The sequence below is a fragment of the Eublepharis macularius genome, chromosome 1, assembly GCF_028583425.1.
Source record: "Eublepharis macularius isolate TG4126 chromosome 1, MPM_Emac_v1.0, whole genome shotgun sequence".
In the NCBI taxonomy this organism is placed as follows: domain Eukaryota; kingdom Metazoa; phylum Chordata; class Lepidosauria; order Squamata; family Eublepharidae; genus Eublepharis; species Eublepharis macularius.
The window spans coordinates 50,175,634-50,297,529 of NC_072790.1; the positions used below are offsets into that span (position 1 = coordinate 50,175,634).

The window sequence follows — 121,896 nt, forward strand, 5'->3', positions numbered from 1 at the left end:
TAAAGAAAGTGAAGATCATAACAACCAGTATATAATTTAATTCAACAAATGAAAGTGCAAAAGTATCATTAAAAACAGCAACAGTGTGATTCAATATGTAAGTACCATACCCTTGTATAATACACATAGTAAATTTTAAAATATACAGATATATTAATACACTTTCAGTGCAATCCTAAACCCAGGAACCATGATCTAAGCCCATTGATTTCAATGAGCTAAGACTGGAGTAACTCTTTTTAGGATTGCATTGTTAATCTCTCTATATATAGAACCAGAACCTCACACATTTCAGCCCAAGGGCCTTCCTCAGCAGTATATATTCATACAAAGCACTCCATCAATATAACTTAATAAATCCTAAATATAGGACCTTGCACAAAATGAATACAAAGATGTTGCATAAAACAGTCATAGAGCAAATGAGTTCAAATCTTCCCATGAAAAGTTTAAAGTGCAGTGTGGGCAACTCATCAAGATAAAAGTTTTTTCCTTTGCCCATAGATCTCCTTTGGCCAGGTCAGAAATATTCCAACCAAAGATGGAATGCTAATTCATAAACAGAAATTTGTATACTGAATATATACCAGAATAATGGCTGGTTCAGGATTATCTGGGTATACCAAATAACATTAAAGAATCCCAAATAAAATCAGGATACCATATACATTAAGGCTGGATAAACCCAAATATATTCAGGGCTATCCAGCAAACAGAGCTACATTTTAAAACTGGCTAGCTGCTCTTGCAAGTTCTTTCGCGTGTGTTTGACAACTTTTCCATGGCTTTGCAGGACCTTTTCCCCCCAGGGGATGGGGGAATGAGGCAGGAGGGAGGGGGAGTGACCGAGCCCCCCACCCTTTGCCTGCTTCTCAGACTTGTCTGGTAATGGTTTGATGTTGGTTGTTAGTTTTGTTGGGCTTGCAACAGTGTCTTGTTTGGTTCAGTTTGTGGGGTTTTTTTACATTGGTTCTGCTGGGATTATCTGGTTTGGAGTTGGTTCTGCTGTGCTTGCACTGGCCGTGGGTCCTGCCTGCTTGGGTTCGTTGAGTGACACTGGTTCTATTGGTCTTGCAACAGTATCCTTCCTTGCTTCATTTTAGTTCTGTTGAGATTATTTTGGTTGACATTGGTTCTGCTGGGATTCTGTTTTGACATTGGTTCTGCTGGGATTCTGTTTTGACATTGGTTTTGCTGGGATTCTCTGGACTGACATTTGTTCCCCTTGCTTCTATTCCAGTGGGATTCTCTGATTTGGAAGGATCTGCTAAATACACAAATTACTACATCAGTTTTGCCTCAGGTTCAGCAACTTGTGGCTCAGTTCAGAACCAAATATAGTTCTTTAAAAAAGAAAAACCAAGTTTTAAAGTTAAGGTATATTGGAGGGATAGGTGGGATGCTAGAATAAGCAGCTTGTGATGGGAATGGCAGGCAAAGATTTTTTTATTGGACTAAAGGGCTTCTTAGAGATGATCTACAGAATGATAGAGGTGAACAGTTGCCAGTAATCCATGTGTAAACCATGCATAGATATGATAGTGCACTAAAACAATTTCTCCTGTATATATTTATTACTTATTGCAAGACCTCACAACAACCAGTGTTTGGAACTGCAGAAACTTTATGGGTTATTAATTAATATATCATTATCAGTAATGTTAAGTTGTGGAGGGAAGGTGGCATGGTATAGCCTGATCTCATCAGATCTCAGACGCTAAGCAGGGTCAGTACTTGGATGGGAAACCACCAAGGAAGACTCTGCGGAGGAAGTCAATGGGAAACCACTTCTGCTTCTCATTTGCCTTGAAAGCCCCTTTGCTGGAGTCGCCATAAGTCAGATGTGACTCGACGGCACATACTCATGCAATGTTAAGTTATGTAGCTTCAGTTAAGCAAACGAGCCTTCTTATATTGGCTATTTTTGATCTATTGCTCTGAGTTTTGATGCAGTTTAGCTCTTAAATTATGAAAGGTTGCTGACTCCCCCTGTCAAAGATCATCCTGCATTTCTAAGCACTTGTAAAAGAGGAAGCAAAAGAATAATATTCTTCCTTTGACAATAGTGGGAACTAGTTCACAGAGACAGCCCCAGATTATTTGTAAAACTGCGCCTGGGCTGTACCTTTTCAGTTTGAAGACATCTTTACCCAGGGTTTTTTTTCCGGGAAAAGAGGTAGTGGAACTCAGTGGGTTGCCCTCAGAGAAAATGGTCACATGGCTGGTGGCCCCGCCCCCTGATCTCCAGACATAGGGGAGTTTAGATTGCCCTCTGCACCACTTGGCAGCGCGGAGGGGAATCTAAACTCCCCTCTGTTTGGAGATCAGGGGGCGGGGCCACCAGCCATGTGACCATTTTCAAGAGGTTCCAGAACTCCATTCCCCCACATTCCCCCTGAAAAAAGCCCTGTCTTTACCAGAGAATTCCTGCCACCCTTCCAAAACTACCCTTCAGTACTTCAGGAAAGCTGTGACAATTAAACTGATATCAAACCAACATAAACTTATCATATAGATACACTTAAAGTAGACACCTTTATAGAGCCAATCGGGCAGATTTCCTAGAGCTTAAAGCATCACCCTTGGTATAGATAACTGAACTAATATAAGTATTAATAATGATACAAACAAGTCAATGAAGGGGAAAGGACATGGTGTCCCATAATGTTTTACTGGGAGAATTAATTGGAATATGCTGATAAAGATTAAGTGGATCCTGTAAGAAATACAGTGATTCCTTTTTAACAGAGAAGGCTTCCCTACATCTGCAAGTAGCAAACCACACTTAAAACCTTCTGTCCTGTTTCAGCCATTGGTTTGCCCGGGCAAATGATTAAAATGTTCGGTAATTAAACTTGAGGGAAACAACAAGGAGATGCAAGATGTGTTGTGGGCTAGGTTTAAACATTATTTAAAGGAACGGAGTAGGGAAGACATTTTTCAGGACCTGTGATTTCCAGAAGGTGTTTGGGGGAGGGGGGTTAAGGGAGGCTCTATTCTTCAAATCTCAGGGGAAGGGATTGTTTGAGAGACAGCTTCTTTTTGCGATGGGTGAACTTATTCCACTTTTATTTCAGGCGATGAGGTTTTGCTGGTTTTTCTATTGTTTAAAAACAACCAAAAAACCTGCTTGACCAGAGGCAACAATAGGACAAAAGTAACATATAGGCACATATCTAGAGGAGTTAGCTATGTTAGTCTGTAGTCGCAAAATAGTAAAGAGTCTAGCAGCACCTTTAAGACTAACTAACTTTATTGTAGCATGAGCTTTCGAGAACCACAGTTCTCTTCATCAGTGCATCTGACAAAGAGACCTGTGGCTATCGAAAGCTTATGCTACAGTAAAATTGGTTAGTTGTATAGGCACAGGATGCAAAGCAATGCCCTTGTGGGAATAGAAATAAATTGCTTTCCACACCCGAGGGGAGGGGGTTTGTATAATTTGCCTGTGGCTTCTGATATAGCACAGCAGCAATGGGGTGTCCGCATGGCAGGTTTCCTCATTATTTCCCATCTCTACCCCCCCAGCAGTAGCTGCCACCCATCCATCCAATGCCCCCCAGGACTTTTTCAGTGTTTTGAAAAAACAGCAAATGAATATCATTACATGATATAATGTTATAATAATCTGTGTATCATTTTCTATGAATTTCCAGCTTTCATTTTTTAAAAAAAGTACATCTGGCCTCTTTCATTGTTGAGATGTAAGGGGAAAGGCATATCTCCATAATGAAAGAGATTAAACACAAATTTCTTTTAAAAACAAAACCTGGGGATTCACAGAAAATACACAAATTGTTATAATGGTATTCATTTGCTGATTTTTAAAAAACAAAACACCCCCTCCCAAAAGGGTATGGGGAATTGGCTACCGTAGGAAGAAGGGAAATGACTGCAGTGCAGCTGAACTGGAAAGATCTAAACTTTCCCATCCACATGGTAGCCATGTGGCTTTGCTATGATCTTTTCCAAAACTTTGCATAAAAATTAGATTTAAGAATGATCAGAGAACAGCCTGTAAACGTTCCTTCTGTAGTTGGCAGTTGCTGGGAAGCTTGGGTGAAAGGAGGGGAAATGTTTGTAAATAAATAAAACTCTTTGTAAATAAAGATATTTATTGCTCAACAAACATGGTATGCTGTTTGTTAGGTGGACTGCAGGACCCAACAATGAGCTAAATGATGTTATTTGCACAAAGATACAAGTGCAAACAAGTGCGGAAAATGTGGATACAACAAAACCTAAACCTAACTAAGTTCCCCAGCCAATGCATTATCTGTTTCTTGCTGCTTGAATGTGCTAAACATATATGCTAGGGGGAGAAGCATGCCCTAAAGCACCCAACACAAGTAAGTTTTGCTGGGCTGCCCTCTCCACAGGAGCATGGCTGTAATTTAGGCTAGAGATGGGCACGAACAGCAATATGCACTAAAAAAAAAACACGAACAGCCCAATCTGTTGTTTGCGAACAAGCTGTTCGTGAGGCCCCATTCTAAACAAACAGGTGGTCATTGCAAGACTCGTTCATTGCTGTTCATTGGTGTTTGTCAAGCCAGTCACTCTGGCACATGCAATCAATTCCCTTGGCAACTTAGGCAAGGATTGTCTGAACTCTGTCTGAACTCCTGCTGTTGCCCTGGAAACCCCAATCTAAACCCAATTTAGCTTGATAGGCAGGTCTTCCTTCAAAGTGTGGACTGGAGCTCCACATTTGTTACAAGAGGAAAAGACCAGGGGGGAGGGGGCTCCCAGCTCTGGCTTTCAGGGAGAGACAGTTGTTGTTAGAGAGACAGGGTAAGTGCACTGGAGCTTGAATTTTCTTTGTATGTGGTGGGATAGGGATCTACCCCTTCAGGTTCCAGGGCTGCTGCCAGGCTCTGGGGCCAAGCTATTATTTATTATTGGTATCTTTCCTGCTGCCTGCTCAGGTAAGGTTTCTGGGAGTGGTGCGGTAGGGAACTTGATGGCTGGAGGAGAGCCTGCTGGCCCCCACGAACAACAAACATGTTCATGAACAGGATCATGTTCATCAATGTTCATTGTTCGTTGTTCGTGGATGGCAATGAACAATGAACAATGAACACCATGTTCAGTTTTTTTTTTCTGCTCGTGCCCATGTCTAACTTAGGCTGACCAGAGCTGGTGCCCCTGAGGGTTGTTCCTCGTGGTAGGGTGCAGTATACTGGTTAGGCTTGTTGCAAAGTGGTCTTGCTGATGCTGCCACATCAGTCCATGCCCCACTGTACTGACTGCAGCCATCGTAATTTCCAAGTTCTGCTGCAGAGCATCTTGGAATACCTGTCAATCACTTCTGCTTTCCTCAATCAGCTCAGCATCTCCACATGACAATTGACCTCCTCCAGTTCCCTTTTTCTTCCATCAATTTCCTCATAGTACTCAGTAGCAGACTGTGTCATCAGTCACTCAGCAACACTTTACAGTCCTGCAAGCCATCTCTTCATGGTTCTTGCCTTGGCCCGATATGTGACAAAGTACAAGTGACATTTTCCAAGTTAATTCAAGTGAACACAACTCCACATGCTTGTCCTCCTTTCTGCTGTACACTTTCCCATAGGCAATCATTCCTGTGTACAAATGGGCATGGGTTTGACATTCATTCCCCCACCTTTTGGGGGAGTATTGCATCCCATGGGTCTGTAAAAATATGATCACAATAACAATAACAACAACAACAACATTTGATTTATATACTGCCCCTTCAGGACAATTTAATGTCCACTCAAAGCGGTTTACAAAGTGTGTTATTACTATCCTCACAACAATCACCCTGTGAGGTGGGTGGGGCTGAGAGAGCTCCGAGAAGCTGTGACTGACACAAGGTCACCCAGTTGGCTTCAAGTGGAGGATTGGGGATTCAAACCTGGTTCTCCAGATTAGAGTCCTGCCGCTCTTAACCACTATACCAAACTAGCTCTTCTGTTACCACAGAAGGTCTTCCCCCCCCCACACACACACACCTGATTCTGGCAGAAGGGTAGATAAAAGCAAGCATTACTGTTAGAGCACTGTTCCCTGTTCCCTAGCATTGAAAGCAGGCATGAATGTAGGTATGAAAAACTTCCTTACAAGCTGGGCTTTTTTCTGGGAAAAGAGGTGGTGGATCTCTTCATTATCATATGTGCGCACGCCAAGCACGTGCGTGCCACTGGAAGCACATAATGACATCACTTCTGGGAAGTGACATCACTACTGGAAGTGACCTTGCTTCCCAGAAGTGACCTCGCTTCCTGGAAGTGAGGTCATTGCACAGGGCGCAATCACCCCCCGGAGCACTCCCTCAATTCGAGCTCGCTCACCTCCCCGCCTCTTACCTGACAGCAATGTTTCTTCTAAGCGGTGCAGTGTTGTGTGTCAGAACTGTGGCTAGATAATATACTCATTTCAGACTACCTCCTGCAATCAGACAACAGTCCATTGTTTCCAAAAGGATTTTACTGGAGAAATAGTTCATTATAGTCCACTAGCCTGAATGCAATATTCAGGATGGTACATATACATTGTTACCAATGACAGGCAAAGCATAAGGTACAGAGTAACAGATCACAGCAGGCCCAACCTCCCCCCATAGTTCTCAAAACAACCCCTTTGAAGTCGGAAGAGCGAGAATCTCCCAAGGCCGGTTCTTGGTGGAACGTCGGTAGCCAAAACAATCCTTTGCTGCGAGATAGCTGCCTGGGAACCTTGGCACCTGGAAGAGAGCACTTAAACACGGAAAAGATTAAAAATGGAGTCGGTTACGCAAAGGCATATAAAAAAGCAGTCTGGACCTGACATCGTGAGCCAGAAATCTACTTTGTGAGCAGCAAATTGCAAGTTAGGTCATGCCTTTTCCAAAACCAGAATCCATTTGATTAAAAGACTTTTGAATTAGATTGTCTGAGGCATTGGTATTGGGTGCCATCAATATTTGATGACACCCACTTATGCATGTGGTTCTCAAAAGCTTATGCCTCAATACAGTCGGTTAGTCTTAAAGGTGCTACTGGACTCTTTACTATTTTGCAACTACAGACTAACATGGGAAAGAAAGAAAGAAAGAAAGAAAGAAAGAAAGAAAGAAAGAAAGAAAGAAAGAAAGAAAGAAAGAAAGAAAGAAAGAAAGAAAGAAAGAAAGAAAGAAAGAAAGAAAGAAAGAAAAAGAAATTAGTTGTTGTTATTTAAGCAATGGGTTTTCCTTTCAAGACAGCATGGATACTGTTACTGTCTGAAAGGGCTATAAGTGGGAATTAGGGCTTTAGACACATACAATGGATGGATGTAAAGGAACAGCCCGATTACAGGTTAGGGAAAAGGTACCCAGTGGGAGGGAGGAGACAGTGGGTACTTGGCCATCTTTGGCTAACCCAAACTACCTTGGTTTTCCCATGGTAGAGTAAATGTTTGATGTTCACGGCCATCTGGTAATGGGGTACAAACCAAAGCAGAACCCCTCAACTGCAAACTAAATCCAAAAGTGGATAAACAATGACCGAGGGGACAAAATACAAGCAAGTCAATACAATGATTTTTATAAAGTGCAAAAGTGACCAAATGCTAGTGCTAATAAATAATAAATATACAGTAGATGAAAATTCATATCAAAATATTCAAGAGATCAATATCATATCAAAATGTTGCACAATCAATGTCCTTAATAAATAACATACAAAATTATTAGACGGCTGAATAGTCCACTTCTAGTGGTTATATAAAGAGTATATTTCCAGAAGCACAATCCATTCAATAGCTTGAATGGATTGTTGTGTTTTCTTGCAAACTTATGTGAGACAAGAAAAGGCAACACATAAGTAGTCTTTAAAAAGGCAACTTTTAGGTGAGGGCAGCTGGGGCACAACATAATTTACAATGAAAAGAGCCAGCTAAGCTTCTGTTTAAATGCCCTCCATGTTACAAGATCTTTTGCCTTCTTGTACTCAAATATACAAGAATTGTATGTTAGCGTGGGTGTGCTGGTGGACTGGAGAAATAGTACCTTTTAAAATGATATTTTATCTTGCATTTCTCCCCAGCAGGAACTCAAAGTGGCTTAAAATACTAACAAAAGTTAAATAAATGTAGCCAAACTAAACACAGTGTATTTGTCCATCAGGCACAGGTGAGAAACCAAGGGTCAAGAGCTCTCAGCCACACCCAAGTTTTAAGTGCCCACAACTCAAGAGAGACAAACACTCTGCCTATATCTTGCAAGCCATGTTCCCACAATTCCTCTTTCAGTTTTTTCCTGTTCTGCTAATGTTGCCAACCCAACTGGAAGAGGTTACATGCTGCAGCACAAAGATCTCACGTTTAGAACAGCAGCACAGCAAAAAGAAGAGAGTTTTCTTCCCTCTCGGTCTATTTATTTATTTTTCATTTGTACCCACTTTTCTCCTCAATGAGGATCCTAAGCAGCTTACATCATTCTCTCCTACTACTTTTTATCCTAGCAATAATCTTGTGATGTATGTTAGACTGAGAGTATGTGACTGGTTCAAAGGTACCCAGCAAGCTTCCACAGCAAAGTGGGAGTTTGAACCTGGAACTCCCAGATACTAATCCAACACTTTAACCCTTAGATTGTGGGGTATTTCGCACTGGCAGCATGGCAAAGTTAGTAGATGAAGTTATGCTGAGAGAGTAAAAAGGTTAGAGAAATATCCTGCATCCCTTTCAGCTAAATTATGTGTGAATTACTGCCTGAGAAGAGGAAGTGGAACATAGCTGAGGAAAATGGCAGCCATGTTTTACAGTGCCCTTCCTTGATATGACATTGCTTACTGCTGTGAGAAGAAAAAGAGAATGCAGGCAGCTAAAATGGATGCCACATTACCAGTCACTACCAACATGACCCTCCGCATCTCCCTTACCAACAATTCTGAGTAAAGCACTTTATACATTAAAAATGTGCCACGTAAAATATTTATTTCTGAATGCCCTGGATTGATTTTTAAGGAACCTATTAGCAGCTCAAGAAATACATATCTGAATGTACATCAACAGCCATCAGCAAAAACAGAGGGCAGGCTCTTTTCTACTTGTCACAAGGGATCACCCAGTCCTCTCCTACGCCTTTATTTACTGGTTGACAGATGAAAATCAATGGTCTGTGCCTTTTCAGTGTCCGGTGTGCAAAGTTCATGTAAAAAGCTCATAAGCAGGAACACATGCTTGCTAAGTTACAAAGTCTACTCAAGCTGGAGTGAATACTGCTTGTCTCTGTTGGATAGAGGAAATAACAGAAAACAGAAAGAAGATTTCTTTTCAAATACTTTGGATTTTTGTCATCATACCACCATTGTAGATCTAGATATAGGTCCAGTTTAAATGTTGAAATTTAACTAAACACAACCAATAGGTTGGATCCAGCCATCCAAGGGATCTTCCTCACAGGTTATCTGCCCTGAGTTCAATACCTGTGGGAAGCGTTTTTTCCCCTGCTTCTCCACAGCATTGTGATGCATCAATGCACCTCGGAGGGTTTCTCTGGCTTTTCTCCAATCTTTCTCAAACCTGCTTTGCTCAGAAATTTTGGGAAAGATCACAGTAAATCCCACATCATTTTCCCTGTCCCAGTGGCAGCCATTTCCCTCCCATCACTGGTTGGGGTGCATTTTTAAAAAATGGACACTATAATAACATATCAATATACCATAGTAACCATAGGTGTCACAGGTTCTCTGAAGTCTCAGCTTTCATTTTTAAAAAGTAAGCCTATAACTCCTCCCCCTTGAGATATAATTAAAAAGGTGTATCATTGCAAAAAAAGGGACGAGAGGTTAACTTTTTTAAAACAATGAAAGGTAGCAATTCAGAGAAACTCCTGCACCTATTATTACAATGGTTCATCAATATAATAATATTCTTGTATCTTGTTTTAAAAATTGCAAGAGCCCTGGTGGCTTTGGGGAGGGGTGGCCACTTCCAGGAGACTGGGGCAGAGAAACTGTGGGGAAGCCCTATTGCTACTGAGTTTTATCAGCAGCTGCTGCAGCAACCAAGAAACCACAAAATTCTGTACCTGTGTGTTATTCTGTTTTTAGTATATGTGCTACTGAAGTGAACACAATCCTGCCCCTGTGTGGAAGACTCTCAATTATACTTGTAACTACAGACCCCACCCAACATGGCTTTTGTACATGCAGATCCCCTCAATCCCAGCACAACTTTTTGGGGTGGCCAGAAGTAGACATGGGCACAAACAGCATTACGAATGGAAAAAAAACACAAATAGCCCATTCATCTGTTCACGAACAACTCCATTCTAAATGACTGCATTCTAAACGAACAAGTGATCATTGCAAGCCTCTTCGTTGCCTTCGTCAGCCATTCGTCAAGCCAGACAGTCTGGGGCCTTTCAATCAATTCCCCTGGCAACGGCAGGGACTGAACTCTGTCTGAACTCCTTCTGGCTTTCCTTCTGCCTTTAACCCTTCAAAGTACTTCCAGCAGAGAGTCCCGTTTTTGCCACTGTGAAGAGAAAATTACAACAAAGGGGGAGACCAATGGATCATGCCTTTTCCGGGGTGCAATCTCCCTGAAACCTGGGGGGTCTTTGGAGGACAGTGAGAACTATGTCCCCTACAAATTTGGTGGGTATTGGACATTGGGAAGGTCTGTTTGTAACCCCTCAAAGTAGCTTCCACCAGAGAGTCCTGGTTTTGCCACTGTGAAGAGAAAATAACAGTAAAGGGGGAGGACACATGGATCATGCCTTTCCCAGGGAGCAATCTCCCTGAAACCTGGGGGGTCTTTGGAGGACAGTGAGGACTATGTCCCCTGCAAATTTGGTGGCTATTGGACATTGGGAAGGTCAGTTTGTAGGGTGTTTAAAGGGCCCTGCCCCTTGCATGTGGCAGGAAAGGGCCCTTTAAACTATCAGCTGGCAGGTGACAGGGGGGAATTCCCCCTGCCACCTGATAGTTTAAAGGGATCTTTAAGGGGCAATGAACAACGAACATGTTTATGAACAAGGTCATGTTCATTACTGTTCGTTGTTCGTGGATGGCAATGAACAATGAACAGCTTGTTCAGGGTTTTCTTCCATTCATGCCCATGTCTAGTCAAAAGGGCCCTTTCTCCCTTTTTTACTGACAGAAAAGGTGGTTGTATCCAATCTCACTTTTGTACAGGGGGAATAGTGGTGTTTTCCCTCCCAACGTGTAGAACATTCCATTTCTGACATCAGCTCCAACTCATAGCTCAGGGACTAGACCAAGTTGCACCCAGTAAGTCGCTGGAGGCCACACCCACTCACCCAGGCCAGTTTCTATAATAAATTTGAAAAAAACAGTTTAGATTTTTGGGCTCACAAATGGTTGGGAGTTTGGAAGGTTGGCCCCTGTTGCTTGTAAACGAGCACTGCAAATTAAAGAGCATATGTTATATTTTATCTCTGCAAACATTACAGGCATTTGTGCAAAGCTGATCAGTCCAAAAACATATCATTTGTGGTAATTAACTATACTCTCCTCAATATCAATCCAGGAAGTGAAACTTTGTTACGAACCCACAGACATCAATCCAGAATGCAAAAAAAGGGTACACTGACTGAGGCTAGTCTGGAAAATGCCCAGCAGTTGTTCCATTAAAAAAATCAATATAATCTTCTCTCACTGCCAGAGTGCAAACTAGATCTGTGATTCCCTGGAATTGTCAGTAGCCATATTATTATAGCTACTCATACAAAACAGCATATTTGAGATTTTAATATGATTTGAAACACTACATTGGACTCAATGGGGAGGAAATCTGAGGTCCCAAAGCAGGAAAGAATTCATAGCATCAGTGCAGGATTAGGGGAATCGGAGCCTCCCACTGGCACAGCGACAGATGAAGCCAATGTTTTCAGAGTTGATTGATCATTTTAATTCACTCCCTCCTCCAAACAACAGCTTCAGGAAGCAGCTTTAATTCATTCACCCAGAGCCCCACTGAAAGTTCACAGGCATACGTGAAAAAGAATACTTCTATGGGGCCATAGCACCATGCCATCAAGTTGCTACTGAAAAATCACAATAACACAAGCAGAAAACATGATTCATTCATCCAGAGGACAGGAAGGGTTCTAAGCATCACTGTACAGCTAAGGGAAGCAAAGAGGCCAACAGAAACAAGATCCCAAGTGGCGGGATTTTCTTCACTGCTTATAAAAAATTATATTGTTCCATGCTTTGCAACAGAAATTGCCAAGGTCTCTTTTGCTACCGTACTGTAGAATTTTAGGGCGGGAAATTCACTTAACCAACCCCTGGAATCAAGGCCAGACATTCTTTAACCAAACTCACTGAGGGTACTAGCCATTGCCAGTACCAAAGTAATAATAATAATAATAACATTCGATTTATATACCGCCCTTCAGGACAACTTAATGCCCACTCAGAGCGGTTTACAAAGTGTTATTATTACCCCACAACAATCACCCTGTGAGGTGGGTGGGGCTGAGAGAGCTCCAGAGAACTGTGACTCGCCCAAGGTCACCCAGCTGGCTTCGTGGAGGAGTGGAGAATCAAACCCGGCTCTCCAGATTAGAGTCCCGTGCTCTTAACCACTACACCAAACTGGCTCTCACACCATCCCACAGAAGCCTGAAGTAAAAAAGGATAGCTTTTTAAAAAGCCGGTATCGGACAGGTTCTTCTAACTACATGTTCCATTTTTACCCGAGGTCCTCCAGCGGTTTGCATGATCAAATGTGTATTGCAAGTTCTGTGCTATGAACTTAATTCCAGGCATACATGGCCTGATCTGAATTGGGAACATGGCATGCAAAGAAGAGGGGCTTAAGCCTTCCCTCACTGCTGCTTTCCTGACCTAAAATAGCCCTGGGGGTGTAGTCATTGATGGGAGAACTCAGCACTTTTAAACTATTTTTGTTTTATTACCCACTCCTTACTAAAAGTTTAGATTTTGTTCTGAAATCTGGAAGGTCCCCTGGTTTGCAGAAATACCTACCCTAACTCATTGCATGGATTTTTATTAGCCGTGTGTGTGTGTGTGTGTGTGTGAGAGAGAGAGAGAGAGAGAGAGAGAGAGAGAGAGACTATAAGATATATGATTCTGACACTATCAGGATGGTCTCCTTCTAGCCTTCTTCCTCTACTTTCCCTCATGTCTTTTCTTTCCAGTTTTCTAAGCCAGAGGGCAGGGTTTCTCTTTTTCTGTGGATGTGAACCACTTTGAGAGACTATTGTTTGAAAAAATGGGATATAAACAGAGGGTTTCAGGTAGGTAGCCATGTTGGTCTGCAGTAGAATAGCAGGATTTTAGACCAGTGGCACCTTAGAGACCAACAGGGTGTAAGCTTTGGAAAGTCAGAGCTCTCTTCTTCAGATACTCCCATCATCATCCTCAAGCTAGAGGCCAGTTTTGAGTCTCCTAATTTTAGTTATGGAAGAGTTGTGCCAACTAAAGGCACCCTTAGCCTTAATTGCAAATAGCATTGGTGGGCTATAGCAGATGACCCAAGCCAGGTTCTCCCAATTGCCTTCAATTTTGACCCATCATCATCCTGAACGGAGTGTCCAAATTTCATATGCCTGGCTTTATTTTCTGAGAAGTTGTGCCTTTCAGAGACAACAATGACTTCCAATGGGAAAAGTAGGGGGTGGGCGTTTCTGAGGACTGCATGGGTCGAGATGATCCAATTCCTTTCTTGTTTGCCACTGCAACTCCCATGAGCATCCTCAAGCCGATGGTCAATTTCGAGACACCGAGCTTTATTTTTTGAAAAGTCATGTGTGCGACAGACGGACAGATGTTTTCAGAGACGACAGCAGGATTTCTCCATTTGGAATGAAAACAAAAACATTTCTCCTTTTCCCATACCATTTCCGAAGATGCCCCAGACATTCAATTATTTTGTACTTTCCCTTGGCTCTACTGTATCAATCTGAAATGAGCAAGAGTGCCGCATGTAATATTCTAACAGAGGCTCAAGCATAATGCGATTGGTAACACTTGCTCGTTATTTGATCTCTTTCTTTGCACTAGTGTGATCTTTGCCCATGGTCGTTCAGAAGATAATTGTCACAGCCTTGCCCCATCCACTAGGTGATCCAGCACTTTAGCAACAATCATGTCACAGATTGTTATTAAAAACAGAAAATTCCCCCCCGTCATAATTCAGTGGTAGGACTGAAGAATTAGTTCCTCTCTTATCAGATATGAAACTTGGTAGGGAGAGCATCCACAATATAGCAGTTTTCTGCTCCAATGTGCCTCAGCACTATTTAAATTATAATTAGAGATTGATGAGATCCTGACCAGCTACAGTAGAGATGTCACTGCAGACAATCCACTCTGATAGCAAATGAATGGTGGTTTGCACCTTGCCAATTCAGATGCTTGATTGCTCCATCAAATTAGATTTCTTTTCCAGCCACAAGTACTTTGTAAAACTGAGATAACCGACCAAACAAATTCTACAGTCCAAGTATTACAGAGTGTTTTGTTAGGTAAATGTGAATATTGGATTCATTTCTGTAACTGAAAGGCTAAGCAGCTAGCAACATCACAGGCATCTCACTCAGTCATCATTCAAGCAGACAGGTTGAAATCTTCTCTGCATGAAAAAGTGTCCTTTAACAGAAGAGAAAATATAAACTGAGACAGAATAATCCAGGCTTAGCACCAGATTCTGTTTCCTATGCAGTAGTGTGCGGCCCTTCTCGGACTATTACATAACTGCAAGCACTTTCCTCACCCCCCTACCCCATCTCCCATCGCATGTAAATGAATGCCAAACTAAATCATGCACATGGCGGGAAGGGTAACATACGCCGTGAAGGGGAACCCAATTTGGATAAGGGAAGTGGCATAGGGATTAATCCTTCCTTACATTTTACAACTTCAGCTCCCCCACTGAGTTGCTATTAGCAAGGAAACATACAGATACTTGCATGATGCCTTCACCCAATCAATTAATAGCTCTGGGAGAAGGGAAGTAATGGAAGAAATGAGGCAAGGGAAAGGTTCAAGACCTTCCCACACCCACATAGGGCTAAGCTACAAGTGACGAATGACACTTGCCTGGCAAGTGAACAGACTCACGTGTATTCCTCCCTGTTCACTTGCCATTCACTTGATCAAGTGGAGTGCAAGTGAATGGCAAGTGAACCGGGAGGAATACACATGAGTCTGTTCACTTTCCAGGCAAGTGTCATTCATAGCTTGGCCCATAGTAGCTTTGCTCCTGAGTACTAGCAGTCAGAAACACACTTTGGAAATTGGTATTAAGCTGGGGGGGGGGGGTGCTAGAGCTGCTTGCTGACCTCCTAGCATCACTCTAGTTCATTTCTTCAGATCCACCTAATAGCCACACAGGTTGTGAAACTCCAGTGGGGAGGGGAACGAAATTGCCCTCTTTCTTTCGTCAGGGTCCAAAAGGACTGCTGCAAGGAGGGGAAGGAAATCTCTGTGACCATCAGTCCCTTCCACTCTCAGCAGGGACGGACTGGCCGGTTAACTTACAAGGAAATTACCCGGCAGGCCAGTGCTCTAGAGGGCCACTGGTGGCCAGGAGCAAGCAGAACCAAGCTCTAGTAACACTGTTAGGACCTCAGTTTAGTTAGTTTAGTTGATTTTTAACCTGCCCTCCCCACAAGCGGGCTCAGGGCAGGGTACAACAGCAGTAAGAATACATAGGATAATAATAAAAACAGCAATCTCAAGAAGCGTAACTTTCAGGGGCTCTTGGCTCTGACCTTTCATTAGAAATGGTAACTGGTGCCCCTGCACCCACTGTCTTTTCTCACCCTGCTGTCAGTTTTCAGGAGGGAACAATGGATATTCTAATACCCACTATGTGCGTTGCTGAGCTGAGTGACCCACACAGCACTGGCTTGTAGCACCACACGGGCCACTCGACTTGCCTTGCTTCAGTGCCACTTTCACTGCTCAGTCCACTCTGGGCTGGCAACATTACAGGATCCATCCCATAGGCTTGCATGTATGAGGCAGGCCTTTTGCCTGAGTCACATTTAGGTTCTTGGAGAGAGAGGAAATCAAAGAGTCCAGTAGCACCTTTAAGACTAACCAATTTTATTGTAGCATAAGCTTTCAAGAATCACAGTTCTCTTCGTCAGATGCATGGAGAGCCAACAAAAACTGGTCAGATATAGAGGAGGAGAGGGGGGGGGAGGAGAGGGGAGATGCAAACAACTCCTTTGATATGGAGATGCAAACAGCTTCTTTTGATGTGGGGATCAGTTTGCTTCTGTAAAGGTTCAAAGGAGTTTGCCATGTTAGTCTGTAGTAGCAAAATCAAAAAGAGTCCAGCAGCACCTCCAAGACCAACCAATTCCACTGCAGCACAAGCCCTCGAGTACCACAGCCCTCCCCGCCAGATGCATCTGACAAAGAGAACTGTGGTCCCCGAAAGCCCACGCCAGGTGCCACTGGACTCTCCCCGACCCCGCCTATGTAAAGGAAATCAGTTACCTGTGATAATGAGATAACCATTCATAGTCCCTATTCAGTCCCAGCTTGACAGAGTCAAATTTACATATGAATTCCAATTCAGCAGCTTCCCATTGGATTTTGTTTTTGAAAGGTTTCTGTTGAACTACAGTGACCTTTAAGTCTTTGGTGGAATGTCCTGGTAGATTGAAGTGATCGTCGTCGTCCTTCTGTGCAGCCCCACATTGGGGACTGCGCAGGCGCAGGCCAGCCGCGGAGAAGATTCTTTTAGCTTCTAGAAATGTGACGGGGACGTTCGGGCCCACCGCGCATGCGCGCCGGTGTTCCCGCCAATTTTGAAGTACAAGTACCCGAACGTCCCCGGCATTCCCTCAGTTCCTTTTTCGCCGCCGTTCGAAAAGGTTCTTCAGCTGTCGCTTGTGTCTTCCGACTTTCTTCTAGCTGTGAGTTGCCGTTTCCTTCTGACTGGGAAACGCCTCCACTATGTCCCATTCCGCTTTATTTAAAAAATGCCAACAGTGTGGCACTAAAATGACCCACTCTGATGGTCATGACCTCTGCCTCATCTGTTTGGGCGAGGGGCACGTCGTGGAGTGCTGTAAGTTTTGCATGGCCTTCACTCCGAAAGCGCGGAACGACCGCAAGGCCAGGCTCCGGGCCTTTCTTTGGGACGCCAACCTTCTACCGCCCAAAGCCTCTGGGTCGTCCGGGAGCAAGCCCAGCTCTGTCGCCCCCTCGCCGGCTCCTCATCACTCGTCGGAACCGCTCGTCTCGGCTCCGACGGAGGCGTCCGCTCCGGACGGTTCGATCGCCTCCGGTTCCGTGAGTGCTCCGTCCAGTCGAAAGGCGAAGAAACGTGCTTCTTCGAAGCCTTCTTCGAAGCCTGTGGCCACCGAGGCTTCTTCGGAGCCCCCGCCGAAGAAGGCAAAGGCCAAGTCAAAGACCAAGCGCCGTGCTCTGTCGCCGGCCCCCGGCCTCGTTGGCTGGTTCCTCTCCTGGACCGGCCCCTCCTCCTGAGGACGTCCGGAGTCTCCTCCATACCCCGTCGCCTCCTCACACACCTCCTCCGGTGATTCCCGACGACTGCGAGTCGATCCGTGGATTTTCGGACGCGTTCCAGGAGTTTGAGCGCTCTCTGCCGTGTGCTCCGGTTCCGGCGGAGGTCTCCATTCCATCGCAGCCAGTCTTCTCGGTTCCAGCGCCGTTTCACCGGTCCGTTCCGTTGCCTGCTGCTCTGCCTCCTTGGCAGCCTGTCCCGGGCCTAGGGAACGTGGCCTCCTGGCAGGATTTTGTGGCTTGGATTCAGCAGTCCGCTCCCTTTCTGCCTGGTCCTTCGGTGCCCCTGGCCACGGTTCCGGCGCCCTCAACTCTGCCTCCAGCTCTGCCTGCCACTCAGCCGCGTCGCCATCTTTCGGCACCCCAGCCTTCTACCTCGGTTCCGGCTGACCGCCCGTCGGTTCCGACGCAGACCCCAGCAGCTTTCTCCGACTCCGAGGATGATGAGGGCTTGGCGTCTCCGTCTGAGTACTCGTCGGACGCGGCCTCTGACCCTTCCCCTGATGATGCTGTCGGGGAGCTCCGCTCATCGTCCCCTAATGACGATTACAGGGTGTTTGCAGAGCAGATGGTCCGAATGGCCGCAGCACTGGAGCTCGACGTCGCCTCCACGACCTCCAAACCCAAGAGTAAGCTGTTGGAGCCGTTGTATTCGGGCTCTCCTGCCTCGGTGGCGTTTCCTCCTGTCGAGGATCTCGTCGACAATGCCCTGGCACTCTGGCAGACCCCTGCTTCTGTACCGCCTACGGCCAAGAAGGTTGAGAAATATTATCGCCTCAAACAGGAAGATTGCCCTTACCTCTTTGCCCATCCGAAGCCCTCTTCCATCGTGGCCGAGGAGGGTCAGGCTCGGTTCCGACGGGGCTCCTCTTCGGCTCCATCGGATCGGGAGGGGAGAAAGCTGGATGGAATTGGTCGGAAGGTGTATTCTTCGGCTTCCCTGGGGTTCCGGATCGCCCATTTCCAAGTAATAATGGGCTCTTACAATCTTTTCTTGTGGAAGCGTCTGTCGTCCTACCTCTCTGACCTCCCCGACGATCGCCGTCACTTGGTCAAGGCTCTCCAGGCTGAGGCTTTCCGTTTGTCGAAGCAACAGATGACGGCTGGCAAGGACGCTGCCGACTCCGTGGCGCGTGCGATGGCATCCTCAGTGCTCTTGCGTCGGCACGCCTGGCTTCGATCTACTGCCCTGCCCCCCGAGAAGAAGGCCAAGGTCGAGGATTTTCCGTTTGAAGGTCCTCAGCTCTTCTCAGAGAAAACGGATGAGTCCCTTTCTCTTATGAAGAAGAACCAGCAGACGGCCAAGTCGCTCGGGGTTGCGCCTTCGGTTCCGCAGACGGGTCCGAGATATCGGTACGGCAGGTTCCGGTCCTATCAGTCCCCCTACCAGCAGTTCCACCAGCGCCAAGGACGGTTCCCCTCCGGTCAATCCTATGGCCACCGTTCCTACTCTGGCCAGCAGCGCCACTCTTCGAGACGCTCCGGCCGGTCCAAGGGACGACAGCAGCCTCCTTCGCCCAAGCCCTCGACTTCAGCGCAGAAGCCCACGGTCTTCTGACTAGACCAGGACGCTTCCCAGTTGGTCTCCAAGGACGCTGTTAATGTCCTGTTCTTGGACAGGCTACGGCCTTTCTTGCCCCGTTGGCGACTCATTACTACGGATACCTGGGTCCTCTCTGTTGTGGCCCGTGGTTATAAGTTGTCGTTTACCACTGCACCCCCTCTTTCGCACCCACCCCGTGGTGCTTCTTGTTGTAATGTTGTGTTACAAAATAATGTTTTGGAGTTGGTTGCCAAAGGTGCTGTCCGGGTGGTCAATGTCTCTACTTCCCCTTGGGGGTTTTACTCAAGATACTTTCTTGTGGATAAGAAAGATGGGGGGTCTCGTCCCATTTTGGACCTTCGGGCCCTTAATACCTACTTGAAGGTGGAGAAGTTTAGGATGCTTACCCTGTCGCGGGTGTTGGAACTCTTAGAGTCAGGCGTCTGGATGGCCATTTTGGATCTCAAAGACGCCTACTTCCACATTTCCATCTTTGAGGGCCACAGGAAATATCTCCGTTTTACCTGTGGAGGCGCTGTCTATGAGTACACGGCCTTGCCCTTTGGCCTGGCCTCGGCGCCCAGGGTGTTCACTAAATGTATGGCCACCGTGGTGGCACATCTACGGTCTAGTGGCTGTTTTGTTTATCCCTATTTGGATGATTGGCTCCTGGTGGGTCCCTCCTCTGACTCCCTCCGGGCCTCTATCGCCCTCACCTTGTCCGTCCTAGACGGTCTGGGGCTAGTGGTCAATTTGGGGAAGTCGGTCCTGTCCCCTGGTACGAGCATTAGATTCATTGGGGTCCACTTTGACTCTCTGCTGGGCCGGGCTTATCTACCCCCGGACCGCTTGAGCAGGCTGTCCTCCCTGGCCCGCCACTTCGTGCATAACCGGTTCCAAACTGCCCTCCTGATTCAAACGTTGTTAGGCCTTATGGCCTCCTCCACAGGGGTGGTGTGTTTTGCACGCCTGCGCATGAGGCCTCTACAAAATTGGTTTGTTCGGGTTTTCAACCCCCTCACTATGAGTCAACACCGTGGGTTTTCCGTCCCGAGGGTGATACAGCGGACACTGGTGTGGTGGACTGACCCTGAGAATTTGTCCAAGGGTTGTCCTTTTGGTCCCTTCCTGCCGGAGGTCACCGTCTTTACGGACGCTTCCAATCTAGGCTGGGGAGGGCGTTGTGGACACCTGTCTGCTCAAGGTGTTTGGTCCTCCCTTGAAATGAGCATGCACATTAACCTGTTAGAGCTTAGAGCGATCCGTTACTCCCTTGCTTCTTTTGCAGATGTCATTCGGAACAAGCGGGTGCAGGTCCTATCGGACAATACCACGGCCTGTTACTATCTCAACAAGCAGGGAGGAACGGTCTCGCTCAAGCTCTGCAAGGAGGCGACTACACTCTGGACTTGGGCCATTGCCAACAACGTCCTGCCCAGGGCCATTCATATTGCGGGGGAGAACAACACAGCAGCAGACACGCTGAGCAGGGTGTTTTTGCCCCAGCACGAGTGGTCCCTCAACACGGTTTATCTCCACAAGGTTTTCCGCACATGGGGCACGCCTTTGGTCGACCTCTTTGCCACAGCCCACAACAGACAAGCCCCGCTGTTTTGCTCCCGGGCCGGGATTGGCCATCGTTCACTGGGGGATGCCTTCCAGATACCCTGGTCTCCAGGGCTCTTTTATGCCTTCCCGCCCTTCCCGCTCCTTCACAAGGTCCTCTCCAGGATCAGGGCCTTCCGAACCCATTGTATCCTGATTGCCCCTCGGTGGCCTCGCCAGGATTGGTTCCCCCTTTTACTTTCCCTGTCACAGGGGCGGTGTCTCCCGCTGCCACACGCCCCAGACCTGCTACTCAGGGACGGAGTGTGGCATCACGATGTGGCAGTGCTAAATCTGACTGCCTGGCTCCTCTGCGCCCCAGACTAGGCCTCTCTACTAGGGTGCTTAATGTGATTCTGAATGCCCGAAAGCCGTCTACCAGGTTGTCCTACCAGAGGAAGTGGTCACGTTTCTCTAGGTGGTTAGCCCCCAAAGGGGTTTCCCCTTTCACTTGCCCGCTGCCTGTCATTCTGGAGTACCTCCTGGACCTGTGCTCCCAGGGCCTGGCGTTCTCCAGTGTTAAGGTGCACATGGCTGCTATCTCTGCCTTCCATGAGCAGATTGATGGGAGGACTGTGTTTGCACATTGGCTGTCCAAACAGTTCCTGAAGGGCCTACTAAAGTCCTTTCCTCCTAGGGCCCATCCTATTCCTCAGTGGAGCCTGACCCTGGTGCTCTCCCGTCTGATGCTCTCCCCTTTTGAGCCCCTGTCTACCTGTCCCTTGCCTCTGCTCACACAGAAGGTGGCCTTTTTGGTTGCAGTCACTTCCTCCAGGCGGGTTGGGGAGTTGTCTGCTCTGAGGTGTGACCCCCCCTTCCTGCAATTTTTCCCCGGTACGGTCATGCTCCACACTAGTATGCAGTTCCTGCCCAAGGTGGTTTCAAAATTTCACCTGCGTCAAAAGGTGGTCCTTCCTTCCTTTTTTCCTACACCCTCTTCCCCAGAGGAACGTACTCTACACACATTGGATGTGAAACGTGCTTTATTGTTTTATTTACATCGCACCAAGTGTTTCAGGAAGTCTCCTGCCTTGTTTTTATGTTACTCTGGCCCTCGCAAGGGCTCGCCAGCTTCTGCCCAGTCCATTTCTCGCTGGATTGTGTCTGCAATTAAACTTTGTTATCAGCAAGCTGGAGTTGGGTGCCCGTTGTCGATTACTGCTCATTCTACTCGAGCACAAGCTGCCTCTGCTGCCTTCCTGCGAGGAGTGCCACTCCAAGACGTCTGCCAAGCTGCAACGTGGTCTACCGCTGACACTTTCATTAAACATTATTCCATAGACGTGAATGCACGCCGTGAATCCGCTGTTGGCACGGCTGTTCTGCACTCTCTGTTCTCATAGACACTCACACCCGCCCCCATTGGTGAGATGCTAGCTATTCTCCCAATGTGGGGCTGCACAGAAGGACGACGACGATAAACAGGGTTTCTCACCTGTAACTGTTGATCGTCGAGTCTCTTCTGTGCAGACACACATTCCCTCCCACCTGCCCCGCTGTGAGTGCTTGGTTTCTCCATTGTTTCTCAGGCGGCTCAGGTGAACTGAGGGAATGCCGGGGACGTTCGGGTACTTGTACTTCAAAATTGGCGGGAACACCGGCGCGCATGCGCGGTGGGCCCGAACGTCCCCGTCACATTTCTAGAAGCTAAAAGAATCTTCTCCGCGGCTGGCCTGCGCCTGCGCAGTCCCCAATGTGTGTCTGCACAGAAGAGACTCGATGATCAACAGTTACAGGTGAGAAACCCTGTTTTTCTCCCACTGGTTTCTGGACGTTGCCATTTCTAATGTCAGATTTGTGTCCATTTATTCTTTTGCAGAGAGGTTGGCTGGTTTGTCCAATGTACAGAGCAGAAGGACATTGTTGGCACATGAGGGCATATATCAGATTGGAGGATTAGCAGCTGTAAGAGCCAAAGACAGTGTAGTTGATGCCATTCGGTCCTGTAATTGTATTCCCTGGGTAGATATAGGGGCAGAGCTGGCATCTGGGTCTGTTGCAGGGCCTGGTAAATCATCTACTTGACCATAGCCCAGAAATAATGCATGGGTGCTGCGAGTATGTCTCAGCTTGCATTATTTAGTATATCTTGGATTGTATTCACAAGAAAACACACATAATGTTAGGCATTTCTATAGACTGTTAAGGGAGAGATTCCTTACTCCTGTTCTCATCTTTTGAAAAATTCATAAAGTAGACTTTTATTTTTTAAAAACCTGAAAATATAGTATTTCCTACAAATTATGTTGTACTACATTACTATGTTTGGTATCGAAACCCTGAATAGTTTTTTTGCATTCCAGTAGTTGTCAAGCTACACTAGAACTCTTCAAAGTCATAAAGAAAACTTCTGAAAATCAGAAAAAGTAGAGGTGATTTAGTACCATAAATGTAGAGCAGAAACGCTGTTCTAGATCTTGCCTATTTTGGAGCGGCTTCACATGAAAGTGACATTCATTCGTTCAAACCTACATTTGAGTATGTCTCCAAGGACTCAAAAAATTGCATGAAAGGGTGCCATTCCCTCAGGCTGCTCTTTTCAAGGTCAGGAAGGCTTGTTCTTATCTTCCTGCAGGCATGAAACACGGAGATACCAATGCAAAGAGAGATGGCAGGCAGCATCTGCCCCTCTGATACTTAAAAACAATCCATCTTCTCATTTCACCTCAGACATATCTGTAGATTTCAGTTTGAAGAGAACTGAACAAAGTCCCAGCTATGTAAAAACTGTCATTGCTCTAAAACAGAAGCGAAGGCAAGAAACACAGACAATTGCTTTCAAAATAATTACAAGGGGTGGAGGGAAGTATTACTACACAACATGTGTGCCCCGCTGTCCTCTTGAGTCAAACAAAGTTTGTAAGATTTTGGCGACTTGAAAAATGTGTTTTTCAAAGGTAAATGTGAACTTTCTTGTACCTTTCTTGTACCACGTGAGAACTCTCTCCATCATATTGCCTTCACTCTGAAAAATTTGCTCAGTGATAAATATGAGAAGTCTGATTAACTTTCATCTCTCTCCTATAATAGACTTGGAATTTATTTTTCTATTCATTTTCACATTTGTTCATCTACTTACTGCCTCTGTACAAGGGCACCTAATACCAATTAAGTAAATATAACCTCAAAATAGATCTGTTTAAAATGTCTTTAGGACAAATTCAACTCATGTGCTGTGCAAAAATATCAAGGTTATCCATAATCCACAGCTGGGATATTTCATCTTTGCCAAAGGCCTTAATGTCCCTGTTTTTGACATTCATTATTATCTAAAGTGCAACTTTAGAAAAAAAAAGATGCAAGTGTCTACACCATAAATATGTGCAAACATTCATGAACACTTAGGTGCACTTTAAACGTCAGTCAAGTCATGAGATATTCAAGAATTCGATGAGAGTAATATTCAGAGGCGTAAAGTAGGACTTGAAACTGGAAATAAGATGCATTCTTTAAGCCACTACACCTGAGTGACTCCGTTTACCTCCTTGGGACAAAGTACAAAGTACGGAGTCAACAGAACAGTACCCAAGCATCTTTGCTAGACTGGTTTTGTGTAATTTATTCATAAAGATCTGGAATAAGTGCTGAGAAGTTTGCCAATAACACCAAATCATTCAGTGAAAACAGAGTGGATTACAAAAAGGTACAAGAGGATCTCTCCAATCTGAGCAAGCAGGCAACAACATTGCAAACGATGGTCAACGTAAGTGTGTGTAAAGTGATACACCCTGAGGCAAAATAAATTACCTTTATATACATCATGATAGGGTCTAAACTAGTGCTGAGTGCTGGCTGTCCAAGAAAGAGATCTTAGGGCTGTGGTAGATAGCTTGATGAAAATGTTGCCTAGGTGTGTGGCAGTGGTGAAAAAAGGCAAGTTCTGTGCCAAGAATTATTGGGAAAGGGATTAAAATACATCACCAAAAATTATTGGGAAAGGGATTAAAATACATCACCAAGAATTATTGGGAAAGGGATTCAAATACATCATCCAATACCATAATGCCATTTTATAGATCTATGGTTCAGACATCTGGAATACCATGTATTTTGATGGATACCCCATCTCAAAAAGGGTATCAGAGAGCTGAAAAGGATACAAAAAATGCCAATCAAAATGATCAAGGAGTTCCAGCATCTTCTCTTTGTCCAAAGGCTAAAGATTCTGGGGCTTTTCAGTTTAGAAAAAAAGATCACTATGGAGCGATACGACCAAGCTTTATAAAATAATGCATAGCTGCTGTAGCACAGTGGTTAAGGGGTTTGGCTGCAAATCAGCACTCTACTGATTCGAATCTCACTACTGCCATGAGCTCAGTAGGTGGCCTTGGATAAGTCACTCCTCTCAGCCCTAGCTCTCCAACTGTATTGTGGGGATAATAATAACAATAACTTGTTCACTACTCTGGGTGAGGCACTAATCTGTCTAGAAGAACGGTATATAAGCACAGTTATTATTATTATAGTGTGCCGGAAGTTAAGAATAAAATACGAGAATTTGGAGGGCATGCAATGAAAAAAATGGCAGTAGATTCAGGACGGGCATAAGAAAGAACTTCTGCACATAATTTGTGTAACTCACTGCCATGGAACAGAGTGATGGCAACTAGCCCTGGTGACTTTGAAAGGGAGAGTAGACAAATTCGTGATAGCTCCATAAATAGCTGTGATGGTTAAATAAAATGTCCACATTCAGATGCAGCATAACTAAATACTGACAGTCGAGGGGCAACAAGAGGAGAAGGCTTTGGTTTCTGGGCCTCTGCTTTTGGGTCTTCTGACACATCTGGCTTACACTGTAGGAAATGGTGCCGGATTTGATGGGTCTAATTCGGCCTAGCTCTGATGTTCTTCACGTTCCAGGATTCTTATATGAAGAACACTGAGGGAGATGTTGTAAGTGCTTAATAATCTTAGTCATTAATGTTCTGTGGAAGTAGCTGAAGAGATTCAGCCGTACTAGAAATTTTGAGGGCCTGGAAATTATGAGTTATCTCCAATGTGCAATAAATGTTTTGCTAAACTGAGACCTTCCTAGTGTGGGCAAGAAACTCAAGGATATGGGAAAAGAAGGGATTTCATGATGGTTGGGACTCAAGCAAATGTGCAAAGAAGACTCCAAAAGAGCAGTTGCATCTTTCTTTATGTATGATAAAGAGGACGTGTGTCACCTCTCATGGGATACATCATTGGATATTATGCTATTGCTGTGCTAGAGCGATCATTCACAACTGGATTTTCCCATGTAGACAAAATAATCCAGTTGGGAGTTATTACTATAGGACAAACAACTATGAGATATCCACATATGTTAAAACCAAAACATGAATGATATTCTTTCCCCACAAAGATAGTTTCAAGTGGGTAGTGTGGCAGACTGCACTTTTTAAAAGCCTGGAACTACTGTACACACAGCTGAAGGCCTGTGTTAATCCCTCACAGACGGAGAAATTTTAATGGCAGGCTACTCCAAGGAATCTGATTGGGTAGCATAAGCTGGAAAGAGGAAGGTCTGTTTTCAGCCCTAGCTGAGAGGAATGGAGTGTGAACAGTTGAGAGGCGGAGTCCTAATTGAGAGCAGTTTAACACCAACAGGGGAACTAGGGAAAAGTTGGTACGGAAATTTGGGAAGTAGGTGCAGACTCCCATTTGGCAAAAGAAAGGGGATAGATCTAAGAAGAGGAGACTTTCCCTACCCAGTCAAACAGGAAGGTAGCTCTGGAGAGTGGAAAGATTCCTGGTCTGGTGTGGTTGGAAACTGCCTTTTCGAGACCTTAAGTTTCAGTCAAAAACTGAGGGAAAGTACTGGTGTTTGAATAGAAGGGCTTAGGTTACTAGAAACTGGGTACCAGCATTCTTATACCCAAAAGAGACAGAGAATACTAAAAGAAAGTATACTAGAGGGTTTGGGGAAAACACAGGAACAAAAGCCTCTAAACATAAGAATGAAGAGCATAAGAACTAAAGTCTGTGTGTGTACTCATTTTATCACAGATTTCTATTTTGAATTACCTCAGAAATTTTCAATCCCTGATTTCACATGTCCCCTCTAAAATAAATAAAATAGTAAGTTGCTTTTGAATTTTAAAAATGTATCTGGTCCCATTTTTGCTGTTTAAGGACAAAGAAGAGGAAAAGAGGAGGGAACGCCATAGATAGCCTTGTTGGTTTGCAGACAAAAGGCAAGATCTGGGTCCAATAGTACATGAAAGCTGCTCTTTAAGTTGGACATGGATCTTATTCTTTCCCCGCATATCTTTCCATTTGATACAACGTTTAGGCGGCTCATTGCACTGTAGTAGTTCCATGTGCATGAACATACAGAGAGCCTAGTGGGCTCTGTCATTGTCAATAAGAGTCTGTAAATGCAAACAATATATATTTCTCATTCCTTTTTCTGGCTCTCTCCCGTCTTTTCCCACTCCACCGCTTCTGCTTCTCTCCCTGACTCTTTTAACCCAGCACTCTAACCTCCATTGTGTACTTAGATTCTCAAATGTTACAAAAACAATGTGCTTCGGTGCCTTAATTGGTGAGCTTGTTAGCTTGGGGGAAAAACCTATTTTAATTTTTTACGTGTTTAAATATATTTTTATACAATCACAAAATTCCTTGGCCTGCAATTTTCTCATGTAGAAAAATCAGGAGTCCACTATACAGTCCTTGTTACCCTTAGCAAGGACCCATTTCGGTAATTTTTTGCTCTCCTGTGAACTGCGGTCCCTTTTCCTGAAGGACATTTAGAACACTTTGGGAAGCCGCAGACCACCCAATCAAGCAGATTCCTCATAGCTTGAGAAGACCTATATAAGATGAAACCCCAGCAGTTCTGGACTTCAGAAACAAGGAGCAATTAAACGGTGAAGACACTTGCCACAATTAGGACTGAATTACAGTTTCTTAGCACTCACAGGCTGGATAGTATGAAGGTAAACCCCTCCCTTACCCATGATGAAGAGAAGAACATACCTGTGTTACTGCCAGCCTTTACACGTCCACAGGGGGAGCTAATAGTTGACTGGGGTTGACGGGCATTCCAAACAAAATCCAGGAGCTTACCAGATCTGTACACACATGTGGCTATTTGGAGGTGGGGCAAATCACAGGGCCACATAGGCATTCTCCTCATCATGCATAGGGGAGTGGGTCACCTCTGTACGGTCCAATCTAGCCCAGTATTTCATTGCAGAAGACCTCACCCCTGACTGTCTATTCAGAGTTCCCCCCCTAGATTAGTGCAAACAAAAGAAAAAGAGGACAGGCTCCACGTCCCTTCAGAGTCTATACAGAAATGAGAATTTCAGCAAGTCATTCTGGCTTACTGGGATGATAAAAGCTGCACCTGCCAATTTTCCCTTTTCTGCACAGCTAGTAAAGGTTCAGGAGATACACTCCCAAGAATCTCTATGCCTAGGAAGACCCCACTGGTAGGCATAAGTGGCAGGAATGATGCCGCATCTCTGACAGGCAATATGCCTTTTGCCTAATTAGAGATGCTTTCTTCTGTATAAAAAAAAGTCCTCGGCAGTGCAATGGCCATCTAGTTTAGGGCACTGCCTGGTGGCACCTTTTGAGTATGACAGGAGCACTGAAGTTTCATGGACTGAAGTTTCATGGATCCTGGGTTTGGTTTTGTCATTATTTATTTATTTTTTACTTCCTTTATACCTGCCTTTCTCCCCAAAGTGGTTCACATTATTCTCCTCTCCTCCATTTTATTCTCTATACAACCCTGTGAGATAGGTGAGGCTGAAAGAGTATGACTGGCCCAAGTTCACCCAGCAAGCTTCCATGGCAGACTGTGGATTCAAACCTGGGTCTCCTGATCCTAATCCCAGATTCTGTCTACCTGCTAGAAACTCCAGCATCTGTGTGTGTTTCCTATATTTGGTTCAAGTCCCTGTCATGTAGTATAAAATAAAATAATAGCTGAAGTGGACTAGCAACATTAGCACAGGCAATCATGGTATCACCACCACCTCAGCCTAATACTACCAACGCCCACAAGTTGGTAATTTTACCCCAGAGGTACATTTCCCTACCGTTTCCTGCTTATTACTACTGTAACAATAACAATATAACAGCAGGGGGCAGCAGCAGCCATCTCAATGCCCCTTAAGAATGCTAGAATGCATAGAATCAGAACGCATAGTATTTTTGGTTCAAACTCAGATATTCTAAGCAAGAAAGATTTTGAATGAGCGCTTCTCAAAGCTGTCCCTTTAAACAAAACACGGATACCGCAGTATCATGATTTCTCTCACACTGCAAGCAAGCAATCACCCCCTTGTTTAATTGTATTAGCCAAATGACACCAGCCGACCCCTCCCCCCACTGTTTAAAATTTGAAACAAAAAAAATTGAGGTAGCCACATGTACAACTTTCCAAAGTGGATGGCACACAGTCCTATTAGCATTTCAGGAAGCATTAGCACCAACACAAACATGTTCAAAACCTCTCATTATCCTCTTTTTCCACTCCTGATAACATTCAGAACGAAATTTGCCTCTACCATGTCATTGAACTTTTTCTTCATTTCTTTTTTGGGGGGAAAAAAAAGAGAGCAAGTAAAAAAATAGTATACCAACAGCTGACTTCAAAAACAAGATAAACTGCATATGGAACACACAGGCAAAGCAAACTTGAAGGGGGGGAAATATCACGGGCAGCAGCAATTTGATGGTAGTTATTGTAATTGTACAGCTGTAGCTACTATTTCTAGGCCACAAGAAGATCTGCGGGGAGATTAGGGAGGGCAGTCCCAATATAGCCAAATCCCGTTACATTCTACTTTGGAAACCTACCAACGAACGTGAGTCAGTTAACCTTTCCTGCACTCTTCCCATGTGACTTTGTGCAAGTCCCTTAAACACTATTTTAAGACCCCACTTATAAAAAGTGTTCTTGGTAGCCCTTTTCTGTCTCAATGAAAAACTGAAAATATGGGCTATTTCCAACCATCTTTGGAACCTTCAGGCATCACGACAAAGTCTTCCCTCTTGAGTCTTGTCTGGACTCTGCCTTACTGTCTTTTAGACCTGACACAGGTTGGACACTTGTCAGCTTCCCTCAAGTTTTGATGGGAAATGTAGGCATCCTGGTCTTGCAGCTGTAACGGAGAGCCAAGCTGTAAAACCAGGATGCCTACATTTCCCATCAAAACTTGAGGTAAGCTGGCAAGTGTCCAACCTGTGTAAGGCGTCACTTGTAGTTTGGCTCTTATTTTTTACCTAGGCTTTTAACTGATGAGTTCCATATTGTTAAACTGGGTCCTGTCTGCATGATCAGTCTCATAAGGTGGTACTGGGGGCTTCCTGTTCTATCTCATGGTAGACTATAATCTGGACAACCAGGTTTGATTCCTCAATCTTCCACTTGAAGCCAGCTGGGTGACCTTGGGTCAGTCACAGCTTCTAGCTCTCTCAGCCCCACCCACCTCACAGGGTGTTTTGTTGTGGGGATAATAATAACATGCTTTGTAAACCACTCTGAGTGGGTGTTAAGTCATCCTGAAGGGTGGTATATAAATCGAATGTTGCTGTTGTTGTTGTTATGGCCATTGACCTATGGAGCCCACAGGGCTTGACTTTATCCCCCATGTTATTTAACATTTTGTCAAATCTCAACTGGACTACTGCAATGCACTTTACTTCAGCCTATCCTTGAAGATGGTTTGGCAAAGACATTCGTGAGCTTATATTCCTTTTCCAGTTCTGACAAACTAGAATTTATACTGTCAGACATGGATCCTGTTGTTTCCAAAAGGATGGCACTTTTTGTACTAGCCATCAGGAAAATTAAAGCAAACGTTGTTCTTAAGAAAGCAGTCTGATGAAATGAAATTGTTGTGTCTGAATGTAAATTTTTAGAAATAGAGGTAATTTTAGAAACTTTAAAATTTTAGAGCTGCAGATACGTTTTTAATTTGTAAAGGCCTATGGCCACATACAATAAATTTGTCTGTCTGAAGATGGTTTGGAAGCTGCAGCTAGTACAGAATCCTGTAGCTAGATTTCTGGTCAGGGCCAGCTATCTGGAATATGTGATCCTGATATTACGGAAACTACACTGGCTACTGATTAGGGTTGCCAGGTCCCCCGACCCCCTCGACAGGAGGTCAGAGGCCCAGCACCTCCCTTATGGCTTCCTCCTTTGCGCACACACAGAGCATGCATACACTTCCTGCCTGTTCAATGATATCACTTCTGGGAAGTGACGTCATCGTGTGGGTCACGTGCCACTCTGGGAGTACTCCTGTGCTCCCCAGGGGGGCAAATCGGGCCCAAATTGGCCAAATCTGAACACTGCAGATTGCTCCTGTACGCCGCAGCAGCCAAATTAGGCTCTAATTCAGCCGATTTGGGTTGAATCAGGCCCAAATCTGGATGCTGCAGTGTGCAGGAGCGCACCACACTGCCCAGGAGTGAATCCTGGGAGGCACATTCCCCACCCACCCCACTGGCCAGGTAGGCGGGACAGGGGGTGGAGGGTTGGAAGGGGATCCCCCGCCCCCAGCAGGGGACTGGCATCCCTACTATTGATCTGTTTCAGAGCCCAATTCAAGGTGCTGGTTCTATCCTTTAGAATCCTACATGGATTGGGACCATGGTATCTAAAGGGTTGTCTTCTCCCATACATTCCTGCCCAGGAGTTAAGATCACAGAGAGAGGCCCTCCTGACTGTCCCATCAACCCAAGAAGCTCAGTAGGGGGGTACATGGGAGAGGGCCTTTTTGATGGCAGACCCACAACTGTGGAACAATCTCTCCAGGGAGGTGTGCCTGGCCCCCTCTGTAGTTTCAGGAGGCAGCTGAAGACTGTTTTATTTAGGACTAATTTTTAAGTGTGGGCTGGATTTTAACACCGTTTTATCTCTGTTTTAAGATGTTTTGTCTTTGTTTTTAACTGTGTTTTTGATATATTTGTATTTGTAAGCCATCTTGAACATTTTTAGAGGAAAGGCAACTAATAAATACTTTAAATACAGAAATAAATAAAATATTTTTTATGATCTGCTACCCTGAGGACAGTTGTTTTTTTATTGGTAACTGTTATGTTTTATAAACAATTTTGTTGTAATGGTTTTACTTTGTGAGCCACCCCAAGCAGTCTCTGGAGAGGCAGCAGGTAAGTTTTCTAAATAGGTACATACTTAAGTTCAGGAACAAGATACGAAGCATCCAGACTCATGCACTCCTTCTTTCCTGCCTCCTCTCTTTCTGAGTAGCTCTTTCTAATTTTGTGACCAACCATGAATTGTTGAGATGTTTGAACTGGGTGCTCTAGCAAACTGCAGTTTGGTTCTTGCCTACAAATGAGGCGTTCTATCAAGTACAGCAATAGGTTGTGAAATGCAACTTCCTGTTAGAGCTGACTGGAATCCTCTTGGAATTATAACTGATCTCCAAACTACAGAGATCAGTTCCTTTCAAGAAATGGTAGCTTCAGAGAATGGACTCTATGGTATTACATCCCTGCTGAGCTCCCTCCCTTCACCAAATGTCACCCTCCACAGGCCAAATGGATACCCAGTGGGGCAAAATAGTGGCTTCAGAATAGGGGTGCCATTCCCCCGCCTGCGGCAGGGGATCCCCTGCTCCCACCCTTCCCCCCCACTCCCACTTACTTGGCCAGTGTAAGTGTTATTTTTCAAGGAAAAAATACTGTAGAAATTCCGTTTACAGAACTCCCCGTGCCAAATGTAAATGAGGTATTACAAGCATGCCCTTACACAGCTGCAAAATGGCTGCCAGCAAGGTGAATACACTGGTTTTTCTTCTGGTGCTCTAGTGTTTCATGTATTGCTTTGCAGCCCATTCTGTTTCCATTCTCAGCCTTCAACCACCACAAAATGAGGACGGATTGCAGCCCATGACAACATTAACACCACTCTCCTGAGCAGCCTCAGAAAATGCTGAACCTCTCAAACAATCAGAACAGAGCTCCTTAGAGCAACAAGAAGTGGGGGGGGGGGCACCCACTCCATCTCAGCCCAGGGCAGGCCGTTTGTTCTGTTCTCTGCCTGCTTTGCCTCTGCTGCTTTTTCAGGGGCTCCCTTGGCAGCCTGGGGCCTGTTCTTGCCCTGCCCTGGCTGCCTACAACCTCCTTTGGGACTAGCTGGGGTTGAGCTGCCTGGGCTACTGCAGTTAAAAGGTGAGTTGGCTGCATGGCTGGAGGTTGTTGGCCAGGGTTGGGTATATGTAAGTTTTTGAAATTCTGAAAGGGAAACCAGGAATTTAAGACAGTTGCTGTTACTGACCATTTACTGGCTACAGAGATCAATGCAGAACAAAAAATAACAACAGGTTCAATATGTCAGGAAATGGGCAGTTCACATGGGAAGGTTTCAAAAATAGCAGAAGATAAAAATCTTACCAATCTCTCTTCAATAATAAATATTATTATTTGCTACATGGATACATTCAGATATATTTTAAGTTTTAACAATAGAAACTAAGATGAAATTCCTTAACTTGTTTAATTTCAGCACTGCAAAATTGAAAGGGGGGATATAAATGAGGTAGAAGAAAATCCCCTTAAGTCATAGCTGACTTAGGGCGACCCCTGCTGGGGTTTTCAAGGCAAGAAATTAACAAAAGTGGTTTATCATTGCCTGCTTTGGCATAGCAACCCTGGTCTTCAATGGAAATTTCCCATTACTAACCAAGGTTGACCCAGCTTAGCATCTGAGATCTGATGAGATTGGACTTCCAGGTCTATCCAGGTCATGGTATAAATAAGGTAAACAATAAACACTGTTCACAGGAGTTTCCAAGTAACCAGTTTTTAAGATGTAGACTCAAGTTATAAACAGTTCCTCACATTTTTCAAGTTCTGAGCAAGGAATCTTAAAAGGATGACACAAACCCAGAACACAACATTTTAAAAATGGCTTCCCTTCAGAGAAAGGTGGTCACGTGACCCACCTTGCTCTTGATAACCTCTAGCTGTGGAAAATGGGCTTCCAGAACATTTCTCACCATGAACAAAAGCTACTTCTAAAACCAGGTTTCTGGGTATATGCAAAATGGCAGCTTATGGTCTTAGCAAATAATTCAGGAAACATGTATTGTCAAAGGCTTTCACGGCCAGAGAACAATGGTTGTTGTGGATTTTCCGGGCTGTATTGCCATGGTCTTGGCATTATAGTTCCTGACGTTTCGTCAGCAGCTGTGACTGGCATCTTCAGAGGTGTAGCACCAAAAGACAGAGATCTCTAAGTGTCACACCCTAGGGTGCCCCCATGTGACACTAAGAGATCTCTGTCTTTTGGTGCTACACCTCTGAAGATGCCAGTCACAGCTGCTGGCAAAACGTCAGGAACTACAATGCCAAGACCACGGCAATACAGCCCGGAAAATCCACAACAACCATAATTCAGGAAACCTTTTTGGCAAAAGGCAAAGGTTGTTACAAATGGGAAACAGAAGTTGCCAGTTGTGGTATATTTATTGTATGTATGTATGTATGTATGTATGTATGTATGTAACTGAACAGTCTGCACCTCTCCTAATATCTGTGCGATTTAGTTTGGTACTATTGAGTGGAGCTCTGGTTTCAGTTTTCCAGTTTTGTTATGTTAGCTGAAGTTGTTGATTGTTGGAGTTGTCTCCTTGCAAATAAAAGGTTGATGTTTTGAGCCAGCTTGTCTGTACTGAATGGACCTAAGAATGGGTGTCTGGGTAAATACTCTACCCAGGAAACCTACAACAAAAGGGGGACATTACACCAGTAAAGTACGATTACTTGAACAAATTCCGAATCAATCATGAACCAAGTATGGAGGAACGCCACCAAGGCGTTTGATTCTGGCTGCCACCTCCTGCAGTAACTGTCTTGCAGCCAACCATCTGCCGATGTCATGAACAGAACCTTTCCTACTTCCCCCTCCTGTTGCAGCTCACTGAGTCCTCCAACATTTTTGTTACTGGAGGTCAGTGCACAGGTAGTCTGCAGTGGGAGGGGAGAATCAGTAGAAATCACCATGGTCTCTTCCACAAAGAGAAATTTTTTTAGGTTGGAGGAAATGTGTGAATGGATATATATGTACAGGGCTCATTTTGATGGGGAACACGCAGGAATGCAGCTTGTAGCCTTCAATGCTTCCTTTCACATGCTTTCCTTCAACACAGATAACACAAGTGACAAAAATATGTATTTATTTAGATATTTATACTCTACTCGTTCTTCCCAATAGTGTTCCAAAGCATCTTACAATAACATTCTCTCTTCCATTTTATCTTCTCAATAACAAACCTTTGAGGTAGGTTATGCTGAAGTCCAGATTAGATACTATCTCTGGCACAAGTTTGCACATCTGAACATAATGTTGAGGAGCCAAAGTTCCTAAATGCACTGGAGCCCAACCCCTAAGGTCAGTTTGGTGAGTGAAAATGGAACAGGGAAGAAGGCTGAAGCCCTCCTTCCCCAACACCATGGTTGCAAAGTGAATCAGACGCCATTGTTTTCAGGAACCTTGATTCCCGAGTGACTTGTTTGGCTATGCCAACATACAAATAGGTCTGGGGTTTCCCATGGCCAAACATGATGTCTAAATTGGGCCTGAGAGAGAATCACCCATGGTCACCCTGCAAATTTCCATGGCTGAGTAGAGATTCAAACCTAGATCCTAGCTCAGTACTCTAACCACTACACCATGGTAGCATAACAGAGAATCTCACTAAGATGGTCCAATAAGGCCTAGTAACATCAATATAATTGTGTAAAAAAGAAGGAAAAAATCAAAAAGGCACTTCGCATCCCATGTTTTTAAAAAGGAATTAGGGAAAGGCAAGAGAAAATTAACACAAAGGAGGAGATCATAGAAATGGATGAAATATAGATAAGGGCAAGCCAAATCATCAAGGGATTGGAGCACATATTCTGCAAGGAACGGCTAAAGTGTATTGGATTTGTTAGGTTAGAAAAAAATGACTAAAGGGAAACATGAGAAAGATTAATACAATTGGGAATAGTGTAGAAAGAGCTGAGAAATATTTTCCTCTTCCACTATGCTAGAACTGAATGAAACTGACTAGCAGTAGCTTCAGGTCTGATAAAAGAACATACTTCTCATAAATGCCTAATAAATGTGTGGTCAACATTGCCACAAAATGTTATGATAGAATCTAGCTACAATGGCTTTATTATTAAGGCACAACAGCTTTGCCCTTGATAGAAAGTCTCAGACACTTCCTAGGCTTAAAGAAACAATTAGCCTAATTCTCAGAGGAGTGATGTATCAATGGCTATTTGCCAAAATAGCTCAATGAACCCTCCACGTTCAGAGGTGGTGTACCTGCATGTCAGTTGTCCAGGGATTCATCAAAGCTTAGAAAAGATCAGGGCTCATTTTGAGGGGGAACGCACAGGAACACAGTTCCGGCAGTTCCCCAAAGAGGTCACGTCAGGTGGCCCCGCCCACCTGACTCGGCCATTTTGGGCCCGTTTCAGCCTGGATTGGGGTCAAATAAGCCCGGATCGGGCCTCTGACGGGTGGTGAATCAATCTCCCACTCAGCAGTGGCGTGATCCTGACCATTTTGGGGCCCTTTTTGGCCATTTTCAGCCGCTTTTTGCCATTTTGGGCCCAATTTCGGCCCTGAATGGCCAGGATTGGGTCCCAAACAGCCAGGATAGGTGATGTCAGGGGGTGTGGCATATGCAAATAAGTTATGCTAATGACACACTTCTGGTGATGTCAAGGGGTGTGGCATATGCTGATGAGTTATGCTAATGAGTTCCTCCCACTCTTTTTCTACAAAATGATCCCTGGAAAAGATTATTCCAGCTCGCCAATGTGGGGATGGGGCAGGTATGTATGTGTGCTTGGGCAGTATGCTATCTGGAACAGAGAGAAAGCAGAAACATTGCAAGCTGTGAGCTGGCAGAAAGTGAAGAACCTTGGAGTCTTTTGCCCTAGGGCAGCAGATCTGCTGTATCTGTGAGCTTTTTATATATAAAAAGCGAACATTACAAAGACACCATAAATCGCTTTCTCATCCAAAGGAACCAGGTATGGAAGTGCTGCCCCTGGAACTTCTTGGTGCTTGAGATAGTGGAAAGCTTCTGTTAAAATGTCCTATTCTCAGCTCCCACAAAACTGATAATTTCTACGTGTGTTATGAGGAAAGCCAAAAGAGTTAAGCTTCCAATGAGCACACCCCTGTCCGTAGTATTGACAGGGAAATGGCAGTCTTGCCTTGAAATATTACCCATTTCCCTTTAAAATGTTGGCAAATTTATTTCTCAGTTATTTCCTTCAGCATTCTTATACATTTGTCTCCTAGAAAAGCTGTGGCCGGACAAACATATAGGACGATATTACCAAGCTGTATCTTGCAAAACGCTAATTTTAGTCATGAATCAGACGGTATTTTCCCCTGAGAATATTCAGCACACCGCTTAAAGTAACTCTTTCACTCGGCTTTAAATGATCTTGTTCATTATTCAGTGAATTCCTTGTCTCATCGCAATGAGCAAATTTGAACAGTAATGTTAACAGAATTTTTAAAATGAAAATAATTGTTGATATTTAGACTCCTTTAATGAGGAAGAACATAATTACTGATCTCATGTATGGTAGATATTTCAGTAAGTGGGGAAGTAAAGCTACGTATTTTGCTTGTAGTTTCATCATTTAGCTCATGTGAAATTCTAAAAGAAACCTGCATCTCGTACACTAAATTCTAAAAAGAGGACTCCAGTGTTTGTTTTATGAAAGGGAAGACTGTCTTGAGATGATAGAAAGGCAGAATTCTATATGTACCTCATAATTCTCGATCTCGAGACTCCCTAGTGAGCCTTGGTATTACAGAGGGTGATCGATAAAGATCAGGCTCTTGCCTCCAAGTTCAAATCCAATTCTGTTTTCACTTGCTGGTGATTATATTTTGCAACTGGTGTTGTTTGGGTTTAATCTGAACGGCCCGATTTTATTCAGATTGCAAAACCTAGCCATCGTGCATCAGCTCTGCAATCGTTCAAATGAGGTCACGGCCTCTTTGTGAATTCTATTAACATGAATTGATAGATGACCCAATCCTCAAATCTCTTTATCTGCACTGATCATATTCTGCTAGACAGGTGAGCAACTGAAGATTCAGACATCGCTTAACTGCTATAATGGACTTTCTAAAGAGATACTGATGGGGGGTGGGCAGATGTAGTCATCGGCAAGTTTTAATCAATTAATCTATGTAATTGATCAACTAAACCAGAGATGCCCAAACCTGATATCACAAGAGAAATGCTGGCATACTGCAAAAAATTAATCAAAACATTCAGATACCTACCCACAGAGGAGGCTGCCCGCTGTGTTTCTCAATGATTTACTGTTCTAGCTTGCTGCCTTCTAATCAGCTACTCATAAGGAGAAATAATTGTGCCACATCTCTTCACCAGGAGTGAACGGAACATTTAATCACTTCTGAAAAAGAAACATAGTATAATTAACTGCTCTCAAAGGAAACATATTACCAGGGCTTTACTTAATGTGGTGTGGACTGCAGTATTTTAAACAGGGAAGGAGTATTTGCAGATTTTGTTTTTTTTTCTGTATGATTTAAATTGTGGTTTGTAAGCCACCTTGAACTATGAGGAAAAGTGAGCTATAAATATTTTAATAAACAGTAAATAAATAAAAAGTGACTCTCACAATGTAGGCTCTTCTGAGGTAGGCATTTCTTTATCATCTTAAGTACAGCAAAGAGATGCAGTCAGTGGATCTATCTGTCAACAACAGATGCATTCCAGCAATGGAAGCAGGCAACGCTCTGTGCTCAATGTTAGCACAGACAGTTACAATACACTGGTCATAATTTAGCCAAATTGCAAGCGGCCATGCAGTGCTGCCTAGGGTACTGACCAGGGCTTTTTTTCAGCAGGAACGCGGTGGAATGGAGTTCCGGAACCTCTTGAAAATGGTCACATGGCCGGTGGCCCCACCCCCTGATTTCCAGACAGAGGGGAGTTTAGATTGCCCTCCACACCGCCAAGCGGCGCAGAGGGCAATCTAAACTCCCCTCTGTCTGGAGATCAGGGGGCGGGGCCACCGGCCATGTGACCATTTTCTCCGAGGGCAACCCACTGAGTTCCACCACCTCTTTTCCCAGAAAAAAAGCCCTGGTACTGACAAAACCACAATACCGGCTTGACACCTTGAGAGCCAGTGTGGTAAACTGTGAGTGTTGGACTTGGATCTTGGAGACCCAGCTTCGAATCCCAACACTTCCAAGGAAGCTTGCTAAGTGACCTTCAGCTGGTCACACACTCTCAGCCTAACCTACCTCACAGGGTTGTTCTGAGGATAAAAATGGAGGGTTGGAGAACAATGTAAGCTATTTGGGGTTTCCATTGGAGAGAAAGGCAGCATATAAATGAGATAAATGAGATAAACTTTTTATTTAAAAAAAATATAGGCTCTTGCACCTGTGTTCCAGGACAAAATGGCTGCCTACATCCTTCCTTCAGTTCCTTCATCTGGCTATAATACTTCCTTTCTTGAATGAGGAGAGTTTGATTTCCTCTCTTAATTAAGAAAAAGATGGACTGTATCATCCAGAAAGTATTGCAACATATGTGCTGCGTACAGCTGTAGAGCATAAAGCAAATCTATACAGAGCTGAAAGTACAGCAGTGAAGTACTGCCCCTTTTAGTCATTTAATGGGTCTTTCCTCCCCCTTTCCCTGCTGAGCTGTGTTGTAGCATCACAGAGTGGCTTGGTGGGGAAGGAAGGAGAAAGGAGGGTTTCCAACAAGCTTGGAAAAAAATGTCTCGATCCTTTAATAGAGGCTTAATATGTGGAAATGAGCAGGAGAAGCTTTTCATGTCAAGGAGGTAATAACATCCCATTAAGGGGTTAAAGAGACAGGTGTTTTTTGTTGTTTTTTTGTCCAGGCAGTTGGCAACACTAGGGGGCATTTCCCGACTGTGGTGAGTAGAGATGGGCACGATCCGAATTACGATCCAAAAAAACCCACGATAATGGCGATCACACGATCGTGACTCAGCTGATTGTGATTGGCCACGGCCAACGATCCAGCGATCGGGAGGGGGGCTGGATCGGGGCTGGATTGTGCTCGGATCAGGAAGCCAGACACTCAGGCACCAGTAGTCTATTCCCGGGGCAACGGAGCCAGGGGAATGCCTGAGCTGTGTTTCCCCTCCTTCTGTCGCCCTGGAAACCCGAATGGAAGCCCAGCTTTCCTTGATCAGCAGGGCTTCCTTCCAACCACGGAGCAGCAAAGCAGTCACCAGTTGGGAGAAGACACCCAGGGGAGGGAGGGGGAAGGGGATGTTCTGTAGCCATGGCCCTCCAATCTCATCCCTGCAAACCCTGAAAGGCAGCTCTGACGGCCAAACACAGAAGGCCAAACACAAACACAGATGCCGCCGGCATCACCCACCGTTCTTTTCTCACCAGCGCGCTCCCTTTTGGCCTGGCGGGCAGGCACATGGGGGGTGCCGCCGGCAAGTGGCCAGACCCCCTGCCCCCTGAGAGGAGGCGGCTTGTCGCCGTCTCCTCGTGCCCGGTGGCCACCGCCAACACTCACCTTCCCACATAGCTGGGAATAGCAGCGCGCCCTGCTTTGGCCTCCATGATCCATGATCCACGGATCGGGAACGGGAGATGATCGGTGTAGATTGTTTAGCCAGGATTGTCACGGCACCAATCCACGATCAGCTGGATTGGCAATTTTTTTTGGATCGTGCCCATCTCTAGTGGTGAGACCGGGTGAAATCGCAGTTGCTTTTGAAAAGGAGCAGCTAAGGGGAAGAACAGGGGTAGCAGAACCAGTGAGAAGCACAAGAACAGAGGAGTATGGACACTGCCATGCCCGGACATGCATTTGTGCGCCCAACTAGAAGCAACCTAAGATTTCATCTTTCTTGCTTTTTAAAAAAATTGCAAGAAAACTTTTACATTAAGAAAGGGACATTTGTATACGGAAGAACATTCAACATGTGATTTCCCCCCCCCCCACTTGCAATCTAAAGCACTGTATCTCATTCTACCACCTCGGAATTGTCACATTCGGCCACGTGTCATCCAGACCTCAAAAATCTTTCATTCCAAACACCCAAAAATGCATTCCAGTTTTCTACAAAGATATTCCTATGTCCTCCAGATCTTATCAGAGAAGGGAGAAACTTGCAAAGTCACAAAGAATTCACACCTTTCACCTGCCCTGTGGATTCACATTACGGCAAACCGGATCAGGGGTCCCCACCCCATGTCCTGTATAACAATCACACATGGATTGCAAGTTCACCTCCATTTCCTTGTGCACAGCATCAGTTTGTGACTGCAATGTACATTGAGAAGGGGGTCAGCTGCAACCTCCCGTACCACACCATTTTCCTGACCCAAAATAGTCCAGGGACAAATAACAGACCCCCTTGGACCACTTCAGGTTGGGATCTTTGCAGGGAGGAGGCTGAAACCCCTTCTTCACATGCACTACAGTCATGATCTGAATTGGGCATTGTGTACAAGGGACTTCAGGACAATGTGTAACTGACTGTTCCACAAAATGTACAGTAGGGATTCCAGACTCAGCCTATGTACCCTGTAATATGTGGGCCAAGCTAGATGTGACAGCATTCTAGTGGCCACCGCAACAATGCCATTTTAAAGTAATAAAAATGCCATCAGGCCACGTGCTGAAATGGCCACATGCACACTGTGGCTGTTTGGGCAGCTGAAAAGGGGTGGAGCAGGAGGGGAACAAGGGTGTGAGCTGCAGGCCCTCTCAGCATTTTTAAAGAACTCTAAAATGGCAGCGTCCTACAAGGCTGCCATCAAATTTAGTTTGGCCCTCTGAATCAAGATTAACTGAACCCAAGACTTGTCTGCACTTCTGGTGCAACTGAATTTAGCTGGGCTGGTGCAGAGAGAACAAGGGAGCAGGTTAGCTAAATTAATTTGAAAACTCCATCTACGCTTTCGGAGAGCACTCTGCTTCTTAGGCAGGGGTTTGAAGAAGCGTAAAAGAGCCCTGGCCCACTCCCGAGTCTGCTGCGATCGGATTATTCCGCCAGCAGGAGAAAGCGCCACTTTGAATATGTACATTAAGTTAATTTCCATTTGCTGTCCCACATGGAGGATTGCATAAGTAGCAGATATTGACAAGCGCCTGTTAATTACTCATCTGCGGATTACTTTGTAATCAGGCTTTTGTCCCACTGGAAATAGCTGCCACCATTTAGCGCGTTCTTGTCAAAAACAAGATGAGCACATAATTCCTCTGAGCAGTTAAGTGCTTTTGACACAATAATGCAAATTTTTATCATGCTTTAAGCCTTCCGTTTCTGAGACTCTGCGTTTATGGGAACAAAAGGCAAGAGCTGGTGGCTCTCAAGGCAGCTGTAGGTTTCAGTGGAGCAGCTTTGTATTCCTTGTTCCACGAAGGGGAATGCACTCTAATTACTGAGCCCCGTAGCAGTTGTGTAGTGGTCCTCTATCTTTTTTGTTTAGAAGAAGAAAATACCAATTTCACGCAATGTATGGATGAATATATTGGGCATGCTTATCATTGTGCCATGGATCCCTTCATCAATCCCATGTCCCCAGCTCCGCCATTCTTGCTCCTGCCAGAAGTTTCTTTTCCCTCTACTGTATTTGTTAATTCTGCAGCGCTGATTTAAAAGCTAAGAGGATGGTGCTTCTTTCATACACTAGAATCTATCATTGTCTTATAGCGTGCTATCAGAGTTCAGTATAGGCCTTAGCTTCTGCGGTGCGACAGGCTACTCATGGTATAGTCCATTGGAGTTCATGCACAGGCATTTACGCGGAGGCACAGTAGAGAAAACTATTGGGTTTTAGTTAAGGCACGTTAACTAAACAAACTGCACACAGAAAGCTCTCATCCAAGTTAGAGAACCAATAACTGTTTATTTATCTAAAGAAATATATTTACAGAAGTTTAGTGGAGAGAAAGAACTAGTAACTGATCTAACTAGCTAGGATGGCTTTAGATTGAATGTAGTCCATCTCGCTCAGGAGGAGACACCATGTTGCCTCTCCTGGTGCATGCAGGGAAGAAGAGAGGAGGGGGAGAGAAGGGAAGGAAGTTCCCCTGGCAGGAAGGAAACTGATAGTAGCCTATCTATCTAACTGACTCTATGGTTGTTGCCTTCCTTCTTCTTGGCTGGCTGTCCTAAAGGCCTGAGCAAGAGACAGCGCCAGTCCCTTCTTCTAATAACCCCCCTCCCCCCATTCTAAGATTTAGCTTCTGGGAAAACTGGGAAGGAAGTCAACAACAATAGTAACTTAGCATTTGAACTGGGCTTCCCCTGAAGGACTTTAGTGTCAGTTCTTTACCGAGGAAAGGTGCCTGGAAACAGGAATAGTCCCAAGGATAAATACATATGATTGAAGCATTTTATAAATGATCTAGTCGCACGTTGAATCAAAGCAACCATCTTTTCACCTTGACTGATTCTAATTTCAGTGGCCAACTTGATAGACATTTACAAGCAAGACAAAAGCACAGTCCCCCTTCCCTGCCACTGATCTATATGCTGAGTGCATTGGAAATTTCCACACAATCATAGAAATCCTACAGGAATTGGCAGTTATTAAGGCAGGTTCAGCATTCTGAGAACCTCAACATTTGGAGTGATTTTTAAAAGATCAAGTACCTTATGGCCGCTAAAACGTTCTTTAACACATCTGGGCAGTTTTTCAAAAGCCAGGTATATGGCATATGACATATATAAGAGCGCACCTAATCTTCGCCATAACTGATTTTAATCTACAATAAATAAATAAATAAACTGGACAGAATCCCTGTACACAAGGGACAGTAAATTCATGTACAATCCTGTGTCCAGTGTGTACTTGGTTTTCTTTTTAAGTGCATGTAGTAATTCTCCTGCAGTAATTCTCATGCTATATCCAATGCATGCATAGCTGAACATGAGTTCAAAAGCACACATTTATTCAGGTACTGGCCATCTGTAAAGTGAACACACGTTAACTTTTTCTTACAAATGTACCCAAATGCATGCAGGATGTACATGAGTTTGCTGTAACTTGCTAACAAGGGTAGAAGGTAAAGAGAGAGCTGTAGTAATATTAAGATTTTTGTACAACGGCAAATGATTGAACTAGCAGACCCCATCACAGCTCCTATGATTGGACCAAACCCTCCACCTTGAAGAACTTTTCATCATGGCTCACATTATACTGTTTTTATTGCATGGTCTTCTAATTTTGTCATGCAGCTTTCTTAGATGATTTATTGTATGTAATATACTGTTTCACTGCATTCCCACCCCCCTATTTTGTAATCCCGCTTGATTGTATTATACCAGTTTTAGCATGTTCTGTAATTTTGTAATCCAGTTTCATTGCATGGGCAGTTGTATTACATTGCTCTGATTACAATGCTTTTAAATTGTATAATAAATCAACAAGAAAAGCAGACTACACATAAATTAAATAAACAACCCAATTGGATTACCAAGCAGCCGAGCACAGAGAAGGATGCCCAATGTACTGAACTAGTGAAGGTTGCATCTTGATCCCATTGTTGCATGAAGCTGCCTTCTTCCAAGTCACACCACTGGCTTATCAAGGCCAGTACTGTCCACTCCTCCAACAGCTGGTCTTTTGCATCACTGACTGGTGGTGGAGAGTGCCCTCAAGTCCGAGTTGACTTATGGCAACCCCTGGTGGAGTTTTAGTGGCAAGTTACTAACAGAGGTGGTTTGCCAGTGCCTGCCTCTGCAACCCTGGTCTTTGTTGGAGATCTCCGTTCCAATTACTAACCAAGGCCTCTGAGATCTGACGAGATCAGGCTCACCTGGGCTATCCAGGTCATGGCATATCACCGACTACCAGATCCTTTGAACTGGGGGTGCAAAGTAGACACTACCACTGAACCATAGCCACTCTGACTGGGACTTGATCTGAACTCAAGCTCACTTGTATTCTGTGTCCTGGATTCTGACCAGGTGTAAGACAGCAAGAACATTTACAAAATACCTTTCCTGCAGTATTGCATAAGCCATGCCAGTTTATGCACCATTGTTAATTGGGGGGGGGGAAGGGTTCTTGAGTTAGGTGTAATTTCCAGTTAGGCCTTGAGCCCTTCTCAGTTACAAGGTCAGCAACAGTGTTGGGTGCCCAGGGGATTGGAGCTTCTGCTGCTGTTTGGCTATTAACAGTTTTACACTCGACATTGACCAGCTGATGTCAATACTAATTGCTCCCTCCAGTGGCTCTCCAATTACAGCAAAACATACTGTTCTAATTAGCAAGATGACAAAAAGCAACTTGCAAAACCTGTGATTCCAATTTGTCCAACTCAAGGGACGCAAGGGCAAGAGGAGAGCAAGGGACTGTAGCGCCTCAGGTGCTGGAACCCGCAGCCTGCGCTTCAACATTCAACTGATCAGGTTGAAGTCATAAAACAAAGTTGTCCCGAAACCTTTTTATATCCCCACCTTTTTAAAGAAGAAAACTTATACAAGGTTGAACATGATGGGCAGCCATGTTAGTCTGTCTGTAGCAGTAGAAAAGAGCAAGAGTTCAGTAGCACCTATAAGACCAGGCCTTTTTTTCAGTGGGAACGCGGTGGAACAAAGTTCCAGCACCTCTTGAAAATACTCGGCAATAGTGCGTGGAAAATAATATTATTTCAAAGAATCCTGTGTGTTTCTTCCTCATTTCCCTCTTGAGAGTTCTGCCACCTCTTTTCAGAGAAAAAAAAACTGTATAACAAAATTTGTGGTAGGGTTTGAGCTTTTGTGAGCCACACCCCATTTCTTCGGATACCAGGTTGAACATGAGTTATCCACAGCAAAAGTATTTAGAAGGGTAAGATTTCTACACAGCCTAAGAAAATATCAGGTTAAAACGAAAGGAAAGTGTTGACAGGCCCTGCAAGTTGCTGGGAAAGTCGTTGGTGGGCCCATTGGAAGAGTTCACCAGCAGCCAGGAACAGACTGCCCAGCTTGCGCCCGCTGTTTTAAGGTCCACATCTGCCCATCTGAGCAGTTCCCTGCCCCACCCCAGGCTCAAAGGAGGAGAGTAGTACCTGCTTTAACTTTGGCATAAAGAATAGAAACAACAGCAATGAACTATGTCCCTTGCGTACTCAGAATGTTAGATTACTGTAATCAGGAAATTCATGTGCAAGCTAGTCTGGACAGACTGATACTAAAATATGTTTAGTACAACACTGACTTTTCACATGAAATCCCTGTTATTAGTAATGCAGTCTGCATGCATGTGCTTAAAGGTCATTGGGAAAAACAGTACTTTCACAAAAATGCTACTTAGAAAAAATAAACCAAGTAAAACATTATTCCAGCTATAACCTAAATATGACCTCATGCTGACTATGGCGTATTCTGCACAATGTGTCTTAGACTGTGGTTAGGCAGTCCTGAAAGCAAAGCCTGATACTTTGAAAGGCTTCAGCACAGTGGTGGGAGACCAAGGGCAGAGCAGCAGCCGGACCAGTTATTCTGCACAGAATCCAAGGAACACACAACTGCCAGGTGCTTCTAGACAGCAGATTTATCAAATGTCAGACGAATGGATTCAGCACACCTGCGACATCCCCAGTGACACAGCAAGAAACGAGCGAGGTCAATACAGATGGCTCCTTCCAAATGGTCAGAGATCATTGCACAAAAGCCTGCACACTGTGTGCCTTTTTTTCTTCCTTTTGGCTGATCCTGTCTTTTAATTTTAACACACGGAAAGGTTCCAGCTACACGAACCCTCCCATGTCCAAGCCACAGCTAGCTGAGCTTCAACCTGCTTATCAGCTGGAAGCCTCCCAACTCAGTTTTTGCTGTTTTAAGAGACCATATATATCCCTCTTGAGCAATAAGGTCATTACTATTAACTACTTATACCAGTGGCCGTTTGAGGTGAACTCATGAAGCCACCTTTATAGAGACAGACCACGATCAGTGTTGCCTAGTCTGACTGGCTGTAGTTCTACAAGATCCAGAGCCCAGCCACAGCAAAACACAGCAAACCTTTTATTGTCCTCACCCAATATATTATTGGCATACTATCAGAAGTCCTCCAGCATTTTTAATATTAATGATTATTATAAACAAGTAGGGAGCTAGCCACTTAAAGTGATCAAAAGGCATTATAAAACCACATTGCTTTCTAAATAGTTCCCAATTTATTTCAGATGTGAATAAGGATTCTAATGTCTCTAGGCCCTCAGCTCTACATGTCCTTTGTCTAGACTTACCTTATAAAAAAAATTTTTGTATTCACTATAATGGATGTTACACACAAACAATAATATATTCCACCAGCAACAGAGCTCATTTTTTTTAAAAAAAAAGGTTCTAGAAAACCCGGGAACACTAGGCTTTCCACCAGGGGCAGGTAGAGCAGAACCACAAGTGACAAAAGGCACAGATTGGACACTTGTCAGCTTCCCTCAAGTTTTGATGGGAAATGTAGGCGTCTTGGTCTTGCAGCTTGGCTCTCTGACTGCTGTCCAATGGACTTTTCAACTGTCACTTGTCCAACATTCCGCCAAGCTGCCTACATTTCCCATCAAAACTTGAGGGAAGCTGACAAGTGTCCAATCTGTGCCTTTTGTCACTTGTGGTTCTGCTCGTAGACTCACCTGGCCTTCCTACAGAGGTGGCTCCCCCTGGAGGGGCGTGAGGGCTTGCCTGGTTGTCCTGCGGCGGCAGCTCCCTCTGGAAGCCACATTGGCCAGGACACATTTTTTTATCCTGGTGCTCTTGTGCAGGCGCACCAGGATAAACGTGCATCATCAGGAACAAGGTTTCCTTTTTATATAGATAGATACTCTCTCACCCTTTAATTGTATTTTTCTGGTTTGTATATTAGACTTATGTATATTTTTGCTTTATCATTTTAAACAAGCCATAAAATTTTACTTTAAGAAAAAACAAGCACAGCATAATGTAGTATTGGGCCAGGACCTGGGAGACCACAGATAATATCCCCGCTCTGCCATGCTCAGGGTCTTGGAGATAGCCATACTTTTTCCATCTAGTCTTCCTCTCAGGATTGATGTTGTGAGGATAAAATTATGGGAAGAATCATGCCATAAGCCACTCTTGGTTCCCACTGGGGGAGAAAAACAGAGTATAAGTAATTAAATGAATGAACAAACAAATCAGTGCTTTCTTCTTTTCCTGAGAAAAGACCATAATGTACAACCAGAGAAAGGTGGGAGGTTCTAATCCGTGGCATGGCCAAGTCCCCCCTCTCCCTTAGTTCCTACTTTAGGAAGACAGTGTGGATGGTTTAATTAGATCAAGGGATCCACCTAAGATGAAAACCGTTTATATAGCTTTAAAAGGCCTTGCTGGAACACCAAGGATGCGGCGGGGTTATACCAGTAATAGGTCCGAGTACTTCAGTGAGCCCCATGGCGCAGAGTGGTAAGCAGCAGTACTGCAGCCCAAGCTCTGCTCACAACCTGAGTTCAATCCTGGCAGAAGCCGGGTTCAGGTAGCCCGCTCAAGGTTGGCTCAGCCTTCCATCCTTCCGAGGTCGGTAAAATGAGTACCCAGTTTCCTGGGGGTAAAGTGTAGATGACTGGGGAAGGCAATGGCAAACCACCCTGTAACAAAAAGTCTGCCAAGAAAACGTTGTGATGTGACATCCCCCCATGGGTCAGTAATGACTCGGTGCTTGCACAGAGGACTACCTTTGCCTTAAATCTTACTTGAACACACCCAGGTACATAGGGCTGTGTATGCATGAACACATAAGCCATAAGAATTTCCAAGTTGAGCAAGACACATAAAACAGAAGCCCAGTGACACCTTAACGACTAACATTTCAACCCGAGTATTCATGAGTCAGAGCTCACTTGTTTGAGGTGCCACTGGACTTGCTTTATTTTGCTACAACAAACAGGGCTACTCCTCTGCAATTATATATAGACAAATAAAGGTATTTTAAACAAAAGTACTTCCAAAGGGTGATTTTGTTCCCATTTTATTTCAGCTCCTCAACAAGACATTCGCCACCAGAAATGAAGATATTCCAAGACCTGCAACAAGTAAAAGTAGCCCCGTCCTGCCCACCATGCTCATGCCAACCTATTATCATCTGGACTGTGCACTGCTGCGCATCTGCAACAAAATCCCAGGTTTTGCGCCAACACCAAAGAACATGGAATCAAGATTTTTCAGCCTTCCTAAGCTTAGATATTCATTTGACATAATATATTCAGTGCCCCAAGATGTAAGTTCTTAAGACTGAGTTTTAAGAGGAAACAATTCACAAGAAATGGGATCTGCTTCTTTCAGAACCATACACTGAGCCTGGTTTTCAGAGAAGAAATCAGTATCATCTGCCCTCATATGGCAAAAGCTGGTAGCACGTGTTGAGGCCTCATTCTAATTAATGCTAGAGCAAATTGATACATCCAGGTGAATGAACGTACATGCAGAGGAGGGGGGAAGAGCAAGATTTTGGCCGCTCTGATCTACACACATTCAGTTCAACATTTGCCCAGAGTCCATGTGCATATAACTATGTTATCTGATAACATAGTGGGTGCAAATTCAGACAATGCCCTTATCTTTACTTAGAGCCTCCCACAGTGAAGGGCATTTTAACACCACTGGTTGTCACCAATAGTTTCCAGCTCAAACCCATCCAACTTATCATCAGTGAGCTACAACCCATCCTGGAAAATGATACTTCTCTCTCAGAAGCCCTGGGTGGAAGACCTCTCCTTGCCTACAGACAGCCCCCCAACCTTAAACAACTTCTCACTTACAATCATGAATCGGCTAGCAGAGTCACCAGCACAGGTACCAGGCCCTGCAACAGACCCAGATGCCAGCTCTGCCCTTATATCTACCCAGGGAATACACTTACAGGACCCAATGGCATCAACTACACTGTCTCTGGCTCTTACAGCTGCTCATCCTCCAGTGTGATATATGCCCTCATGTGCCAACAATGTCCATCTGCTCTGTACATTGGACAAACCAGCCAACCTCTATGCAAAAGAATAAATGGACACAAATCTGACATTAGAAATGGCAACGTCCAGAAACCAGTGGGAGAACACTTCAATCTACCAGGACATTCCATCAAAGACTTAAAGGTCACTGTAGTTCAACAGAAACCTTTCAAAAACAAAATCCAACAGGCAGCTGCTGAATTGGAATTCATATGTAAATTTGATTCTGTCAAGCTGGGACTGAATAGGGACTATGAATGGTTATCTCATTATCACAGGTAACTGATTTCCTCAACAGAAGCAAACTGATCTCCATATCAGAAGGAGCTGTTTGCATCTACTCCGCCCTCCCCTCTCCTCCTCTATATCTGACCAGTTTCTTTTTGCCCTCCATGCATCTGACGAAGAGAACTGTGATTCTCTAAAGCTTATGCTACAATAAAATTGGTTAGTCTTAAAGGTGCTACTGGATTCTTTTTGATTTTTCTACTACAGACTAACACGGCTAACTCCTCTGGATCTATAACCCAGACAGCCATCACTGGGTTTGGAGGGAAGCAGGGAAGACCGGCCTTTGCAAACTCTTCATATTTACAGACAGTAGAATTCAGCTCAAAGAAATATTTACACAGGGTAGCTTCTGCTAATGATTTTTTGAAATTTCCTTCAAGATTTGCAAGTTAAGTAAGACTTTCTTTCCTGCCCCTCCCCACCCACTGAGCTTTTCTAAAAGAAACACAAAAAGATAACAATCCTCGTTGGACACACAGCTTTGGCCTAGAGTACCTGAAGGCCCATCTCCCATACTAGCCAGCCAGTTAAGATCTGCCTCTCAAGCCCTGTTCCATGCCCCTGCCTTCAGATGTGAGGCAGGTGGTGACTAGAAACAAGACATTTTCTGTGGTGGCACCTCTCCTGTCACCTACTTTCAGGCACCAGTTCAAAACATCTTTTTACCCAGGTTTTTAAAAAATTATTATTAAAGGTTATCAAGCACATAGTCCAATTCAAGTCTTACTTTTACATTCACATAACAATAACTTATTTACAAGTTTACTATTAACATGTTTCTTTTTCTTTGTTTTTTTAACCCAGGTTTTTAATTAGGTTTTATATTATAGCCTTTTTAATGGAACTACTTCTGTTTTATGGATACTTTTTATACTGCTTGTGTCTAAAGGCTTTTTAAAAGGCTTTTTTAATATTGCGGCCGTTATGTATTGGGCTGAGTTAGGGCTTAGCAAGGCCTCTAATGTCTCTTGGTTCATTGAGTGTTGTGTATTGACTGAGCTTCTAACTGAGCTTATGCTCCTAAAGCTGTTGTTCCTATTGGCTGTGTTCCTGCTGGCTGCATCCAATCCACTATGCATAATGGGGTCTAACCACAGCTCTGTAAATATGGTACATCGTATACAGTTAATGCAAATGATGGTATTCTAGGGTGCGTGTTACTATTAGTTGTTGGTTATTATCAGGGCGGGGGTTGCATGTATATATTTGGCTGTTGAGGTTGTGTTGTCTGTTCTGGCCTTTGATATACATGTTGCTCTGAGCTGGAATCGTTGCTGGCTGAAATCACTATTGAGCACGAGGCTGAATACTTAATAGTGGCTTTCAATTGTAAGATGCCTTGAGCAGGACCTCTGAAGAGGCAGCATAGAAAGATTCTAAAGAAGTATGAAACTGTTCTACAGCACTTTAGAACTTTATTTTGTTACAGTACGTCATATCTCTAAGAAGATACGATTCTGTTGTAAACAGTTAATACATGTACCTCAAAATGAATTGTTATGGTGGAAGTATTGCTAACACAGCCCTAGACATCACACTGTGGTGTCTGAGGAATACTAGCCACAATTAAACAATCTATGCTCCCCAAGCAATGTGAAGTGGTCAGAACCTTAGTCAACCCAAAACGTATTTAAATCAGTAAATTTGTCAAGCAACAAAAGCTAAATGAATCCCATTCACTTTATTCTGCACATTTGCTTTGGATTTGCTGTACCTCCCTTAAAAAAAAATGTGTGAAGAGTAAATCAACTACCATAAAAACGGAATGTGCCTACCTATCTCCCCATTGCAGAAGGAAAGTTTTCAGCTTGACAAGGGAAAGCATTTCCATAAAAATTATTCTAAAAAAGGCAGGTTCTTGAACGCTTGCCAGTTCTGCTAGTGCACAAACATTAAAAACTGAATAGCCTGCTCAACTATATTACCATTTTTTGAAAGGCGTCTGCGGTAGCATCTCAGCACAAATGGATATCAGGCACAAGTCTAGATTGACTGTAACAGCTATAAAAACCCAGCGTAGCTAAGGAAACAGTCTCCCATAGCAATTGACACAGGAAAGTTGTTAAGATTGCAGATAAACCCTTGGAATATTTTCTTTCTTTCATACTAGCATGTAAGAGGTGTGGTGCACTTCCCTTTAGCGGAGGTCACTATGTTATCATGGCCAACAGCGAGAACAGACAAGGAGCGCACTCGCACCCCTATCATTTGATCATTATGCAATGCAACTTTTTAATATAATGCCCTTCGCTTAGAAACTTTGCTCTTCTGTGACACAGCAGCTCCAGATGCTATCTTTAGTATTAAATTTCCTCAAGCACCTAAGATTTGCCAAAAGAAGATAGGGGGGAGATGCTTTTAAACTCTCCCATTACTGTAAGAAAACTTGTATGTTATAGAACTCGATTATAAAGCAAAATAAAGTCCGGTGGCACCTGAAGGACTAAAAAAATACGTATTCCAGCATAAGCTTTGAAGGGTCATCATCACTCACTTCATCAGAGGCACTGAAGCATAAACCCAATAGGTTGGTGCTTTTATATCCAAAACAAAAGGGCAGCGAGGGCAGGAATTATTACAGAGACCATTATTATAGGAACCTTTTCCCATCAATGTCATCATCCCACTGGATGCAGTCTCTCTCTGCTGAAGGCAGACTTACAGTGCAATCCTACCTAAGCAGAGTTACTCCAGTCTAATCCCATTGATTTCAACGGGCTTAGACTAGAGTAACTCTGCTTAGAATTGCACAGTTAGTGGCAGGGAGTCACGGGGTCCAACTCTGCAGCAGGGAGACTGGCTCCCACCCAGTGTAATCGTGCTCAGGATAACCACCTTCTACAGCCTGGGGGAGAGGACAGGGTCACATGCTTGAAAACCAAAATGGGTTACTTTGTGCACTTCACAAGGCTGCAAAAATAAAAAAAAGCTAGGATTGCTATCTTTTAAGAGCCCAGGTCAGGTTGTTGTCACACACACCCTGTAACTTATTCAAATTCCTTTTTAGCCCATGTTTATTAGACTCACAGGAGAGCAAGCCAGCAGTGCCTGGTCTCAGCAATTCGGTGAACAAGGTGGGTGAGAACAAACTACTCTGCCATACAGAAATTGCCGCCAGATGTGGTTCTGCACAAATATTGCTGGTCCCTGGAGCCTCGTGTTCAAGAGAGTAGTTGGCCTGTCGGCATTCTAAAGATCTTTCCAAAGATCTGATCTAAGGACGTCCATTAAACTGCTTCAAAGCTAACCGGGAAGAGTCCACAGAGCATGTTCTAGCTACACTAAGTCCATTCTCAGCTCCAGGTTTTCTATTCCAAAGCAGTCAAAAGGAAATGAAAAACATTTACTTCACACTGTTCCACGTCTCTGGGTACTCGTCACAAGCCCCTCTGCTATTAAAGACTTTACAATCCCCACTTCCCACACCCCTTCAGGCTTTCAGGATTCATAACACTAAAGAAACCTTAATAACTAAACTACCTTGCCAGCTCACTTCTATGGCAATTCCAAAACAGTTTTTAAAAAATATTACTTCTCTAAAGGGATTCCATCTCTCTGCTGCTGTCTTCTAAAGGATATTTGAGGAACAAAGCAGTCTTTGTATCACACAGCATGAGAAATAGGATGAAAGCCATCCATTGTAAACAAAACTGCACGAACATTTAGTCAAGGCATTACTATATGCTAAATGTGACTGGAGAAGGTACCACCGTTCACTTATTTCTGATCCTGGGGTTTCCCCATTGAAGCAAAGTAGTTCAATACCCTTCCACACATTCCTTGCTGTTGAATCTCTCTCTCAAAGTCTAAAATGGGAGAGACCTTTTCAGATATTAAAATTGCATACACTGGCAGCCTAAAAAACTGCAATGTCAGGAACACGTGCTGCTCAGAATCCTCTCAATACATACTGTTGCCATTTTTCATGCATGCATTTTTTACAAGGTTCATAAAATGGTGGATTTTTTAAGGTTCTGGTTCACATGTATCCAAGCTTAATACTCCTTTCAGACAACACATGCGCTGGGAGGATCTTCATGTAGTTGGTGGTCTCCCTCCTCTCTGAAGATATGTCTGAAAAGGGCTACAGAAGAATGAGAACTTCCAATATACACATTCTCTAAATACCATACTAAGCCATTTTCACCAGGGCAGCCTTCCAGCTCAGTGTGTTTGGCACTTGACCTTTTAATTACACCAGTCTAAATTCCCTCCAATTCATTTTGCCTGGCACTGCCTGATCCTGGACAGACAATGGATAACAGCAAAGAGGTTCTCAACAAGAGAACACATAGCGCAAGTGATGCCCAACTTGGTGTCTGACATTTAATTAGGGGTTTATTTTACTAGCTTTTAAAATGCGTTTACAGATTTTGATGCTACTTAAAAACGTGTTCCCGGATGCATTTCCTGGCACCCATTTGCTTTTTCATGCATGCCATGCTCCACAACTCCTTTATTTTCTGCTTCTTCCCTTCGTCTTCCTTCCCTTCATCCCCTTCCTTTTCCTGTGTCACCATTCTCATTCCTTCCTTCCCCTTTCTCAGATCTGTTCTTAAGCCTGATCCCCCCCTACACACAGTTTTTCCAGTAGTATACAATATGAACTAAAAATGACAGGGAGATAAAATATGCTTATTTATTTGAGCTCATTTTTATTTGAACTTATTTTTTTCTCTCCTACTTCTCTCTGGTTGGGACTTCTCCATTATATCACCAACCAACCCATCTTGTGACGTAGGTTAGGCTGAGAAATTGACAGACCCAGGGTCAATATAAATATTTTAGCCCCTTACCAGGACTTTGTTACGACACTGATGGCAGTTACGTGCCACAGATCAGTTAAGATCATCTGCACGAATACCTAAGGTAGAATCCTAAGATGCTCAAAATTCCAAGGTTCTGAGGCAAGCTTGAGAACTTGATGTGAATTCTCCAAAATTAGCATTGTTGAATACACACACTATGCCCTCCAGTAGCTACACATCCATCAGTTGCCAAGAATCTTTACTAGCAAGAAGGCCGGGTTTACCAGCAGGGACTTGTGATCACATTGACAAAATAAGGATATCATAAGCTGCATGTAACTGAAACAACTATTTCCTCTCAAAAACTGGGCAAAGAACTGGCTGCATGGACAGCAGCCTTGATTCTGCAAGGCACCACCAATCTTACCTGCCATTTTGTCAAGATTCAGTTGTCTTTCCCTATGACTAATGCCTTCTGCACAGCTCATTAAACTTTCCTCTTAAAACAAAAGCTGAAACTCCACATTTTTCTACTCCCTTTCTACTCCCCATTATAACTTTCCTTTGTTGAATCTGCTCTTATCCATCCCCTCCTCTTTAACAAAAGTTTTCCTATTATCTGAAAATGCTGAATGCACCGATCACTAGACAAGGTGATCCCATTTCTTGGGAGGGAAGAAGTGGGGTATGATCTTGCACAACCCCTAGCTACTTCACAGGCTCATAAAAACGATGTCCTTGTCTTTTTCCCCACTGCCATATCAAGATTCAGTGTACATGTGTAGCATTTAAAATATACCAGGGGCCACAGTCCCAAGAAAATTAAATGTCAATGTACTTATAGTGGGAAATGATTAATTAGAAACATGAAGAAATTAAAGCAAGGTTGTGGAGCAAACATTCTTAACTAGGATTACGCACGTGCACCGCTAGAAAAGATCTCTTACGCATTTTCCAGGGCTGTCATAAGATGCTAAGAAATTATCAGTGCTGGTTAAAAGTCTGGTCCATTATATTTCACATTAATTGTTAGAGGGCAGCAGGCTATTCTCCGTATACAAAAATGACAGCAAAACCTAGCAAGTTTTATAAAAGATCACATTTGAATCTCTGCTCCAGATGTGAAATACTACTCCTGTGCTACTCCAGTGTCACTGACATCACATTCACTGTAGACTTTATATCATGGATCGCTCAATCCTCAACCACAGTAAGGATCAGTCCATAAACCAAATGGAAGAGTGTATAAATATGAGAAACACCACAGTGCTAAAAGAGGAGGCACGTTAATCAGAAAATCCTTTAACGTCAGCATGCCTGGCAGACTGGTGTTTTTAACTTAGTTTTCCCTTCACTGCCTGTTGTTAAAATCCATGAGTTGGATCCAGATTAAATATTTCATCAGCAGAACACAACTTTCCTGCCTCTCCACTTCCACTGCAGCCCACTGATCTCGGAAATGCTCTTCCTGGAGAATAGGGGGACCTAATGCAGGTAGTTAAAAGCATGCAGAGGAAGAAGAATTGGTTTTATATCCTGTACCCCACCCTTCACTATCCAAAAGTCTTGGAGCAACTTACAATTGCCTTCCCTTCCTCTCTCCACAACAGACACCCTGTGAGGTGGGTGGGGCTGAGAGAGCTCCTAGAAGCTGTGACTGACCCAAGGTCAGAGCTGGCTTCAAGTGAGGAATCAAACCCAGTTCTCCAGATAAGAATCCTGTTGCTCTTAACCACTACGCTAACTGGCTTCCCAAGTGCTGCCTATGATTTGGTCACAAGCTTAAAAAGTATTACACAGTAAACATTTTGATCCAGCATTTTGAAAACTGGAGGTTTATTTGTTTTACTTCCGTCCCAAGGCCATTTAAGTACTTTGTCAGAAGTTACACATGTTCAAAACGGTTTTCGTTTCAGCGCTTAAGCAATTTTACACAAAAGTACAATAGAGAGTACAACAACTAAATTACATCAAAAAGCCATTTAAAAAGAGTTTATTCTAAACTCACATGCTTTGCCAGCCTCTTCCAGGAATTACAGGCCAGACTTTTAAAGTGCCAGGTTTATGTACAAACAATTAAGAATAAAACTTAAAACCAGCTAAGAGGCAATGTGGTTATACAAGTTGCATCTTATGAACCAAAAGTGTAACACAAGCATGGATCTTTCCCACTTTTCCCTCTCAGACTCACAAAAAAGCTGATGCACAGGGTTACAGTAAAATTGTGAACAATCCTATATCGATGGAAACCTCACTCCACAGCTCTGCATTTGGGAGCAGAATGAAGGTGGAAGTAATTTCACCAGACTCCACCCCCCTCCTTATTGCAACCCCTCATGGTATTTTGTCCACAAGGTTCCTTTGACACAACACACCCTTTTCCCAGCATTGGCTTTTTGGGAATCGCAGGTTCTTTTCCCAGCATTGGCTTTTTGGGAATCGTAGTGGCAGGGAAAGATCTGCCACAACCAGCACCTATGGTTCACAGGATCCAACCCGGGGGGCCTGTAACTTCTTGCAGATCAACTGGGACACCCTGTCACTTTCTAAAGAGTATGCCAATTCTACTTCACTGTGCTGTGGACAAACTGCTGGTGTCCAATTACCAGAGAATGGAGCAGGCCACTTCAAGTATTGTTTTTTTTTTAAAAAATGGGCAGCTTAGTGTATTGTTATAAATACACTGCAGTTAATCCTTTAAGAATTCTATTCCTGCTTTAGCTACGCAGACTTTCCTAAAGTACCACTACACACTGCAAGAACGGAACATTGAGGGCAATACGGCAAACACAGCTAGCCATTTCTAGCCTAGCTGGAGAACTGTCTTTTTGCACCTAGAATTCAGCATCCAGAGTGAAAGAGTTATCTGTGGGTTTTGACATCACACCCATCCGTTGATATTCTCCTACACGCTTTTCAAAGAAGTTGGTTTTGCCTTCCAGGGAAATATTCTCCATGAAATCAAATGGATTCTCCGCTCTGAATATCTGAAAAAAATGGAAAACAATATGAGCGTTCAAACTCACAGGTTCTACCTAGAATACAGTATCAACTATAAGCAGCACTCTATTAGTATACTGGTTCTATTAATCCTTTTGCCAAGCAACCCACATTTTAATATGTTCTGCTCGGCAGCATTCTAGCTTCTGTTCATCTTTCTATTACATTTATTCCTTCACTTCTCCCAGGTTATTCAAATACAACAAAGTCCAGTGTAGTTGGTAAGAGTGCTGGGACTATGAGATGCAGATTTTGTTCCCCCTCTTCCAAGGAAACTTGCTGGAGTACTTTGGTTCAGTCACTGTCTCGATATAACCTGCTTCATGACGTTGGGAGGATAAAATCTGAGCACCTCCAAGACCCCATTGGAAAGAAAAGTGGGACATAAATAGCACTAAACCACTATAGCTGACCTGTCAATCTGAGAATCTGTATAGTATAGTGGTTAGTGTGGTGGTCTAAGATCTGAGAGATTCAGGTTCAAATCCCCCACTCTGCCATGAAAACTTGCTGGATAGCCTCGGGCCAGTCACTCTCGCAGCCTAACCTACCCTCACAGGATGGTGGTAGAGAGGGCCCTCACGTCATAGCTGACTTATGGCAAACCCTGGTGAGATTTTTATGGCAAGAGACTAACAGCGGTGGTTTGCCATTGCCTGCCTCTGCAAGCCTGGTCTTCACTGGAGGTCTCCCATCCCATTACTAACCAAGACTGACCCTGCTTAGCTTCTGAGATCTGACGAGATCAGGCTCAGCTGGGTTATCCAGGTCAGAGCCCCTCACAGGATAGTTGAGACGATAAAAAAGGAGAGACGTAAGCCTGTTTGGATCTCTACCGCAAAGGCAAGTGAGGTATAACTGTCTAAACTTCTACCTACCAAGCTGCTATCTACTAAAGACTTCCCAAGATGCAAGTTTCCAAGTTTTCCCCTGATCTCTTTTTGCATTTATTTCCATATCCTGTATTTTTGCATATTGTAAGCCTAGGGATAGGACCTATCTGCCTTAAATACAAATGGGGTAGGACATGAGGTACACAGCAGTCCCACCAATTTCCAGTGGGCCATCAAGCACTTTCTAGTGGCTGGACTAAGGGAGTGAAGATAAACATGCATTCCAAGTATGGTGGGTGTAATTTTAACACACTTCTGCTGCATTACAAATGGATTTGTTTTCAAGACAGAAAACGTGTATTCAAGACCATTTCCATCTCACTTAGAGTGTTATGTGCTTTTACCTTGTGGGCTTTGGGTCTGACCCTATAAAGCACTTGTGTCCCTAATCACTGCTACACAAGGAGCAGAATGGACTGCGCATCACTTCAAATTGCAAGAGAGGAATTATATTCTTTAAAATTCTCCAATAGACGCCTGTATACGGATAAAATAAAAATAACTACTGAACGTATATACTGCTCTGCTAGACAATTTAGTGTCCCACTCAGAGCAGTAAACAAAGTCAGTGTTATCATTATCCCCACAATACAACTGGGAAACTGGGGCTGAGAGGAGTGACTTATCCAAGGCCACCTGCTGAACTCATGACAGCAGGATCTGAACCAGCAGAGTGCCGATTCACAACCCAACCACTTAACCACTATGTACACTGAGCATATTAAGAGCTAGGCAAGAATCTCTTTAGGTGCCAAATTCTTGTTTGTATTCATGAGTACGCATTAATTAGGGTTGCCAAGCACATGCCTAAAACTCCTGATTGAGGAACTTGCAAGTGACATCAACAAAATCTTAGAGCATCAGCAACATCACTTCCAGATTTTAGCTGCAAGGGACTTCAAGCAATGCCTCTCCTCCTCCATTACCCACCACCGCTCATTCCAGCAGCAGTGGGGGCTGGGAGATTGCCCAACGTAGCAGGAAATTTGACAACTTCAGTGTTAAAAATGTAACTCAACAACCGCTGCGTGGTGGCACAAGCCATTCTGCAACCTCAAGATTCTATTGCCCCATTCTGCTGCACGTGCAGATCACGCCTTATTTACTTAATCTTACTCGCTAAAGTTTAAGACTAGTGAACCACAAGGATTCCAGTAAAAAAAAAATAATTACCATGCAAAGACTAACTTATCCCTCTCTGAATTACTATTTATTTTAATATTTATATCCTGCTTTTCTCCTTGGAAGGAACTAATTGAGTACCTACAGGTTTTTAAGACCTTTATGACAATAAAACATACTCATCTATCACCATGAATGAGTAGCAGCAGACAAAAAGGGCCATTCCCTGAAAATGTTACATTTAAGGATCATGTTATAATACATGTTCACCCTGAGTACCCTTTGACATGTTCTAAATTGAAATAAATAAGCCACACACCTGGTGTAAGTGCCTTGCAAAATCCAAAATAACCACTAACGAGACAAAAAGCAATTGCTTAATGGGAAAAGCAGGCTCTAAATGTAAACAAATTGCATTCCTTAGCAGAAAAACCGCGCAGAATTTACCTTGTTAAAACCGAGCTCCAGCATCAGTCTGTCTGCTACGAATTCAATATACTGCTTCATTAAAGTGCAATTCATGCCAATTAGCTTTACAGGCAGTGCTTCCGTCAAGAATTCCTGCATTTAAGTGAACAAAGTGGCTTAGTATGCAAATGCTTTACCATTTATATTTTAACATCCCCCACTAAGTTTTAAAGCCCTCCATACTTTGATGCAGGTACTTTTTTCACCACCACCAGAAAAGAACCGCCAATTACCTGCTCTATCCTGACAGCATTAGTGATGATCTCTCTCACTCGCTCCTCGGATGGTTTGTGTACCAAGTGTTTGAACATAAGACAAGCAAAATCACAGTGCAAACCCTGGGGGAAAAAAATTGGAAGATACTTCAAATAGCTTTGAAGAACGCAATCTTTAAATCAGCAGCAACCCTGAAAGATCTGGAGCAAATGAAAGAGAAACCCCTATCCGTTATATATCGGCACCTAGGCACTCTTTAGCCTTCCCACTGTTACCAGAATCCTTAAGCTACTTTCATATTCTATGAACTTTGACTACCAAGCACTGAGCTTCCTAGAAGAATGTTAGTTAATTTTGATCTAAAGTTACTCCTCACTCAAGGGTTTGTTGGATACTGTTATTACATGTTATTACATGGCTAGGAACCATGCAACCCAAAACACATTAATTCAGAAATAAGTACCACTGAGTTATGAGATTCTCATAAAGATTACAGAAAGTTGAGCCTTACCTCATCTCGGCTGATCAGTTCATTGGAAAAAGTGAGTCCAGGCATCAGCCCCCGTTTCTTCAACCAAAAGATAGATGCAAAAGAACCAGAAAAGAAGATTCCTTCCACTGCAGCAAAAGCAACCACACGCTCGCCTGTTGGGACAAGTATCAGCACTGATTTTACACTGAACTGTTGGACTGCAAAAGTAAACAGAAAGGAGTGCCCAACACTTACCATAAGTGGCCTGTTTATCCCCAATCCAGCGCATGGCCCAGTCAGCTTTCTGTTTAACACATGGCAGTGTTTCGATTGCATTGAACAGAAACTCCCTGAAAGAACAGCGTGATACAATTAAAAAGTGTCCTTCTTAACCACTTCTCTTAGTGCCAGAAGCCCACAGGAATTTGATCCCAGGTTACATGATACATCTACAGAAACCATACAGCAGAGATTAAACTACATAGCCACGTTTATTTTTAATGGCCTACATAGCAGGAAAAGTTCTGAGTCCTTTACATGACAGCTGTAGGTACATTTTCCAAACAGAGAACAGTTATCCTTTAAGAAGGATAAACAGAACTAATCTTCCAACATTCTGAAAGTCATTATTTGAAATAAAGCAGCTGTCAGATTTTTTTTAAAAAAGAGGCAAGGACTAAACATGTTAGCATGTTAACTTTTTTTTGCATTTGTACAATCATTCACTTAAAACGTCAGTGCAGGAATGCCAAGCCATTTATCTCAAAACAGTACTAACCTCTCTTTGGGATCCTTGATATAGGTGTCAATAAGCAAACTGTACATTTCTGAATGGATGTTTTCCATAGCAATCTGGAAGCCATAGAAACAACGAGCCTCTGTGACCTGTACTTCCTGGCTGAATCGCTCCACCTACAGGACACATCATGTTATTTAAGTTACAAAGCATCTCTACCATTTTATTTATCTTGGGTCTCCTTTGGTTTGTGACCTAAGAAATTAATATGCAAAAGATGTTTAATACTAAGTAAAGCATTAATGAAGTATAATGGCAGCCATCAATGGACAACTGCAATGTGTCCGTTTCTGCTAACAGGCTACCCAGAAGCATAATTGTAAACTAATGCAACATACATTTCACACATACTTCTGTTTTATCCTCAGTAAGTCACTTGGACTTGACCTAAAGCACAAATGTCTGTGCCACTTCTTGTCTAGTATTTAGGATTCCTTTTGCTCAAAGAGTTCTGTGAAGTTCAGAAGCTTCTGCACACCTTTACAAGTGGCGAAACTACTCCAGTAAAAAGACAAACTTCTCACTTTCCAAATACTTCTTACATCCTATCTCTTCTTCTCTGTATGTACTTTGATTCCTTAAAGAAAAATTAACCAGATTTGAATATATTCAGTTGTGTGCTGGGCTCACACTCCACTTGGTATTTGCTGTCCGGCAAATGAAAACTCTTACCTTTGACTTAATATGAAATTTCTGGTGGCCCATTCACAAACATTGCAATCATCTAGTGATTAACCTGTAGGTGAACCAACCTTACACAGAGTTGCTCTCATGGCTAAAGCCAGCCTGTTCCCACATGCAATTGCCATATATACTTTTGGGGTAAGTTTTAAAAAGCAGAAATAAAACACTATAGAAACTAAAATCTAAAGGTTAGAAAAAGGATTCCTAGCCACAACAATTACTCTTATTGCACAAACACTTCTAACAGATCTGAAGCCTAACTTTAGGACACTACTTCCAACTATCTAAAAATCCAATTGAAGATTCATTCATCTCAAATCTCTTAATAGAAACTGCTCAGATGTTCTCATGACATTTGCTATTCCCTACAAAACCATGATATTCAGATAAAATTGCCAAGCATCAAATTGTTATGCCTCTACACACAGACTAAGCAGTAAATAGAGCTGTCAAAGTCAATAGAATATGCTAAATAAACTGAATAGCTAAAGAATATGAAGATTTTAAAGTATGAATTTAGGGTAGAGATGAATGATTTATATTATTGAATATTATTTTTTAAAGCTGCTTAGAAAGTAACAATGTTCTACATTACGTTTCATTATTGAGTTGCAGCTTTTTTTAAAACCAGTTTTCATTTCCAAAAACTAGGACAATGTTTTAAATGTTTTGTTTCCAGCTGCAAGCTTTGAAGTGATATTTAACGAAAAGCAATCACTTGACCAGAAGTTGGTAATTTGTCTGCAATATCCGTTTGAAGGTGGCTATCATAAATGGGAAGATATGCTATTGGCTATATTGAAGTCCAAGAAAAATCTTGTTTGGGGATAGCCAGTGCAAGTCTTAAGAACATAAAACATAAGAGGTGCACTGCTGATCAGACCTTCATCCTCTTTGCCATAGCAGACAGCCAGTTGTGCTGGAGGGTCAACAAACAGGAAATAGAGATAAAAGGCCTTCCCCAATTCTGCCTCCTAGCACTGGTATTCAAAGGTCTGCTGCCTCTGTATATGAAGGTTGCCATTGCTCACCGCTAATGAACCTATCCTCCATGAATCTGCCTAACCACTTTTCAGTGGATATGTGCTGGCATCCATCACTACATCCACTGTCGGTGAATTCCATGATTCACTTGCCCAGTTAAGAAGTAATTTCATAAGCCTCTACCATACCCCCCTTAAACTTCTCTCTCTCTCTCTCTCTCTCTCTCTCTCTCTCTCTCTCTCTCTCTCAAAAGTGAGAAGCTCTAGATTCCTGTAATCCAGGGGTGGGCAATTGTTTTGGCTCGGGGGCCACTTTGTGGGAGCGGAGGTTAGCGGAGAGCCACACCTTTTAAAATGATTGCTTTCATTAGTTAACTTTGCATTTCAGAAAAGGTATAAATTGTATCATAAAAATCAATAAATATAAATTAAATAAAATAGTGGTAGTTTTATTCAATTTATTTATTGTGCTAATTTCATATCATCTATAGCTGCAAGCACATTTAATTTTAGAATCAGTTTAATGAGACAAATGTACCCTATCACACTTTTCTACTGTCTTGGCAGGCCACAAAAAACTCTGTAGCGGGCCGCAATTTGCCCACCCCTGCTGTAATCTAAAAGCCAGACTGAAAGATGGTATAGTATGTAAATAAACAACTATTATTACTGTGAATTACAACTTAAAATATTTAACCACCTTTGGCCTAAGGCGCCTTTGTTCATGTATCTGGTGTATAACTTGTCGACCAACCCGTTATGTATAAAATCACCTCAGTTTTGTAGAAGAGGTCAGGAAGGCTCCCACTTTTATCATTGCAAAGAATGCATAGAATTATTCAGGAAGACATTTATGTAAAGAGAACAGTACCTGAAATTTCAGGCAGTTCACTGTATATTCTAACATGCATGGAGTGTGTTCTTAACCTTGCAGGCAGGGTTCATTGCATTGTTCGTATGCTATTGTTCTTATAGCAGTTTTAATCATGCACAACACATTTGTTTACTTCATTTGAAGACCGCCTTTCTCACAGACATTCAAGGTGGATGTCTGTGAGAAAGGAGGTCTTCAAATGGAGTAAACAAATGTGTTGTGCGCATGATGCTTTTAATTTGGAATGGTATTAATATGGAAGACTCTACGGAAGATCAACAGGCTGGACTTACCAAATTTTCATTCACAATGCCATCACTTGCAGCGAAGAATGCCAAAACATGTGAAATGAAGTACTTCTCTTCAGGCTTTAAGGATTCCCAATGCTGAATATCTTTGGAGAGATCCACCTAAACATTCAACAATCAATGTTAAACGCAGTAAAGCAAGGAAGTATAACATATGCAAAAATTACTGAGCACACTCCCTACTTGCATCATGACTACATCCCACACTAACTATGAATCTAAGAATCCATTTTATATGAAGCGAAACTGTGTGGTCTATTCAGTAAAGTCTGAACTGGTTGGCTGTGTCTCCCCATGGTCTCAGATAGAACAAAGTTCTTTGCCAACACTTAATACCTCAGAATCTTTACCTGGAGATTGCCAGGGGCTTAACTGGGACATCTTACTTACAAACCTCGTATTCTGTCACCGAACCATGTCCTCCCCTCAGGGTCTACAAGCGGCATCCACTAGCCTCTCACCTCTTCAGCTGTCCAGAAGGAAGCCTCTGCTTTCTTGTACATCTGCCAGATATCATGGTACTGAATGGGAAAGATGACAAAGCGATGCGGATTTTCCCGAAGCAGAGGTTCGTCTTGTATGTTGTTTGAAGGTGGCTTTATGCTTTTAGGAGCCTCCTAAAAAAAACCCTAAGTTTAATATAGTGTCCCATTCCTATAAAATTTATTTATCACAGAAGCAGTTTTGTAAAAATGAAATGTTGCAAGATAAAATGGGGAGAAGATCGATGTTTAAAGCCACTTTGTGTTCCGCCTGGGAGGGAAAAGCAGACTATAAATGTATGTGTGTCTCAATAAATGTGAAAAGTACATAAGGACTGAGACATAAAAAGAGACCTATGGACAACAAAGAGGTGTAATACAAGTTATGTCACAATAGATGGGGCAGGAATCAACTTAGAATTAAGAATCTATATGGATCAATGGCAATGGAATCATGTTCTCTCAACTAATCTCAGTAAATATGAATGAAAATTTCTTGAAGATATTATTCCAATGATACTTGACTTCCCATAAATTAGCAGTGATATATAGGAATGTTTTAGGTTTGGACTTGTGGCACCTTCAATGCAGATTTGTTGCACATCATGGGACCTGTTTTAAAATTCAGCCTTTCTGGTAATATATTTTTACTAAGTTTTATTGAAACATTTTACCTTGCCTTTCCTCATGGTTCAAGGTAGTGTTTGGTTTATTGAACAAATGCCAGAAGTCATATTCCTCCTGATCCAAAAGTAATTTTAAAAGGTTTTCTTAAAGAATACATATCTTCCTCAGATACAAAACTAGTAAGTTTTATCACTACAGCAAAAATTCCTGTAGCTGCTGATCTGAAAAAGAAGCCCTCTTCTAATAACAATTGATTTAATCGAGTTGGGCAGATTGCATTGATAACAAAATTGACATATTATCAAAGATCAATATGAAACAATTGGAAACATTCAGATAAATATAATGGATGGTGGAAAAAATTTATCACGTTGCAGAATGATAAAAAGTTCATGATAAAATTTTGCTTTTTGCACTCCCTGAATTACTGTCGGCGCCGAAGAGTGTGTGGATCAACATAATAAAGTAGAGGAAAGGCATCTGAGGGAATTAATGATAATTCCGGCGCGCGCGCACACACAAAAGAAGCGCGCAACTCCTTTGAGCAAGGGGGCGTTTGGCGCCAAAGCGGCGGGGAGGGCAGCCCGGCCACACGGGGCGGAGTGAGGGGCCGATGGCTGGAAGGGGGCCTGCCCCGTCTGCAGAGCTCCTTCTCGCTCGCCCAAGCCCGCGCAGAAGCGGGTCCCCCCCTCCCCGCGCAGACTCACCGCCTCTAGGAAAATCTTCCTCGCCGTCTTGGATGCCAGGGCCCGGGTGGCGCTCAGCGAGGGCGGCTGCAAGACAAAGAGGGGCACTTCGGTCAGGGGGCTAAGCTCGGACGGAGGGCGTTAGGGGCAGGGCACTAAGATGGCCCTTTAAGCGGCGTTGGACAAGCCAGCTCGCTAAGAGGCCGCCAGACCATTGATCAGGCTCCAAGCAGACTCAACCACCCACCCACCCCGCGGGATCCGAGACCGAGACCGGGGCGCTTTTGAACCCTCGTAGCATCTCCGCTTCCCGGTCATCCTTCCCCGCTCCCGGCTGCCAGGCCCTCCTCACCGTGTTCTCCTTGTCGTTCAAGGCCAAGTTCTTCAGGGGCGACAGGCGGGACCCTGCGGAGTTCTGCTCATTGCGAGCCGAGAGCGGGTGGCGGGAGGTCAGCATGATGACTGGCGGCAGAACGGAAACGAAGAAAAGAGAAAAAGTCCAAGAGCTGCTCGGAACACGGTGAGCTTCGGGAGCAACTAAAAGAAGAAGCCGGTCCCGTTGTCGCTTTATATGGGCTTCGAACTTGGCGCCAGAACCCCGGGCGCCCAATCACAACGCCAGCTCCCCCCCTGTGCCTCTCCCATTGGCTGGTCGCGGGCCCTCCAAAAACTATCCCCGCGAGAAGTTCCTCCCGCTCTGTGCATCTATTGGCCCAGGGGCACAGTGGATGGCAAAGAAGTTGCTAAACGCGGGAACTGGTGACTATGACGTGCTTTTTCCTCTCCCGCTGTTCCGATTGGCCTAAAAAACCCGGCGCTGAGCTGTCCGCCATCGTACGGCGTTTCCAATTGGGCAGAAAACTCTCGCGCTGCCGAGCAGCTGTCATCTTTTATTTTCCTATTGGTCAAAATTTCTTCTTTGGGAGAATGGCACACATATAGTGTAATCCTAAACAGAGTTACTCCAGTCTAAGCCCGTTAAAACCAAAGGTTTTAGATTGGCTTAGCTCTGTTCAGGATTGCGCTCCGGAAGCCTTTCCTGTTCGGTGGGGCTGCTTTTGAGTAGAGAGGTGGTTTAGAGGGTTGCAGAGCAGCTTGCGGTGCGTTCTGAAGTGGGGAGTGTGTTATAGAATTCGTCAGAGCGCGCGGAGGGGGTCCCTGTAGAATACAAATGCATTAGTCTTTATTTTTTGGTGGTTAACAGGATTCCAACAGACTTTGGGGTTGAGATCTTCATAATTTTTAAATGGAATGGAGCCACGGGACGACTATTTAACTGCACCATGTTCCCAACAAAAAATTACCACTTTCGAGAGGCTTTTGCGCGCGTGTATTTTATGTACCGTCAGTCCACTTCTGACCTATGGCAACCCTATAAATTGACGACCTCCAAAATGTCCTATAATTGACAGCCTTGCTCAGATCGTGCAAACTGGAGGCCGTGGCTTTTATTGAGGTTTTCTCCTTTCCTATTTACCTTCCAGCTTTCCTAGAATTATTGTCCTATCTAGCGATTCCTGTCTCCTGGTAATGTGACTAAAGCACAATAGCCTCAGTTTTATCATTTTAGCTTCTAAGGAGAATTCAGTCTTGAGTTGATCAAGAACCCACCTATTTGTCTTTTTGGCCATCCATGGTATCCATAAAACTCTCCTCCAGCACCACATTTTAAATGAATCAATTTTCTTTCTGTCATCTTTCTCCATTGTCCAACTTTCACCTCCATACACAGTAATGAGGGTCCCCAGCAACACATCCTTACTCTTAAGGATCTTTTCTAGTTCTTCCTGGCTGCCCTTCGAGGTCTAAATCTTCTGATGTCTTGTTTGCACTCTCCTTTTTGATTGATTACTGAGCCATGGAATAGAAAATCTTTAACAATTTCAATTTCTTCATTGTCAGCCTTAAAATTGTATCATTCTGGACTCCCCCTGACCCCGCCTCTGTAAAGGAAATCAGTTACCTCTGATAATGAGATAACCATTCATAGTCCCTATTCAGTCCCAGCTTGACAGAGTCAAATTTACATATGAATTCCAATTCAGCAGCTTCCCGTTGGATTTTGTTTTTGAAAGGTTTCTGTTGAACTACAGTGACCTTTAAGTCTTTGATGGAATGTCCTGGTAGATTGAAGAGTTCTCCCACTGGTTTCTGGACGTTGCCATTTCTAATGTCAGATTTGTGTCCATTTATTCTTTTGCGTAGAGGTTGGCTGGTTTGTCCAATGTACAGAGCAGATGGACATTGTTGGCACATGAGGGCATATATCAGATTGGAGGATGAGCAGCTGTAAGAGCCAGAGACAGTGTAGTTGATGCCATTGAGTCCTGTAATTGTATTCCCTGGGTAGATATAGGGGCAGAGCTGGCATCTGGCACCTGGCGTGGGCTTTCGAGGACCACGGTTCTCTTTGTCAGATGCATCTGGAGGGGAGGACTGTGGTTATCGAGGGCTTGTGCTGCAGTGCTGCTAAACTTCTTGATTTTGCTACTACAGACTAACACGGCAAACTCCTTTGAATTTTTACACAAGCAAACTGATCCCCACACCAAAAGGAGCTGTCTGCATCTCCATATCAAAGGAGTTGTTTACATCCCCCCTCTCCTCCTTCCCCCCTTCCGCCCCCTCTCCTCCTCTATATTTGGCCAGTTTCCTTCTGCCCTCCATGCATCTGACGAAGACAGCATGGTTCTCGAAAGCTTATGCTACAATAAAATTGGTTAGTCTTAAAGGTGCTACTGGACTCTTTTTGATTTTGCTACTACAGACTAACATTTGACAAAACTACGGGCAACCCCAGACCGACAATTACAAATTGCAGAGAAAAAAAGCCAGGGAATCACTTATACAAGAATATATAATTCCGTATATCATGTGAAAGTGTAATAATGCAAAAGTGCGATGATTCAATTATGATAAATTTACAATACAAAAATACACAGTATGACCATCACAAATATACATATCTTAAGAGATCCTTCATAGTCCGTACAAGTTGTCCTATACATTAAAGTGCAAAGTGTCTATTTCAATAAGAAGCCGGAGGTGGAGAGTGGCAAAGAGCTGTTATATCCTTTCACAGTCCAAGAATTAAATTAATTCAAAAACGCCGACAGGAGTGTGCAGGCAGATCTCATTAACCCGTTTTGTGAGTGGGAGACTCACTTCATCCTGGGCATGAACAATTCGGACTGGACACACAGATTCCACTCCAGCCATTCAAGCAGCAACCCGAACCTCAGTAGGTAGCAACCTTTGACACACACCCCAGGTGCAGTTTCTTATAGTTTAAGAATCATCACTATATGTGGCTTAAATTAAACTCTGCTTGAGTTTTCCTTGGCAGTGGATAGAATCACACCGCTGTAGTTCTTAAGATGCTGTTGCTGCAATCTGCTGTTCGTGTCACTATTGCTGAAGCAAGTCAAGGAGTCAGTTAATCAGAATTCTCTCCTATACAGATAGATCAAGATGGGTAGCCATGTTCGACTATCTGGAGCAGTAGAAAAGAGCAAGAGTCCAGTAGCACCTATAAGACTAACGAAATTTGTGGTAGGGTATGAGCTTTCATGAGTCACAGCTCACTTCTTCAGATAGCTGAAGCTCAGGCATTTTGTTAGTCTTATAGGTGCTACTGGACTCTTGCTCTCTCCTGTACAGGGCCGATTCCATACGGCTTACCTGAAGCCGGGACGTTGCGGAACATTGCGGATCATGCCGGAAAAAACGCGGAAGATTGTGTTTTCTCATGCAAAACTCGTGCGAGAAAACGCGATCTTCCATTTTTTTCCAGCATGATCTGCAATGTTCCACAATGTCCCGGCTTCAGGTAAGCCGTGTGGAATCGGCCCAGGTTTTCCTTACTAACATTCTTAAAATGCACGTCAAGGATGCAGACAAAGAAAGGGCAAAATCATATGGAATGAAATTAAAAACTCTTTGGTTTAAATCCAGCAGTGTGTGCGGTTTTGGTTGCCTGGTTTGTGAATGCTGACTAATGCAATTGACAAACTGTTCATCCCTAATTGGAGTTCCAGAATATTTCATATGTGTCCCCTGGGGATTTGTGGTTGCATCTGGATTTTGAATAGATTACATTTAAATGGAATTGACAGACAAGTTTTTGACAAGAGTTTTAAGCCACCTTTGTTTTCACCAGGGGCTCTGTTTCTCTTTCTTTGTACGTGTGGGCGTGCATACAAAATGTACATTCTGGATGAGAGAAACAGCATTTCAACTTTTATTTTGCAGGTGACCATCAACTGCAAAATTATAGCAGGCACAGCCAATATATTGGCATGCCCTTCCTCTAAGAGTTGGCTTACATCATAGCATTTGTTCCAGTGGCACAAGAGGGTGACTCTTTGTTTTTAAAGAAGACAATGGTTGGTTTTATTATTCATTTTATATCAGCTAAAGAAGCAAGTACGACTGTTTTCTCTTTGCAAAACATTTTTTTAAAATTTAGGTTTGCTTTTGGCTAAATTTTATTTATTTACAAAATGTATATATTTATTTACAACATGTATTCCCCCACCTTCAGTCGCCTGATTTTATCCCTCTGAAAGGATTTTTCTGTAGCTTGCACAGCAGGAGGAGAGTGTGGGTTTGGCCGCAGTGGAGTGAATGGCTATAATGGCTGCCACTGAGTCACGCATGCCGCAGCCCACTGAAACGTCAAATCTCATTTTCCCAGTGCTGTCTTCTGTGCTGTCGCCTCCACTCAGGCAAATCCTTTCTCTTTGACTTCTTCATCTCCCACAATTGACAAGAAGCTTCCTGAACAGTCCAATCACCTTCCACACAGCTCTGCCTGTCACAAGCAGAATGTTCCCTGAGAAAGCCTGCCAACATTCACCATATGGGCAGACAATGATTAAAAGTGAACTCTAGTATCAGAAGGGCCTTTCTGTCAGCTACCGGCTGTCTCTGCAGAGTTGAAAAGGAATCCAATAGCAAAACAAGGTTAATGAGCTGAAATCTAGACCTGAAAAGAGCACACTCCTCAAGAAGCATCTCTTCCAGCCCCCACGGTTTTAGGTTTGAATCCTCCTCCCGCTCCTTCCCTTCCCTGGGGCCATAAGCAACAGTTATATGTCAGTTTTGATTTCTCCTATTGCAATTCATGTTTCTATGGTCATATAAGTTCACGCAAGTCCATAATCACTGAAGCACTGAAATAGATTTATGTCTCCGGCAAGTATAGATTTATTGGCCAAAAGCAGATGAAGGGACTAAATTATAATCTCATATTGTATATTGATTTTTAAAGGGAAGGGTGTTTGGCACTTTCAAACAAACGTCTTAACTCTGGTCCCTTTTGGTAGAACAGACCATTTCAGTTCTATTATTAACAGAAATTCCGACTGTGTTAAACACGGGCAGCCCAATCCTAAGAAGGGCAGGGAAAATGAACAGGAACCGAACTAAGGCTTGCGACCGCGCATCTAGCCCGTACGCCCGCGTAAGTGGCCCTCCGCCCGCGCTGGGACGCGGCGCTGGCCCGCTGGCGGGCCAACACCGGTGCAAGCCACAGGCGCCCGGGCGGCGGCGCAGGAGTGGCGTAGAGCCCTACGCTGACGCAGGGGGGGCGGGGAGCAAGGCGGGGTCGGAGTTAGTCCGCTCCCTAAGCTCCTCCAGAAGTGGGAACGCCCACAGCGGCGCAAAAAAGCTACGCCACGGAAAAAGAAGGCGTAGCCCATAGGTGTCCATGGAACGGCGAAAAATCAGCCCCCTCTCTGAGCGCCCCGCCCCGCCCCTATGGCCCGAAGGAGCATAGGATGAGAACTATCCCGGGGACCAATCAGCGTGCGTGCCCGGCGTGGACGAGCCCCCCTCTCTGCACCCAATCACCTGCGACCGCGCCCTACAAAACATCCGGCCAGCGCCGCCCAAACCCCCAGGTAAGTGAGCACTCGGCCGGAGGCTCTGCCCGTCTGCTGAGTGGCATTGCCCCTTTGAAAACCGAAACGGGCTGAGGGCATTCACGTTGGCAGGCGCAGAATGCACTCGGGGGACTTTGCGAAAAACTGGGGGAACTTCGCATAAAGGGGAAGAGGTGCAAATGTCTGCCTAACTCTCTTTCTACCATGATAGAAAGAATGACTCAACAGCTAACTGGACTCATGCATGCTAGTTGCTTCTAACTAAGCACAAACAAACTAACCCTTCCGTGGCAGAAGGGAATGACACTTTGCAAATTAACCGCATGCTCTCCCGTTTCCTTGCAGGTGCCCTGACTCTGGCGCTCCCACCTGGTGATGACCGACGGAGCACTGACAGGTGAGGAGGAGGTGGGGGGCATTCCACAGATTAGTGCAAACCGCCCATTCACCTGAACCCACCCGCTCACTTGCCGCTTTGGGTGAGGCCCAGCAGGGGTGGGGGGCAACCATGGCCGCCCCTGGCTGCCTCAGAGGCAGGTGCCTCGAAAACCACATGTGGCCAGGTGTTTGTTGTGACCAGCTCATTTCCTCCCATAAAGGTAAAGGCTTCCCAAGGCTGAGTGCATCCTCGCCAGACCGTCAGGCATCAGCTGCTGCCCTCGACCATGTACAACCCCCCCCCCAGATGGCGGAGTGTGGGGCTTGCCTTGCCAGTGGAACGAGGCAAAGCCCACACGTGTCTTTTTCCCCCACAGGCACGTCCAGGGCATGGCTGCTCCCCCGCACCCCGCCCTCCCCAAACATCTCTGACGGACGGTTGGCTGCAGCCCAGGAAGCACCGTCGCGCCGCGGCCTGCATCCCAGCCCCGCCCCTCCGAGCGGGAAGGAGGGCTGTGTGGAATGCTCCGGCTCCCTCGCCAGCCTAAACGCAAGCCCACTCTTTCCAGTGCAATAAAACGAGATGTACAACAACTGTCTTCTGTGTCTGCGAGTCTGACTTCGTCCTCTGCCCCTCCCCCAACACTCCCGTCACATCTCCCCACCTGCACATTGCCACAAATGTATCCGACACACCCCGTCTTGCCTCCCCGCCCCCTCCCTCCCTCCTCCTCCCCCCCCTCCTCCTCTGTATTTGACCAGTGTCTGTACCACCCATCTGCCGAAGAGAACTTGATTCTCAGAAGCCTATGCCACAATAAAATTGGATAGTTTTAAAGGTGCTACGGGACCCTTTTTGAATTCGCTACCACAGGCTAACACGGCTAACCCCCCTGTATCTATGGCCAGGTAGAGGGTTGGGGCGGGGCATGTGAGCGGGGAGGGGGATCAATCTCCGGTGGGGAGAGTAGCTGGCACCCGATAAGCCAAGGAGAGGGTGGTGCGAGCTGCCGCTGCAAGGGGGCGGGAGATGGCAGGGGAAACGGTCCGCTCGCTGGAACCCTAGCCCCCACCAATGGAGAATCCAGGGTGGTGGCAGGCGGATGCCATATCCCGGGCAGGAGGTCTCGTGCGCCTGGGGAGGGTCGCCCCCATCGGAGCCGCAGCCCCAGCAACACAGTCCCATGAGCGGCCGCCTCCCACAGTGCGTCCAGCCCCTCGGGCGTCTGCAGCAGCCCCATTGGTCATTCCAACACCTTCCACCCCAGGGCGTCCTGCCTCGCATCCAATCCCGTGGAGCAGTTGCCAGCCTCCCACGCCAACAGGCCATGGTTGTTGGGAGGGGTGGGGTGTGCCTCTCAAGTCCGTGCCGAAGCCCTGCTCGGGCGGCTCGTCGCCATCCTCGACCCTCCAGCCCCACCCGCTGCAGCAGCTCCACCCGCCCCAGAGGCACCCCTCCCTCGGGCCCAGTTGCATGCGAGAGGCCGGGCCCGTGGACAGCCATGGGGGTCCGGCCGCCGGCCTCCCCGGTGACCGCCGCTGCCGCCTTGGGGGTGGGGTGGGGTGTTTTGCTGCACAGGCGGCTCTCCTACACGCCTCCCCTTCCTCACGTCTGCTGGGGGAGGTGGGATGATATAATAATAAAGGCTGATTTCTGTGCAATGGGTGTCTGTGTTCTTTGCCTTGGGATGGGGACGAGGGGGCAGGCCCGCTGTGTCTGCCTCTTGGTGGCGGCCTCAGGCCAGCCCTCCCCTTCGGCGCCACTTCGGGGCTGTCCCCTGCTGCCAGAGACTGGCTGCTGCCCTGAATTCCTCATGGCAGGGCGCCTGCCAGTCCCATGCCAACCTCTCTGGACGCGGCCGCCACGGACTTGGTGCTACATTGGGCAAACGGGGGAAAGGCTTCTCAGACTACGCCCACCCCTCTCCTTCCCGACTGCGAGCCCCGCCCGACACACGAGCCAAGGCAATCTGCCGGCATGGGCGCAGTTTGCCTGCTGCTCTGGGGCCTGGCCGGGATCGCGTGCTGCCCATAGGCTGCGCCTTTCCTGGCCCGTCCCCCTGACGCTTGTCAGGAACAGCGCCCTTTGGCTGCGCCTGGCGGCGGCCGTGCATCAGACCCGCCCACAACACTTTCTGGTTCTCCAAAATTGCATCTCTGCGCCGCTGCGGGCGCCGCTGCGGCCACACTTTGCTGGCACAGGATCTGGCCCGGCGGCACCGCCACACCACCAGTGCAGCCGCGTCGGCGTTGGGGCCGGCCATAGGATTGCGCTGTAAAATACAAATATTTTATTGTATCTCTTCACTCTTAGCAATTTTGATAATTAAAGGTTCTAGAACATTTAAATTAAAAAGCAGCCATCAGAAGTTCTGTTTGAAGTTCATGTTAATGTCATATATGGTCTGCACATGTTTATATAATGTTCAAACATACACAAACTATTGCTCCTCTCACTGGTCTTAAAGATGCTTGCATGACTGTGTCTGTTTAAAATGGCTGCACACATGCAGGCTATCTTGAGGTATGTTTCAAAACTATTGGGTTTTGAAATGTATGCTGCTGTGCTTTGATGACCACATTAAGCATTTCACCTTCCTTTGTAATTTTTCAGGCTGAAAGAAATGCCCCCTGCGGTGGTGATTAAGAAATTGACAGAAGGGGCATTTGATCTTTTTCTGTGCTAATCACCCTGTGACTGCTGCTGATGTATTCATTTGTACAGCAAGGGGCTAGACAGTCACAGCTTCCCAGGCAAATTAAAGGTTGATTCTACGTGGGAATTTTTCTCTGCATGGAGGCAGGGAAGTACCCACCTTTAAAGGGAATAACCATGTGTGTTCACCATGACTGGTGGCATTCCCGGGGCTTTCCCCTTTAAATGAGATCAAAAATAAACATACTTTGACTAGTTCAGCTGGGGAACTGCAATCTGAATGCTCTACCTACCCATAGCCACAGCAGAGACAGGGGTTTAGCTAAGCTCCTCTGTTAAAGTTGTATCTAGATGTCTACAATTTCATTAAACATCAGAACTAGGTGGGCAACTACTCTCAGAATTGCTATTAAGAAAAGAACCACAAATGCATAGTTGTTATTTTGACCCTTGCAAGCATATTATGGAACTATTCCCTAGAAGAGGAAGATGTCATTTTTACAATTTTGTCCTTTTTAAAAGTCAAATGTACATTCCCCATTTTTAGTCACCAGGGGGAGATCTCTGGTTGGCTTCTGATCACCCATATCTTTCCCACTGAGAAACAAGCAATGTATTCCTATGAGAAAGGCATAATCGCAACAAAGGTTTTTATATGGTAGAGAAGAAACAATCCCACATTTTTGACACCTTGAGTTTTTTATACTCTCTCTGTCAACTCAAGAAAGGTGAAGATACGTGAATTATGAGGACAGGAACTCAAAAGAGTAGAAAGGTGAGGGATTAAAAACAGCCAAGAACAAGTAGACAAGAAAATGAAAGCAGTTATGTTTGAAGAAGACATGGGCCGTCGTCACACGGGCTTTTATTTAGCGCTAAAATGGCGCTATTTCCTGGCAAACACCCACCTTATTCCAACACTGTAGCGATTTCCTCTCTTCTGCTTTGTGCTTGATAGTTGTGCTATTTTGTGCCTCAGTGTGAATGCCTCACATCGATGTATTTCGCCTCGCAACGTCCTATGCCCTCCCTTCAATCCCAGAATCCATTTCTTCCTGCGACTCCCCTTTTTTATTTTATTATGTCCTTATAATGACATAACAACATAACACAATGCAAACTTTCTGCTGAAGTAAAAATGACTCAAATCGCCATGGCAGAGGCTTCAGCAATGGGGATCATGTCAGACAGGGACAAAGGGCTATTTATATAATTTCAAAGTTGGAAAAACAAAAGGGTCGTAATGTTTTGCTCTAACGGAATGTTTATATGCTGTTATTCCGTTATAGCTGAATTAAACGCCAGAATAATAAAAAAAAGGGAGAGGAGCTGCTTCTGCGCGGTTAGAGAGAACAGAATAGAGTGCTTCGGTGTGGACAGCTGGTGGCGCGAAGAGCCATTAGGTGACCCAAAGAAACGTTACTGTGCCGATAACAGGTAGGATGCTATATGCTGTAAATTTAATGGAAGAGATGCCCGTGTGACGACGGCCTTGGAGACAGGCAAAAAAAAATCCAAAGAGATGAAAACAAAGGATCATGAAGGATGAAGTTGTAGGGAAAGGGGTGCAAGGTTGAAGATAGTTTGAGAAGAAATGCAGCTTCCACAGCATGGGCTGCTTGTGGCATGTACCATTTTACCTTTGCTAAACAGTTTTTTTAATTGTTTCAACTTTTTGACCAAAGATTGTAGTCGGAATGTGTATACACATCATAGGAAAATAATCTTCTCTAACCTACCACTTTAAAAAACTATTGTCTCTCTCCAGTATGGGTGTGCAGTTTAGAAAGTATTGCAAATACGTAATGGGGAGAGCAATTCCGAAGTCTTGGCAGCACCAGTGTCCTGCTGCTGCCCCTGGAGCCTTAGAGTACCAACTACACTGCCAGTAGAGACAAAAAAGTATTAATTTAAGGAACAGAGAGGATAACAACTGCACTGGGGTCAATGGCACCATGAACCCACCAATCATGAAGCAGCAACATGATGCTCCTTTGTGAGCTATACATGAACTCCAATAATTTTGCATTGCCCCTTCTCGTGTATGTTATCTCTCTGCTGCATTTATGAGGTTCATTACTGCCACCTGCAGCTGTTCAGCCCAGCAACCCACTCTCCATTTCGCCATCTATCATATAACTGACACCCTGACCTGGATAGCCCAGGTGAGCCTGGTCTCATCAGATCTCAGAAGCTAAGCAGGGTTGGCCTTGGTTAGTACCTACATGGGAGACCTCCAATGAAGACCAGGGCTGCAGAGGTAGGCAAAGACAAACCACCTCTATTAGTCTCTTGCCTTAAAACCCCCACCAGGAGTTGCCATAAGTCAACTATGACTTGAGGGCACTCTCCGCCACCAATTCTATTTTACAGACCCTCCAAAATCTGTGCAACGTCAGGGCCTTCCTCGCATTCTCAGGAAGCCCAATCCATAGCACAGGTGTGGCCATGAGCAGATCTGATTGGACGCAAGCCATTGTATTTTAAAATTGCGCCACCAATTTTGTAAACAGTGTTATAATACTGTGAGGGGGAAGTTCAGAGTTTATTTAATATGCATGCTCGTATGTTCATTAAATAAGATCTTAAACAATCTTTAGATAAAATTTGCTTGGAAGTATATTCCATTGGAAACCATGGTGTCAAGTTTACTGAGACCTGTATTGAATTAAATATATAATATAGAAGATTCTACTCAGAAGCAGGATGCTGGTTTTAGTCAGGGCTTTTTTTCTGGGAAAAGAGGTGGTGGAACTTAGTGGGTTGCCCTCGGAGAAAATGGTCACATGGCTTGTGGCCACGCCCCCTGATCTCCAGATAGAGGGGAGTTTAGATTGCCCCACCAGGCAATCTAAACTCCCCTCTGTCTGGAGATCAGGGGGCGGGGCCACCAGCCATGTGACCATTTTCAAGAGGTTCCGGAACTCTGTTCTACCACATTCCAGCTGGAAAAAAACCCTGGTTTTAGTGTCTTTCCAATTGTTTTGATTTTCCAATTCTCTTCTTATGAATATACTTCTGTATCTAGATCCTAAGTCTTTAGTACTACCTGGTAATATTTAAAGTTTCTTGTCCAAAATTTGTTTAACCATTCTTGCTACTGCACCTTCAACAGAAAACAGGAGAAATTCTCCTCTCCTCATTTTCAGATTGTGCATCCCATTGACTTTAGGTAATTGGTTCTTGTGGAGCAGGTGGAATCCCATAAATGCAAGGGCACCAAGTTTTCCCTTTCAACATGGCAAGCTGTGGCTTGCTTATACATTCTAGAGACCCCCTACTAGCAATAAGTCAGTTCATTTATTAGGACATGGCTTGTCTGGCACAGCAACTGTGGTAATTCAAGCATGGTGGCTGCACATTTAGCTGGAAAGGATAGATGCTGCTGCATAGAAAACTCAGATGACTTTAGAGGATATCTAGAAATTTTCAAGATTGGCCTCCTCCTGGGCGTATGTTCCTTTCTGTGAGGCACTTCACAGCCATAGATTGGCATTTAAGATGTTTAAGTATGCGCCTCACAGCATACCTCACTAGCTGATGTTTTTGCATGGACTGCAAGCTGATTAGGCCTTGTCTACACATGTAATAGACTGAGGTGGTGGAATGGGTTGTATTGCTTCAGGCTGCAGCTGAGGACGGTCACATTTTCAATGTTCCTCCATGTAAAAACTTCCTGCAGATTAAAAAAGGGAGAAAAGTTCTACCATAGGCTTTCAACTGCTGCGCTCGTTTTCCTTTTACAGGGTATTTTTAATACATACACAGAATCTCCAGAGCCACAAAAGAGAATATTCTGTTTTATTTCCAAAATAGACTATCCGAGTAATGGGCTCATAGCCCCAGCCAGGCTTCTTCCCCACCCCTGGTCATGGTAAAGTGTACCCATTTTGGCCCCAATGAATATGGGTATGCCTTAACCTCAGTGAACAGAAAACAGTTGGTATGTTGGTCGACTCTCAGTAATGACACTCCAGTTCAAAAGTGTAGAATCCTTAAATAAGGTAAAGTTACGAGCAAGTGCCAGTGCCCCCAAAGTGACCCAAATGCACACACAGACCTCGACCTGCTCTCTTTAACCTAGGGTCAAGGTTGGATTATGCAAAGTGTGTAGTGCCCTGAATCTTCTGCCAATAGGGTTGCCTGCTCCAAATTGGGAAATTCCTGGAGATTTTGGGGGGTGGAGCCTGGAGATGGCAGGGTTTGGGGAGGAGAAGCGGATCAGTGGGTATAATTCCATAGAGTCCCCCTTCCAAAAAAGCCATTTTCTCCAGGGGAAGAGATCTCTTTGGCCTAGAGATCAGTTGTAATTCCAGGAGTTTTCCAGATACCACCTTGAGGTTGGCAACTCTATCATCCAAGTTTATTTAAACACACACACATAAACCGGATGAAGAACTCAGGAACTGAAGACGTGCAGTGCAAAGGCACAGTAGATCCCTTTCTGTTAGGACTATATTGCAGTTCAAACTTGCACACATGGAAAAGGATATAGGGACACACACAACTGGAAAAACAGCAAGGAGTTAAGCAGCCCCTCGCACACTCTCCGATCCAGTGCCGTTTTTGGTTGTAAGCCCCATGCTTTCTTTCGGGTTTAAAAAAAGTCAGGAGAAATGCCTGTTATATCTAACTTGGCACTTAGTTTTATACAAAACAAACCTGTACCTGCTGACCTACACTGTGTAAATTAGTTAAAAGATAATCATGTACTGTTAGAATTAGTTCAAATGTGAAATATCTAAAATAGCAAGAGTTCTTCCAGGCAGAAAGCAGGCGGTTATGTTAAGAGGACTAACTGCTGTTTTCCCTGCTTATCGAAGTGTGTGATTTTCTTGTAACTTCCAGTGTAAGATTTAGGTAAATATAATGTGGCGAAGGCTATTTGATAGCATATGCACAGCCCTAAGAACACAGCGATGAGGTGAGCTCTGAAAAAACATACAAAATTCCCCAAGGTGGGGATTTTTTTTTGGTGCGTTTACGATTTTTGTGGAAGAGAGTGGCAAAATGAGTGGCGGAGCATTTAATAATAACTGCACTTATATAACCGCTCTTCTAGACAAATTAGTGCCCCACCCAGAGCGGTGAACAAGTTAGTGTTATTATTATCCCCACAATACAGCTGGGGAGCTGGAGCTGGGGCTGAGAGGAATGGCTTACCCAAGGCCACCTACTGAGCTCATGGCAGAAGTGGGATTCAATTTAGAAAAGACAGCTGTGATTACTAAGAGCCAGCAGGGGTTCCTCAAGAACAAGTCATGTTCACACTAACCATGGTCAAATCCACATTCACCCATTACCCGCATGTTTATCGGATATCTTCCATTTGCCTCCAATCCGCGATTTTTTCCTCTTCGTTCACATTCCTGCTTCCAATCTGTGTTTCTCGCGCATCCCTCCGGTCACACGGCCGCTCGAAAACTGCTTTTTTGGGAGGGACCTTTTTCCCGCCCATTTTTTAAAATTTGTTTAGCACACTTTTCCGTTATTTCGATCTTCCCTTATAAAGAAACATCACTGAAGATAATGATGCCTCTCTTTCCCCCACTGACAGCACTGATGGCTCTCTCCCGTTTCTTTTTTGGAAATTTGGAAGCATGTGGGAAGCTTTCGTGGGCATTTCCTATGCAGGACAGTTCAGTGCCTGAATTTTACTGAAGTTTCACTTCCTTGGAGTGTCATTATTTCGATATTTCGTAATTTCGATATTACAGTAATATAAAATAAAAAAAATAAAAAACAGTTAAAAAGGAAGTTTCGCGAGTCCGTTCTGAGGGTAGATTCACCCCAAAATGATTTTTCAGACTACCAGATTTGATTCAGAAACAGCATAATCAATAAATCCAATGCTATGAAGTCAAAAACAGTCTTTTGCAGACTACGGAGCACTTGCAAGTTGAATCAGCCAATAGGAACTCTCGGAACGGCCGGAGAGACAGGAAGGGGTGTGGTTTTTAAAAAAACCGCATAAATTGCGCATTGGCCCGTTCACGGCCACCGTGAAACTCCCGTTGAAAACCTGTGACCACATATTCGGGAGAAATGTGAATGAAATGCGTCTGTTTAATGAAGTAATGTGACCGGCACTCTGGATTGCGTGGGGAATGCGAGGAATATGCGACTTAGAATGAGTAATGTGGATTTGCCCCATATCTTCTTTTTTGAGAGAGTTACTACTTTGGTGGATCAGAAGAATGCTGTGGACATAGTTTATCTTGATTTCAGTAAAGCTTTTGATAAGGTTCCACATGATACTCCTGTTGACAAGTAGGTAAAATGTGCTTTAGATTCTATTACTGTTAGGTGGATCTGTAACTGGTTGACAGATTGTACCCAAAGTGTGTTTGTAAATGGCCGAATCCACACACACTCACCATCCGCTTATCTTGCGCAGTCATGGCAGTTGGGTTCATTCCGCTACCATGCTGTGCATCATCACATTCACCCTCCCAGTGCGTCTTCATGGCGCAATCAGTTCTCCACATGCCACTGAGTAAAGCGTTATAGTGGGCGGTTCCCTCCTCTGTCATCAGCGCACATCACTGCCCTTTTTTTTAAAAAAAAAATTAATTTTGCACTATACCGATATTCCAACTCTTATGTAGGCAGAGCCAGGGAAAAGCCAAAGTATTTATAGGGGGGGAACCAGGTTCCATTCAAAGCCAAGAGCGGAAAGTAACTGATGGACCATCATAAAGGACCATCATCTGTTTCTTTTCCCGTGCAAACCGCTGCTCACTAAAGTAGGTTTTTGCGGTATACTGACCTTTCTCTATTGTGCAAATACGCTATGAAAGCCCTTTTAAAAAAAAAAAGGCCAGGCAAAACATATTTCCACCATTATCACGTGGTACGGAAAGGAGACGCAATTGTGGTGCGGTGATGGCAGGGAACACGTGGAATGGGAAAGCGTGTGAGTATCTGCTTGAACAGTGCCACAGTTGCAAAAAAGGCGCGGAAACAAAAAGGAAGTGTGGATTCGGCCAATGACTCCTCAGCCTCTCGGAGAGAAGTGACAAGAGGAGTGCCTCAGGGATCTGTCCAGGGCCCTGTGTTGTTCAACATCTTTATATCTGGATAAATATAAAGAATAGGAATAGAGAGGATGCCCATTAAATCTGCAGATGATACTAAATTGGGAGGGTTGCAAACACAATAGAAGACAGAAGCAAGATTCAAGGTGATTTTGACAGGCTGGAAAACTGGGCTAAAACTAACAAAAGGAATTTCAACAGACATAAATGCAGGGCTTTTTTTCACCTGGAACGCGGTGGAACGGAGTTCTGGCACCTCTTGAAAACGGTCACATGGCTGGTGGCCTCGCCGCCTGATCTTCAGACAGAGGGGAGTTTAGATTGCCCTCCGCGCCGCTCAGCTGAGCGGCGCAGAGGGCAATCTAAACTCCCCTCTGTCTGGAGATCGGGGGGGCGAGGCCACCAGCCATGTGACCATTTTCGCCAAGGGCAATTTAAACTTTAAAAAACTCCCCCCTTGTTCCAGCTGACCCAAAGTGACATCATTGTGCAGTCCTGGGAGCATCCACACACTTTGTGCGCGCACAACTCCCTCCAGGAGTTGCCCCCTGTGCTGGCAACCCACTGAGTTCCACCACCTCTTTTCCCAGAAAAAAAGCCTGCATTTAGGTAGGAAAAATCAAAGGCATGCTTATAGAATGGGGGAGACTGATCTTGGCAGTAGTACATGTGAAAAGGATATAGGAGTCTTAGTAGATCATACACTGAACATGAGTGAGCAGTGTGATGCTGTCGCTAAAAAGACAAATGCAATTTTTGTCTTCAACAGTAGTGTCCAGATCATGCAAAGTGATGGTATTGCTGTACTCTGCTCAGGTTAGACTTCACTTGGAGCCTTGTATTCAGTTTCGGGCACCACAGTTTAAGAAGGATGTTAACAAGCAGGAACGTGTCCAAAGGAGAGCAATAAAGGTGGTGAGGGGTCTGGAGATCAAGTCTTATGAGGAAAGGTTGAAGGAGCTGGGTATACTTAGCCTGGAGAGGAGGCGACTGAGAGAGGATATGTAGCCCTCTTCAAGTATTTGAGGGGCTCTTACATAGAGGATGGAGCAGAGTTGTTTTCTGTTGCCCCAGCGGGGCAATGGTAAAAATTAAGCAAAAGTGTTTTCAACTAAACATTAGGAAGAACTTCCTGACAATTAGAGCAGTTCCTTAGTAGAACAGGCTTCCTTGGCAGTTCCTTAGTAGAACAGTCCTTGCAGGTATTTAAGAAGAGGCTTAGATGGTCACCTGACAGCTATGATGATTCTCTGACTTCATATGAATGTACACAGATCAGGAGACCAAATGCATGAAGGGATTAGCCGGTGCTAGGCTCTTGTGGCTAGTTTTTATATGCCCAGGGTAATGCTGATGGCCACTTTGGGGTCAGGAAGGAATTTTCCTCCAGGCCAGATTGGTCAGGGATCCTGGAGGGGTTCTTTTTTTGCCTTCCTCTGGGCACAGAGCAGGAGTCACTGGGGGAGGGGAGGGGTGGGGAGATAGCTGTGAATGTCCTGCATTGTGCCAGCGGCTGGACCAGCTAACCCTTGGGGTCCCTTTCAGCTCTATGTTTCTATCAGAGTCTTCTAGGGTGCCAACCTTCAGGTGAGTCCTGGAGATGGCCCAGAATTACAACTGATCTCCAGCCTAAGTTCCCTTCCTGAAGTGAAGCCATCTGCTGACTTTTTTCCTACCTGCCCAACTCAGTTGATATATACTCAGCCTGCATACTCACCAAGCCAATTGGGTGATATGAATGATAGGAACTATCCCTAATTGCCTGAGCTAAGGTTAAACATTCCTTAGTAATGAAGAACCAATTGAGAATCTTTTGGTAAGACCACTGAACCTTGGCCTCCTGGTAAACACAGGGGGGGAAGGCATCTGTTATATCAAGCTGCTAAAAAAAAGAGTGAGCTAATTTGTTCAAGTTGGTTACACTTTAGCTCACTGCCAAAAGGAATGACGAATGCTATGCAAGGTCACTGCGACCAGTCACTGAATGCACACAAAACATCCATGGGTTTATAAAGCTACACACTTGTTTTTACTGTCTGCTAGGATTCCTGCAAAGGAAGTTTCAGCTCCATGCGGGATTCTCAAAATTGGTAATAGTGGTAATCAACTTTCCCCCTGCAGAATGCTTAACCCTTTTTCTGCCCACTGTTTTGCCAGTCTATATCTTACGTAGATATTTATTTATGCTGTACTTCTTCCCCAATGGGAACACAAAGTTATTTACAGCATCATTTTTCCATCTCTATTTTATCCTCACAGCAATAACTCTACATGGTAGATTAAACTGGCCTAAGTTCACCTAGTGAGTTTCCATGGCATCGTGAAGATTTGAACCTGGGTTGCCGGACTCTATTCAGATACTCCAACCATTGCACCACTATGGCTACAGCACCACCATACCTCTCTCATATGCAATCACACTTCTGGGGACTATGCTAAGCAGTCTGGAAGAACGATAGGTCCATTTGCTGAACTCCAACCACCAAAGTAGATTGGAGGAATCTTCACACATTATTTTGTATGGAAGGGATGAAGAAAGTCTGAGAGCCAGTCTGATGTAGTGGCTGGGGTGATGGACTGAGATCTGAGAGACCCAAGGTTTCATTCCCCACTCTGCCATGGAGGCTCTCTGGGTGGCCGTGGTCCAGTTACATATTCTCACCCCAGACATCCTCACAGGGTTGATGTGAGGATAAAATGGACGAGAGGACAGTGATGTGGGCCACTTTGAGGGAGAAAGGCAGGGGGGGGAAACTATACCTCTCTCATTCAACTTTTACCTCCTGAAAAAGGTCCCTTTAATCTGGGATTTAATGTACAATTGCATATTTATTGTTCTTTTCCTTTAATTTCACTACTTGTTTGAATGAAATACACCAGTTTGGTGTAGTGGTTATGAGCGAAGGACTTTCATCTGGAGAACTGGGTATGATTCCCCACTCCTCCACCTGAAGCCAGCTGGGTGACCTTGGGTCAGTCACAGTTCTCTGGAGCTCTCTGAGCCCCACCCACCTCACAGGGTGATTGTTGTGGGATAATAATGACATACTTTGTAAACCGCTCTGAGTGGGCACTAAGTTGTCCTGAAGGGTGGTATATAAATAGAATGTTGTTGTTGTTGTTAGACTGAAGAAAAAGAGAGCCAGATAGAAGAACTATTGTCAAATCTCCTAACATAGCTCAACAACAACAACAACAACATTTGATTTATATACTGCCCTTCAGGACAACTTAATGCCCAATCAGAGCAGTTTACAAAGTATGTCATTATTATCCCCACAACCAGGGCTCATTTCAAGGGGGAACGCGCAGGAACGCAGTTCTGGCAGTTCTCCAAAGAGGTTACGTCAGGTGGCCCCACTCACCTGACTCTCGGCCATTTTGGGCCCGTTTCAGCCTGGATTGGGGCCAAAACAGCCCATATTGGGCCTCTGATGGGTGGCGGATCACTCTCCCGCTCATCAGCGGCCTGATCCTGACCATTTTGTGCTCCTTTTTGGCCATTTTCAGCCCCTTTTTGCCATTTTGGGCCCAATTTCGGCCCTGAATGGCCAGGATTGGGTCCAAAACAGCCAGGATAGGTGATGTCAGGGGGTGTGGCATATGCAAATCAGTTATGCTAATGACACACTTCCAGCGATGCCAAGGAGCGTGGCATATGCTAATGAGTCATGCTAATGAGTTATGCTAATGAGTTCCTCCAGCTCTTTTTCTACCCAATGACCCCTGCCCACAACAAAACACCCTATGAGGTGGGTGGAGCTGAGAGAGCTCCAGGGAACTGTGACTAGCCCAAGGTCACTCAGAGCAGAACTACAAGTGACAAAAGGCACAGGTTGGACACTTGTCAGCTTCCCTCAAGTTTTGATGGGAAATGTAGGCAGCTTGACAGAATGTTGGACAAGTGACCGTTGAAAAGTCCATTGGACAGCAGTCAGAGAGCCAAGCTGCAAGACTAGGATGCTAACATTTACCATCAAAACTTGAGGGAAGCTGACAAGTGTCCAACCTGTGCCTTTTGTCACTTGTAGTTCCGCTCTCAGCTGGCTTCAAGCGAAGGAGTGGGGAATCAAACCCAGTTCTCCAGATTACAGTCCCGTGCTCTTAATCACTACACCAAACTGGCTCTCTTAAGTGGCTTCAAAGGGGGTTAGAAGGGGGGCGGGAGAAGTCCATCAATAGTTACTGGCCATGGTAAGTAAATGGAGACTCCATATAAGGAAGAAGCAAACTTCTGAATACCAGAGACAGGAAGCAGTATCAGGGGAAGGCCTCTGCCTCTATGTCCTGTTTGTTTGGCCCTCCAGGCCAACTGGTTGACTGCTGTGTGAAACTAGATGCTGGGTCATCTAGGACCACTGGCCTGATCCAGCAGCAGTCTTCTTAGGTTCTTAATTAGCTTTAATTTTCTTGAAAAGCAGCTCTGGGGAACACCCAAATTGGACTGGGGCCATGGCACTACAGGGAAGGTCACTATTCTCTGCTGTTTTCTTGATCTAAGTTTTCTTCTCCCACACGATGCTATTTTCTCTGCTGAATAAAACATGTAAGAATCTGTATGTATTCCTCACTGGGGGCTTTAAAATAAAATTAAAGAAGTTGAGAGCTCCTTCATGGATTGCCTATGACTCATCAGGGTATTTAATTGCACGTATTACGAACACTTGTGGCCCACCAGTGGAATGGTCAGACATTGCCAGTAATTCATTACCAAATAAAATATTGAGTTATATAGGAAACAAGACCATTGTACGACTACTCTATGCAACACAGCCATATATAACATGCCTTTAACAGAAGGTTCTATATGACAAGGTTCCATAACAATAAAACCATCATCCATTTTGTCACAAAACGCCATTGATTTAAACTACCTCAGGTAAATAATAATTAACCGACACTTTAATATTTTACAAGTGCCTGGCTCACAGTCTAGTTCACAGATCCTCCTCCCATATAACTGTTTCCTTTGAGTGCTGAAGCCAACCCCTTTCAAAGACATTCTCTTTCAAATCATGTATTTTCTCCTCTGTAGTTTGTTTTTACAATAAATCAGCATTACAGATTAAGAGAATGTGAGATCATCTTCTATAATAAATCCAGAAAAACAGTTATGCTTGACACTAACTTGTTTGTAGCACCTTAACTGTGACAAAAACCTTTTGTGGACTAGTGGACAGGACTTAGGCCACAAATTAAAACTGTTAATCATTAAGGTGCCACAAAAGACTCTTTGTTGCTTTCTATAACAATGTTTCTCTGAGGCATGCTCACCACCTTCTCCTGAAGCTCAGGGAGAGGGAGAGACTGTTATTTATCTTCCCAAGGGAAAAAAGGAGATTTTTAGGGACCTAAGCAGGTCTACTCAGAAGCACAGCTAGAAAATCAGGGGCTGCCTTTCACCCAACCATTCCCTACAACCCAGCAGTCACTGCATCCACACCAGGGGTGGACTGGGAAGCAAAAAAGGCCTTGGAGAAAATAGCTTTAGCCTGTCCTCTTTAATGCTCCTGGTCAAGTTTAAGGGCAGAGCTTAGTAGGTCAAAGGGGACAGAGTTATAAAGGGCCAGCAGCAGCAGGAAACATGGAAGGGGTAGGGTTGCATCTTCCCCTGGACAGAATCCAAGGCTGGGTTTTTATCTCATGTTCTCTCCAGGGAGCAAAAGGCAGCATACATAGTTCTTGCCTCCTTCATTTTCTTCTCACAACAGCCTTGTGAGGTAGCTTAAGATGATAAAGAGTGGGGGATGGGTTGACTTACCATGTTGGAGAGGCCTACCAGTGACATCATTATGTCACTGGTGATGTGCTGATGAGCGCAGGAGTGACATCAGTATGTTGCCAGGGGATGCCAAGACAATCTGGTATTTGGGTAAATCTCTATGGTTTAACCATGGAGTTCTGCCCAAATGCCAGAGCATCCATGGTGTCCCCAGCAATGCATAGATGTCTCTTTTGGGTGCACAGGGAATGATGTCAGCATGTTGGGATGCAGTCAATGCCCCCCCCCAAAATTTCCCAGCAATTTCCACCCCCCCCCCCTCCTGCCAGGCAGCTGAGCAGCAGCAGGAAAAACCAGCTGGCAGCACCGATCCCTCGCCAGTACTGGGGTTATGGCAGCCCTGCATCTGAAAGACTAACAGTATTTATTCCAGTACGAGCTTTCATAAATCAGAGTTTACCTCCTCAGATGAAAAAAAAGAAAGAAAATAACTGCTCTTCTTTTTATGCAGAGAATTACAGAAGAGGGGAGGACTGAGCTAAGGGGCACCTGGTATCATAAATCAGGTGGAGTCCTCTATGGTAGAGACTTGAACAGTTCACACATAATGGATGATGACGGACGTCCAAAGTTCAAGTTTTTCTTTCATCCTGCCCTGCAGATAAACAAAAGTGCACTAAAGTAAGGTAAACAAGCTAATTAAGCAAGACCAGTTCTGAAAGTAAATGGTACATGATAGAACTGTCTATTAAAGTTTCTAAAACGTAGGTTGTGTTGGATGTTAGAAAGTGGTGGTGGGGAGATAAGATGGAACCAGCTTACTTTCACTTCTGAATTCAGACGTAAAGAACACTCTCCCCCAAACGGAGGCAGTTCTGGTGATCGCTGCACTCTTACTTCCATGGAAATTACTTCCAGGTAAATATGTAGCAGGTTCTGGCTTCGACCGTAGCACAGAGAAATAGCAGCTTTGGGATGGCCTTAAAAATAAAATGAAATAGAATCCTGGCCTAGGCTGGAGCTGCCAGAAAATCCCAGAGAAACAGTAGAGGAATCTGCTCTGGAAAGGCATCCCAGCACCTCTTGGCTGATCTTTATTTCTCTCCTTGTAGATGCCACTGCTGGCTGCTGTGGCCCCTTTAGCTTTGCCACTGGCCCTCTGTGGCAGAGACCCAGTGGAAATTGTCCCAGTGAGACTAATGGCCAGTCTACCTGATCCACAAATCAATGAATAGTACATTATCGTTGCACTATAGCAATACTTTGCAACAGGATTTTCTTTTCTGGACAAAACAACACGATGGCAAATGATTACTACTGTTGCCAAGTAGGCCCCCTCTCCTGCTTTCAAGGCCTGCCATGGACTGTGTTAAAGTTTCCTGCATTACTGTTTCACTGCTACACAGAAGATTGCCCTGCACGTATGTGTTCTTGTACACGTGTCAGTTTCCTGCCTGCTTGTTGATTACCCTGCTGCTGCAATAGACTGTGTAGTTTACTGACTCCATGTTTGGTTAACTGCACAAAGGACTCTCTTCCTGGGTGGCCCTGCCCAGACCTATATCTGGATTTCCCAGTGTGTGTTTGGACTTTATTACAAGTGTGCCCCGTGCCTACATTGCCATCTGCCATGGACCGTGCTTGTTCCCTGCTTTGGACTGTGTTTTATGTGCTGTTCCCCGCCTCCATGGAAGCCTGCCTCATATGGGCCCAAGCCGCTGCTAGCAGCCGGGCGCCTGCCGGGGAAACCTCCAGCGAGCCTGGCTAGGCGCTCCCTGGTCAGTTCCCGCCTGAAGCCTCCCGCGAGCCGGTCCCCGAGCTTGCCCTCGCTACCGGGCGACATGCAAACCAACCCCAGCTATGCCCAGCCGGCAACCATGTTCTCAGGCAGCCAGAAGACCCAGGGAAGAAGACTGCTTTGGGAAGCCATTTCGGCGAAGCGGGCACACCACGTCCGCAGTGAGAGTACCTTGCCCCGCTCTGCATATCTTAGGAGCCGCCCAGGAGAAGGAACTAAGTGCCGACCATCCCAAGCACTTAGAGAATGCATCTCAAAGAAACCTCCGCATTCCAGAAGCTGATGACATCAGGACAAGCCCTGTCCGCTGGAACATCCATTCAGCCCACTCGGATTTCCCCCTCCCTCCTTTGTCCCCTCTTCCTGAGGTGTCACTTATCACAATCAGATTACCAAAGTGGCCCATCCAAGCCATTCAGTAACCCATTAGAACCTTTGTTTTAATCTGTGAGAATCACCAAGTACAGCACCTGCCCCAGGGTACGTTGTGGGGTATTTAAGCCGGTCTCCCAGACTGCATGGTGCGCGTGCCATCCTATCCAGAACCCCTCGCTGTCCGTCCGTGGTCCCAGTGCTGGCATTGGGCCACCTCGCTGTCATGTCTCTGCTTCGCTTCAGGATTGTGAGTATTCCCCACCAACGTTGGGAACCTGCTAATGCGAAAGTCTCTATATTTCTTACTCTGTATTTCCTAGTCCTTGTATGCTTTCTTGTGTGTATGTGCAAGTTCAGGCTTACGCCACACCATTAGTAAATACACGTGTTTGAACCTATTTGTAGCCTGCCTCTTTGTCACTAGAGTGTCTGGAATCGGGACCTCCATAAACATAGGTTAGATCCGCGCTAATAATTTTAGTTACAGACTGCTAAAGCTAATTTCCCCCCCTTATTAATAATAAGAGCAGTTCTGGTAACACTACTGTGCAACAAAGCATAATATCTAATGATGGGTTGAAGCTGATCTTGAGTCAGATTGGGGCCACAGCACTGGGAGAGAAGGACATTCATGCTTCTTCCTCCCATGCAGTTTTGCCAGTCAGAACCAACATCCTCCCTCAGGACTATTAAGTCTGTCTCCCACCCACCCCCCACCCCGCCTTTTCAGGACTAATAACTGCACATGGTAAGGGGTTGCCATAAATCAGCAAAATCATACGGGAGGGGGTTAATCCTTCATACACTGTGACCCCAATCCTAAATGCAGGCTCATGTGGCTGATAATTGCCTTTTAAAAAAAAGCTAAGAAGAGAGAAGTTAGTGGTCTCGTCCTGTTTCCTGAGTGTCGGTGTACATTCCTGAGAAAGGGGCTCATCAAACAGCTGCCCCAGTTTGGCACAGAAAAGGTTCTGTTGCTAAAAAAAAGGGGGGGGGCTGGAAGTTCTCCCTCTCTGATCTATGGGTGTTGTACCATTCAGAGAGGAATGTGCCGCACAAAGGGAATTTCTGTTGCAGCCCTGAGGAGCCTAAGCAACCACTGCAGTGGAAAAAGAGTCAGAAAAGCTTGTTTTACAACTTGACAAGCCCCCAGCTCCGAGCTCCAGCTTCCAGCCCTAGGCCCTTGCTGCTCTGTGCTTCTGAGGGTCAAACCACAGGAGACAAAATACACTTGAATTACACTCGAATTACAGTCAAATGCACTCGAATTACAAAATACACTCAAATGACCCATCTAATTCGAGTGTATTTTGTCTTGGGTGGCAAGACCCTGAGCCTAGCCGGCCTAGCAACTAACTTACTTCTGAGGAGTCCAATTCTACAGAGCACAAGAATAGGCGGTAAAGTGAACCCAGACAAAACAGGCTGGCTGGGAAGGCGGAGATATTGAAGGGCACTGCGCTTCACAAAGTGGGGTCAACTGACCCCTGCAGTTAAGAGCTTAGAGGTCATACTGAATCCAGCATTTTTGCTAGAGAAGCGAGTTAATGCAGCTGCAAAAACTGTCTTCTCCAACTTAGTTTAGCCCAGAAGACGGCCCCTATCTGGACATAGCTTATCTGGCCACCTGGATCCATGCCAAGGTAACATTGAGGCTAGACAACTAAAATGCACTATGCATAAGTCTCCCCTCAAAGTCACCTCAGAGACCCCAATTGAGGGAGAATGCTGCAGCTGGATTATTTTCAGGAACTAGGCAAAGCATGCTTTATTACTCCCATTCTGCAGTCACTCCTTTGGCTTCCTACCAGTTACCCAGCTCGACTCAAGATTTTGTCCATCACATATAAAGCCCATCAAGGCCTTGGTCTCTCATATCTACAGGACCACCTCTTTCCCTGTGCTCTGCCACAGCAGCTTCGCTCATCTGATCAGGGCCTTCTGCAGGTGCCACCTTGAACATGGGCTAAATCAACAAGCTGTCAGTACATGTGCTTTCTCTGAGGTAGCCCTCAATTGAAGGAAGGGCCTGCCTGAAGTGGTTAGAAGGGCTCCTGCTCTCCTGGCTTTCCACAAACGATGCAAAACTGAATTATTCAAGAGGGCTTTCTTACGCAGATACTAGGGCTGTGTGGTAAAGAAATGGATCAGAGAGATCTATTGGACTATACTACCATGGAGGAGGAGTTTTCTTCGCATGTTACCAGCAAATAGCAATTTTTTGCATCTTTCCTTTGATGGGGCTTGGTTTCCACATGGAACTGCAGGCAAAGAATTGCTCTGAGAGATCTCAGAGATGGTAGATGAAGCTGCAAAATGGTTTGAGGTAGAAACCTTATACAAGGAAGGGGTGGTTAACGTGGGCAAAGATGTCTCCAACTCTGCTTGGGAGCAGGAGGGGAGATTAGATCACCCCGCCCACATGGAGCTTCCAAACCCCCATCATTTCACACGCTCTGTAATGCAAATACCCTCTTAAAAATGAATGAATGCAGCTCTGAAGGATGAAACCAATCAAACAATGCAAGCAGCTTACTCAAGAGTCCAGAAGGAGGGGCTCGTCAAAGTTCTATCCTTGTTCTGAAAGATGCAGTCTTTGGCTTTAAGTCCGTAATGGACACTTTAGTAATCGGTGTAAACAAATACCTCTGGTACAGCTAGGAGGCAGTACAGAAAAGGAACGGAACGTGGTAAAGCACAAAAGAAATAGCGGAATTTATTTATTTACTTCATTTATACCTGGCCTTTCTCTCCAATGGGGACCCAAAGCAGCTTACATCGTTCTCCTGTCCTCTATTTTATCCTTACAACAGGCTTGTGAGGCCGGCTGGACAGACAGACAGACAGACATTGGAAGTTCCAGACAGTCCTGCCCAGTTGCTCCTTCTAACAGTTAAGTGGCTAGCTACCATACCAGTAATGCCAATACCAGGGTGGGGAATTCCTGAAGATCTGGGGGCAGAACCTGAGGAAGGGGGAGATTGGGTAGGGGGGGAGTTAAGTAGGGGGTGCGACGCCATAGAATCCACCCTCTGAAGTTGCCATTTCTTTCATGGGAGCTGCTGTCTGTAATCTGGAGATAATTTTTAATCACAACAGAACTCCAGGCCCCACCTAGAGGTTGGCAACTGTATACCATTCTGTTCACAAAGCAGCAAAACTAGGCCTGCCACATACAAAGAACTTCCCAGATATGTGGACAGATGTGATGCTGTAAAGAAACCAAAAAAAAGGGGGGGGGGAGATAATCTGATGGGGACCTAGCATGCCCACTAGATTTGAGAGTCAAGGTGGGATGGAAATATATATATATATATGAGAGAAGGAAGAATAAACTTTCTCAATTCCTTAAGGGAGGGGGTACCCTGGGTACATGTATATGTGTGCTCCAAATTACTCCTCCCTTCTGCAATTCCCGCTCCTTTTTGCTATTATAATTTCTAAAATGAGAGATGCCAGCTGTGTGCCATGAACTCACGTGCCTCTTTGACTACACCTGCAGCTGAAATGTGTGGTTCTGTCCATAGTCATAAACGGAATGCTCTCTGTTCATGCTCCAAAGCCATTCTCTTGTGCAACACTTCACATACCAGGGCTGAGTAAGCACTACCACTGAAATGAAGCAGTGGGTACTAAGTCAGGCTCAAAATTACAACCCAATTCTTCATGGTTGTTGTGGATTTTCCAGGCTGTATAACCGTGGTCTTGGCATTGTAGTTCCTGACGTTTCGCCAGCAGCTATACAGCCCGGAAAATCCACAACCATTGTTCTCCGGCTATGAAAGCCTTCGACAATACACCAATTCTTCGTGTTTCTTAAATTCAACAAGACCTACTCCCAGGTAAGTGTATGTAGGCTCACAGCCATCCCAGACCCTGTCTAACTTAATCCTCTCTCATAAATATTATTAACAGGAAAGCTGGCAATATTTAAAGACATTAAATAACCCGACTGCTATGCTGCTTTCAAAGGAAATAGATTTTGAAGCAGAAAAGAAAGACTGGAGAAAAGCTAAACTTTCCTTGCCTGAGTTGTGGTTTCCATTCCTTTTAATACTTTCCACTTGGCGTCAGTTCGGGATCTGTTTATTTTGTCATGGTTTCTCCTCACCAGAATTCACCACAGATCTGACCTGCAAGCGCGGCCATTTGGCATTTCCTCGTTTTAAAATTATGTATTTATTCAAGGCTATTTTTGAAAGCGGACTCATTCCGAGGGGAAAGGTTACACCCATTTGGTTTCTTTCAAGGCCAAATTCTTGGGATGGAAGGGAGGGGGGAATCCAACTTCAGCTTCTTTCTTGAACGTGCTGGGCACAGCCAGTGCAGGGTGAAGCCGCGTTTGGTCGCCTTAACGAGCGCGGGGGGAGACTCTTCATTCTGTAGGCAAGACATTTTTCCAAAAGAGGCAGAGGGCAAGGAACCAGGCTCCCGCCCTCTCCCGCCACCGCCTGCCCAGCAACAGGGGCTCTGGAATCCAGGAGGCGGCTGCGGCAGTTCCCGCACCTTCCAGCTCGCCCTCGGCCGGCATGGGCACAGGCAGCAGCAGCTGCACCCCTGCCCGGCCCTGGAGGAGAGCGCGGTGGGGCAGCCGGAGCGGCACCGTCCCCGGCGGGCAGAGCCCAGCAGAAGCGCGGGAGAGGGCCAGGTGCAGCCCGGCGCCCGCGCAGAGCCCTCTGCAGCCGCTAGGGGAGCCGGACTCGGACTCGGAGCTGCTGGACCAAGTGCTGGCGGAGTGTGACGCCGACGGGCCGCCGCAGCTGCCCCTGGCGCCTCGCCACTTCTCCGCCGGCCCGGCAGGGGGCGGCCAAGGGGACCAAGCCCAAGGGGGCCGGCAGGTAAGCAAAGCTCGAGGAAAGGGGGCGCCCTGGAGCAGAGAGAGAGGCCGGCGTTGGACCTACCTAGAAGCCCCCCGCCTGGTTTGGTAATCCTCCCCGGCTAAAGTGCGGCTGCAGTTGGCTGTTGCGAACTTGCAGGGGTTCATTTGCAATTTCTTGCTGTAGCGCCGTGACAAACCGTGGTCCGTGCCACATCTAATGATGTGGCAGTGTAGCCTTGGAGGGCCCTGGCCTGGTGAATTATTCCTGCAGCGCAACAGTAGCACCCAACGACATGCACTCCGGAGACCAAACTACATGTCTGATTCTCCCCCTTTTTTCACAGATCAGTTTTTCTGACCTTGCCCGATCTGTCAATTTAATTGTTAAATGTTATTAATTAACATCTAATTGTTTAAATGTTGCTAATTAACCAAGCCTGGTACTTGCAACCAAAATTGCTTTTTTGCTGTTGAAGCTACTGTAAGGGTCCAGTCCATTTTCTCTTTAGATAAAAGTAACTACCCCTGGATAAAATGTTTTTATTTATTTTGTTATTGTTTTTTGAGATTGATATAGCCCAGTCAGCTGTTTCCAAACTAGACTTATACATTTGCACATCTGCAGCATGTGTTAAAAAAATGACATTCAATATAAGGATTATCCAGAGTTTATGGAAAGACATTTTGCACATTCTCAGAGAGCCACTTTATTTGTTTGTTAGTTTACTTGCTCCGTTTATACCTTGCCTTTCTCTCCTATGGGAATCCAAAGGATCATACATCCTTCTCCTTACTCCATTTTATCCTCACAGAAACCCTGTGAGGTAGGTTAAGCTGAGGGCCGAAGTAGACGTGACCACCAGAAGGGCAGTGCCACCATTGTAAAGTCACCTAAAAGTGCCATGAGGACCTGATCTCCCTGCACCTTGTAATTTATGCATAAACCATCTCTGAAGCCTTCGGTGCATCAGGAAAGCAAAACCCATTACAGCAAAAAAGAGACTTATTGGAATCTCGGGTCTGTCATTACCCTCAGTATAATGTACCTCACAGGGCTGTTGCAAGGATAAAAGGAAGGAAGAACCTGCTTTGGGCCCTTGTTGGGGAGAAAAAAAAGACATAATCACAGTGCAGTCGTGGCGCCTAAACTTCTGTTGATTATAAAGAGTTTGCAAAGCAGTCGCGAATGTTTCATGCAGCCATGCTAAGCTGCACATTCTGAATTTTCAGAGGAGGGGCATGCAAAAGAGTAACAGCCAATCTGCATTACATTTCTACAAAACAATTTTATGTTCTTTAAATATACATGTTGTTAGCTGTTCTTTATTACTTCTGTATGTCCCTTTTTGTTATTAAAAAAAACTGGAATAACTTAAACTTGTTCAGCACCTGAACAGCTTTATATTTTAACAACAGCAGATAGTACAGTAGTCATGACTGAACAGAAGTTGCATCTGCTAACCAGCTGGCTTAGTGTTGTTTTTAGAAACTTCCTTGGAGGCCAGCTAGATTTTGTCATTTGTTATGGCTGTAATGGAACATATTTTTCCATGATGAATGCTAGCGTGCCAGAGATTTCTCTGAGACAGTATCAAGAAAGCCTCACAGTGTGGTCCTATGCTGGAGTAACTCTGCATAGGATCACACTGTAAATCGAGGTTTCTCAAATCAGATTACCAGCCCAACATGGAAGTAAGTCCCATTGAGTTTAATGGTACTAACTCCCAAGTAAATCTGCACAGGATTATAGCCGCAGGGAACAAGCCTGAAGAGTTCTACTCAGAATTAAACCCCATTTTATTCATTGGGACTTCCAGGAAAGGGCTCTTGGAATTGTTGCCTTAATGTGGCCTCCAAGGCATGGTTTGTTCCATTGGCTTGTATGGGATATGACTGTAATAATAACAGTAATGCTAACAGTGAGCTTGTATACTTCCCTTCTGGGCAGATTAGTGTCCACTCGGAGTGGTGAACAAAGTCAGCATTATCATTATCGCCACAATACAACTGGGGAGCTGGGACTAAGAGGAATGGCTTACCCAAGGCCACCTGCAGAGCTCTTGGCAAGTTGGCAGCCGTGGGAGTTGAACCAGCAGAGTGATTATTTGTAAACCCACCACTATGCTACAGCAGCTATACTGGGCTGTCTCATGAGTTTGTGGCTCTAGCTGCATCTACTGCTGAGAAAAGTTATATCAGTAGTCTAGCCCTAACCAGTTCATCCATATGAACTGGTTTATGAGTTACCACAACCTGTGTCAAGAACTGCTGCACACAATAGGGCTCCAAAATCCGAGTCTTACAGTATGAATACATGCTGCATAAAGAGCTGTAGCTGATCAGGGGTATCTTGTGCCTCTCTCAAACATGCTTATCAGCCTTATATTTTTTTTTTTCGTGTACACACACAATAAAAATGCATGAAGACACTCCAGTTCATTTGTCACCCCCCACCCCCAAATAGTGGCTTGGATCTACTAGAGTTTTCTGTGGGTGAATGGACTAGAATGGAGACAATGGAGATAGAACATGATTGTTATGTATTGACTTAGCATCTGTCTGAGCTAAGGCTCCTGAAGTCTTCATTACTATTGGTTGTTTCCTGCTGGCAGCAGCCAATCAGTGCTGTATAATAAAGACTAATCACTGTACTGTAAATAAGTTACTTTGTATATAGTTAATGAGGATTCTAGTTATGTGTGCCTATTGGTTGTTGCTTGAAAAAGGGGTGTGGCTTGTACGTATATTGTTGGCTCCTATTGAGCCTGTCTTCAGTCTGTCTGCTTCCAGTCTTCAATAAAGCTGTTACTATGAGCTGGAATCTCAATACTTAATAATGATGTTCTAGCGTCCTCTCTCCCACTGGATCCCAAAGTACCCCTAAATGCTGCTCTGGGTAGGGTGGCTTTTTGGCCTATTGCAGGAGGGGTGAAATGAGAAGGTCTAGTTCTATAGGCAGAAATACTTCCTCCCATGGAAACGGCTGTGGTGGACACAAGCCAGTCTGCTGTAATTTTTATGGGTCCCATTCCTCAGCCAACCGGTCCCATCAAACCAAATGGCCTCAGTCTATAACCAAATGATTCTAAAGTGATGGGATTAAAATTCATCAGTGGGGTCAAACCAGGACTCAGTTACCAAGATGCAAATCAGTGCTATTGGTAACAGAAGGAACAGAGACGGATTGACTTGCAAGTAAGCTCAGAATAACTTGGCTTGACTTGCAAGTAAGTCAGAGGTGCGGGAATTGATTTCCAAATAAGCTCAGTACTCATTGCATTGCTGAGTCCCTGGTACTGCCAAGATGCCATTGCATCAGTGCTACTTTTACGCTATGGCCAGCCCTAATTCATCTTGTTTATGGATTATCACTAAATCAATGTGATTCTTCTCTCAGAGAATTTGATACAGTCAATATCCCACTGCCCCTTGCAAAACTTAAACTTCTTGTGGGTTAGAGACTTTGTGTTTCTTACAGTAAATTAAAAAAATCTGGTGAGTTCAGGCTGAATGAGTACTCTTGGTACATGCCCAAATTTTATCTTGCTTTTCCTCATTTGCTGGTAGAGGACAATAGTCGTTGTGCCTAAAACAAGCTCCTTTTACCCGATAAAAGCATAAAATCCACATATGAACCATAACATTCTAAGTGGTAAAGCAGGCTTGTAAATAGCCACATGCCTGGCCTCCTGCGATGAATTAGAATGGTTTGCAGAAGATCAGTTTTCCTATCCTGAGAAAGTTAATTCACATAAGTAACAGATGCACTGTCCAGACTAGCCATGTAAGCTGAAATTGCCATTATTTGTCCACTCTGTTGGAATGGAGTGCTATGATTCACTCACTCCGTTGGCATATCAGTATCACTGGCAACAACCGGGAGACGAAAATGTCCTCCCTCCTTAACAGAAACTTAGTGGAAATCCTTGCAGATACTCTGAATTCACAGCCCCTTCTAACTTTTGTTGTAAATAGCATATTTTCTTCCCTGGCAAGCCTAAACAATTATAATGACTGAGAATCGGTGAAGAAAAGTCCAGGGCATCTGGAGTACATTTGGCACCACACTAGACCTTGTGAACTCTAGATTTAAGGCTGGTGGGGTGTGGGATGGAAGAATTACCAGAGGATATTATTTCCCTCTAAGTCTTAAAGAGCTTCACTTTCCCCTTTCCACACATTAAACTTCTGTTGTACTCTCCCTCCTGCCACCTGTTTTTTATGCCTTTCTCTATGCATGAATGCCAGGAGAGATGCTTCGATAACAGGATGTAATTAATTAGCCTGAAAACAACAAAACAGAAGGAAAATACAGAAAAAGTGGGTCTTTTGACAAAAAGGGCTTATTTATTTAATTTATAGCCTGCCTTTCTCACAGACTCCAAGCAGATTACACAGGGTAAAACAATGAAACAAATAGCACAAGACAGCTAATAAGCAATGCAACAAGACTAGGATTACAAAATTAGAAATAATACAAAAAAGGTTCAGACATGATATGTCAAACAATGCAGAATATGGAATTACGGAAGAGATAAGAGCAGGATAGTACATACAATAAACATAATACAAGCCATAAACCATTGTATATATGTCCAAGGCCATAAAGGGCTTTTGTACGTGATAACTTCTGAGTGGACGTCTAATAGGCATGTGTCAGAGGATATAGGGCTAGGTTAAGTGCCGCAATAAACCCCAGTTTTTATTGTAGCTTCAGCCAAAAGCAGAACCACAATTATTCTGCAATGTGGAACAGCCCTCATCCGGAGAGTCCTATAAATAGGTATGAGCAGGCAAGCTAATAAAAATGTACATGGGCTATAAATTTTTTGCAGCCTTATTTGCTAGTCTGTGGTAATATTTAATGTATTCCTGAATTCTAGTATAAAAACAGTATTTTGTAGGGGGGCGGTGATTTTAGTGTTAAGGGATTGTCAATAAGCCTATGTGGAATAGTGCCACCTCATGGCACTGTTTTTTCATTCAGCTTTAGACTGTATAAAATGTTGCATTAGAACAAATTCAGACGGATGGCTTCTGGTTTCATGTGACTATAAGTTTAAAAGCTGAGAATCAAAGGCAGAGATATCTCCCGCACAAGCCCCACTGAAGTGAATGAAAGGGACGCAACAGCATCCTGGTGCTCAATGTACTATGGATGTGATAATACACATGTGTGGGCCAGTACAGATGTACACTGGGGCCTCTTAACTGCTGTTAAGAGCACTTATTTGCACAAATGGGAGGGCAAGTGTTTAAGGGGGGGGGGAATGGCACAAATAGAAATGGTGCAGATGGAATGGTGTGACCTGGGAGAAGATGTGCCTCAGTGGCAGAGCATCTGCTTGGCATGATCTTAGGTTCAATCCCTGGCATCTCCACCTAAATGGGCAAAGCAGTGGGTGAAGTGAAAGATCTGAGATGCTGCCAGTCAAATTTGACAGTACTAACCTTGATAGTCCAAAGTAGAGATGGGCACAAACCGAAATACGAACCAAAATTCGTGACGAACCAGGCCAGTTCGTGGTTCTTGAACAGTGGTTCGTCGTCCCATTTTTGATGAACCACCATGAACTTTAGGCTGGTTTGTTTGGTTCGTTTTTTGGTTCATCACTGCCGACAGCCTTGCGCCAATCAATGAGTTTCCTAGGCGACAGGGGATGGACTTCCTGCAGACTTTCTGTTGACCCGGAAATGGTGATTTGCTGGACCGGACGTGGCATTTTCATGAACCAAAAACGAACCAATTCATGAAATGGGGCAGGTTTGTGAAAGTTCGTGGTTCGTGAAACGTGATGAACCACATGGTTCTTTTTTTCTGGTTTGTGCCCATCTCTAGTCCAAAGTTCTGACTCCATATAAAGCAGCTTCCAGCGTTCATGTAGTCAACACGCACCATCAAATGAGATGTAGATTGGATTGAAGCACTTCAGCTTATAATTGTAAGATTGTATTTTTGAATATTTCTCTGCATTAAAAACTACCTGCATGTAGAAAACCAGCACAGCAAGGAATAAGCTGAGCCACACCCTTTCTCTGATTGCCACAAACAGCAAACTTTAGCTGTAGATTTTTTGTGTGTTTTATTTTATGTTGCTGTCTTCAGTTGCCATTCTAAATTTGATTAAATTATTCAACGCCTCATTTCAAAAAACATCTTTCCTCTGTTGGTAGTCAGAAACCTGTTTACTAGTATATGAGATGAGGAATTTTCTTTCATAGCTGTCATTCTCCACTGTGAAACCAGAAGCTCTTCCTAGTCAAGAGTGCTGTGAATCACTATTGATCGTGAGCAGGGCTTTTTTTCAGCTGGAACGCGGTGGAATGGAGTTCCAGAACCTCTTGAAAATGGTCACATGGCTGGTGGCCCCGCCCCCTGATCTCCAGACAGAGGGGAGTTTAGATTGCCTTCCACGGTGGGCAATCTAAGCTCCCTTCTGTCTGGAGATCAGGGGGTGGGGCCACCAGCCATGTGACCATTTTCTCCAAGGGCAACCCACTGAGTTCCACCATCTCTTTTCCCAGAAAAAAAAGCCCTGATCGTGAGCAACGGTGTCTCCTTTTTGCTTCTGCCTTACCTGGGCTGGCATCATTGCTGCTGATCTCTCACCCAGAACACACTTTCTTCCATAGAACATCAAGCTTTGTGAACTTGAAGGCTTGCTCATTTCTTTGTAACTTTTTATTTGATCCTGATACACAGCAATTATTGCTCTCTTTCCTTCCTTTGAAATTGTTAAATAAATTTATCAATTCTAGCCACAGAGTTGAAAATCATGATTGCATTCACTAAAGTTAAGCAGCTGAAGTGACTGCAGGTCTGCATTATCCTATATATGTGATAAATAAATCGTTATGTAGGCCCCAAAACCTAATTAAAGAAGTCCATGTTTGGGCCGTTAGCAGAATCTATTGTTTGACATAGGAAGCATGATTATAGGTGGCTGTGAGCTCGTTCTGCTGGCTGGTTTGTGTGCTGGAATGAAAATAATAAATCATAACATTTTCTTTATATTTAGAAAAGAAATGAGAGTTCTTTGTTGTAGGAACTCCATATTCTGATAGGAAAGGAGGAGAGACAGATGCTAACTACCTATCTAGTCTAAGGATGGGCATTGATGCCAAGACAAGTCCTGCATCCATGTTACCATGATAGAGGGAGGAGGTGTTGCCTGGAACAAAGTCAGGAAGAGAAGTAAGAGGGAGGAAGTCAGGAGGAGGAAATCCTGAGAATAGCAATCTACATATCAAAGGACAGTCAGAACAGTAAACTGAGTGCCCTGACCTCTCTATCTTCTAACCCTTTGGTTTGTCCCCCTGTGATACCTGAGGAAAGGGACAACACTGAATCCTCCTCTTCCAGCAGTATGTATGTGCTGTCAAGTTGTAACCGACTTATGGTGGCCCAGCAAGGGGATTTCAAGGCAAGTAAGAAGCAGAGTTGGTTTGTCATTGCCATCCTCTGCAGAGTCTTCCTTGGTGGTCCCCTATCCAAATACTCATCCTGCTTAGCTTCTGAGATCTGATGAGATGGGGCTATACCATACCATTCCTCATCTCCCTGCACTATACCAGCAAAGGTACATCTCAATGTAATTGTAACAAAGTACCTAATTCTACCATGTTCATTCATTTCCAGATGTTATTAACGAGAGCCACCCCAGCTTTGGAGAACAATAACTTCTCCAACAAGTAAGTTACTTTAATTCACGTGACAATAACTTCATGAGTGGGTGGGCCATCGCTCAGGTGCTTTGTGAGAAATTACACTGCTTATGTGAATGCACTTTGGTCTATTGTTTAGCTTGGTATTAGGTTTTCACACCATATTACAAGTGTCGATTTAGGAAAGATTCTTGGAGAGAGCAGGAGTTTGGTGACCAGTACATTTGAGTGGAGATTTTTTTATAACTGTTGGAGAAGCCGATTTACTGCGGGACAGTCTGAGGGAGATTGACTTTAATGAGAATATTTAAAATAAAGGTGTTGAATAGCAGGATTTGAGACCAGTGGTACCTTAGAGACCCATAAGATTGTCAGGATATAAGATCCAGGGGAGTTAGCCGTGTTAGACTGTAGTTGCAAAATAGTAAAGAATCCAGCAGCACCTTTAAGACTAACCAACTTTATTGTAGCAGAAGCCACATCCTCCAATTTGCAGGATCTGAGCAAGTCTGTTAAAGAGAGGACATTTTGGAAGTCTTTCATTCATAGGGTTGCCATAGGTTGGAGACGACTTGATGGCACACAACACATACACACAAGCTTTCAAGAACCACAGTTTGAAACACTTCACTTTGAAACACTTCGAAACACACAGTCTTGAAACACTTCATCTGACAAAGAGAACTGTGGTTCTCGAAAGCTTATGCCTCAATAAAGTTGGTTAGTCTTAAAGGTGCTACTAGACTCTTTACTATTTCAGGGTATAAGCTTTTGAGAGTCAGAGGTCTCTTCTTCAGATATGGGTGGTGAATAGTTTCCCCAAAGGAAGTACATTCATGTTTGAAAAGGGCTTGGAGATATTAAAATCTGCTTGATAAATGGGTACCTATGAAACACTGGGCAGACGGTTTATATTGGTGGATTGTCGAAGGCTTTCACGGCCGGAGAACGATGGTTGTTGTGGGTTTTCCGGGCTGTATTGCCGTGAACCACAGCCCGGAAAACCCACAACAACCATCGGTTTATATTGGGTTGGGTACTAAAAGCCATGGAGTTCGACACATGGGATAGAGCTGTCCCGTGTTTCTCTTGCCAGCTTTAGCCCCATAACCCCCCTATAGACTAGAGTACCTTCAGAATCCTCTTGGGGGATAGTGATAGAGCTCAGCTGCAGGGGGAAATGGCCAAAACTCTCACAAACACCCCCCCCCACACAACCGGAAGTACCTTCTGCTTGCAGAAACACTTCAGACCCCACCCTATATTTTGTAATATCAGATTTTATTTACTTAAAGCATTTATTATCTGCCTTTCCTCCAATAAAAAGTGTTTACTTTTTTGTAATATCAAGGCAGCTTACGAAGTAAAATGCACCAACCTTCCATTTTGAAATATAAGGTTTTGTTTTCGTTTGGAAAATTTAGACATTGGCCCTTTTCACACTACATACCTGCTTCTGGGACATCGCGAAACGTAGCGCAAAAACCGCAGAAGTTAGCATAAACCTACGTTTATGATGTTGAAGGTGCAGTTTTCTTCTTCTTCTCCTCCTCCTTCTTTTTTGTATTTGAAAACATAGTACTTTGCCAGGTAACATTGTATCTTTACGCTTACTTAGATGAGAACTTTAAAAGGCTAGTGCGGTGGCACATTGGCAGGAGTTGACCAAAGAATTGCGGTATACGTAGACAAGTTTCTGTCCTTTGCAATGGAAATAGGAGCAGAGATGGTTCTTGCGCACAATTCATTTGGAAACTGACTCTTCAGTTGTCAGCTATCCTAGATCACTGATGTATGTCAAAATATCATTGTTGGTGGTCAGTATAACTGTGTTTTTTCCAGTTCTGTATGGCTAGTGGGCAATAATAAAGACTGGCTGATTAGTGCTGTACAGACACGCGCACTGCTGCACTCATCACAAGGAAACACTCATTTAGCTCAGAACCTGAGCAGTCTCCCATGGGAGGGGGTATTTTGTCTCTTCATCCCCATGCAGTATATAAGAATTTGAAACAAGGGAAGAGTAAAGTTGGGGTTAGGAATACATTCCTAATACTATTTTTACTTCCCATTCAAGAATGCTATAAAGAAGGTCAGTTTCCCGTTTTTGTGGAGCGATGCTCAACTGTCTCAGCGTTCTTTATCTTCTAACAACAAACAAGCTTACTCCTTGTCAGGCCATTTTTTCCTTTCCTTAAAAAAAAAAGGAACAAACTAATATTTTTCTGTATGCTCGATGAGATTCTGGACTATGCAGGGACACCCCTGTTTACCTTGTGGGTGACTCTGTTCCCCTGTGGCTAAGTACGTTCACTGTTAGATATTTGGTGAAATCATGCTGGTAAGTCTTTCTTCCACCCCCTTTTTTTGCTATGTGTTGCAGCCTTCCTGGTGGTTACATAAGGGAATGGACTGAAGCTTGAAATCCATGTCAAGCTTTTTCAGTACAGGCCAGTTTGTTTTGTTCAGAGTGCTCTTAGGAACAGCTTTAATGAAATTTAATGAAAGATGTTCCTTCTAAAATTTAATTTAATCCTGCTATTTTTTCCCCTTTAGACTTCCAGAACAGGTTGTATCTCTTCTTAGGCTGTGGTTCAGTGATAGAGCATCTGTTTTACATGCAGAAGGTTCCCAGTTCAATCCCTGGCACCTCCAGTTAAAAGGATCAGATTGTAGGTGACATGAAAGAACCTCACCTGTGACCCTGGAGAGCCACAGCCGGTCAGGGTAGACAGAACTGACACTGATAGACCCATTGTCTCAATCCTTGTAAGGCAGCTTCATGCGTCCCAATATGCATGATGTTTTTTGCAGTGCTCACGGCCAACAAGTTGATCAGTTTCCACAAGAGCGTATGAGAATTCCTGCCATAGCTCAATGGCAAAGCATGCAGAAGGTCAGTCTCTAACTGCTCAAATTAAAAGCATCTCAATAGGGGAAGACACTTTAGTAGAGGAGCCATCACTCAGCAGTAGAACATCTACTGCGCATACAGAAGATTCCAAGTACTATCACTGGATGCTCCAATGAAACCACAATGGGTACCAGATACTGGGGAAGGAATCACCTCCGCTTGAGACCCCAGAGAACTTCTGCCATCCTGAATGAGACAGCATTGTGCTTGACAAACCAAAACAATCTGATTCGAAATGTTCCTTTTCTGCTGATTATGCTTTGTTCCTGCAGCCTCCTGCTCCAGAAAGCTGAGGAGAAGTCCAAGACATCCTATGACTATTATGAAGAGGAGATGATGGCAGCGATCGAACAAGAATATGGCCGCTGAAGCCCCTCACTGTACCCAAACAAATCTGAACGGTTTGCTACTGTTGCGAGATAAGTGTTCTAAGAAACACTCCAAGTTTGATCAAACTGGGGGAAGTGGGGTAACCGATCAGACTGAACGAGAAGGAATGCACCAAGAAACCTTCATCTTAGTTTTACCAGCAGAGGATTTGAAAACTTACTTCAAAAGTGGGCTGCCTTATCTTTTGGGGTGAGGGGGATACTAATGTTGACCCTTCAGCCTTAAACACTGACCTGCATTCTGAAACACTGAAAAGCGTTATTTCCATCAGACATTTGCCTGTTTTATTTATTTTTTATTTTACTTTATATCCTGCTTTTCTCCCCAATTGAGATTCAAAGTGATTTACATCATTCTCTTCTCCTCATCATTCTCTTCTCCTCACAACAATCCTGTAAGGTAGATTAGACTGAGAATATGTAATTGACTCAGTCATCCAGCAAGCTGCCATGGGAGAGTGGGGATTCAAACCTCAGTCTCCCAAATTCTAGTCTGACCCTCTAACCACTACACCACACTTTCTCTGTATAGTTATAAACTCTTACTTGACTAGTAGAACTGATCAATAAGGGAAATCAACCCTCCATCATCACAAAGGGCTGGCCTAGACATCCAGTTTCAATGATCAGGATATTTGAGTAGGAAAAAAGCAGGTAGTATTTCATCCCCATTCAGGCATAGAGAAAGCCACGCAGCCTCCACACACTAAACACAATTGCAATTGAAGTATTACATCTAATATCACAGTTTATTACATCTAATCGCACAGAAAAGACCTGGCAGGGATTTTCCTTTCTGAGAGCATCCCCACCCCCATCCCCAGCAGGCAGCTTTGAAGAGTGTAAGAAAGGCTAAAGCCTCCAAAGCAAAGTCCTTCCATTCACAAGATTCCTTTTCCAAAAAGTCTTGAATAACTGTCAGATGCCCAGTCTTCTTAGGGCACTGGTGCCCATCATATCGTTGAGATGTATTTAAACCCTGTTTTAGTAGTTTTCACAGTATTACATTGAACCACCAAAGTAGAGCTGGTAGTAAAGTTGACTCTTTGGAGCTGCCTGTTCTCTCTCTGATGTTTCTTAGTCTTTAATGTTATGAATAAAAGTACCTTCCCATATTCAGGTGCTCTGGCTTGATGTAAGATTGCGAATTCCACATGCAAACCCCATGCCGAATCACTTGGTTATATGGGAGGAACGTGTATAGGAAAGGTTGGGGGAAATAAAACTGCACCCAGTCTTAAATTCCATTTTCCTGGAACAGTTATTACAAAAGGACCCTTTTGAGAAATGCAAACAAGAAGTCACAGGGGCTCCCTTCTCCCCTGAAGGGATTGGTGGAGGAAGGAAATGGTGGATGGTGCCAGAGGTCCCTGACCAATATAGTATGCCACACATAGGAGGGGCTAAACCTTTTCTCCATACATCCCCCCCCCCCTCGGCCAATGATACCGCACTGTAGAGGAGACCACCTGGTAACTCAACTTCATACTGGGCCTAGCCAAGCTGTTCTCTGTCCCTTCATGATGTTCTGCCCTCACAGGATCAAGTTCAGTTTTCCTTCCTCCTCTGTTCCTTTAACTGGTCCTCAGCTGTTCCTAACATTCTAAGCCTCCCACAGCCTATTCAGTCATCCTCCACCCACACCCAGTTTAAAATAATGCCCAACTACCCTCCATTCCATTAGGACAGTGACAGGCGCAGTTCTCATTTTGAATGTTGGTTACTTTACAAAGTTGTATTTTTCTGAATACCTAGAGTTTACTGGAAAATTGGAGAAAAGATGCGGCTTAGCGGTAGAGCATCTGCTTTGAACGCAGCGGGTCCCGTGTTCAGTCCCCAACATCTCCAGTTAAAAGGACCAGGCAAGTAGGTGAGATCCTGGAGAGCCTCTGGGGCCAATCTAAATAGACAGTATTGACTTAAATAGACCAATATGGCTGGTTCATGAGAATGGAGAAACCTCCTCTGTAAGTGGCCCAGTTTTACTTATCATAATTCCAAGTGGCCATTTTACTAGAAGGCATAAGTGCAATAAACATTGAACAAAAACAAAGCAACAAACCATTTATATAAAATATTAGGCACAATATATTTACTACACTGAACATAATTTTCCATAGTCTTAAAATTGGAGATAGTTAATAATCAGGACACTTTCGGAAAACAGTGACATCTGGCTCTCAATACATAAAAAGGAAATTTGTTGATTTCAGGTTAACTTCTTTTCAGCAGTGAACTTTTGACCGCATACTGCACAGAGGGGGGGAAAAAGAGCAGGGATAGTGACTTCAATCTCACGCTGTGGCAATCTGGTTATACTAGGCTTGCCAGCCAGCCCTCCACCTGGGGCAAGGCACCCCTTGCCCCCACCTACTTCCACCCAACCAGCAGGGGCATGGCTCGAAAAAACGGTGCACACATTCTCCGGAGACTTCTCAGTGATATCACTTCCAGTTTAAAATGCAAGTGACGGGCTCAGAGGGGTCAAATTGGCCCAAACGTGTTTGGGGGTCAATTTGGCCCTGCTGAGCCCCCTTTGCTTCTGTTTTAAACTGGAAGTGATGTCACAGAGGACTCTGAAGTGCACACACAAATGAGAAGGAACCCTCCCACCTGCCTGGCACCCCGTATGCCCCGTTTTGAAGGTAAGGGGGGTGGCAAGCCCTAGGTTATACACACCGCATTTATGCCATTTACATTTACCTCTTCACAAGTTCTTTAGCGTCACTCAACACTGAATGAGTGTTCAATTGACTAAGCATAAGAAGGAAAATCATTATGCCTACTGACTTGTTCTATATGAGTGTTATCCCACAGTTGTGCTGGCTCTAAAAGTTCACATTTAAAAAAAAATAACTGTAAATAGAAATAAAGGCAATACACATATACTGAAGTGCCGTTTTTATAGCCTACTTATGTTTAACTCAGGCTTGCATAATATCTGACCCACCAGCTGTGTATAACCACCAGCTGACTAGGGGCTCAGGAAGGTTCCTGGTTTTGCTACCCAAGTGGGGTGGTTTCCAAGCACGTGGTGGGCCACAATGCACAGTCTGCGGCTGCACTGGGCCTGGTGGAGCACAAGGTACACAGGCCTGGTTGAACATCCTTTCCAAGGAATCCCATTTACAATATTTGAAACAGAAATACATGCCAAGATTCTAATCAACTTAAGACAATGCTTAATTCATATACCTATAATTCTTTTAAAAGAGGGTGGGGAAAAGAGAGAAAATGGCTGTTTCTGTTATGGTGAAAATGAGGTTCTTCAAACTCAAGAATAAGGAAATCGGCAGCTACATGTTTAGGACAAACATGGAATCGTTGCAAATTCACAAACTCAGGATATTACCAGTAGGGCGACCAATTATTTTTCCTTTTCTAGGAAAGTAAAGTATGAAGATGAGGTGAGGGGGGAAATATTTTCTTCCTAAATCTCTGCAGATCAAAAACTGCTGTTAGAGGCATAGCAGCAAGGCCAGTAAAAACACCAGCAAGCCTAAACACCAGCTTTGTATACCATTATTCCAGAACAGAATGTGCTAGTATAAACTTTTTAAGCATCTGTGGTTCCAGGTTACAATTCTCCTACCATTTATATCCCAGTGTATTTTCATTTAACTCTCATTGTCTCAGATGGACACCAAGTTAATAGATGGATGCAACTTTGGCTTCAAATGAAGTATCTGATGTTGCATCCCCCCGCCGGTCCTTTCACACCATTTTCTTAACTCTCATTTGAGAGGGCAGCTCAATGGTCCACACATTCCAAAATTCAGTTTTTCAATCACGCTTCCCTAAAAACAATTAAGAAATAAGATCTACAAATTGGCAATCTTGCATTTCATTTTACAGTGGAGAAAGAGCACACATGATATGATCAGATATAAGGTGGTTTGGTTACGAAGCTAAGAACTTTTTGCACCACTTCTGAGAGAGATAAATTGCTGTTATAGAACAGTTTATTATGAGGGCTTGCAGCATTTTATAGGGATTATAAATCCCTCACATTTTAAAGCAGAAGTATTATCCCCCCACCCCTGCCAAAAGCACCAACAGTGTAATCCTATGCAGTGACTCCAAGTGTGTACCTCTGCTTAGGACTGCACTGTAAATGTCTCATTTTGCGGTACTCGTCATCCATGGAATATTCACGTGAAGATTCTTTGAACTCTTTGCACTGAGCGATGTTCACTTAATCTATGTGTCAAGATGAAAATGCGGTCGTTTCAGCTTTTATTTTAAATCATAGGTCATTATGATTGCTGCTCATATAGTTGGGTTTTTCCATTAACCATCTTTATGTTTTTTTCTAGTATCTGGGGGGCACAGTTCTGCCAAACGAACACTTTTACATCCTGCTTCGTGTCTGCTCAGTTAGCCTACTGAGATACAAAATTGTTGAGCAGAATTGTGCTCTTATGACAGACATGTAGCTATCTTAAGCTAGCTGAACTGAGCTAAGATTAGAAGGCACTTCCACCTTACAATTTATGTACGGGGGAAGGAAAGGGCTCCAACAAGCCATTCCTTTGTTCAAAATATAAAGCAAATATTAATAATCTGGTGCAGTATACATATCCAATCAGACCTGCAAAATGCAAGCTTACCACCAGAACTCTGGACTTTGAGTTGAAGAGCTTTTTAAGAGCACCATGAGGGGCCCAATTCTGGTTGGGTGTGCTGCAGTCTGGCACCATTGGGGGCTGGAAAAAAATGGCAGAAAGGCAACGCAAAAGCCCCTCCTCCCTCTGTACCATAGTGGTCCCAACAACGGCTCCTCTAGCTTGGCCCTTAGCCTCCGAAAGCCATGGGGGGGGGGGGTCACATGCTGTTTTACTCAAAAAAAGCCTGTCTCCTATGAGCTCCATACAGCTGCTGACACATTTAAAAGGTTCTTTCCCCATATGCTTGTGGATATTGGCCGACGGACTAACTGTCTTGTGGCATGCACAAAACAATACTCAAAAGTTTTTAAGTGAGATGCTGGCTGTATGGAGCTGCCATGTGGCATGGTAGCAGTGCTGCACACACAGTCTGTGTTGTATCTAAATTGTTCCTGAGCTAGCCTCATGCATTCATCATCCATACAAGACCGACACATTGCTCTCCAGACAAGGGAAACAATGCCTATGCTTTAAAATGTCACATGGCAGGCAATCCTTAAGTGGATTCGGGTGCTAGACTTGCAGTTCAGACACGGGCAGCATGAGAACATCATTGTTCAATAGTTTGGATCACGTTCAACAGAAAAAGCCATTTCCCCATATATATTTTGTACAGACAAATGTGTATAAATGTTTTTCTTTTTTTAAAAAATCACCCTGTTTCACTTTACATTGACCACTATTACTCAAATTCAGGTACGTTTTCCGAAAAGACAATCCAATGCCAAGATTTTTTTCTCCAAAAAGTTTTGATTTCCTGAAGTGCTGGTGAATGCTCCGAAGCTTCATTGAAAAGAAAAAGACAAGGGAGGGGAGGAAGGAATCCTCAACATTTAAATAAGGCTTAAGCTGAAGAGGGAAATAGGCAGAGAATACAAAACATTACAGTTTTTTTCCCCCTCCCCACTACAAAATAAAGTAACCATGAATAGACATTAGGAAATCAGTCAAAGCTGCTTTGAGCCAACCAGGTGTCTTTTGCACAAACAGGTCTATTAACCAGAAGAGAGCATAGGCAGGAGCATGCTCAAGGCACCCTCGCTTCTAGGTTTCTCCACTGTTGCAATTCTGTTCAGTTTGCCAACTTCCGTCTGCCAGCTGGGTACCTTCTTGGTCGTCATGTGGCGGCGAGCGTGCTTCGTCAAGTGATCACTGCGCATGAAGCGGCGGTCACAGACCGGGCAAGCAAATTTCTTCTCTCCTGTGTGTGTTCTGCGGTGGCGAGAAAGTTCATCGGAGCGAGCAAACTTTTTATCACAACCTTCCCAGCTACACGTGAAAGGTTTTTCTCCTGGAAAGAAAGGGAAGAAGAAAGAAACAGGAAATCAAGTACAAGACAGCTGGTTTTATCAAGAAGACTAAGGCTCAGATCTTGCCAAATGTCTCTGCCAATGGAAGGAATTCACCAGCGGAGCAGGACCTCCGAGGCCTCCCAAAATGCCTCCCAAAATGCTGTGTGTGGGGAACAGCACAAGAGGGTAATCAGTGGAAAATGCCCCCCACTGGAATAATTCTTGGGATCCAACAATACACAATGCAATATGAATCGTTTTGATGGAACCCAAGTTCTTCTAAGTTAAATGAAGCTACTGTCCCACACGCACTTCCCATCCAAGTCAGGACGTAAAAACAAGTATCTCTGTAGAAAAAGACAGCTTCCTTTGTTTTCCTGCATGTCTCAAAGAGATGCTTTTTGACAAGAAACTTAACCTTTACAATTAAAAAGCAGGTCCATCTGCTCCTCCATCATCAATGGTTTTCTGTCCCCATGAAGTCACCCTTTTGCTTCATCCTATTCCTCCAAAATTACAGCAAACATCACTTCCATTTGCTGTACATGCCTTATTCTCGCTTAAAATTAACCAAGCTCAAGCCCACTTAGCCATAATGACTGAAACCCTCTTTGTGTTCCCAAAGAACGACGACTCTGCTGCAAAAGAAGACAAACCCTCCTTGCACATTACCAACATCTCGATATTCACTTGCGTTACCAGACAATACTTAAAATAACATAGCACACTTACTCTCTTCCATACCTACCAGTGTGAGTACGGAGGTGGGCTTTGAGATGAGAGCTTTTGAAGTAGGTTTTTCTGCAGCCTGGGAAGTTGCAAACGTAATTTCTCCTCCGAGAAAAGTCTATTAAAGGTGCACTGGTTTGACCCGAGGCAATGAAAACTGGTGCGGGAGCCAGGGGCAATAGTTTGGTGTTCCCAACAGACAGCACAGTTTGTGGGCACGGTGGTGCCTGAGCAACAGCCGCCTGCGGAAGAACCAACATAACAGTCCCCTGAGGCATAGAAGGTCCCATTAAAACAGGATGGGAAATTGGGGCTGCATGGGGTAAGATGGGTTTGACCGCTGTCGCCGTCTGAGTAGAGGGCTTTAGAAAGGCAGGAACCATACCTCTTTGTCTGTCCAAGGGGATCATTTGGCAGATCACCTGGGGATTTGAAAGTGGGGTAGGTAGAAGTGGAGTGCTCTTTTGCTGTATATCCTTTCCACAGTTCTTTGGGAAAGAACTCTCTGGCATTTCCTGCCCTTTTCTTGTGGGGCTACAACTTGACCTGTGTAAACAAGATTCCTGTACTGGTGAAGGGTCATAATCTAAGGTGTCACCAACATCAGAATCCTGTAAAACTCTCCAGCGTCTCTGGTCTCGTGCCTCATGCTGATCCATGGAATGGCTGTTGGGCGATACTGCTTCCACTTTCTCTTGCACGGTAGGAATGCGGGAGTAAGCAAAACTGTCCCCTGTGTGACGGATCACGCTGGTGGCCATGGCCCTACAGAGCTGAGGAGCAGGCTGATCAGCCCTTGCTGGCTTCTGGCTGGACTGCCTCTCATCATTTAGGGCAGATGGCTGGGTTGCAGCAGGAGCACAGCCTGGAGGAGCAATGAGGCAGGCAGGTGCATTAGCCATGATAGTCCTTGGTTTCGAATAGGTGACTTGGGAAGACAGCAAGGCTGATGTGGACGGCTCAGTAAAATCTGGACTGTATGGCGGAGTCATACACTAGACATTGAAAATGAAGGAAAGATGTTACAGAGGCAGAATACTAAGATCAAAGCACTACTACTAGGTGTGATCACTCTTATTCCTGGCTGTTAGTGTCACTCAGGCAGGAGACCTAGATCTCATCAGATCTCAGAAGCTAAGCAGGGTCAGCCTTGGTTAGTAATTGGATGGGAGACCTCCAACAAAGACCAGGGTTTCAGAGGCAGGCAATGGCAAGCCACCTCTGTTAGTCTCTTGCCATAAAAGCCCCACTAGGGGTCACCATGAGTCAACTATGACTTGAGGGAAGGATTTCATTTTTTTCAGGCATCCAAACTCCATGTTTGTTTTGTCCTGTTCTCACAGTAGTTTTTTCCCAAAAACTAGAATTGTGAAACAGCTTTATTTTTCTTCAGAGATATCAATAAGGTTAGTTATTCACATAGCAAGCAGGAAGTATCCCATCCCTAATACTATTGTTTCACTTCCTTCTCAAGTTATTTACAGCTTTCACAAAGAATTTTGACATAAAAATAAAACCCATTTATTTCAACAAAGCTCATTTCCAAGTTAAGTATGCTTTAGGATTATGCAATTACAACGTCTTTTCCTTTATTCCTTCTCCAATGATCTGTTGAAAGTTCATGCCTGTATTAGTACAACCACAATGTTACTGGGTTAAAGCATGATAAAATGTTCATACTATCACCAAACTTTACATTCAGTGTTCTCTTACGAATTTCTCATAATTGTATGTATTTTCTTTAAGAAAAAGACTCTAATTGCTTTCATTTATACAACACTAAGGTAGATTGCCACAACAGAAATAACTATGTAAAACTAAACAGAGCTATACCTTCCAAACCCATTAAAGTCACTGTTTAGGAGTTACATTGTTAGTTATCAATTTAAATTGAACTTGTTATAATATGCTCTGGATGTTATACACTGAAAAATCTATTACTATATTCCAAGGTTCATCTTTTACATTAGAACCACAAGCCAGGACAGACTTAAGAAGGCACTTTATTTCACTGGGTTTATGCACACCTAGTTCTGCACTGGATTGTGGTCAATACGCAAAGATAAACTGAAGACAGAACTACAGTTTCACTGCATAGTTAGCTTGCCAAAACAAAACTGGACAATCCAATTCAACCACTTTGGAAACACGCGTAATAATAACCGATCAAACTAATCAGGTTTCTCCAAGTTACAATTTTAAATGCAGGTGAAAAGAGCACTTCAGCGTAGTTTTTCATTACCTGGAAATCAAACAATCGTGATGCAATAAAAGAAAGCAATCTGGAGTGTGCTCTTATGTAAACGGAAATTTTTGTCTAAATGGGTTGGGGCGGGGGAGGTATGGCCAATATTAGATGAAACACAATGCTTCCAACTGCTTCTTACACAATCATAAAGACATATATATCTATATATGTTTTGATATCCTTACCAGTGTGGATAAAAAGTTATAATCCTTGGGCAACTCAGACGGAAGTTCAGTGTGCATTGCAAAATCACCTGAATCCGATACAGGTGTAAGAGGTCTTATCTTTAATAGGTCACTTTTCTGTGATCTTTGACCCCAGGAACTCATACAAACAAGTGCCTCAACAGCTTCTATGTCATTCTGTTCCAAAGTGCTACAGGTGGACCTTTCACTGTCATGACGCTGTCGCTCACGTATGGATTCATAGATGTCCACAATGTCAACCTAGACAAATGCACATCATGGTTTGTTAAGTCGGTAAGCTAACAGATGTCCAAACGTACCACAATACATCAACGCCTTGCTCCAGGCTAAAGAGATCTTCATGCATAAGCAAGCTCCTATGCGCACATCATTTCCCAGATAAATGAGATGTGCATTTCAATATGCTTCTCCATGCACTTGCTTGTGCAACTAAGGAAACATTAGCACCTTGTTTACATACAGGAAGAACCGAATCAGAGCACAGATACCCAAAGAAAAGTCTGGTCACCAGCTTCAGTATTCTGTAGAAAAACTGCTTCCTTCTGGTTGTACAATGAAATATGAAAGAACATACAGCTTGTTGGAAAGGGTTCAATGAGACATACAGCACTGTTCAAAATCACAACAGTTATTTAGCCCCCTACCTTTGTTTAGTGATCATTTGTTACATATTCACAAATGGCCACCCAATGTGAAAATTAAGGATGCTTAAAATCCAGAGACATCAGACTGTTTTTATGCATTGGACCAAGGCCACTACATCTACAGCAACTGCTTTTGTACCGTATCACGCAGCTTTGGTCACTCCTATCCCATTTTGTCAGTTATAACATGACTCCAAGCACACAGGATTGAACTCCATTTCACACCCAGAACTACAGAAGCCTGGAACCACTAGGAAAGTGGAATCAGCCCTTGGAGAGCAATCCTCATAATCCCTACAAGAGATCACATATTAAGATCAACTAGCTGTCCCCAGATTACCATAATGAGATACCATGTCACACACTTCCATGCAAAACCTAGCTGCACACAAGTAAATCCAGTTGTAACCAATAAGGCTTCCAAAGGCTGCCAGTCACAATTATTTGATTATAGATAGGACCTACATGTTGGTCCCACAGTTATTTGCTTCATAATAAAGACAGGCACTGTTTTCCCACAAAGTCAAACTATGATAAAATTTAATATCTACCTAATAATTTGGTAGCACATGCTGATATACATTTAAATGGACAGGTTCTGGAAAGCTGGAGGAAGTTACTCAGCACTCTTGAAACTGATCTAATGAATGAAGAGTTTTGTTATTGCTTATTATTTAATTCAGCAAGTCATCAAAAATACCAACTAGGAGAGGATTGCTTGTTAAGAAATCAAAATGTTTTCCTGTCAAAGACCCTGGAACGGAAACATTTAAGCAAAAAAGCAAGATTTGGGTCCAATAGCACCTTAAAGACCATCTAGATTTCCAGGTTAGGAGCTTTCAAAAGCAGGAGCTCACACCCTGGAAATCTAGTCGATCTTTAAGGTGCTACTGGACCCAAATCTTGATCTTCTACTACAGACCAACAGGGCTACCCACCTGAAACTATTTAATAAAAAGAAGGTTTGGACATTGGTTGCAAGTTTATTACCATTACTTTTCCTTTGGGGCAAAAAAGCCCAGCAACCTGCAACCAGCATTTTATACCAAAAAAAGGGTGACCAATCAGGAGAGAGAAACATCCCCAACCCTCTCCGTATTGGCTTACTTTTAACTGAAATCGTTTTTCTCTGAGGTGAAAATGAAAGCTTCGGCTTCGGAGAAAGGGGGTTGGATTTCAGGAGCCTGGGCGGGCCCTGCAGGCAGACTCTGCCCGGCTGCCTGTCCTTAAATCACCTCGTCCCACCCAGGCTCTGCAGAGGGAAGCCGGCGCGCAGCCCCAGAAGCCACTGCAGGAACCTGCAGCGGCGGCGGCTCCAGAAACGGGGGCTGGGAGCTGCGCGCCGCTCTTTCCAGCGGGAGGGTCTCCCTCCCCGTCCCCTCTCCTTTTCCCGCAAGAGCAAATCAGGAGCGCACGGGAAGAGGCGGCTGGGCGCTATTCCGGGGCTCGACGTGGACTGGCTGGGCGGCGCCGAGGCTCCACCTTCGGCAGGGAGGGGAGGGAAGGGGGCTTTCCGCCCGCCGCACGGGACCCCGAGCAGCCGCCCACTCCAGAGACAGCGGCGGGGGTGGAAGGGGGCCGCGACGGCGCGCAGCAAAACAGCCTGGGGGTGGGGGCAGCGGGGGCCGCAGGGCTGGAGGCGCAGGGGGAAAGCGAGAGCTGCATTGAGGCGGGAGGGGGGCAACTTTCTTTTTAAAAGGAGAAGTTGGCGAAGCAGGAGGCCCTCCCCAGCTGGGGAAGCTCCATCCCCCCACTCCCAGCCTTTCGGGCCGTTGACAGTTGCCGGGCGCAACCGCCGGGCTTAGCTTCATGGCACTTGCCAGGCAACTGCGGGGTGCAAAGCCCGCGCAGCTGGGGGCGCTATTGGGGGGGGGGGGGGGTAAAGACCAAGCAAGGCTGCGGCTCTTCGCGCACAAACAAGTTCCATCGCCTCGGGCGGAAGCGACTCTGGAGAGGCACGAGCGGCAGGTCCCCCAGGCATCCTTCCCGCGCTCCCTCGAGCGCCAGAAACAAGAAGGCAAATCCATGCAAGCGCAGCACCCAAACTGCCGGCGCAATCCTAAAAAGAATTACTTCAGTCTAAGCCCATTAGATTTAGACTGGAATCAGTGGGCTTAGACTGGGGTCATTCTGCTCAGGATTGCACTGTATGTGCATGAACTGGGCTACTCAACCACGACCCAGGTGGCCCAGGGAAGGGCTTAGAAGGGACTGCCTTTGTCTGAAGCCTCCTGCCCGGGTAAGCAGGTAAAGGGAACGCTCAAGCATCGAAATCACCCATCACCTGAGCATCGTGGCAACCCACGCGAAAAAATAAAATGCAGGTTTGGGTTTTTTGCAAAAAGGAAAGGAAGCTCCCGTCAAGTATCTTGCAGCCTGGAAAGTGATGGGGGGGGGGAGACGGAGAGCCAGCCAGCCTCTCTCTCCCTCAGGAGGTGGCAAGAGAGCGCGGCGCTGGAGCCCCTGCCCACCTTCCCCGAGCATCAAGTGGTACTCACCGCGGGGGCATCTCCCATCTCGTCGGCGCAGGGCGAGGGATGCATGGGGCAAGCAGCCGCGATGTGACAAAGCCAGCGAGAGCCAGCTCCGCCCCCGCCCTCGCTTTATCTCTCCCTTTCCTCCCACTCCTCCTTTGGAAGGGGAGGCGAGCAGCCAAAACACAGAAGGAAACGCACCAAAACACTCCATCCAGCTAAGCAGCTGGAGGGAGGGAGGGGGGAGAGGCTCCTCGCCCAATCACAGCCCGCGCTACCTCTCGGCCAGCCAATCAGCTCCCTCGGGCGGCGTGACTGCCTCGTGTTCGCTGGGCGGACGGCAGGAAAGGCCCCTCGTGGGTGCGTTTCGTGGCGGCGGCCGCCAAGTCTGCGAGCCGCACCGCCCCCTGGAAACTAGGGGAAAGGTCGATGCGAGGAGAAGAGAGGGGCGGGGCCGAGCGAGAGGGCGGGGAGGCCTCGTCAGGGAGCGGCCGCCAGCCAGGGAATGCCCGCGCGCATGAAAGAGAGAGAGAGAGAGACGCTGCGAAGGAGGGGGCGTGGCCACGAAGGGCTGACATCACCGCCCGCGCCCCGCTCGGCCTCAGCAACAGCGTCGAGGCCGCTCCTGCCCGCCCCGCCTTGAGCGCGCCAAGGAGCCTTCAGCGGGCGAACGCGAGCGAGCCTTTTTTCCCCCGTTTCTCTGAAAGAGTCTGGCTGCTTCAGGGATATTTTCCAGGCCCCCTTCGCGCCCAATTTCCCCTTTAATCTCGCTCCAGTTAAATAATACATTGGTGATTCGTTGAGAGAAACTGGTTTTTTTAAACGAGGGGGGCACAGGAGGCTGGAAAGAAACATCGCTTCTTTCTGTTAAAAATGTGGCGTTTGTCTAAATCTTGAACTTAGTAGAGGAAGATGCAGACCCAAAAGTTAATATCCTAGGGAGGAAGGAGTATCAAGGGGTTCTGGAAGGATACTGATAAACACGAGCGTTGTGACTCTAAAAACTAACTACCAGCGCACTCACTGAAGAGAGTTACTCTAGTCCTTAAGCCCTTTGATTTCAATGGACTTAAGACTGGAGTAACACTTAGGATCGCTCTGAATATTTCGTTTCGCATCTGGTGAAATCAGGTCTTGTGCTTTCATTAGATCTTGTTCATTGGACGAATGTGCATAATTACTTCAGAAACACCTTTCAAACCAGAATAAAACTGCTCCTGTTACTTCTATTTAGTTTGTCGCTGCAGACTTCCGTGACACATTGTCTGGAATTATCTTTTATAATAACTGGGGTGGGGGGACTTACACGAGAGAGACCTGTTGTGAATCATCCACATGTGAACCCTGTCAAAGGGACTGGAAATACAATATTAATCCTTACTAACACATCCTAGCTTTGAATGTTAGAGGGTGACCATCCAGAGAAAAATACCAAGTAGGGCTTTAAAAAAAGAAAAGGTCTGGGTTTTAAAGAATGAACTTTTTCTCTATCTTTGTGAAGACAAAGTTTTCACAACTGTCCCTGGTATTGCCGCTTTTGTTGACTTCTACTAACCAATGTCTGATATAGAGGTGTTTGGGTACAGTCCAATGGTATATGCTGAAATATTTATATGGATACTGAGTCCCAAATGTTCAAAATCCACCAAAATTATCCAAAATTAACCCCAAACAGGCAATAAGAAATCCCAAAAGAATCTCCTCAAAGTGAAGCAATTAGTTGGATTCAGCCATGATTTGCCAGCACAAGAAACATGGATTTTTGCCATGGTTTCATCTCCTCCCTCACTCCCAGCAGTTTTGTCCCCTAGAAACTTGATACACAAGAGTCCTAGCATCCATGTGGACTAATAGCTGTATGGGTCAGGTGCTGCAGTGAGAATAAGGTAAAATTGCAGAAGCAGGAAACATACCATTGTTACCGACTGGGCAAAACGATCAGAAAGCTCAACCTAAATGAAGTGAGAGTGACCACTGCTGTACGGGCATTGGGAAACTTAAGTCTGTAGAATGTAGAGAAGACCTTCTGCTTGAGAGACACGAGAAAAGATGGGGAGGGGCTTCAAAGTGTAGTGCATCAGGAGGAAGGAATGCGCCTTGGTTGTTCGGATATCTCTTGGAGACATTGAGGAACACTGCAATGCAAAGGACATGGAAAAGGGAAGGACACCTTTGTATATCCTTGGCCCCTTGTTCAATTGTAATGATTTTAATATTGTTACCTCACATACTGGGAGAGCACGCTACTCACAGTCCTATCAGTATGTGCACTTGCATTTTGTGTGAATAAAGCAATAAGCATATTTTCAACAAAATCCTAACTGAAAAGAGGTCTTGCCTTCAATTTGAGGGTACAAATGGCAAAAGGATGTGGGAGAGAAGAACAAATATATGGTCCCTGCTGCTGCTGCAAAAAAGAGGAAAATGCAAGTTCTTAATATAAAATAATCCATAGTCACAAAAGGAATAATCACATTTTTTCAAAACTGTTTCAGCATCTATGCAGTATGAAAAAGACTTAGAATGACAACATTTCCATCTAGAGAAGAGGGAGTCACCTGAAGAAGAGCCCCCTGTAACTCATGGTTTTTGCATATTCTTCCATAACTAAAACTAAAACTGATCCACTGGGAATATGAAAAAAGTCTTACCTATTTTTGCGTTTCTTGTTCTCCAAGACCAACACAATTAACAATTCTCTGTATTGTTGTCAAGGAGTGGAGCAGTCTGCAGTGAGCAGTCTCTTCCTTGATGTGTGTAATGCTTCCATAGCAAATAACAGCTGAGACCCAGTGGCTTTATAAAAAAAAATACTTTGAATTCCACTTGCACTTCTGAAATTCAGTATGTTGTTATGCTATACGATACTTCTAGGGGAGTTCATGTGCGGGAACAAATTCTTGCACGTAAGCAAACAACAAGTAACATAGATCATTTGATGGAAACACCATGCTAGCTATGAAGACCATTCTTTCCTATTTTTCGCTGCTGTAAACTAAACGTTCAAAATCTGATGGCAATAATCTATTGTAGTCTAAAAATATCTAGCACTACTACTTATGGCTGTTCAGCTTTATTGAGTTCATTCACTGGCATCAATCCGACTTCCTCTGTTGCTGCATGATTTTCCTCCACATTGTTGCTTCTGTTTTCAGTTTCTGATAAACAACTCAGGCAGATTTTATCTCAGAGTTGTGCTTGGGCATGATTCCTGTGTGTGATTTGTACGTATAATTCTTGCAAAGCAGTCATGTTCACATAGTAAAGCATCAAGTATACGGTAAATTCTGTCGACTGGTTTTGCTGTTCTTTTGGTTCCTGCGCTGCTCGTTGTAAATTGTTTTATTGTTTTATTGAATGCCAATAAAAGGTTGCTGATCTGTAAAGTATCAAGGTATCACTAGTTAATAGAAAGTGTAACCCAATTTACTTCACATATTGGTTCAAACATGCACCTGTGATGCAAAAAAACAAACAACATGGTCTAGGTTATCAGGGGGGGAACCCTGTTACAATAGACAAGGGGAGACCTACAAGGACTTGAGAGAGAAGTGCTTCTCATTTCCCCCTCCCTTACTGCTTTTCTTTCCCTTCCTTGAAAGTCCCCATATCTTCTCTTCCTTTCCTTCTTCCTTTTTTCCCCTTCCACCCTCTAGCAAACCTACCTTTATCTCCCACCCCCGCCCCCACTTCAGTTTTCCTTCCTTTCCTACCGCAGGCAGCCTCTCCTTAGGAAAAGTCTGGCTGAGTTCTGCAGTGCTGGCTGCTGGGCCAGGCCTA

General features: G+C 44.5%; 3 protein-coding genes across 4 annotated transcripts; 1 reads left to right on the forward strand and 2 right to left on the reverse strand.

The window, feature by feature from the left end:
• Window positions 1-56,427: 56,427 nt before the first annotated feature.
• Window positions 56,428-66,743, reverse strand: RRM2 (ribonucleotide reductase regulatory subunit M2). The gene is made up of 10 exons (XM_054978431.1): window positions 66,571-66,743; window positions 66,240-66,305; window positions 64,885-65,040; window positions 64,409-64,525; window positions 61,557-61,690; window positions 61,034-61,128; window positions 60,818-60,951; window positions 60,324-60,428; window positions 60,070-60,183; window positions 56,428-57,594 (listed from the first exon to the last, which is right to left on the reverse strand). The coding sequence occupies exons 1-10, from the start codon at window positions 66,673-66,675 to the stop codon at window positions 57,442-57,444; spliced, it is 1,179 nt and encodes a 392-aa protein (XP_054834406.1). The 5' UTR covers window positions 66,676-66,743; the 3' UTR covers window positions 56,428-57,441.
• A 27,608-nt stretch (window positions 66,744-94,351) lies between these two features.
• Window positions 94,352-107,255, forward strand: CYS1 (cystin 1). Its single transcript, XM_054977516.1, has 3 exons — window positions 94,352-94,907; window positions 102,528-102,580; window positions 105,740-107,255. The coding sequence occupies exons 1-3, from the start codon at window positions 94,599-94,601 to the stop codon at window positions 105,834-105,836; spliced, it is 459 nt and encodes a 152-aa protein (XP_054833491.1). The 5' UTR covers window positions 94,352-94,598; the 3' UTR covers window positions 105,837-107,255.
• A 1,265-nt stretch (window positions 107,256-108,520) lies between these two features.
• KLF11 (KLF transcription factor 11) lies at window positions 108,521-118,285 on the reverse strand. Of its 2 annotated transcripts, XM_054977499.1 has the most exons (4): window positions 118,141-118,285; window positions 114,978-115,238; window positions 112,564-113,539; window positions 108,521-111,814 (listed from the first exon to the last, which is right to left on the reverse strand). In XM_054977499.1, exons 1-4 carry the CDS (start codon window positions 118,183-118,185, stop codon window positions 111,519-111,521), a joined length of 1,578 nt encoding a protein of 525 aa, XP_054833474.1. In that variant the 5' UTR covers window positions 118,186-118,285; the 3' UTR covers window positions 108,521-111,518. The 2 variants fall into 2 exon arrangements, with proteins under 2 accessions (XP_054833474.1, XP_054833479.1); XM_054977504.1 differs by lacking the exon at window positions 114,978-115,238.
• Window positions 118,286-121,896: the final 3,611 nt, after the last annotated feature.

Coding starts and splice junctions, on each gene's coding strand:
- RRM2 (XM_054978431.1), bottom strand. CDS start 66,675: ATGCTGACCTCCCGCCACCCGCTCTCGGCTCGCAATGAGCAGAACTCC. Junction 60,952..61,033: donor GGATAAACAGGCCACTTATG/GTAAGTGTTGGG, acceptor TTGTCCCAACAG/GCGAGCGTGTGGTTGCTTTT. Junction 60,184..60,323: donor ATGCTGTCAGGATAGAGCAG/GTAATTGGCGGT, acceptor ACTTAAATGCAG/GAATTCTTGACGGAAGCACT.
- CYS1 (XM_054977516.1), top strand. CDS start 94,599: ATGGGCACAGGCAGCAGCAGCTGCACCCCTGCCCGGCCCTGGAGGAGA. Junction 94,908..102,527: donor AAGCCCAAGGGGGCCGGCAG/GTAAGCAAAGCT, acceptor ATTCATTTCCAG/ATGTTATTAACGAGAGCCAC. Junction 102,581..105,739: donor AACAATAACTTCTCCAACAA/GTAAGTTACTTT, acceptor TTGTTCCTGCAG/CCTCCTGCTCCAGAAAGCTG.
- KLF11 (XM_054977499.1), bottom strand. CDS start 118,185: ATGCATCCCTCGCCCTGCGCCGACGAGATGGGAGATGCCCCCGCG. Junction 115,239..118,140: donor AGATGGGAGATGCCCCCGCG/GTGAGTACCACT, acceptor GCATTTGTCTAG/GTTGACATTGTGGACATCTA. Junction 111,815..112,563: donor CCACCTCCGTACTCACACTG/GTAGGTATGGAA, acceptor CTTTCTTTCCAG/GAGAAAAACCTTTCACGTGT.